This window comes from Eubalaena glacialis, chromosome 4 (genome assembly GCF_028564815.1).
Source record: "Eubalaena glacialis isolate mEubGla1 chromosome 4, mEubGla1.1.hap2.+ XY, whole genome shotgun sequence".
Lineage (NCBI taxonomy): Eukaryota > Metazoa > Chordata > Mammalia > Artiodactyla > Balaenidae > Eubalaena > Eubalaena glacialis.
In genome coordinates this window covers 42,239,868-42,384,046 of record NC_083719.1, presented here as the reverse complement: position 1 = coordinate 42,384,046, position 144,179 = coordinate 42,239,868, and the positions used below count along the sequence as shown (strand labels likewise).

General features: G+C 42.4%; 2 protein-coding genes and 1 long non-coding RNA gene across 6 annotated transcripts; 2 read left to right on the top strand and 1 right to left on the bottom strand.

The window, feature by feature from the left end:
• Positions 1-28,206: 28,206 nt before the first annotated feature.
• LOC133089688 (uncharacterized) lies at positions 28,207-34,850 on the bottom strand. Its single transcript, XR_009700731.1, has 3 exons — positions 34,794-34,850; positions 28,636-28,847; positions 28,207-28,290 (listed from the first exon to the last, which is right to left on the bottom strand). It is a non-coding gene; the product is annotated as an uncharacterized LOC133089688 (long non-coding RNA).
• A 13,433-nt stretch (positions 34,851-48,283) lies between these two features.
• Positions 48,284-105,401, top strand: LOC133090510 (chondroitin sulfate proteoglycan 4-like). Its single transcript, XM_061188944.1, has 6 exons — positions 48,284-48,636; positions 48,700-50,929; positions 52,857-53,327; positions 57,623-57,799; positions 81,798-81,970; positions 105,319-105,401. Exons 1-5 carry the CDS (start codon positions 48,284-48,286, stop codon positions 81,804-81,806), a joined length of 3,240 nt encoding a protein of 1,079 aa, XP_061044927.1. The 3' UTR covers positions 81,807-81,970; positions 105,319-105,401.
• On the top strand, positions 105,399-140,368 carry LOC133090803 (chondroitin sulfate proteoglycan 4-like). Of its 4 annotated transcripts, none has more exons than XM_061189257.1 (5): positions 105,399-107,790; positions 109,631-110,081; positions 132,090-132,248; positions 138,425-139,776; positions 140,342-140,368. In XM_061189257.1, the coding sequence occupies exon 1, from the start codon at positions 105,464-105,466 to the stop codon at positions 107,369-107,371; it is 1,908 nt and encodes a 635-aa protein (XP_061045240.1). In that variant the 5' UTR covers positions 105,399-105,463; the 3' UTR covers positions 107,372-107,790; positions 109,631-110,081; positions 132,090-132,248; positions 138,425-139,776; positions 140,342-140,368. The 4 variants fall into 4 exon arrangements, with proteins under 4 accessions (XP_061045240.1, XP_061045239.1, XP_061045238.1 ...); XM_061189256.1 differs by lacking the exon at positions 140,342-140,368 and adding an exon at positions 109,480-109,531 and having other exon boundaries at positions 138,425-140,191; XM_061189255.1 differs by lacking the exon at positions 140,342-140,368 and having other exon boundaries at positions 138,425-140,191.
• The last annotated feature ends 3,811 nt before the right edge of the window (positions 140,369-144,179 follow it).

The window sequence follows — 144,179 nt, the reverse complement described above, 5'->3', positions numbered from 1 at the left end:
GTCAAGAGACACAAAGGCCACTTTCTTAGTTACCCTCAGTGTTCTGGTTTTGGTTTCTAGACTCTGGGCTTGTTTGCTCTTGCTGTCTCTCTCTCCACTCCCCATCTGGCAACTGCAAGATAAGTTCAAGGATGCAGCATATTTCACTCCATTATTTTAATAGAAAGTGCTGAATGCTCTGTTGAAAGTGTGCCAGTCACTATCTAGCCACTACTGATAATCACATCAGAGGGTAATTCCCAGGTTCCATTGGTGAACTCCAGCTATTAATGAATTGATAGCTCTTGATTCCATGAGGAGGACCCTGGATGAGGAGACATGTGTCCCAACCTAGCGGAGAAGTAGCTTTTACCCTGAGAGTATATATCTATCAATAAGCATATGATGATCAGTAAGCCCAGGAGGAACAGAGGTTTGTGTGTGAGTCGGCTCATCTCGTCCTCATAAGAATACGTGGTTCTGAGATCTCCACCATTCATACGGCAGCACACTCCTTCTGGACTCCTACAGTCTTATCTTTTGGGCACCCCTTTTTGCCTCTTCCTGTTAGCCACCTAATATCTGAAGGGCCTAAATGAAATTCTGTTTCCTAAGTTTCTAAGTCAGCTCTTGTTATGGGTTGAATTATGTCCCCAAATACATATGTTGACGCTCTAACCCTAAAACTCAGAATGTGACTACATTTAGAGACAGGGCTTTTAAAGAGGTAACTAAGTAAAAATGAGGACAATAAGGTGGGCTCTAATCCAGTTTGACTGGTGTCCTTATAAGAAGAAGAAATTGGGATACACAGAGACACCAGGGATGTGTGCAGAAGAAAGACCATGTGAAGACACAGGGAAAAGGCGGCCGTCGACAACCAAGGAGAGAGGCCTCAGGAGAAACCAAACCTGCCCACACCTTGATCTTGGACTTTTAGCCTCCGGGACTGTGAGACAATAAATTTCTCTTGTTTAAGCCACCCAGTTTGTGGTACTCTGTTACGACAGCCCTAGCAAACAAATACAGCCCCTCTGCACTGCCCCATATATACAACAGAGGCATCAGCAACAAAGTTTAAGCTGCTCAGCTGTGACCTTACACAGAGCAACAACAGGTTCCAGCTCCCTCACGACCTAGGAAACCCCTGGGCTCATTGTCACCAACAAAATTTCAAGCAGGTTAAGAGTAGGTTTGCCAGGTTGAGTCAAAGAAAGTGAGATGCCTCCAAAAATAACCTGAGCCCAACAAGCCAAAGATAACTCTGAAAGACAACGGGCACGCAGAGAGGAAAGCATGGTGTGGATCCATCCAGTCAGTCGAAATGCGTCAATCAGATCACGAACAATAAAACAAACAAAAGCAGCGTAAGCAATGCCATCTCTTTGTCTAACCTTTGAACCTGCTGGTTAGGCACGACCTGGGTCAAGTTTAACAGACAAATAGAGGTTCTGGTTGTTCTAGCGTTCACTTCCTGAGAACATTGTTTATAACTTCATGGCTCGCTGCCTTATCAAGTTAAAATAATTCAGGCTTTTCATTATTTCTATATTTTTAGAAACCATTTGATGTTAAAATATGATCATTTGCCTATTGGATTTCTAAATACTTGGGGTAGGGGGTAGAATTAACTTTTTTTTATAGTTTACTGCATGTCAGGGACTTCACAAATACATGATTTTATCCTCCTGGACATTCTGCTGTCAGTGTTATTATTTGCTTGCTACAGATAAGGAAAATGAGATTCAGGAAGATTACTTACTCCAATGAGGTCATTATATGGTGAACGATAATACTGGGCTCCTTCTTGTCCTCCTTTACTAGATCTTCACCTTCTCTTAATGTTGGAGTGTCCATGGCTCAGTCCTTGGATGTCTTCTCCATCTACACTCACTCCCTGGTCATCTCATCCAGTCTCATGACTGCAAATACCATTAATATGCAACGAAAGTATATTTCCAACCCAGATTTCTTTCCCAAGAAAAGAGGGCAACTTCACCTCTTCCAGACTTATATATCCAAATGCCTACCTGCTACCTGTCATCAACTATTGGATTTCTGCTAGACTTCTTGAACTTACCACGTCCAAAACAGAATTCCTGGTCTTCCCCCTGTGTCAATCAGGTCCAGCCAGGAAAACAAAAACACTGTGCACTTTTTCATACAGGGAACTTTCATAGGTGTTGGAAGGGCTGGAAATGCAAAATGTGGATGGAAGGGGTCCGGAAGCAATAAAGGAAGAAGAGGTGACATGCAGAAGTCAGAAGTTGCCTGCTCTCCCATCCCAGAGCCACAAGCCTGCACTGCTGAAGATGCTATTGTGTCAGGGCTGCTGGGTCGGTGCTGAAGTTGCCAGAAATCTGCTGCCCCTGAGTGGGCTGCTGGCTTCTAGAATCACCCGTTCTCATTTCAGCAACTATCATATTGTGTCAGAAGCAGAAAGGTCACCTTGTGATCTCCCACCTGTACCTTCTAAGAGGAAGCCAAACAGCAAGGGAGCCTGGAAAAGCTAGTCTGCAGACTCGTAGTCCCCAGAAGTACAGAGCAGGGTATAGACAGGCAGGTATGGGGCTGAGAGACAACAGTTAATAACCAAGGCACACTTCAAACCTGCTTTATTCCCTATCTTCTCTACTTCAGTTGAGGGTAATTCCAAACTTCAAGTTGCTCACACCCCAAATTTTGATGATATCTTTGACTTCTTTTTCTCTGACACACTATATCCAGTCCATGAGGAAATCTTGTTGGTTCCATCTTTGATGAAGTATTACTTCTCATCACCTCTATTGCTACCACCACCCTCATCTCCTGTCTGGATTGTTGCAATAGTCTTTTAACTGGTATCCCTGCTTCTCCTGACCCCCAAAGTCTTCTCAACATGGCAGACACAAATCAGATTACAGAATTACTCTGCCCCAAACCCTCTAATGACTCCTCTTTTCTCTCTGAAGAAAGGCCAAGGTTTTCAAAATGCTCTGTAAGGTTCTATCATCTGCCCCTCTCCCTCACCCCATTATTCCTCTAATTGCAAGATGAATACTCCACTTAAAATTTCAGCCTGCTCCCTCTCAGCATTCCTATTCCTCTTTCCTTTCTCTACAGTACTTATGATTTTCTAACAAACTATATAGGTTACTTATTATTATGTTTATTGGTTGCTATCTATATCTTCCTGATAGGATGTAAGCTCCACATGGAAGGGCTTTTGTTTATTTTGTGTTTGGATGTGTCACAAGCACCAGGAATAGTGCCTGGCATCACATAGGGGGCATTCAATAAGTATTTGCTATAATCGATATCAATTGTTATATAGAAACACACATGTCTGTGCATATATAATTTAGAGCTTGCTTATATTATAAGAAATAGATTTAAAATATTTTTATAATATGATATAAAATATATTTATGCCTACCCCTACCTCTACCGAATTAAAGAGGGAGAAGGAGAAGAGGAGGAGGGGAGAAGAAAAGCAGAGAGAGGGAGAGAGTAAGAGAGTGAGAGAGAAGGGAAGATGGAGAGGAGGAACAACCCTCTCAAAGGTGTTACCTAAGGAATGTCACAATCTAACAGCACTTGCCTTTCAAACAGAGCTTTCAACCCCTTAACTACTCATCCCAGTCTCCTGTCCTTGAATATTTTAGACTTTCATATCTCCATTTTGTTGCTTCAGATCTTCCAGTATTGGACACAACTGGTCTCTGGGGCTCCCTGGATATACATGTCATAAGTAGGAGGCATGATTTCAGATACTTTAAAATGTACATGATGAACTCTCATAGACAGTAGAGTTTTCAATGCTCTACTATCCTCTGAATTCTATATCTGTCACTGCCTGATCCCTTATAACAGTAACTGATTTCTGTTGAGTCTGTAGTTGTTTGGGCATATGTCCCTCTCTCCCTGGGGAGGAAGGAGTCGAAGCAGCTGGCCTGTGATGCATTTTTCTCTCCCTGTTACTAGGGGATGCTCCCAAGGGAAGGAAAGAAAGGCACGTGACCTGGTTGAATCTCTTTGTCAACACAGTAACTAGGTCTCTGGAAAATTAACTAATGTCTTTGTTTGCTTGGGGAAACACATGGGCTTATGAAGCATGGTTCCCTGGAGAATGTCTTGTGAACTATACAACTTTCTTGGGTATAAAATGAAGATATATCATAACACCTATGCTCCCTGCTCTGTAAGGTGACCCACAGCTCTCACTTAGAAACTTTATCTGTGCTGGGCCAGAAAGCACATGTCTGATGTGGGAGGATGGACGAGGAGCCACGTGGGAGAGGCCAGACCTCTCTCTGTTTCGTCTGTGCTTCCTGAATGTTGTATCCCTGAATTATTAATAAAGCTTGATATTGCATAAGATCTCTGATTCATGTAAATTTGATTTGAAAATCTAATCCTTTGTGTTAGCTCAATTCCCTATTAGACCATAAGCTTGTGGAAGGCCAGAACTATATCCAACGCATCTCTGTGGGTCTGGCATTGTGTTTTTAATATGCTAGCTGCTCAGCGTATAAATATAACACAATATTCTAAAAGATTGATGGATTATAAGAAATCCAGAAGATGAAAAACTGACGTAAAATGTAGGAATATAAATTTACACAAAGAAAAATGACATTCTTGCTAATACTCTGACCATTACTGTACCATTCTCCCTATGCTGGGTATAATGTATTTTAAAGGTAACTGCAGTTTATTTCTACGTTATACTCAAGATTTCTTTATATGCTCAACATCACTAATTATTAGAGAAATGCAAATCAAAACTACAATGAGGTATCACCTCACACCGGTCAGAATGGGCATCATCAAAAAATCTACAAACAATAAATGCTGGAGAGGGTGTGGAGAAAAGGGAACCCTCCTACACTGTTGGTGGGAATGTAAATTGGTACAACCACTATGGAGAACAGTATGGAGGTTCCTCAAAAAACTAAAAATAAAACTACCATATGATCCAGCAATCCCACTACTGGACATATACCTGGAGAAAACCATAATTCGAAAAGATACATGCACCCCAATGTTCATTGCAGCACTATTCACAATTGTCAAGACATGGAATTCACCTAAATGTCCATCAACATAGGAATGGATAAAGAAGATGTGATACATATATCCAATGGAATACTACTCAGCCATAAAAAGGAATGGAATTGTGCCATTTACAGAGATGTGGACAGACCTAGAGACTGTCATACAGAGTGAAGTAAGTCAGAAAGAGAAAAACAAATATCGTAAATATCACTTGTATGTGGAATCTGGAAAAATAGTACAGATGAACTTATATGCAAAGCAGATACCAAGGGGGGAAGGGTGGGTGGGATGAACTGGGTGATTGGGATTGACATATATACACTATTATGTATAAAATAGATAACTAATGAGAACCTACTGTATAGCACAAGGAACTCTACTCAGTGCTCTGTGGTGACCTAAATGGGAAGGAAATCTAAAAATAAGGGGATATATGTATACATACAACTGATTCACTTTGCTGTACAGCAGAAATTAACACAACATTGTAAAGCAACTATACTCCATTAAAAATTAATTTAAAAATATTTCTTTATATAAATACAATGAAAACTATAAGGTGGTTAGGGCTTTTAAAAGTTTTTCCATTTAAATTAAATTATAGGGCTTGTAAACATACTTTGAATGCTGCCTGACCATTTTCGTTCACAGAAGGTCATCAATCAATGGTTGTATTTAATGGTGCCAATATTTACTTCCCTCAGCCTTTACCACATTCATCAATTGCAGTTCAAATTGATCCTCATGGAAAAAAGAAGCTTATATCTTTAATGAACAATACAGCTTGTCTAGTCATGGAATCTCAATTTGTTCCACTGTGTTTGTTGATGTAAGTAGGGAAGGGCATGTTCTCATCTTCATATGGGCAAAAAGCTCATAAGTAAGAGTTTAGGTGGTATGTTTGGGGGTATTTATAGGTGCCATGTACCTCAAAGTGTCTCCTCTATGGTATACAATTTTGCCCCAAATCACCAACTCAAGTGTCACACCTTTATATTAAGAGATTATTCTTTTATTTCTCTAGAGAAGGCATCTGTAACCACTCAAGTGTAACCTAAACGGAGCAACCTAATAACACAATGACCTGTTGACAGATAGAATATGTAATGTCTCTTTTGGGTTTTCCCCCAAAGCAGACCCTTAGAAAAGGATTCTGATGCAGGCAGTTTATTTGGGGCTTGATTCCAGGAAGGAGGGAGAAGGTAGAGGAGCAAGTCAGACAGTGAAGGGAGAAAAGCCAATAAAAGTTCTGTTAAAGAGAGAATTACAGCTGTTGGCAACCGGGCCTCCCTCTAGCTGAAGATTCTCTAAGGAAATGTGAGAAATGCACATCAGGACTATTTGAAAACCAAATACTTCCTCTTACATCCATCCCTTGGTGATGAGGGTTGCTCTGGGGGTGTTTAATCTCTGGATCACCCAGGACGCCGTGTGCAAGGGCTGAGCAAGCTTCTAAAGCACAGGAGAAAGCCCCAGTCAGAAGACAGCAGGACAGGAGTACCTAATGTGGGCACGATGGACAGGACTGCTCACTGCAGGTGCAGGTGAACTCAGGGGTGGGGTGAGAGAGCATGGGCATCACCAGTGTCTGCATCGATGGTTTATCCTGTGATCTAGAATAAAAGTATGAAACAACAGGGCAGAGATCAGGTGAGTCGTTTTGGGGAGAGAGGCTAGGATGAGGAAGAGCAAAGTGAAAAAGGGTTGAGAGGACATTCCTTGAAGACAGAGAACTGAGGTGAGGCTTCAAAGTTGGAAGCTCTGGGTCTGGAAACCCTGAGACATGGAAACTAGAGGACACGCTTCATAGCTAGTCTGGAACCTGCCGTGACTCTTTGGGTCCTTCTGAACTTGGGGGATTCTGTCAACATAATGAGAGAGTAGGGTTATGCATGAGGCAGAGTTTTATGAAGTCTCTCTCCCAGCCCCATCAAGACTGATTTCTCACTTAGGGGACTCACCCTTAGGCATGACTCATCATTAGCTTGCTTGGTTCCTTAGAGCTCTTTTCCATGGGCTGTTTGGTACACCTGTGTGGGTGTGGGGTTAAGTGTGTGAAACCCGCCTTTCCACAATATGGCTGGGCAGGGGGCACAGCCCCAAAGCTGCTTAGCATTCACACCCAACTTGCTTTTCTCATTCAGCTCTTAAACTTTCAGGGTGACTTGGACCCTATGTATGTTTTTTTTCCCAAAAGGAGTGTAGCGTTTTTTTTGTACTGATGCATCTGCATTTTATTGTGTCTTGTGCCTCCTTTCTATTGAATGCCTGTTTGAAGCTTCTACCCAAATCCTGCATGTGATTTCCTACCTAAAATAGAGCTGTAGACTTGTAAGTTGTCTGCCTGCCCTCCCCTCCCCCTCCCCCAACCTTTCCTATCTATTCTCCACTCCATCTCCAGATTAATCTTTTTCTAGCAGAACTCATATCTCTCCACTTTTCTGCTCAAAAATATTCAGTGGTTTTCCAGTGTACACCAATTTAAGCACACATTTCCAAGCCTAGAAATCAAGTTTTTTTTTTTCATAATAAGGCCCTAACTCAACCTTATTAAATGTCTCCCACTATGTCCCACTGTTACACCACACTAGAGATTATAACCTGCCTCCGGGCTGTTTATTCCCAATTTGTAGACTTTGTTCAGTTAGCAGACTGCTTTTCTTAAATTATTAATTTGTTGGTAGCATTTAGATATTGTCTTCATAGTTTTGACTTTTCCAGAATGTTATATAGTTGGAATCACATAGTATGTAGCCTTTTCAGATTGGCTTCTTTCACTTAGTAATAATGCATTTACAGTTTCTTCACATCTATTCATGGCCTGATAGCTCATTTCCTTTTAGTGCTGAATAGTATTTTGTTGTCTGGATATACCACAGTTTATTTATCCATTCACCTACTGAAGGACATCTTGGTTGCTTCCAAGTTTCTGTAATTATGTATAAAGTTGCTATAAACATCCGTGTGCAGGTTTTGTGTGGACATAATTTTCAGTTCCTTTGGTTAAATACCAAGGAGCAAGCTTGCTGAATCATATGGTAAGAGTACAGTAGTACTCCCTTATCTATGCAGGATACGTTCCCAGGCTCACAATGTATGCCTGAAACCTCGGATAGTACCAAACCCTATGTATACTATGTTTTTTCCTATACAAACACACCTATGATAAAGTTTAATTTATAGATTAGGCACAGTAAGAGATTAACAACAATAGTTAATAATAAGCTAGAAGAATTTTTTATAACAATAGACTGTAATAAAATTTATGTGAATGTGGTCTCTCTCTCTCTCCCAAAATATCTGAAAACTTAATGCTTTTTCCAAGCACTGTGGCTGTTAACTTTTGCAGTCTGAGGTTCAGCAGCAATACTGGCATGAATTTCTTTTTCGTTCTTCACCATTTAACTGATAGAAGATTCATTCTTACCATAGATCTTAGCAACCTCAGCATACAATTTTTTTTTCTTAAATTGAGCACTTACACCTCTCCACTTAAAAAAAAAGCACTTTACATTTTCACTTAAGGGAAGCACTTTATGGCCTCTCTTTGGCATATCCAAATTGCCAGCATCGCTACTCTTGTGCTTTGGGGCCATTATTAAGTCAAATAACACAATCACAGCACTAGAGCAGCTGAGAGAACTGAGAAGGCTACTAAATGACTAATGTATGGGGTACACTGGACAAAGGGATGATTCACATCCTGGGTGGGACAGAGCAGGATGGCATGAGATTTCATCACACTATTCAGAAAGACCTGAAATTTTAAATATTAGGAATTGTTTATTTTTGGAATTTTCCATTTAATATTTTCAGACCGTGGTTGACCACGGGTAACTGAAATGATGGAAAGAGACACTCCAGATAGAGGGGACTACCGTATGTCTAGTTTTGTAAGAAACCTCTAAAGACAAAACCACTGTGTCTTACAAAGTGGCTGTACCTTTTTCCATTCCAGCCAGCAGTGTATGAGAGTTCCTGTTGCTCCACCTCCTCACCAGCATTTGGTGTTGTCAGTGTTCTGGATTTGACCATTCTAATAGGTGTATAGTGGTATCTCATTGTTTTACTTTGCATTTCCCCATGACGTAAGATATGGAGTATCTTTTCATATGCTTATTTGCCATGTGTACATTTTCTTTGGTGAGGTGTCTGTTAAGACATTTGGCCCATTTTTTAATCAGGTTATTTGTTTTCTTATTGTTGAGTTTTAAGAGTTCTTTGTATATTTTGGATAACAGTCCTTTATCAGATGTGTCTTTTGCAAATATCTTCTTCTAGTCTGTGGCTTGTTTCTAATTCTCTTGATATTGTCTTTCACAGAGAAGAAGTTTTTAATTTTAAAGAAATCCAGTTTGTCAATTATTTCTTTCATGTATTGTGTCTTTTGTGTTGTATCTAAAAAGGCATCAACATACCCAAAGTCATTTAGGTTTTCTTCTATGTTACTTTCTAGGAGTTTTATAGTTTGCATTTTACATTTAGGTTTATGATCCATTTTGAGTTAATTTTTGTAAAGGATGTAAGGTGTGTGTCTAGATTCATCTTTTCTGCATGTGGATGTCCAGTTGTTCTAGCACCATTTGTTGAAAAGACTGTCTTTGCTCCACTGTATTGCCTTTGCTCCTTTGTCAAAGATCAATTGACTATGTTTACATAGGTCTATTTCTGGGTTCTCTACTCCATTCCATTGATCTATTTGTCTGTTCTTTTGCCAATACAGCACTATCTTGGTAGCTTGATAGTAAGTCCTGAAGTCAGGTAGCATCAGTCCTCCAACTTTGTTCTCATTCAATAATTTGTCGGCTGTTCTGGGTCTTTTGCTTCTTTATGTAAACTTTAGAATCAGCTTGTGGACATCCATAAAGTAACTTGCTGGAATTTGATTGGGATAAAATAAACTTTTTCAGAAATCTAGACATTAACCGAAAGCTTGCAGAAAACTGTGCATCATTTAGTAGAGAAAAATGACTGAATCTCAGTAAGAAAACTGAGGTTTGTGGCATTTAATGTGCCCTATTCTCATCCCTTGCTCCCCAGCTCAGTGGTAGCCTTGAAAAATCAGGGTCTGCATGCTTGGTATTAGAGACAGCAGAATGGAGCTTGAGCTCTTTAAAAACTTCATTCCCAGAGAACTGTTATTACTTGCTTTGGCTGGTGGTTCCCCAGAAGACCTCAATCAGAAGACTTTTTTTTTTTTTTTAACATCTTTATTGGAGTATAATTGCTTTACAGTGGTGTGTTAGCTTCTGCTTTATAACAAAGTGAATCAGCTATACGTATACATATATCCCCATATCTCCTCCCTCTTGCGTCTCCCTCCCATCTTCCCTATCCCACCCCTCTAGGTGGTCACAAAGCACCGAGCTGATCTCCCTGTGCTGTGCAGCTGAGAAGACTTTTCTTTATTTGACTTGACTTGCGCTCACCCAAGGCTAAAACCCTTTCCCTGCGTCATTTGTCGAAAACATTTATAAGCAAGTACAGGTTCCTCACAGCCGCCTCAGGCGACAGATAACAATTAAGGCAAACAATAGATTAAATACAAGCTTGAAATGAAACACTGAATAATGAATTATCCATAGGTGCTTTGAAAGGCTCTAACATATTTCTGAAAATCTAGACAACCATATGCACATGTAGGGCTGCGTGCATGCTTATGAATGATGCTAGAAGGCCCTGTGTCCTCACCTTTGGTTGACCTTGAGGCTCTGTATAAGTAAGAAGTGAGGGTTAAGGCAGAGTTATAAACTGCTTGGTTGAATGTGGAAGACAAGCTTCAACCTGCACACAGAGGCCCCTGGCAAAGACTGGAGATTTATTCATTCAGACATTTAAGAAATTCTCCGTTCAGTCATTAGTTGATTATAAAGCTAACTGAGCAGCGACCTCAGTGGTAAGACATGACAAAGAATACATATTTTATAGAATTAGTTCAGAAAAGTCACTGAACAAACAACAACTCCAACAAGCAACAGCAACAAACCCTGGGGAGAGGGGAGAATCTGATTTCCAGAGGTGCCACGTTATATTATTTGAAATGTCCAGGTTTCAACAAAATTTATGAGACATGCAGAGAAACAAGAAAGTCTGATCCATACACAGGAAAAAAGCAATTAACTGAAACTCTGCTTCTGAGAGAGGGAGAAAAGCCTTTGCTCTCCTGTCATGTACAATCGTTTGAATGTAAACCAATTCTCTCAGGAAGTAAATGGGAAAGTCCCCACCCTGGAGTGCAAGCAAGCCTTTGGCTCCTGAGGAGATAAGTTGGTTACCCTACAAATAGGAGCTGTTGGCTTCAAGTCTAACACCCTTTAACTTCCAAGGTTTGCCTTTTTTTAAAAAAATAAATGACATTCTTTTCTTTCTTCTTCTTCTTCTTCTTCGTATTATTATTTTTGGCTGTGTTGGGTCTTCGTTGAGCCACGCGGGTTTCTCTCTAATTGTGGTGTGCAGGTTTTCTGTCTCTAGTTGTGGCGTGCGGGGACCAGGCCGCATGGGCTCTGTAGTTTGCATCACGCGGGCTCTCTTGCTGAGGCACGGGAGCTCAGTAGTTGTGGCACAAGGGCCTAGTTGCCCCGCGTCATGTGGGATCTCAGTTCCTCAACCAGGGATCAGACCCATGTCCCCTGCATTGGAAGGTGGATTCTTTACCACTGGACCACCAGGGACCTCCCCAAGGTTTGCCTTTGAACCCAAGTTTTAGTTTCCTTTGCTTGGAAAGTCCTAACTGTGCTGAAAAGGAAAATATTTTCTCTACCATCCTACAGTCATCAGGCTGACTGGCCAAGATGATGGCCGCCATAGGAATGCCTAACGAGACATAACAATTGGATGATCTTATAGCTTGGTTTGCCCAGGACAGTCCTAATTCATACACGTTGTAGCTCAACCAAAGCTTGTTGATGATTTTAGTGCCTTCTTTCACTTCCAAAAGTGTCCCAGTGTGACGATTAGCTGTGCCATCACCGCACACAAAACACTAATGGTGCCTGTTTAGCTGTAGAAGGGTGAAAGAAAGCAGGAGGCAGGGAGATGGGGCCTGGGCACCAACTAATTTGTCAGCTGGAGTGAGTTATATTTTCATAGAGCCTGAAGTTTCATTTTATACAGCCAGTATTTCAAATTTGATCCCATACTTCTATAGCAATTAATAAAATGATCTTAGAACTTAAGACCTGATTCTAGCAATAAACGTGTCTGAGATGAAGAAAAAATAAAAAAATAAAATGATCTGATTATGAGATGCCTGTGCCTTTTTGAATTGAATAAGTGACATGGTAGGGGAAATCTAAACTTCAGGAAATTATAAGAAGTAGATAAGCTTCAGCCAAAGAGAATAACAAAGGAAATTGTTCAAAATAGTGAAGAAATGAATCAGCACTGAGTCACAGGTAAAAAGAAAAAAATAGCTCTTGGTCTTTTTCAGAGATATGAATCAGAGGAGGAAAAAAAGGGGAAATGGTCCCAGAAGAGTTTGGCTTTCAGGGAAGCCCAGGAGTCTGTGAGTATTGATTCTGATCTGTATTTTTTTTTTTAACATCTTTATTGGGGTATAATTACTTTACAATGGTGTGTTAGTTTCTACTTTATAACAAAGTGAATCAGCTATACATATACATATATCCCCATATCTCCTCCAGGAAACACTTTGATATTAATGATGCATCAGAGGGGTATTATCTGAACTAAGCTCTGGTGTTGTTGAATCCAAGGGGCAAGACTTTTGCCATTCAGTAGGGCGTGGTGAGATGTTGGGGAGCTTACCCCTGGGCTTTCTTGTCTGTGGATTTCCTTCAAAGATCCGCGAAAGGGCTTATTGGTGCCAACATCTCTGAGAGGCTCTCAACCTCATTTGCCTCTTGGTTTCTCAAGCATTTTACCCAGATGTCTACTGTAGATTTATCACATTTAGTTGTTTCTATACAGCATCTTCCTGATGCTCTTACAGGGCAGGGCTGTGTCTTTTTCACCATGGTAATGAGTACCTCCAGATTTGGAGTGTATCCAGCACATTATGTTAAAATGAAATGAAAGTGGTCAAATCATTTGTTGCCTTTGTTTTCAGAGAGCCAGAATCATCTGTCTAGGTCTCTCATTTAGACCTAGATCTAATGATCATCACGTGCCTCCTGCTAGAGGATGGTGGCTTGAATTTGGGAGCCAGGAGAGAGCTGGAGAAAAGTTGTAAAGAAGGGGATGCCCAGCAGCGAACTCGTCTCTTTGACATTAGGCATTTCCTTAGACATCCTTAGTGTGATGATAGGATAATGGAGAACTCTAACTCCTACTTTTGGATCCTCTATCCACACCTCCCTTGTCTTTTATTCAACCACACATCTGAACTAAATCTAGAGGTGCCAGGTGGCATGCCACAACAGAAAACCATCCAGCTTTTTTAATATCAAAAACATGGAAAATGGGTCACAGAGTTGCTGCTTGGAGGTGAGCTACTCAATCAAGATTACTGATGTCGGACTACTGTGAGAGCCCCAGATAAACTTATTTGGGTTGATAGTAGCCTCCCTAACCAACACACCCGGTATGAGATCTTCATTCTGCAGACAGCTTTTTCTGTGTGGTCAGTCGCAGTGGTTGCCACTGGCTCCAGGCTGACCTGGTCCAACAGAAAGAGAGCTTCCTTCTCTCTGTGTCCACATGCCAAAGCTGAAACAGCTCTCATTATTCCGATTATGACTGACCTGTAGCCCTATTCCTGGGCCAATTATGGTTTGTGATGAAATGGTGTTACTTAGTGCTTTTGAGCATGAACTCTGACTGCCTGGATTAGAATCCTGGCTCGGTCACTTTCTTAACTAGGACACATTGGACTTGGCTACTTAACTGCCTCACGCCTCAGTTTCCCCATGTGCAAAATGGGAATAATAATAGTACATTCTGGCATGACTGTAAGGAGAAAATGGGTTAACATGTAGATTTAGAACAGTGATTGGTGCAATAGGAAGGAGAGCAAGCACTTCTACAGCCTTGGTCCAGCTGTGTCATCCATCTACTGCTGTGGCTGAGTGCGTCCGTGCTGGGAGATGTTGTAATTGAAAGAATTATCAAGAATACAAGTGTTTTGCTGTTTACAAAGTACTTTTTCCATCTATTTTTTCATTTGATCTTGCCTCAGTGCTGCCAAGAGGCCTTAGAGGACACAGAGGCTCAACGAGCCTTAGATCACACAATGAATAAACAGCAGTGATGAATCTTGAACCCAGAGAGCTTTCCAGGATACCCTGAGTGATATGGATATTGCCGAAGAGGTGGTGATTGCCGGCTCAGCAGCTTGAGAATGCCGCTGGATAACACAGCCCTTTGCAACCAGTGATTTAAAGTAATCCTTGGGAAATGGGTCTGCTGGGTGCTGTGAGTCACTGCTCTCTGTTCTTCAGGGACCTGGCGCATAGAGGGACACAGGACCATGTTCTGCTTCCATTTGGTTAGGCACTCACTGTCTTGATGTTTGGGGTAGCCATGGTGCTTGATCTCTGGGGATATTACCCCATGTGCAGAAGTTTATATAAAGGCCATTCAGAGCTTGCAATGGTTGTGTGGGCATTTCTTTCTAGTCCGATCCTCTTTCCCTTCTGGATGTGGGCTCTGCTCTGATTCTCTCTGCTTCTCAGGGGACTTGATGTGCCCATTCAGTCAGAGACTTTGCTTACAGGGATCCTATGACCAGCTTTTTCATTTTCTCTGGTCACTTACACTTTTATTGTATCCCTGAGCTCAGTCTCCTTTCTGAATCAGCACATGTGAACTCATTCTCAGTCTCTTTCTCTCATTCTATTTCTCTCTCTCTCTCACACACACACACGTACACACACACACTGATGTCCACAATGTCTTTTCAAATCAAGAGTTTGACTTGAAAAGTGCTCCCTCCTTCTACCTCTGTCACCGTTACTGGGGCTCCAAACCTCTGGGAGATGACACTGTTTGGTATCTTGACCAAAGGCTGGGCCAGGAGTCAGAGGAAGAGTTTGCTATTTCTCTCTCTTTTCAAACCACTAGCGTCATCCTTTGCAAAGGTTATGGCTCTCTGGGGTTTTATTTTTCCCTTCAGTCATCAAACATGGACTCTACCACTTATCCAAGATTATAAGTCAATAAGACACATACCTTATTTGAGATTGCTTCACTATTTATAAACTGGGAAAAATAATACCTGCCCCCTCAAAGAGTTATTGTAAGGAATAAATATTTTTATATTCACAAAAATAGTATTCAGATAGTTATCTTATTACTCTTCCTGGTCAGGGACTCCAAAGTAGCCTGTGTATGATAAAAGCATGAATCATGTTATTGAAAGGTTAAAAAAACAATTGCAACAAAACATATCAGCCAGGTGGAAGCTGGTCCCTGTGAAAGGCAGCTTTAGCTTCAGACAATAATCATAGATGATTTAGTGAACATCTAGAGGGCCACTGGACAGTATGTTTTGTGGGTGATCAGAACAGCACTATACAGACGGTGGGAACTTAATGAATGCATTCTGCCTCTGTGGATGCTGCTGATGGTGGTGATGGGGATGATCATATCAAAGGTCATTGCACATATGAAGGTTGGTACATAAAAGTGGTATTGATGCTTGCAAAGATGTAGCCATTTTTCTAATGATGCTCTCTGGAGGTCTTCTCATGTCTAGATTCACTGATGAATGGGCAATTATTTTCCACTGATCTGGTTCTACTCTTTGGCTTTCCAATTTACTGCCTCACTGCAGAGCTGATCAGTGGATATTTGCAGTGGAATCTTGCTGGTTGGCTGAGCATCAAGCCTGACAGCTGTGTCTGCAGGGTCACAGGCAATGAACTACACAGCTCTCTTTCAGTGAACCAGTGTTCCAGGAATTCAATGATGGGCTGACATCTTATGAAATAATCGTGTGGATTTGGACAGAGAACAATGGGCCACTTTTCATGATTCAAGACACATGACCACCTTGACAGTACAGTCAAATTTCCAGGGAAATAACCAGATGAGTTTTAGGAGAAAGCCAGGGGAAACGGGATAGTCACCACGTCATTAAGCAATACTAACCCTCAGTCTTTTAGACATCTCTGGTAGCAATGAAAGCTCCTGAAGAAAGCACATTGAGCTTCTCACGCTGCCAGGGTGCAATTTAGTAAGTTACTGAGATGTTTCAATAAATTAACTAATGTTTGGGTGACAATTACCATCTGGGGACTAGTTTTATTCCTGCCTTATTTAAAGGAAATTTTGTTTCTCTAGGAGGTACAACAAGGCTACAGCGGTAATAAAATAATCCCTGGTTCAGCCTCCACAAGCAAAATCACTAGATCCTTAGTGGTGCCCATTGCCACAGACTGAAAAATAATCCTCTATGTTTTTCAAGGGTGTCTGGGGTCTGACATGTGATCACTAGTGCTCCCTCCTTCTACCTCTGTCACCCTTACTGGGGTTCCAAATCTCTGGGAGATGAGACTCTTTGGTATCTTGGCTAAAGGCTGGGCCAGGAGTCAGAGGATGAGCTTATTATGTCCCGGTTCAGCTGTGCAGCCCTGGGTGAACACACACCCAGCCTCTCTGTGCCCAAGGTTGGTTCTCAGTCCTCTTCTCCTCTCTTTACTTCTTGCCCTTGGCAGTCTCACGGCTCCAGCTGTTAGTATGCACAGGTTCAATAATTCAACATTTTTACAACAAACATTTACTAACCGCTCACTATATACCAGGTACTGTTCTTAATGCTTGCCGAAACACACACACACACACACACACACACACACACACACACACACACAGCTTCTTGTGGTAAAACATGAACAATAAACAATTAACAATTTCATGAACAAAGAAAATATGTAAAATGTCAGAGGATGATAAGCACTGGGGAGAAAATTAAAGCAGGGAAAGGAGAGCCAATGAGGGGTGGGGTTCCTGTCATTCGAAAGAGAGGCTGGAGGAAGTCTTAACCTGAAAATGGCCTTGAAGCAAAGTCCTAAAGCCCTAAAGTAGGGAAGAGAGCGAACCGTGAAGATCATCGGAAGGAGAGTGCCCCAAGCAGAGGAAACAGCCAGGGCAAAGGCCCTGGGGTAGGAGTGAGCCTGGTGGGCTTGTGGTCCAGCCAGGAGGGTAATGTTGCTGCAGCTGAAGGAGCAGGGAAGAGAGCAGAGGAAGACGAGTTCTGAGAATTAGGAGGGTGGCGTCAAGACAGGGCTGGTAGCAAGCAAGTGGGGTCATGCAGGCCTTTGTGAGGACTTCGGCTTTTACTTGCGTGAGAAGGGAGGTCACTGCAGCGTTCTGGCTTAAGAGTGATCTGAATTATGTGTTAGAAGGACCACAGTGCCTGTTGGGAGAACAGATAGGAGGGGTGGGAGGGTGCAAAACCAGAAACCGCCAAACCAGTTAAGATGCATCTATAAAAAGTGATGGTGACTTGGACCAGCGTAACAGTATTAGAGGAAACGAAAAGTAATCAATTTGGAGATGACTTGTAAGTCATGGCCAACAGGATGGGCAGGAACATTCCCAAATGGGCATCTCTGGTTGGCTTCTTTCCCAAGTACCAGTCCCACAATTTTAATCTGCGTCTGGACAATTCCACCTGACGACTTTTCAGCAATCTAAATTGATCATGCCCCTAACACCAATCCCCCTCTATCCACATCTCTTCTTAATATTTTTTCCCCTGGACATGGAAACTTAGAATCATATAAAAGTCTTCCTCACTCTCACATGTAATAGTTGATAAATTCTAAAGATTCTTTCTGCCTTGACATTTGAATCCACACTTCCTTTCTAGATCTACTGTCGTGCTGTAGTTAGACTTCTCTTGTCTCCTGAAGATTCAATTCCATAGATACTGAGTGTCTATTATGGGCAAAGCCCTGCTGGAAATGCAAGGAGGGGTTGGATGCAACCCAGCTCTCCAGGTGGCTTGCTAATAATAAGACGAGACCTTAGAGAGATAGGAAGCCTCTGTCTGGTCACAAAACAGCACCCGCAAGGCTTGGCCCCCAGGGTCTTGATCACACGGGGGGGGGGGGGGGGGAGGGGTTGGTGCTCACAACCCGCATGAATGCTGAGCTGGCAGAGGAGGGCTTGAGCTGTATCACGTCTCTCTTATATCCCAGCTCTTGCTGAGTGCCTCCTTGGCCTGCAGCTTACAAGACCCACAGCCATTATCCCAGGGAGTCAGGACTCGCTGTAGGGGAAGGACCACAAACTCTGATTCACATGCTCAGAGCTTGAGCCTCAGCTCTACCCGCCATTCACTCCAGGCCTTTGTTGAGCTGCTTAATTCTCTCCGAGCAAGATTCCTGGAGTTTAATGGTAGTAAATATGAAGTGGCTTGCAGAGTCAGCATTTGATAAACAGTAATGAATATTGGATGCTGCGTTTTCCCCCTTCTGGCAAATCTTTACGATACCACTAGATTCATTCTCTGAAAATACAGCTCTTGGATTGTTACGTTGCCTGCAAGTAATTTACCTTAAAAGAAAAACTTCAAGGAATGTAATGTATGTGTGTGTTTTTAAACTTTAATCTGTATTTCCTTTTAGATCTTTTACATCCTCAAGCGTTTTCACCAACAGAAACCACCTTCTCCTCCTTTAAAGACAAGCAAATAGAAGGAAAATTTTTCTCATCTGCTCATTTCTTTTGGGACAACTCAGTAAAGTAGAAAGCATTTTATCATGTGCCTGAAATGTTCCCGGGTGGGGCAATAGGAGTTACAAGTATATAATATTTGTCCCCTGTTTTCAAGGGTCTTGTAGTCCAGTGGGAGAGACTGGATCCATATATGAAAAAATCAGAGCAATACAATTGCAGGAGAAAATCTAAGCAGTGAGATGATTATCTGAAAAAATAAAATAAAGCTCTATGGAAACCATGGAGCTCACACTGAGTACCAAAGATTGAATAGATTGGGCTGGGGGGAAGGCAGGGAGAGGAAAGTCCAATTTGGATCGATGATGCTCTGCTCTCTTATCTAGCTCTCTGTATAGACTATTTGCCTAGTAAATGTCTTGTTCTGAAAAATCTGCATTAACACTGACATGCTCTATTGAATTCAAAAATTCATTTTAGAGCCTTTATGCATTCCTTCCTGCAGGAGCCTCTGCAGCCCCTAGCTTGGGAATTTCAGCTTTCCCTGTCATTTTCTACTATCCCCTGCTGAAAGTAGGATCTGCATCATGCAGACAAAGTCTGATAAGGAAGCTGGGGTCACATATCAGCTTTTCTTTTCTCTGGGAGTTTTCAAACACCCAAGTAAAGCCAAGTTTTCCCCATGGAACCCAAACTGCTTAGGTTTCCAGTTTAAAGTCAGAAGGTTCCTATTATGCAATTTGTTCCCACTATTTTTCTCACTTCACATTGGAATGTTGATCTTAAGCAACTGTCTCTTCTACAAAAATACACAGGGCATCTTTTAACACAATATCCCTTTTTATTTCATTTGGCTGGGGAAAGGCAGCTTTGTAAAAGGGAATTTAGAACTTGTCAGCTGAATTTTGGTTAATCTCTCTTGAGTTTAAAGACAATAGATTACTGTTTCCCTTCCTTTTCCTAGAAGCGAGAACTAAATTCAGTCTTATTTCATAGAACTTGTTGGACATGTATCTGGGCACTTTAAAGTAGCAGAAAGCTCTTTTCTGCAAACCTAATGGCGCCCTCAAGCGGCACATCCCATTTCAAGACCCTAAACTTAATGGCAACTCTTTCAGAAGCTTCGCTTCTTAGAAATTGGAGAAATGATTTTTTTTCAGTGATCAAAGCTGCGGTTAAGTTAATTAGCTTTTAAGATGACTATCTAAATTCTCCTGGATTAGGCTTCGACCCCTGGAGAACTTGAGAGGCTTCTTGCTAACTGCTGTCATGAGAACAGAACGCAGATGCATGCACTGATGCTACAGAGCACGGCTGATGGATGGTTTCTCAGGACGCTCTCACGGGAAGGGTGAGTTCACTCCTAGAACCAGTGGTTGTGCTGAGTTAAGGCTTGAGCAAGGGAGAAGACTTGAGAAAATAGGTTGAGGCTTTGAAACTAAGCATAGCCTTGCCTTTATTCCTCCCATACATGCAGTTTCAAGAAAGCACAGTGATGTATACTTCACAAGGTAGTAAATAATGCTGATTTCTTTGGTTTCCTCTCAAGTGTCAGTGGTCAGGTCACTGGGGGGATGAACAAACCATTTTGGTCATTATTTTTCAAGACTGACTTAGAGCGAAGAATCTTTGAGGCATTCTAAGGAGATGGATTCAGAGCTTCCCACCCACTGGCAAACCATTTGCCAGACCTGCTCACATGCCCCAGTGCAATAGGAGTGACATGGCTGACAGGAGAGACAGGCCTGCCAAGGGCTGTGGCCAACAGTGCAATATCTGTTACATGGGTGTTCTGTTAGTCACTTGGCCCAAAGAATTAGCCCCCTAAGAGCTGGGAAGCACTGCCCCTCCCCTCACTCAACCAGGATGAGTGGTCTGATCGACAATCAGCACAGACTTAGCCTGGCACATGCAGACACGGTCTGGGGGCTGGGAGGGCAAACTGGTTCGCACAGCGTCTGTCAGGAGAAGAACCTAGAGTGATTCTCGGGCTTAACGCTTTCCCAGTAATCTTGGTATTTTATACAGGCCCAAAGGAAGGGTCAAAGCAATTATCTGAGAGCTCAAAAACTATAGGAGTAGGAAAGAAAAGCTTTACTAATGTCTCTTCATTAATTGGAGAATGGGGGATGAATTTCAGTAGGGTGTCATGGAGATTTAGGCGCGAGTCAGGAGGTTCATCAGCTTCAGAGACACCAGCTGGGTTGTTGTCGTTATTGTTGCTAAAACTCAGAGATATTCCCAGGAGAGCACTGCCAATTATGGGAGTACAAGTGCCCACACTGACTTGGGAGACGACAAGAGGCTGAAAGAGCTGAGAAGGAGAAAACACAAATGTAGGTGTGCTTAGTTGGCACCAAAGATAAAGAGTTCCCTGGTTCTCTTGCTCCCTCTCCTGGGAAGGGAACTGTGTACTCTTGCCACATAAAGCTGCTCCCATAAAGTTACAAGACTGGAAGACTGTGGGAGTTTCATCATGAAGGGAGAAGCCTCATGTTCCACGTTTTCTCATAAATGCCTGTGCCTGGAAGGAGGGGACAGCCCCGTAAAGGACAGGACATGCCTTCTAGCTCTTCCAAAGAAATCTGAGCAGACAGTGAGGGAAGGATTGCAACCTGGAGACACTCACTGGGATTTAGGCTCGTGATTCACACTGGCCACTGGAGGGCGCCCGTGAGTTGTCACTGCCCAGAAGTCCAGACAAGACCTCTCCGTCGCAGGTCCAGATGTGTTGCAGGGTTTCTCAGCCTCAGCGCTGTTGATATTTTGGACCAGACAATCTTTGTGGCGAGGGGGCTGCCCTGTGCACTGTAGCATGTGTGGCAGCATATCTGGCCTCTGACTACAAAATGACAGTGGCCCTGAGAGCTACCCCTCTGCCCAGTCATGACAAAAAGTATCCCCAGACATCTCCAAATGTCCACTGGGGGCAAAAATCATCCTCCAGTGACAACCATTTGTGTACTGAATGTTGGGTCTAGACATCAGTCAGACCATTGTTCTAAGGCTCAAATTCCCCTTCCCTAAACTCTTGTTTAGCCTGGGCTCGATGGACAACTGCATAGACACAAAAGACACAAAAGTGCTCTGGCCAACATCTGCAGCCATTTCCCAGTTAAACCCTGGACACAGGGCTCCCAGTCTGATATGATACAGATGTACATCCCGCCTTCTTCCTCTGCACCTGTCTCTCTTCAAAACCTCCTCCTCCAGCTCCACCAGAGAGTGCAGACTACTAGGAGGTGAGGTATTTTGTTAACTAATTTACACAAAGTTTCCCTTTTCATCTGGAATACTTCTGGGCATCATCATGCTGAGGGATACGCACATTTAAAATGCGAGAACTGCCTGAAAGAGGATGTGGTTTAAATCTAGTAAATGAGTCTCTAACAACAGAATTCCAGGTACCATGGGATCTATTGAATGGGGATATTAATAGTATTTATCTCATAAAGTTATAATGTGGATTAAATAAGTAAAGCACTTACAACAATGTTTGACAAAAAGTAAACAATCGAAGAATACCAGTTGTTTTATTGTTATTATTACCATTTTTATTATCTATCCAAGAGACACGTTTCGGAAGAGGTGGGCTAGCTTTTAGCCTGAACCACTTCCTATAAAACTACCCTTGTCTTCAAAATAGACATTTCTCCAGAGAAGACAGGCAGATGGCCAATAGGCAACTGAAAAGATGCTCAACATCGTTAATTATTAGAGAAATGCAAATCAAATCTACAACGAGGTTATCACCTCACACCAGTCAGAATGGCCATCATCAAAAATTCTACAAACAATAAATGCTGGAGAGGGTGTGGATAAAAGGGAACCCTCCTACCCTGTTGGTGGGAATGTAAATCAGTACAGCCACTATGGAGAACAGTATGGAGGTGCCTTAAAAAACTAAAAATAGAGATAATCATATGATCCAGCAATCCTACTCCTGGGCATATATCTGGAGAAAACTCTAACTCATAAAGATACAGGCACCCTAATATTCATAGCATCACTATTCACAATAGCCAAGACATGGAAACAACCTAAGTGTCCATTGACAGATGAATGGATAAAGAAGATGTGGTATACGTATGCAATGGAATACTACTCAGCCATAAAAAATAATGAAATAATGCCATTTGCAGCAACTTGGGTGGATCTAGAGATTATCATACTAAGTGAAGTAAATCAGACAAAGACAAATATCATACGATTTCACTTACATGTGGACTCTAAAAAAAATGATACCAATGAACTTATCTACAAAACAGAAACAGACTCACAGACATAGAAAACAAACTTACGGCTACCAAAAGGGAAAGAGGGGAAGGATAAATTAAGAGTTTGGGAGTAGCAGGTACACACTGCTATATATAAAATAGATAAACAACAAGGTCCTATTGTATAGCACAGGGAACTGTATTCATTATTTTTTAATAACCTATAATGGAAAAGAATCTGAAAAAAGAAATATATATCTCAATCACTTTGCTGAACTCCAGAAACTAACAAAACATTGTAAATTCCCTTTTGAAATTCCCCTTTGAAGTCACTTTTGAATATTCCACCCTGAGTTTAAATATCATTGAATAAATGAATAAATGAGCTATAGAGAAAATGGAAACAAATATTTGTGAAGCACCTACGCTATGCAAGATGCCATGAAGCTATCTAGAATATTAGACATAATTGCATCATTAAAAAAGTTGCAGGGCTTCCCTGGTGGCGCGGTGGTTAGGAATCCGCCTGCCAATGCGGGGGACAAGTGTTCGAGCCCTGGTCCGGGAGGATCCCACATGCCGCGGAGCAGCTAGGCCCGTGCGCCACAACTGCTGAGCCTGCGCTCTGGAGCCCGCGAGCCACAACTACTGAGCCCGCGTGCCACAACTGCTGAAGCCCGCGTGCCTAGAGCCCGTGCTCCACGGCAAGGGAAGCCACCGCAATGAGAAGCCCACGCACTGCAGTGAAGGGTGGCCCCCGCTCGCTGCAACTGGAGAAAGCCCACACGCAGCAACGAAGACCCAACGCAGCCAAAAATAAAAAAAAAAAAAAAAAAAAAAAAGTTGCAGGCAAGGCACTCAAATCATCAGGACACAGCCTGCCTAATGAGAGTAGAGTGTAAGGTGTATGCGAGTGGAGAGGAGGGAGAATGAGCCCCGCACAGCAGTTTGGTGGGGAGGGCACTTGGTGATTGGGCGGGGGAAGAGGATCGTGAGCCTTTATTTGGGGCCCAGGTATTATTGTGTTACCAGGAAGCAGCGGCCCCTCAATCCCAGAGTCCTAGACTCATGCACTGCAAGTTCATGTGTGCCATCTTCACAGCAATATCTAGAGACTCTGAAACCTCAAACTTACATGAAGACCAAATAGTCTTTTCTGAACCTTCCAGTCATGCTTCCTGCATTTAGGTTCTCGATGAGAAATGCTCCATGGAGAGTAAATGGTCTAAATCACAAGTTTTGCTGAGCCAGAGAAATAGGAGCCTTCATGAAAGTGCACAGCTGTTGCCCAATTTTCTCAGTTCCTTCCAATGCAAGCAGAGAAGTACGAAGTACGCTGAAGATCTCTCTCTCTCTGTCTCTCTCTCTGTGTGTGTGTGTGTGTGTGTGTGTGTGTGTGTGTGTGTGAGAGAGAGAGAGAGAGAGAAAGAGAAAGAGAGGTATTGATTGCCAGTTGCTTTATATTGGAAGGAAGATGAGGGCTTCCTTGAGTAAGAGCATTAGTGTTTACTCCTATTTTAGAGTTAATGTAATATTGTCTTTGGATTAATTTACTTTAAAATAATTTGTATAAATGGTGTGATCTTTGTGTACAAATTAACTCCAATCTTCATCCCAGAGGTGATTAACAGTCTTTGAAACTCACAGGGCTATTAATTAGTCATGGAGAATCCTAAACAGCAATCTAAACCTCAAGTTGATTTCTTGGCTCTTAAAGTGTTCTTATTGAAATAAGACCTAAGAGGGCATGTTAATTAGCATAAGGAATGTCAGATAATTTTAAGTGATGACATTCATGGTGTGAGATAGAGTTTGATTGGGAGTATAGTACAGGACTCACTGTCCTTGAATGAACGATGTTTAAGAATCTGTCAAGCCCAGGACTTTAATATCTGCTTTCCAGATCTACAATCCCTTTGTCCCTGCTTCTGCTGGCTACAAGGAGGACGTCGTCACTGGACTTGTTCGCACACCTTGGAATGGGCCTTTCATGTGAGGGCGATCGTGTGGCCAGGGCAGAGAGCCACACACAGACTGGGGACTGCATTAGGACTCTGGGTGGAATTTGTCCCTTTTGTTGTTCTATCACCTGGTAGTAAGGTTACAGTGAAGGGAAAGTCTAACCCCACACACTTAGAACCACCAGTGAGTTAGCTTCCGGAATCCACCCAAAAAGAACCAGATGTTTGCTGAACAACCAAATGGACTTGGGCCAGTTTGCAGCAGGGCAAGTAGCCCTCCAGGGGCAGCTCTGGGCACATGGAGCTGGTCAAGACGTTTTGTTCAGAAGTCTCATTTGGGAATACAGGCTTCCTGAGGAGGGGAACACTGGGCTCCCCCATGGATGTGAAGTGAGTGATGGAGTGAGCCACCATCAGCCGGATCTCTTGAAGCCTAGGAAAGCTTCAGTGAGGAGCCACAGAGCGGCAGTCTCCCTGAACAGATGCTGTGGTTATGTCACAGCTACTTCTTGGCTACTGCTTCCTCAGCTGACAACCTCCAAGCAGCTGAAGATGGCGCATGCCTTGCAGATGCTCTAACAAAGTACCTGGCACCATGCTGCAGGTACAGAGGCACTAGGGCACAGGGCCTGAGGGCTTTGGCTTCAGAGAGACTTGGCTTTAAGGCCAGACACTCTTACAAGTAGAAGGGGAAGAGAAACAGGAAGGAGATTCATTCCTCAGCCCGTATCTTCTCGCGTCTGTTTCCCTCTAGATTCGTGTCCTTCTTCCTCATGATGTAAAAACAGAAGCTGTCACCCAGTCGCTGACTAGGAAGAGAGACAATGGGGTTACAGGGCTAGAGGAATGAGAGAAAAGCACGTATTTTTCATGGTGTCACGCAGAATGCTAACTTCCACACAGTTTTAGCAACTCTTCCTGTAACTCTGTCGCCTACAGGGGACTTCTGTGTGACTTGTGCTGATGGACTAATCTTGAATCCAATCTTGGCCGAAGGATGTGCCTCACATGGCCCTAAGTCTCCAGAGCTGTCTCTTAGAGGAAGTAGAAGAAAATCCCCACTGGCTCATGTCTGCTTTAATACTTTATTTCTTCAGTTTAAGGCCCTGCTCCCAAATGCTCTGGGAGACCAGTCTTTGAAGTGGCTATCACTGATTTGCACTTTTGTATGGGGAATTTCATCTACTTTATTCAGAGCAGGTTTTCATTATGAGAAATCATGAAGACAGCAGAGGAGTAGAAGGGTCCCACGGGAGCAAGGGCAGGACTGGCATTTGGGGGTATTAGGGTGTACACTTCACTGACTTCTAAATTTTTCCTGGGTGTCTCTGAGTTCTGCTGTGAAACGATTCTTGGATCGCAAGTATTCTCCAATAAACTGATAACTCTAAATTGAAAAAAAGTTCAAATTCACTTTTTCATCAAATATTTATTGAGTACCTGCTATGTGTCAGTCACTGGTGCAGATCCTGGGGGTACAGCACAGAGATGATGGTGAGGTGGATTAGGGTAGCATAGAGATGGAGAGAAGCAGGTTAATTCAGGTCTTGTTTAGAGGCAGAACAGCAGAACTTTGGATGTGAGGAAAAGAGATGAATGGAGATTGATGCTTGAGGTTTGGACTTGAACCACGAAGTAGATGGTAGTGTTATTTACAGAGATGAGGGATATGAGAGGAGGATACAGGCTTGGGTGGGAGGGCAAAATAAAGGGTTCTAGTTTTGTCATGTTAATTTTGAGATATCTATCAGACAGCCAGAAGAAGATGGTAAGTAGGCTTGTCTTAGCTCGGGCTGCTGTAAAAAAATACCATAAACTGGATGATTGAAATAAGAAACATTTATTTCTCACAGTTCCAGAAGCTGGGGAGTCCAAGATCAAGGCGCTGGCAGATCCAGTGTCTGGTGAGAGTTCACTTTCTGGTTTGCAAATAGCTGTCTTTGTACCCTCACATGGCAGAGAGCAGAGAGAGGAGAAGAAGCTCTCATGTCTCTTCTTATAAGGGCACTAATCCCATTCATGAGGGCTCCAGCCTCATGACCTAATCACCTCCTAGGGGCCCCACCTCCAAATACCCTCACATTGGGGGTTAGAATTTCAACATATGAATTTGGAGTGCAGGGACAGACACATTTCACCCAAAACAAAGCTTTTGGAAACAAAAGTAAGGCTGAAATCCAGGGGGAAGTTCATAACTAGGGATGTGAATCTGTAAGTCACTTCCATGTAGTACTTAAGACCATGGGGGTGGGAAACAGTTTGCAGGTAGAGAAGAAAAGAGGAGTCAGGGTTGAACTCTAAGGCACTGCAGCCTGTAGAGATTGCTTGGAGCCAGCAAAGGAGACCGTGTAGGTGAGGTTACTGAAGTAGGAGGCTAACCAGGAGCCTGTTCTTTATGGAAGCCAAGAAAGGGCAGGGTTTCAAGGAGGGAGTAGTCATCTTGAATGCTACTGACGGCCGGGTAAGGTAAGAACGGAGACGCACCACTGGATGTGGTGACTGGTGAGCAGGATAAGACCAGATGCAGGGGAGCAGGGATGAGGAGTCCAGGCTGGAGTTCCTGAAAGGAATCTGGGAGATGGGGAAATGGAGACAGTGAAAGGAGACAACTCCCCCCAGAAAACTTCCTTTCTGTGTTACCGGAAGGGAGGCGCGTTGGGCTATAAGGACAGGATGGAATTTGGAGTCTTAGAAGACTTGAATTCTAGGACTGAGACTCATCGGCTGGATGATCTTGAACAAATACTGTTCCACATCTCAGTGTCAGTTTCCTCATCTGCAACGTGGGTTTGACAATATTGCCTGCTCCACGGGGTTTTGTTTTATTTTTGGTCTTTAAATGTTAATATTTGTTTTTTGCCCTTAATCTCAAGAAACTGAGCATAGCTCAACAGCCCAAGAGATTTTCCTGAGGGGAGATAGAGGCAACTCACCTACTTATATTGTAAGAATCAAGATTTAGTCACTCTCATAGAGTATCTCCCCAACTTGATCATGAGGACGTATCAAAATTCCATTAAAAAAGACACTGCAGTAATACTCTAAGTAACCACTCATTCACTTATTTTTTCATTCATTCAACACATAATAATTAAAAATCTATTATGGCCCAAGCACTGGGGTTACTGCAGGGACCAAACCAATTCCCTGCCACACAGAGTTCACATTATAGTGTAGGAAGGCAGGCAATACATGTGTACACATACATATTAGGCAGTGACAAATGCCATGGAGAAAAATAAAGCAGGGGAAGTGGGATGGAGGAGTTATTTTCCATAGGTGACTATGGAAGGCCTCCCTAGTTTGAGGACATTTAAGCAGAGACCTGTAAGCAGAGAGGGATGGACCAGGAGAACACAGGAACATCACAGGCAGAGGAACAGCGAGTGTCAAGGCCCAGAACAGGGAATGTACTTAGGGTGGTTGTCTGCTATGGCATTGACTTTTCCTTAGGAATCCACTCCAGACATACTTGGCGTCTTCTTGTTCCTCAGAGTTTCAAGTTTCACAAACAGCTATTTAGAGAAAGAAAGCAAAGTCTGGTAAAGTGAAGGTTGCTGATGGTTGACTAGGAAGCACTGCCATCTCCTTAAAAAGTATGCAATCGCCACTCCTTCCATATGGCCCTTTGGAGTTTGCTAATTCAGAATGACAACATTTTCCCTCCTCTGGTATCCCCGAGATTTTCCCTCCCCTGCCTATCAGAAGTCCCTCCACCCCTATCTGTATATCACGAAATCCCCACACCCCTCCTGATGCATAAGGCAATTCTCAGGTGGTGGCAGGTGTGTCTTTTCCGTATGTAAAAGAAAGTCTGTAATGTTGATGTATTAAGGATCTGGGCTGTGGTGTTCACTCACCTTCCAGGCACTTCTCTCCCTCCTTCCCGCAGTGCAGTCCTCACTGTAAATTCTGAGGCTGTGGTCTTCTTTTCCACAGAGGAGTAAATGAGAGGGAAGTGGTAGAGGGTTGGAGGTGGGCATAGGTCACGTGGGCCTTGTAGGGAATTGGGAGGACGTTGGCTTTTCCTCTGAGAGATGCCTAAAATCGCAAACTTTTCCTGTCTTCTTACCTGTGTGTCACAGAAGCAGCATTGATGGATGTCATTATCTCCATGCTACCCAATTACCAGAACTTTCAAATCTCTTGAATTCCTACTCTACCACTTCACCAACCTAGAGAAATCCCAACCCTGCCACCTCTGTGTCTGGATGCAGGGCTCTGCACCACAGGACAAAATGACTCAATGGTGCAGATTGAAAAAACACAAATTATCTCTCTATCTATCTGTCATCTATCTATCTGTCTATCTATCTATCTACCTACCTACCTATCTATAACTTACTGTTCCAACTGCGACACTGTTGAAAGTGAATGGATACGGTGAATAATTACACCAGGACAATACTGTAGGCATAAACCAGGACTCTCTCGAACACACAAGGAGTAATGGTCGACCTACTTATAAACAATTTTACATAACCAAAGAAAAGGGAAGGAGGATCAGATCAAGGATAATTCCAAATATCATGTGATATCACTTACATGTGGAATCTAAAAAAAATGATACCAGTGAACTTATTTACAAAACAGAAATAGACTCACAGACATAGAAAACTAACTTACGGTTACCAAAGGGGATAGTGGGGCGGGGGGGCAGGGGAGATACATCTTTTAAAAAAGGATAATTCCAAATCTTCCAGGCCTGTGTTGAACTCACCTATAGTTGGTAGACACCTTTCGTCCCATTTCATAGAGAAAATTGAGGCTACCAAGCTCAATTCCCTGTGCTCTGACCTATAAACTTGCCATATGCCGAAGTTCATCCTCCCCTCCTCTCCTCTTGTTCAGGACAAACCTCCACTTGCATCTGAACCCCATTCCTTCCTGCCTCTTCCAGGACCCATCTCCAGCTTCCCCTCTCTGTCCTGTAATCTTCCATCTCTCCTTCTCTATTTTTCCCCACCTAAACGCAAACTCTAATCCTAAAAATCCCTTTCCTGGTATTTGATCCCCTCACCCAATAATCTAACTTCATTTCTACTCTTCTAACCAAACCCTTTGAAGCTCTATCTGCATGTGATGTCTCCTCTTCTTTGTGTCCCAACCATTCAGGGCTGAATAATTTCTGTCTCCCGCTGAGTTTTAAAGCTACTCTCGTCAAGGTTAGCTTTATCCCGGTGGCCAAAACCACTGGACGAACTTTATCTTTCTTGACTTCTCTTGATGCCTTTAGCATTGTTGAATCTTCCTGATGAATACTCTTGACTCCCTCATCCTCCATGAAACAACACCTCCCTGGATCTCTTGGTGCCTCTCTTAGGCTGCTCACTTGCTGTCTCCCCCATGGTCAGTTGATACCAGTATCTTATGTGGACTAAATACCATATGAAGATATAAAACATTTGGCCATTTCTACTTCCTGCAGATGGCACCGTACACAGGGTCATGAGCAGGTGGGCAGAGACGGGGCTCCAGAAAAGCTACTGATGCTCTTTATTTCTGACTTGAAAATCCTCTGGATCTGGAGGAGCCAAGTGACTGAGGGGTCTTTTAGCATCCTTTTTTTTTCAAGTCCCACCGAATTGTGAAGGCAGGAGTGAGTCACATCTGTAACTTGCATAAGAGGGAGGCCAAATGCAGCACTAAATAGTTTTTTGGAAAGCAGAGTTCAACAATTTAAAATCAATTTTTTAGTCCTAAGATAGCCAAAAATAGTTTCCTGTGGCTTATTCTATTTCTTTAGCTAGGGTTACCAGAACACAGTTTTGTGTTGGAAATGCAAGTTCAGCAGAAACACGTCTTCCCCTAATGAGGCCTGGTGCCTGTCGGTATTGTGTGTGAGCCCCTGGGGCTGTTCAGTGGGTGATTTTCCAGTTGCTGAGAAGTACATAGGCATCCTGTAAACATATTAAATGGCCATAAACTACCCCGGGACTCAGTGCAGAGCTTCCACGCGGGGCCTTGTAGTCAGCTTACGGGGAGCAGCTTACCACTCCGAGCTGGCTGTGTGGACCCCTTGGGGGGTGGTTTTACATTGAAGCCCGTGGCCTGATGGAGCCTTGGTTCTGAGTGAAGCTAAGCAGGAGACGAGGCCGTCGGAAGCAGAGGATTCACCAGCTGTGGGAAGGTTGCAAGAATTCCCATTGTGGCTACGGACAAGAGTCATCTTTGTGTGTTCTGTGTTACTGAAAGGCCTCTGTAAAAGTTCATTTGTTCAAGGCATCATGGAATGTGAGAGCTGACAGGGGCCTCAGAGACCCACTAGCCCAGGCTTCTCATTCTTTTTAAGTTTCGAAATACAGACAGTGATTTGACCCCCGTAATTGCATCAAGTCGTGATTCCAAAATGTTTCGACGTTAAGCTCTTCCTTGCTGACAGCAAAACAAGAAATGAGAACCAAGTGAAACATGAAGGTCTTGTAAAGGTATATTCTTTATACCACCAGCATCCCCGGTTTTTTATTAACCGGTTGCCAACTGCCTTCTGTCCTCACTCTCTACAGAAGCAGACCTCAAGGCCTTCATGTCCTCCTTCTTCCCGGGCTCTTAGGTAATCTCCATTGACCCATGCTTCAAAGTCTAGCTCAAATACCAAAAAGGGCTCTTGTTCTCCTCATGTTCGTCGTACACGGACTTTTGTTCTACTTAAGGTCCTATTAGTGGGATTCTGTTCCTTGCAAACAAACTAGTGTGGCAGAGTAGTTTTTAAAATTTTTTATTATTTATTTTGAGGAGGTCGTTCTTTCCTTTTTTTAATTGAAGTATAGTTGATGTACAATATCATGTAAGTTACTGGTATATAATACAGTGAGTCACAATTTTTAAAGGTTATACTTCATTTACAGGTATTATAAAATATTGGCTATATTCCCTGAGCTGTGCAATATATCCCTGTAGTTTATTTATTTTATACATTATAGTTTGTACCTCTTAATCCACCTACCCCTCTCTTGTCCCTCCCCCCTTCCCTCTCCCCAGTGGTAACCATTAGTATGTTCTCTGTATCTGTGAGTCTGTTTCGGTTTTGTTATACTCATTTGTTTTGTTTTTTAGATTCCACATATACGTGATAGCATATGATATTTGTCTTTCTCTGACTTATTTTACTGAGCATAATACCCTCCAGGTCCATTCATGTTGTTGCAAATGGCAAAATTTCATGGGTGCCCACATGAAGGCATCCAGGAGCAGAGAACTGCCACACCCCTTCGCCCAGTCATCCCTGTCTTGGCACTACATAAGTCCCACAGCACTTCAACACAACACAACACAGGGAAATGCAGGAGAGAAACTTCAATTGACTGAGATACAGTTTTTCATCCACAGCAAATTGAGAGGTCAAAACAGAAATCAAGTTGAGTTTTGGGAAAATGTAGAAAATTATCATTCATGCACACCTGAATTTGCGAAGCTAGAGTTGTATACTAGCTCAGGAAAATGTGGATTTATCAAAAGAACCCAGGAGAATCTCATGGAAACAAAATTCAGGAAGTACAGCTGGGCTTCATGGGACTACGAAAGCCAACAGGCAGCTACTGTCTGTTGCTCTGACTGACCCTCATAATCACCTTTTCTCTGGGACATGGTGCCAATCCTCTCTCTGCAAAGACCAAGACAGAGGCAGATAGCTTCCTCTCCTGACTCATGGTCCCTTCACGACCTTTGTGGACATGGGTCTTTGGCTGGTGCTCACTAAGGAGCCATCTCCATATGACTTACTGGTCTGTGATCACCACCAAATCATTGCATTCTTAATGCCTCTTGGTTGAAAGTTTTGAGAAGGAATCAGCTTTGACACTCTTTTCTCCAGGGTCATGCTCCTTAGACCAGAAACCCACCCTGCCCCAGTCATGTGGGGTCAGAGGGTGAGTGGTCATGTAAATGAGACATGGCTGCTCAAGCCAGTCATATCACCAAAGATGTATGGTTTGGACAGTTCCAGAGAAGAGTCTTGAGCCCAGTTTCTAATGTACCTTTATTAAAATTACTGCTATACCTGTCTTATACTCCTCTCTATGTTTTATTTTTTATCTTATTTTTTGGCCGTGCCGTGCGGGATCTCAGTTTCCCGACCAGGGATCGAACCTGTGCCCACTGCAATGGAAGTGCAGAGTCTTAACCACTGGACCAGCAGGGAAGCCCCAACTCCTCTCTATATTGTAACTTCCTTGAAAGCCGGACCTCTAATTCATCTCTGTTCTGCACCATGACATCTTTCGTGTGTCTTTTGCATTTGGAAGAGTTCAATGAATATTTGTTGAATGAATGTCCATCTCTATATTCATTCTCTGTTCTTTACACCTTCAATTCTGAGTGAACAGTGTGCAGGTTAACATTTGAGTAGAATAATTCCTGTTGCTGGGGCATAGCAGGTGAGTGTCAGTCAAAATGACTAGATGATTAGATTTGAGCGACTGTTACATAGGTGGGTTTCCTGATCAGACACTATCAACATCCTTAGAGTCACCATATTTATCATCGGGCTTTCCCTAACAACTGAGCATGCTAATTTCTCATTATTCTAGAGTCACCTTAAGAGCTATGGAAATTGGCTGGAGACTTCATTCATTTTTTGAAGCATTTATGTGATAGATTAGAACTAATTTAAAGAAGAGGAGCAAGTGGTGCTCTACAGGGAGATAATTCCTAGTCTCTTTTTAACCCTTTGAATGATTTCTCTAAATTAAAAGCTCCAAGTTTATTGGCAATCACTGATTTAAGTACAGAAACTCAAACATTTCATGTTTCTCTGTGCACTAATTAAAAGGGCTCTATTTAAATGGCAGAGCTGTCCTGATGCCAATGATGACAAATCAGAATCATAAAATTTTGAACCTGGAGGGAATTTACAGATCATTTAATCCAACCCTTGCATTTTATAGGAGAGGAAATGGAAGCTGTCACACATCTAGAGGCAGAACTATCACCCCCACCCACCTGGTCCAGGGTTCTTCAGCCTCAAGAAAATCAGCACGACTATGGGCAGTGGGGGGATGCTGAAGATTACAAATATGGATAACGTATGTAGTCTTCAGCAGTACATACGGCTAAGGCCGTGGAAGGAGAATGAGACAGCCCTCCATCCTGAAGGAAAGATAAAAGATGGCTCATTCTCGGGAGTGTGTCTAGCCAGAGTTGTTCAGAGACTGGCCAGAGAAGCCCTGTGGGCCTAGATGGGCTCCCAGGTATAACAAGACTGCCCAGTGAGTTCTTACCATGAGCCAGACACCATGCTTAACACTCAATCCTCATGGGCTGGATAAACCTCACAACCCACCTATGAGATCAGCATCATTATCTTCATTTTACAGATGAGGAGACTGAAGGTGGGACAATTAAGAGGTTTGCCCAGGGTCACATAACAAGGTCACTTATTAATATCTGAGCTGGGATTTGCCTTCACGTCTCTCAAGGTACCAAGCTTATGTTCTTAACCAGGGATGACATTTGAGTAGAGGCTCCCTGGGGACACTGGTGACAGTCTGCGGCCTCTCTGGGCAATCTTGCTCTGCACTGCTTGTGCTTTTACATTTATGTGGATACCTGAGCCTGCCAGGAGAAATTCCGCATGCCTGGATCAGCCCGGCCTTCCCACAACAGGCACAAGCTACACAGAGCCAGCCCTGGGTGGGGTCATTCTCTGTGCTAACACATTCCTTGTGGACAGACTTTCCATTTGTTTAGAATTTGAACGTGAGAATGGTAAAGCTGGAAGGACCTTAGAGATTTGGTGCAATCTCCATGTTTTAAGAAGGAAAAAACAGAGGTCCAGTTTGTGTTTAATTCTTATTCATCCAACACGACTGCCGGTGCCTATGCACCAGGTATGCATTGGGGATTCAGCAATAAACAGGGGCTCACTCTGGTGCCTTAAAGGCGTCTTAAGTAAGGTCCTACCTCCGCCAGGAATGCTTCTCCCTCCAGCCTCCATTTCTCAACAGCGCCCGCTCTACACTCAACTCCACGGCAGAACTCGCCGGGCAAGGCGGGGGACACATACTCTCTGCTTACCGACCCTGCCTGGGCGCTGGGGCCCCGGAGCGGGCCCTCCTCGGCCGCGCTGCGGACCCCGGAGCCGGGCCGAGCTTGATGGGGCGCAACAGCTGCGGGTTGGAAGCCGCTCTCCCCGCCCCGGCCCAGCCCCCGCGTTGGTTGGGGGCGGCGCCCCCTGGGCCGGCTCCGGGTCCCGGCCGCGGACGGGGAGGGGCCGGCACAGGTAGCTCGGCTGCCCCCCGGGAGCGAGCGCGGGGCCGCCGCGGCGGGATGGGGTGGCTCGGGGCCCGCCGCCTCGTCCTGCTCGCCGCCTGCCTGGGGTTCTGCGGGGCGCGCGGGGCGCTCGGAGGTACGCGCCCCCCAACCTCCCCTCCCCGTCCCTTCCCCGGCCGACCGCGCGCGGAGCCCGCTAGAAGAGGGGGGGCGAGGGCGGGCGGCTCGGGGGCGCGGGCGTGGTGCCCCCTGTACTCCGGGGGCCCCGGGAGACGCCGCGGCCGGGTGAGCCCCGCGGCGACCGCGACTTGGACTCTCAGGCTGGGCCTTCGGGCAGCCGGGGGAGGGGACCGCTCGGCCCTGAGCAGTGTCTCCGACTCCTCCGCGGAGAACTTGCGACTCCCGCTCCGCGAGGCCCGGCCCCTCGGGTCCCGACCAGTTCGCGAGCCTCGGAGGCGGGCCCTGCGCCGGCCTCGGCACGGCCTTCGCCGCGGATTGGGGGTTTCAGGGCCGGACTCCTGGTGTCCCTCGGACTGGCAGAAGGAAGGCTTCCTGCTGTCCTCCCTTCTCATCCTTTTCAGCCCTGCTCCTACCCAGCCCTTTCTCGGCTGCACGTGACCGTCACGGGGGCCTTAAACTCCTAGCCGAAATTCTTGGGTGGCTGTCCTGTTGTTCCCTAGGTCCCTCCACGCGTCCGCTTATATTATCTGGGCCTACTTCGCTGGAAGTGCTTTACATTTCCATGGCGCTTTTCAGAAGTCAGAGATGACTAATAAAAGCATAGTTATTGAGACTTTTTACAGAATTGAGCTCGACACTTGGACGTACCCCCCTCCCCCCGCTCTTTGAGATTTACTTCAGTTTAACAAAAGACTTTTCGAGACCAGAGAACACACTCTCAATCAAAGGCCTTGTAAATCTTTGTGGCATTCGGATTCAATTCTGAACGCGTATTTACTGCACTTTAGGCGATTTCACGAGGAGCTTTGGAGTAACATTCCGGTGGTGGGCGGAGGACGCCTCGCTCTCACCCCTGCGCGGCCCTCCTTCCAGCTCCTCCAGCTCTGCGCCAATCCTGATGTTTGGGGCCCTTCCGAGCTCCTCCCTCTTTATCTTCCTCCATTCTTCCTGGTTCTTCCTCTGCCCCCTCCCCGGCCCCTTCCTGGCCTGGCGTGCAAGGTGGATGGGCCGGGTACTAGGGCCCAGGAGTGGGGACGCTGTGACGGCGGCTTTGAGAGGGAAGCTGCTGGTTGCAGGCTGGGGAGATCTGAGAGGGCAGTGAGTGGCACTGGGGGACAGATTGGATGGCGATGGGGCCTGAGCCAGGGGTCCAAGTGGTCAGTGTAGAGTGATGGAAAGCCCATGGCTTTGGAGTTAGGTGGACTTGGGCTTTAATCTGGGTGCCACCATGCATTCTCAGAGTGACTTTGGGGAAATTACTTGACTTCTGTTGGTCTTGATGTTGCGTTTGTAAAACTGGGATGATAATCACTTCTTCAGAGAGACTTGAATAAAATGTGTGTAAGACCTGCTTGGGAACTACTTGGTAAATGCTCATTTCCCTCCTTTCCCCTTCATCTGTGCAGTTAACTTGGGCGTGAGGCAAAGAGCAGCAGGTTAGGTATCCATTGAGGGGTACAGAATGTGGTTAGAGGAGAGTTATTGAATAAAGAATCACATAGCATATATAATTTAACATATATACTGTTCTTCACCCTTGGCGCTAATAGCATGACAAATATCAGATACCGAGGTCTTACCAAAAGCTGCTTTGGGGCACTTTTCTTGAATAGCCAGATGTGTAATCTAAATTTAGGTTTCTTCCTTACCTCCTTGGGTGATTCAGGCTGTTGCTTTGAAGACTCTAACTGTCAAAGACTTAGGTGAATGCTGCTTTCAGTCCTTACAGGACACGGGGTGATGTGTCCTCAGGGAGTCTCACCACAGCAGGAAGTCACCTTTGTCTGGTAAACAGATTGTCTCAGTAAGAATATCTGCAGCACACACCCCCAGTATATCTCTATTTGTAAATCAAGTCTCAGTACTACTGTCACTAACAATTTTCTCAAGGTATAATATACTCTTAGCTCTAGACCCGTGTTGTCAATAGTTCAATGATTTCTCATTTTTTGACTACCTTCTTATCAGATCTCGTTAGTGTATTATTGCTTTGACCTTGTAACAGGGCTAATGAGGAGCTTGTACAGAAAGAGGAGAAGGGCCAGCACCGCCAGTTCCTTTGCATTTACTGGTCCTTGCGTTATTTGTATATATCTTTAATGTATGGCTTGTTTGTAGGAATTGTTTTAATCAATTGATCCTTTTTGTGAGGGTTTGTTTAATTACAGTGAGATAATATAATTGTAAAGCCAGTTAAGCAGGCAAACCCGCGTGTGGTGTGTCACTGAATGGAGAAAGAGAGAGGGAGTGAGGGCACCACTGTCCATCCTTCCACCTTGTAGAACTCGCGCTACTCCCCTAGGGAGACTTGTGTACCCAGCAGACAAGACACACTGCCAGTCTCACATGCCACCTGTGGCACGATACCAATCAATCTGTAAAGTAGAGATGAATAAAGCCTCAGTTCTTATTTTTTAGACTAAAATAACCCATGAAGTTGTAATTACATTTCCTTCTGGCTCTGCAGTGACTACCTTGGCACGCCACTTTGTCATTTCTGCCTGAAGCTGTGGCGCCCAAACCCAAAGGCTTCCAGTGGCCCGAGAGTCATGGTGAGCCAAGCAACGGTGGTGTGGCAGGAGGTGACGTGGAGTGAGGGAGCTGGGAGCTGGAGCCTCCACACCCTTCACGGTTGTTGTGCTGTGGGAATAAATAGGTCCCAGGATGGCCCAAGTGGCTGAGTTTTCCAGGGAAGTCATAAAGTCCAGGTTTTTATTTAAAATGTCTTTTATTACAATTTAAAAAAAGAACTATAGAGGCCATACAAAGCACAAACAAAACTCATGCCTTCTGCTGCTGGGGTCCTTTCTAATGCTACTGCTTTATTTACCTCTGTATTCTGTATACTTAGTCCAGTACCTAAAAATTATAGGTGCTCAATAAATATGAGTGACTGAGTGATAGAGCACCCCTGGGAATTGTGGTAGGCAGAATAATGTCCACCCAAAGAAGTTCACATCCTAGTTCCTAGAACATGGAACATGTTGCTTTACATGGTGAAAGGGACTTTGCAGATGTGATCAAATTAAGGATTTTGAGGTGGGGAGATTATCCTGGATTATCTGAGTGGGCCCTAAATGCAATCATAGGGGTGTTATAAGAGGGAGACAGGAGCGTCAAAAGAGATGATGTGATGGAAGCAGAGGTCGGAGTGATGTGATTGCTGGCTGGGGCCCTAAGCCAAGCAATGTGGCCGTCTCTAGAAGCTGGAAAAGACAAGGAAACAGATTCTCCCCTAGAGCTTCCAGAAGGAATGCAGCCCTGTAGACACCTTGATTTTAGCTCAGTGAGCTCCAGAAATGTAAGACAATAAATGTGTGTCATTTTAAGCCATTAAATTAGTGGCAATTTGTTATAGCAGCTATGGGAATCTTATAGAGGGAGTGTCTGTCCTAGTAAAAGATACATAAAGGGCCATTTAATTCTGATGGTCAGAAGATGGCAGTGCCATCAGAGAGGAATGAGGAGCTGGGAGCTTTAGGGAAGGTTTTGTTCCTGTGCCCAGTGAGCCTGGCTCCAGCACTCACTCCGAAGCCTGTGGCCGGGCCTGGAAAACTCCCAGACAGCGGGGGAGCAAACATAGAAATGTATAAATGTCACATGTGGAACATTTACGATAGGACACAGGCTCTGCGGTCACTAAGGAGGGAGTCGTCAGCTCAGCCAGGGGTGGCTGGGGACCAGGACAGCCTCACTGCTTCATTCCAGGAGGTGCTACAGCAATCTACAACATCTACAGGAGTAGCTCCCCCTGGAGTTGTGCGGGACGCAGTCTGCATGACCATTTGCAGCAGGCCTAGAGACTGCCCCATTGAGAGGGGGTACGGGCAGGGCAAGTGCTGGTTTTCTCTTTGCAACCTGAGCAGTTGGCATGGAGACTGATGTTTGGGAGATGAATGAAAAATGAGAGGCCGGTGGATCCTGTTCTGCATTAGCAAGGATTCCAGGGCTGTGGATTGCTCAGGCTCCACCTGGAAACCTAAGATTTCCATCCTCACAGTGGCCCTGGGCCTACTACTGGCTTCTCCCACACCCTCCCAACTATGTCAGCAACACATTTAGCATAGAGATGTGATGCCAGGAACCCCTCCCACCCTTCCAGTCAACTGCCCATCCTGCAGCCGTGGAGCAAATATCTATTCGCTCATTGATTTTCTTTCCCAGCTTAAATTTTAGTGGACCTAACTCTCGTGGGAGAGACTCTTAGGACTTTCCCTGTTGGGATTTGCTTTCAGTGAATAGAGGAGGTCGGGTCTCCAGGGCATGTTAGATGTTTGTGCTAATTTGTTTCATATTTGTAAGTTTTCTTCTTAGAGTGCTCTGGATAAAGTTAGTTATCTCTTGAATAAATATTCAACTTCAGTTTGACAAAGCACATGCCGTCAATACCATAGTAAAACACTGTCGAAACTCTTAAGAATAGATTTGTGGGGCGGAATGTGGCTTTCCTTTCCAAGTGAAGTTATTCCACTCAAACGATACAGCATGAGTAAGATCTGTTTTATAATGTTAGCCCTCCTCTTAGGATGTCATCTTAGGAGTTTGTATAATGCACATACTCTAGCAGAGAAGTTTTGTTTTTGTTGCTTTTTATTTTAATTAAAAAAAATAAGCTTCTACACTTACGCTATATCATCTGTAGAACGTATTTGGAAGAAAATCAGTACATAAAAAGGCACGATATAAAATTACCAAAAATACTGTATTATGACAAAGCAATTCTAATTTTCAGTGAAAGCAAACAGTTCTGAAATCTTTCTTTGAAATACTCTCCTAATTAGTTTCCACCCTATTCATGTTTTGCCCTCACACGGTCACCAGACTGATCTTTCTAAAACACAGAACTGATACGTCTTTTCCCAACTGACACCATAATGCTTCCTTACTGTTTGCAGAATAAGGTTCTGCCTTCTTAGTACGGTTTGTAAGCTGCCCCCCACCCCCGTAAGTGGGCCCCTGCCCATGGGGATCCAGGTGGTCAGTCAGCCATTTGCTCCCCAAACGTTCATTGAGAATTTCTTGTTATATATACACAGCAAAACAACGCAAAATGAAAGCTCCCCTCCCAGAGTCTGCCTCTTAATAAGTGGCTACCCAGCCAGAAATCTGGAAATTAATCTGGATTGCCCCCTCGGCCTCTTCTTCCCTCTTGTGACAATCCCACTTTTTAAATATCTCTTGAACCCACCCACCTCCCCCCCTGTTTGCTTCCCCACGTCCACCATCCCCTTGAGTCCATTCTCTGCCTTTCAGCCAGAGTCAGCTTCTAAATTGCAAGCTGACCAACTCATTTCCCTGTTTGATCCCTTTACGGCCCTCTTTCGAAAGAGTCTGAACTCTTTAGCTTGGCTTCCAAAGCCATCATTTACGGAGTGCCTAATGTGCCGAGCACTGCTGTGTGTACGGCCAACTGAGCGGTGGTCGAGACCAACAAAGGCTCCGGACCTCGGAGTCTTATATTCTTTTCGGGGTGGTGTGGTATTGGGGCTGAATAATAACCCAGAAAACAAATTAAAAAGGTAATCAGATGATAATAGGAGCCTTGAAAGGAGTAACCAGGCACTGGGTGTGTGCGTTTGCAGGGGGGCATGCATGTGTGTGTGTGTGTGTGTGTGTGTGTGTGACTGTACACACGCACTTGGAACTGAAAGTTCAGGGTAGGCCTCAGATGGACGCAGTGGTGTTTGCCCCTGACCCCTCTTGCCTCTGCAGCTTCTACCCTGGCTGCCCCCTCCTTATACTGTGCTCAGCCAGACTGGGCTTTTGGTTCCTTGCAGTCACCTCTCTTCTATCTCTCCCCCCTTTTTTTCTCTCCTCTTCCCCTGCCCCAGCCCTCACCAGCTCTTCCTAGCAGCCAGTGCCTTGCCTGAAGCGCCTTTCCTCCATCCACCCTCCTTGACAAGGCCCAGTGCTTCTGTTGTGGTCTGCATTTCCCAGTTAATAATCAGGCAACTGTAATTGCTTTACTTACAGTCTTTCTCAGTCACCATTGAATCCCCAGGACCAAACAAGCAGTATATGTGGACAGAATATGCACATGGCATGGGACACTGAAATCTGCCAGGGAGAGACGCTTAATAGTTAGATTGTTCCTTCTCTCATACCGCCACTGGACCCACATCAAGCTTCTGTTGTACCAACTTTCTATTATCGCTCGGATACACTCTTTTTTCTGAGCAGCTGTCTCCTTGGATAGATTGCAAGCCCCTTTGTCTTATTAATTCTCCAATCCAACCCATGATAGTACCTGGCACATAGTAGGTGCCCAAAAAACTTAAACACAAAACCAAAATCAAACAAAAAACCAGAACCATATAGTTTGGAGGAAGGAATGGGAACCAATTCTAAGAGAGAATGAATCATATAATTACCAACCTGAAAGAAATTACAGAGAAATAGTTCTTAACTTTCATGCAAAGTATCTTACCCACCTCACTGCCAAACCTTGGTTTCTATTCAAACATTTCACCTTTTATCTAAGCACACAAAACCAGGAAGTTGCTCTGATTTTTGTTCAGCTTGATTTGCTACATTCCTATAAAATGCCCAAACACACCTTTTCCTTCGCTGCAGGTCGAGATCGCCTTTCTTTTTCTAGGAACCAGTTTTACTTGTGCTTCTATTGCTTTTTATTGTGATTTTGAGGCATTTACTAGGGGCCACAAAAATTAGGCTCAGTTTGGAGGTTTGTGAGGACCCAAACTGGCTTCAGGCTGTCAAACCAGAAGTTTTAAGCCTGCTTCCCTGTTTTTCCCCTGAGGCAATGGAAATTTCTAGCCACCAGCTGAGACTGGAATTGATTTAGTGCCAGAGGTGAAACGTGGGAAAATATAGGGATGTTGTTTATTAAGGTTACTTAGTCATTCTCAGCAGTAGATTTTATGATTTAGAAAACATTTCCTGGTTTTGAAAACTTAACAATACACCCTCTAAGTCTGTCAGAAATTGGAGTGGGGGGATTCAGTAATGGGAAGGCCAGGAGGATAAACTAGGATAGCTAGTGGGTTTGTAACTGCTTCTTTAAACTGTATGACCGTGTCCCTACGTTCTAGTTTTATTGAATTTAATTATTAATGGCTGTTTTTAACGAGAGAATGGGGGCTTATACATGTCTGAGAAAGTCTGTAAGAGATCATGTTCATCTCTGTATCAACCTCGTATCTTGGTAAAAGCACTGGCTTGGTGATTGGGAATGCTTAGTTTTTGTCTTAGCTCTGTTTCTAATTAACTGCTGACTTTACATAAGTCTATAAGCTTCTTTAGGCCTGAGTTTACTCAACTATAAAATGAGGGTTTACTAGGTTAGTTCAGTTTGGTTCAGTAAATGCTTGCTCGCTACCTACCTAGCTTAGACTGGATTCCCTAGAGAGAGAGGCTTAGGGAGGGATTCTTGTGTGAGTGAATAACTGAGTGAGTGCTACCAGGAGAGAACTGTAAGGAAGTGAGGGAAGTAGGATAGGGCAGGAAAAGAAACCAAGCAAGGATGTGGTCTCATCTCAGCCTGATCCCAGAGAAAGCTCTGGAATATGAACAGCAACACTGTTTTCTACATACTTTATACACCTCTTTCAGTCATTGGCTAGAGGTTGTACCCCGGGACAGAGGGTATAATTTCACTGAAATTTCTGGATAACACAGTTAATCAGCTGGAGGATGCATGCACCAACCTGTTAAAAGGGATCTAAATGGGACACCAACAGAATCCATTATACCACCTGTGTGCCAGGCACTGTTCTAGGTATTGGAGAGAGGAAGGTAAAAAAGATATGGTCCCTGATCATAGGAAACTTATGGACTAGTGCAGGAGCTAGATGATTAAACAAGTAATTTTAATACACCATGGCGGACGCTAGGACAAAGGAATGCACAGTGTTGTAGGAACAAAAATGAGAAGCAGACATTGCAGGTTGGGATCCTCAGGAAGCAGAATCAAACATGGAGATGAACGTGCAGGAACTTTATTAGGGAATGTTCTTGGGAGCAAGATTTGAGGAAAGGAAGAAAATAGAAGAGAAGGGAACTGGATTAGGAAGAGGAGTCAACCTGCAATGTAGTCTCAATGCAAACAGCTGAATTTGTGGGGCGCTCTGAAGATGCTGGGGGCTATCTGCCAGCAGCATTCATAGCAGCCAGGGTAGAAAGAAAGTCCTTTGTTCTCGAAGGGTAGTGGGTGCATCACGGAGTCCACCACGGTCCACCCCTTGCATCACTTGGATCCACTTCATGTAAATCCTGGGAACAGTACCTGAGTGATAATCTTCATGTTCCTCCTTATCCAGTGATTCCTTTTACCCTCAACTGGTATTTCTGCTGGTCTCAGTGGCCACCTGATGATGTGACTCAGACCTTCATCCCCAAGGGGTCTGAGCTCTTGTCAACGCACTCTTCTCAGGACAGGGTGACTGCGTTTATTTACTGACTGCCAAAGAAGTACCAAGAGGCATCCAAGGGGACCACATGCACACCCAACATATTTTTCTGTGAGCCCGTTGTGTAACAATAGTTCTACCCCCTCCTGATGAATCAGGCTCAATTACCTGCCAGATGAGGCATTTCTCTTCTTGCCTGCTAGTTCCTTGATATAAGGAGACTGAAATGTCCAGGCAGCAGCTGTAACTTATCATATAGAGAGAATCTTGCTGTGTCCCCTGGAAGAAGCATTCCCCTTTGGAAGCCAGGAGCTTTGAAACCGTGGATTTATGGTTGATGGGGATGGGAACACAAATTCCTTAAGTGGGTCACTGAGAGTGACGGTAAACAAGGCCACTCCTGATCTACCCCTTGTTCTCAGACCCACAGCTTATACTTCTGGAGACATAGCAGGAGGTGTGTAAAGATTTTTAATTTAAAGACCATGTAAAGATCTTTCACTTAAAGTGTAGATTATGTCCTGGAGGGTGGAACCCCACCCTGATAGAGTATTGCTTCTGAGCTGGTGATTCAACCGTACCTTCATCAGGCTGTTCCCGCACTTCATCAGGCCTGCAGCTTCAGTGGTGTACTATGTGATAGAACCAGTGGGTCTCAGGATCTTAGGCCCATCACCACACCTCCTTTGGAGTGAAGGGTGTGCCTTGGATTGATGTGATGTTATTCGGCATCCCGTGTTAGTGAATTAAACACTCCAGAAGCTCTCAGAGTGGTGCCTGGTGCCGCCCTGCAAGCAAGAAAAGCAAATATATACCCAGAGTAATATGTCTGTTTTTGTTGAAATGAATCACTGGCTATTCCAAGAAGAAAGGGTTTCATTGACATCACCTTGCCACCCCTCTTCAAGGCATGGTAACTTACTGGGGATTTGGTGTTGGACTCTATGGGAGGCATGCTGGGCATTCAGCAGTAGCATCGCTAGGGAAGCCTTGGTCAGAGGGGGCCCAGGCTGTTGGGTGCAGGCATAGATTCCTCCCTCACCTCCCTGGCTACTTCATCACGTACGCATTGTGCCAGCGTAGGGCTGGCTGATGACAGAGGCTGGCTGATGGCAACTGGCCAAGTCATTTTGTCTGCCTGGTTGTTTAGTGCCAGGTGTGGTGGATGTTTCCTGGTGGGCATTAACATGCTATATGAAGATCTTCCTGCTTCCTGCTGACGCTCACGCGTCTATCCCAGACCTCCTTGGCCCTGCTCTTTCAATCTTTCTCATTCTAGACTCCTGACCATCTGGCCGGGCTGTTTGCTACTACCTATCCGTCTTTCTTTATTCTAACCTCAAGCCTCTTCTCTCTCCATATAAAGTGGGTGATCAGATGTACCACTCACAGTTCTACCTTTTGGAGAATTTTCCCTCAACAGTGTTTCTCATGGCCACCCCTAAGAGGAGCTGTAGTGCAGTTGGAGTCCGTTTTCAGCTTGCGTGCATGTGATGAAGCTGACTCAGCCACGAACCAAGCTCAGGTGTTTTGCCTTCCACCAGCTGGTAATAAGGGGTTTCTCCATGCAGCCAGATGCATGAGCTGAGGAAAAGGTGCTGGCGCAAGAATGGGGATGACCTGGCGCTCCAGGCCACCGTCTCGTTGTGGCTTCTGGTCCTATTCATGCTCGATCCTGGACATACCACTACCATCCCTTGAATCTCTACTTCCACCATCCATCCGTCAGAGCAATTCTGTCATGTGTGTCTCACTTAGAGTGGGTCACTGCACTTTCTATGCTTCCAGGATCCACCTTAGCAGTGAGTTCACACCATTTCCAGCAGTCTGTCCCAGCATGTTATATCCTGCATCCCTGGAGAGTGCCCCCAAATCTAGTATAAACTCTCCCTTTTTCAACTTTATGTTCCTGCCCCCTTGATCAGGTACCCTCAGTCCCATGTGCATTCCCCCAGCTGCTGGCACTACATTCTGGGTAGGTCCCGCAGCTCCATTAGGGTCTAGTCCTTTTCCTCCCATATCAAGCCCAGCATGTCTCCACACAGGTTATATCATGACTTAGGCTTTGTTTTTGGCCTAGTGGTCAGGAAGAGAGATGGGAGTGTATCTTCAGAGGTTACATGTTCCTTGTGGGGAGAGGTTTCTGCATCCTCTTTAAGCAAGGGGAGTATCACCTTAACAGGGGGATAGGTCTCTTCTTCAGGCTCAGAGGGTTCAGAGGGGTCTAGGGACCCAGGATATTTGAATGCACCAATCCAGATGTCCCCATTCCATTTGTCAAGGTTCCATTCTTTACCAAACAAGGCCATAGACTTGTCAGAGGTAGCCTGACATGGTTGGAACTTTGACTCAGTTTGATGCTGAATACTCTGATGACTCATTCCTGGGTGGGAGTCTCAACTTCCCCTGCCCACCCACTGTAGGAGATGAGAAAGACTTTACGTACTACCATGGAAGCCCTTTGGCTTTCACACCTGGCTTGTAATTGTCAACTGATCTCTCCTAGTTTTTCCTTATCTTTTCCAAAGCTTCATTCAGACTTAGCAATAGACACCCAATTCCATTGTCCTCATAGTTACTACTTGCCCTATATTTCTCATAGGTTGATATTTCAGTACTGGCTAACGTGTTCCCTTCCACTGTTACACCAGTTCATCACCAGTGACTTGGGATTAACCCCTGTGGAAGGGAAGGAAGCAGAATTGGGTAGATGGAGAAGTAGATTTGCAATTCAGTTTCAGTGGAAGCCTCGGCCGCCCCCCCTTGAGAGTTCTGAAGAGGGATTGACCCATCAGAGGTATCCTGAGTTGGAACAGGAGAACGCTGAGCCTTTATTTCCCCACAACAGATCTGTGGGCTACCCCAGGAAGCAGGTGTGGCCTTGCGCAAGGCAGCTGTCTTCAGCAGGGTGTCTGCTGAAGGGAGATGACAATATAAGTGGAATAGTCATTGTGTAATACATTTACTAACTTTTTTTTTCCCCAGCGTCTTTTTATGGTGAAAGCTATGTGGGGCTCAACATCATAGAAGTTTCCTCTGAGTTATCTCTTCAGTTAAAGTTTCAAACCAGCAAACCACAAAGATTACTTTTTCTTGCAGCCGGGGAAAATGACTACTGTATAATAGAACTTCTATCAGGAAACTTACGGGTAAGATTAAAAAAAAAATCTTTAAAAACGTATAAGCCTTTAGTTACTGGAGGGAAAAACAGTGAGAGAAAAGAGAACAAGATAGCTATCCATTTGATTACTGTTATTTCACTAGAATAAAATCAGGTGCCCTATGTAAGTGTTGAGATCTTTTCCAATTTTATCAGCATGTCTTAACTGTTCCAACTCGGAAATTTTTTAACCTCAATATGTAGTCCATAAATGTGGGAAGAGTTTCCATGTCCAAGTTTCTCTCTTTCTCTTTGTGAATGGCCTTGTTTTCTCAATAAAAACACTATGAGATGAGATGGATTAATTATGACTCTTTCTCTTTCAGGTGAGAGTTAATTTGGGGACAGGTGAACAAGTGCTCCTTTCTTTTTTTTTTTAAAGTTTTCTTTTTTCTTTTTTCTTTAAAATTAATTAATTAATTTATTTATTTTTGGCTGTGTTGGGTCTTCCTTTCTGTGCGAGGGCTTTCTCTAGTTGTGGCAAGCGGGGGCCACTCTTCATCGCGGTGCGCGGGCCTCTCACTATTGTGGCCTCTCTTGTTGCGGAGTACGGGCTCCAGACGCGCAGGCTCAGTAGTTGTGGCTCACGGGCCCAGTTGCTCCACGGCATGTGGGATCTTCCCAGACCAGGGCTCGAACCCGTGTCCCCTGCATTAGCAGGCAGATTCTCAACCACTGCGCCACCAGGGAAGCCCAAGTGCTCCTTTCTGAGAAAAGACTTCGTGTGGATGACTTGGTTTGGCATTTAGTGGAATTGTACTGTTTTAAAGATAGTATCTCTCTGGTTATTGACAAGCATTATGAGATGACTGGCCAGATCACCGGCGGGATGCACAGTTTGCCCTGTCAGCATGGAATCTACATAGCAGGCCACGGTGGGCTTGATGTCCCGTACCTAGATGGAGAGACCCCCAATTTCCGTGGATGTATGGAGGATGTGGTGTTTAACCAGAGGGAGATCCTTACATCCCTTAGATCTTACCCTGGTTTTAAGAAAGTTTATGAGGTATCACTAGGATGCAATGATGAATTTTTTGCAGCGGAGGATGAAGCCATCAATTTCTTTAGCTCCAGATCCTATGTCACCTTCCCAGAATGGAGGGTGCAAGGGGACGGGCTATTTGAATTTGCTTTGCAGACTGGAACTCAACAAGCCTTGCTTTTATTTCAGTCAGGTAGAGAAGGAGATTTTGTTGCTTTGGAAATAGTTAAAGGTTTATTGAAGGCTCATGTAGGAAGGCATAAGAGTAACACCCTGCTCTCTTCTTTTCGCTTAGTTAGTGACAACCAGTGGCACGTTATTCAACTCAGATTCACTGAAACGTATCTGGACCTGATGGTGGATGAACAGGGAGTAAGGACATTGCTGCCTTTACAAAGCAAACCGTTTGTATCTGAAGGCCCTCTCTTCGTGGGAGGTCTTGATAGCCGCAAGGGAGAAGAAGTTAAAAGGTTAGAACTTGCCTCTGTGCCAAGGAAATCTGCTCAAGGATCTCTTTCAAAGGGTGCTTAAGAGGCTTGGAAGCCAACTCAGAAAAGAAAGCATTAAAGGATGCCCTTATTTCCAAAGATGTATCTGCTGGGTGTAAAATGAAGAGTGGTGATAACAAAAATCCTTCTGTAACAACCACAGAAAAGCTGCTTCAGGCAGAAGTTCCCCTTTCCACTGCCGACCCTGAGGCGGGCAAGCCTATTCTTCAAGAAGCCAGTAACTATTTCTTGGTTCTGAATAACTTGAAGGTCCAAGAAGGTGGGCAAGCCCTACTGGAACAAAGGCATATGAAGGTGGATGTGGAGTTGAAGGATTTGGGTGTCCATCAGTCTCAGATACGATTTAAAATAAAGGAGATGCCTATTCATGGGTTCCTTCGATTAAATGTTTCCCCCGAACAAGAAATGGAGAAGGCTTTTACTCTGTTAGATTTGGGGCAAGGAAAAGTTTGGTATGTCCATGACGGTTCAGAATAACCTAGGGATTATTTCACATTTTCAGTCTCTTCCAACAGCAAGAAGGAAGTGCCATTATATCTTCAAGGACATGTTTCATATGTGTTTAACATTGTTGTCATTCCAGTAAATGATCCCCCAAATCTTAAGCTCCCCAAAGGAAACTTGCTTCTCATGTTTGAGAACTCTAAGAAACGACTGACTCCAAATATCATACATGTGTCAGACCCAGACACAGATTCCTTGAGTCTTAGTTTCTCAGTTCTTGGCAACTTCAGTTCAGATGCTGGGTTTTTAGAAAACACCAATCATCCTGGGAGAGCCATTAATGGTTTTACATATGGGGATTTAAGAGATGGCAACATTTTGTATGTGCACAGGGGCCATCGGAACTCCCGGATCCTTCTGAGAGCAAGTGATGGAGAGCTGGTTAGCAATACAGTGGTGTTACGGGTCATGGCTGTTCCTTGGGACTTTGCAGTGGCCAACAGAACCGGTGTGGTCGTACGGCAGGGTGGCATGGTTCTGATTACACAGAGCAGCTTGCTGGTGGATGTTAATGGTGAAGGCCCTGAGGTGGACACCCGCTATGCTATCACTCATCCACCTCGGTATGGCCAGATTCAGTGGCAGGGGTCAAGTGGCGAGTGGAAACAAACTAGTACCTTCTCTCAGCATTCCGTTGATTGGGGTCAGGTCCAGTACTGTAGTACATTCAAAGAATTGCAGGTAGAAAATGTTACGGATCACTTTAAATTTAAAGTTAACATAGAAGGAAAAAGCAGTGAAGAACTGATGTTTCTGGTTATGGTACAATGGCTGAAGTTTACCCTTCTGAAAAATGTTCCTCTTGAGATCAGTAAAATAAACAGGCATGTATTGAATTCTGATCATTTGCAGGCTGTGACAGAGGGTGTGGAAGTAGCTGAGACGGAACTGCATTTTAAGTTACTGACCCCACCTAAGAAAGGAAAATTGCTACTTGGCACAAAATTTCTAAAAACAAACTCAGTCTTCAGCCAACAAAACGTTACAGACTCTAAGATAAGTTATGAACCACAGGGGAGGCCCAGGGAATATTCACAAGACACTTTTAGGTTCTTGATGGTTGCAGAGCACATCGAATCAAAAGATTATACATTCAGAATAAATTTTAAAGCAGATAAGAGGGGCATTATTGTAACGAACAGAGGATTATTTGTAAAAGAAGGAGAAGAGAAATTAATCACAAAATTGGAATTACTTGCTCAAACCTCAGACAATCAGACTTTCCAGTATAAAATCACCAAGAGTCCGCAACATGGGAAGCTGAAACTGACTCGATCTTCAGATTCTCTGGGAAGTCATGACAGTATCACCACGTTCACTGATCAAGACATCTTGGGTGAGTGGCTCATGTATGTGCACGATGACTCTGAGACCCAGTGTGATGAGTTCCTCCTCATGGCCTCCACCGCAGGCCCAGGCCAAGAGGGAGTGGTCAGGGATTTTGATACAGAGCATCTGTCTACGGAAATTAAAGTCACCATTTCTGTGGAGTTAAAGAACAATGAGAAACCAGTGCATGTGGTGGATAAGGTCTTTCACGTCATGCAGAACGGCCAGCGCTTGCTGACCCTAGCTAATCTCTGTTACCATGACCCCGATGCAGATTTTGATGATGGGCAGTTGCTCTGCACCCGGCGGGGCATCCTGAATGGGGACTTGGTGCAAGCCAGTGACCCGACTCAGAAACTCTACCAGTTCAGGCAAGAAGACCTGCGGGAAGGGCGTGTGCTCTTCAGGCATCAGGGTGCAGACTCGGCCCGCTTTGTGCTGTTTGTGACAGACAGTGTCCACTACACATCGTCCCTCCTCGAGGTCAGTGTGTCAGATCCCTATGTCCGCATAGCCAACAACACAGGACTGCTGGTACAGAGAGGAAAGGACAGCAGCCTCACAACAACCAACCTCAGTGTCACCACAAACCAAGATGTCAGAACAGACCACGAGATCAAATTCCACATCCTGCGGCCCGCAAAGCATGGCAGAGTGCTGGTCAACAGCTCAGGGCCCGGCTCATTTTCCCTGCATGACTTGAAGCAAGGACGTGTGAGTTATAGACATGACGGCAGTGGCAGCTTCGATGTGTTCAACCTGACAGTGAAAGTTAAAGATACATATTTAGAAGTGGGCGTATATGTGCAAGTGGACTCGGAAAGCCACCAACATCACACCCAAATTCTGCACAGCAAGACCCTTGTGGTTGAAGAAGGAAAACCAGTAAAACTGAGTAGAGGAAGGCTCCAGGTAGGTAGTGGTCCCAGCACCAAGCATCCTCACTCTCCTAGAACAGCAGGGGCAAATGATCTGTTTGCTTCTGGAAGGTATTTTTGTGTTGATTTCTCTCCTGGTATTTGGAATGACTTTTAAAAAATGTAGATGGCATTGAGAAGAAAAGCTAGAAGGTTTCATGATTTTGATACTGTTAATTGTGCTGTAGTGAGAAATGGAATATAAACAATCCTAAGCCCCATTTTAAAGCTATGTGCACATGATCACACGCGTATGCATGTATGTTTGGTGTAGGATGACCTGAGTAGGAGGAGGGAATGTATATATTATAGTAAATGAAGAAGTCATTACTTTTTTCATTTGTCATGGCAACGCTGCCAGTATTTCATTTGGTCTGAGTTACATTTGTAATGTGGTGAAGCAGGTATAAATGAGTAGAGTAATTTAACAGACATAAAAAGGATCCCTAAAATAGAAGAGGATACTATATTACACAGTTTATTTCCTTAGCTCTGAATGTGCCCTTGTGTAATTTCTTGAAATTGATGGATCAAATTGGCCTAGACCAGTGGAAAGCCAGGGGTGAGACCTCATACCAGAAGCTTCCTGGTTTCCTGAGGCTCCAACTTGGAAGCTTCCAGTAGCACAGCCCTGCTGCTCGGAGTCAGGAGAGAGTGAGTAACCTGTGCAGGGTATGTAAACTGTGATTTGTGACAACTGGCCACAAATGCAGGCTATTCTGAATCTACCCTCAGGACTGCAAACGAGTTTGCCTGCTTGCTAAATACAGCCAATAACATCAAGTAGAAATGAATTCAAATCAGAAGCAGTTTACTAAATAATGAGTTTTGAATAAGAGAATACGGGGCCCGCCAGCTTTCCTCAATTCTTTTTCAGTATATAGTTCAGTGACTATAAATCAGTAACAATGACAAGTTTTTTTTTTTTTTTTTTTTTTTTTTACCTATAAAGTATCTTTATTGAAACTACCCTTTAAATATTTTACAACTGTGATTGATATGAACATTGTCAATTTGGGTATCAAAGTAATTATCTTTTTAAAAAAATTATTCAGCGGGTATTGAATATATTCTAGGCACTGTGATCACGCTAGAGGCAAATTCTCAGCCTCCTACTGGAGCAGTATTGTTATTTCCAACATCTTCAGGTGACAAAAACTGCTAGTCACCAGCAGAGTTGTGGCCTATTCCTGTTTCTTTGACGCCAAAGCCCAGTTTCTGAACCGCTAGGTTTTCCTACCTGCCTCATTATGGAAATTGTGGGATCAGACTGCCTGAGTCTGTATCACAGCTCGTCTCTTAAAGCCTTTTAGTTGCTTAACCTCTGTGTGCCTCAGTTCACTCTTCTGTACAATGTGAATGACAATAGAGCTTACTTCATAGGGATGTTGTAAATCTCAAATGAGATTCTGCAGGGAAAGTGCAGAAGAGCACCTGGCATGTAGTAAACACTCAATTTAATGTTGACAATGACAGTTTTGAGATGGATTTTGCTGAATCCGTAAATTAAATGTATATTGAAAATGCTGAACTAGTTTTAAAATAAGCTTTCCTCTAAAGTCTTGCAATTTTAGTGAGTAAGCTGCTATTTCTTCTACCATCTTTTATTCCTTCTCCTTATACCATTTTATTTCTTTCAGCACAACTTTCTGAGTCCTAGGTTTCTTGCCACTGTGAATGATGCCTTGTTAGTACATTAGTAGCTGTTCAAATGTTGCTTTTCCTTTGTGACCAGGGCTGAAATTCAAAATGTTAGCATGGTCACCAGACCAGACCCGGGCTTAAACTGTGTATCTGCCTGGATTGTAACCTAAGCCATTTGTGGACGTTAATAGAAAACAATTTGGTTCATCAAGGGTCTTGACTCTTTCATGTGTTAATGTTTTTCTTTTTGTGTCTGTGTGTTGTGAATGTGCACTCAGGCTGGGCATGAAGATGATATTCCTTCAGAGGCAATGTTCATTGTTAGAACTCCACCAATGCATGGATACCTCCGAAGATCTTTACCAGAGGAGGGCAGCTTGGGTACAGATGAAAAGTCACCTTTGATTTTTACACAACAGGACATTGATGATGGTTATATCCATTATGTACAGACAACTCCTGACCAACAACAGGACCGTTTTTTACTGGATGTGATGAATGGCTTCCAAGCTGTGAGTAGACTTGAAATCTTGGTGGATATTGTCCCTAAGTGGATTCCTCTGGAGGTACAAAATTTCACAGTCCAGGAAGGTGGTTCCAAAGCACTTCCAGAAGACTACTTCAAAATTCCAAGCAAACATTTTGAGGGACTTGACTGTGAATTTGTTCTACTCAAACCACCAAAACACGGTTATGTTGAAAATACTCATTTTCCAAGAGTAAAGCTAATGAAATTCACCAGGAAACAGGTAATAACTCTCAGCTGATATGTTTGGTTTTGGGTATGTTAGATAAGAGAAAAAACTTGGCTATTTATCATTTAGAGTCATGGACTTTCGGGAGTGATGGGACCTTAGAAGGTATCTGGTCCAACCTCCCAACAGATGGAGAAGCCCTTCCACAGTAACCCCATAGAGAGGTCATCTAGTCATTGCTTAAATATCCTCAGTGATGGAGAACTCACTACCTCCTGAGATGGGCCCTTCCAGTTTAAAGACACTCCAGTTGTTAGAAAGTTCTTTATGCTGAGCTGCCACTTAGAAACTTCTGCTCCTAGGTCCTGGCTCTGGTAGCTCACAGAACAAATCATACCTCCTTTCATAAAAGCTCTTTAAATATTGCAAGGAAAAATTATCAAAGTCCCTTGAATTTTATCTTCTTTAGGTTAAAGAACTCTAGTTTCTTTAGCTTTTGCTTGTATGCTGTAGGTTTCTAGCCCCTGCACCATCCTGGCTGCCCAGTTCTAGAGGAGCTCCACACCATCCCTGTGTCTCTCAAAGTATAACACCCAGGGATCTAATACAGGCATGCTTTAATCATTAGTGGATGTTTTCATTCATTCATTCCCTTATCAATCAGTGCTTACTCTGTGCTGTGCCCTATGCTAAGCATAGTGCTGTCAATGGCTGAAATGGCCCAGTCCCTGCAATCAAGCAGCTGGACACAACTGACAATTTGGTGTCCAATAAGCATAAAATAACCAGACTTAACTCTGGGCTGCTATCAGGTTTCTTTGCTTTGGGTTAGAATGGTATTATTGTGATACTTTGCTTTCTTATCATGAATAAAAGAATGATTTCCATACTTTCTCTTTAAATATTGCAAAGTAGCTTGCAGATCCCCATTATTTCCTTTATAAGCTCCTAGGAATACACACTCTTCAGGTTGGAAACCATGAACAGCTACCTAGCATCTTTGGGTGTCCTTGTCCAGTTAGCTAAGAACCCATGTGTGTTGCTTCATTTTGCTTCTGAGGATTTCACCTCATCAAGTGACTTGAATCCATTTACTAAAAACCTACTCTGTTCAAGTTACTGTGTGAGGTTACCATGAGAAGTAGACATATTCCTTGCCCTCAAGAAATGCTGTGGGGGAATCAGGCACATGAACTTTAATATAAGGCATACTCTTCTTATCTTTCATGTAGCACTTTCACAGTGGTACTGCAGGAGTGCAGAATGGTCACATTTGACTCTAACTGAAGCCTTCACAGGGGGAATAAAGTTTAAGCTAGACTTTGAGGAGAGAGAGAAAGAGCAAGGACATAACGGAGGTGGAGACGGAAAACAAAGCAATGCAAGCAAAGCAGACTGCATGGCCAAGGGCATGGAGGCACTGAAGGGCATGGTGTCCTGGGGGCTGCGGAATGGTCCACAAGGCTCTAGGACGGGCAGAGGAGTGCCAGAGGGTGCTTGGGGCCAGACTGCTCAGAGCCTTGAGTTACACGTCAACAGGGTTAGACTTAACCAGCTGGCATTAGGGAGCCATGGGGAGAAGCAGAGAACGCTGAGGGTGGAAAAGACCTTAGAACTCGGTGCTTCTCAACTGGGAACCAGGGAAGGTGATTCTTTAGTGACTACGTGCAGCCATCTCTTAATCATAGCTTCCCTCTCAAAGGCTGGACAAACTGTCCGAGATAACCACTTGCTCTCGTGTGAGCTGAATTTAATTCTGTTCACCTCGTGCGCTCTGGGTGAGAGACTGAGCACTAAATTTTGGTTCTGTCTTGGCCAATTCATTGTTGTCTGTGCTTTGTAAGAAGTGTATATTTAAGCATGGTTGGTTGAAATCTGTGTCAAGCGTGTGTGTTCCCTGTAGTATCCATGTTGTCGTGTAGCCTTGTTCACAGTCAAGGTTGTGTGTCCCTGCTCTTCAGATGAGCCCTTTACACTTTCTCTTCCTTTGGGACTTCTGTGATCTCTAGGTTTTGAGACATGATCATTTTCACTTACGGTGATACCTAACAACTCGTGGCTGTAACCTTGAGTGACTCAGAGAAGGAGAGCACTTGGCCATTTTTGCCCTTCATTCATTCAACAATAGTTTTTGAGTGTCCATTATGTGTCAGGTATCCTAGTTCTAAGTACTGGGGATAAAGCAGTGAACTAACCCAGCAATAACCCCTGCCCTTATGGATCCTTTTTCCTAGTGGGGGAAACAAGGAGGCAGAGAGAGAGAATAAATAAGTGAATTTATATAAATAAAATAGTTGAACGAAGGTTAGTGCTATGGAGAAAAATAAACCAGGAAAGGGAGATAGAAGATGCTGGGGACTTGAGTGGTGTGTGTGTGTGTGTGTGTGTGTGTGTGTGTGTGTGTGTGTTAATGTTCAGTTTCAAATAAGGTGGTCGGGGGGACCCCGCTGAGAAGGCAGCATTGAGCAGAGACCTGGAGGAGGTGATGGATAGTGAGCTCGGTGGGAGTAGAGGAAGAGCATTCAGGCAGAGGGAAGAGCAAACAAACAGCGCTGTGGGGGAACAGTGTGACTAGAGCTGCCCACGGGGCAGGCAGGAGGTGAGGTTAGGGAGGTCCAGCATGGGAGGGCTTTCGGCTTCACCTTTGACCCTGAGTAATGGGAGCGGGAGGATGTGAACAGAGAGGGGACCTAATAATACCCTGAACATGACGGATGACAGGGGACCAAACACTTTTTAATCTTCTAAGATTTTCTACAAGTTTGTTATCTACTTTAATTTCAAGTCAGCAGATGTTTTTCTAGTATTAGAACTAGGAATAGACAAATTCCCACCAAACCTTCTCTTTGCCTTTAGATTAATACCTACTAACTGATATTTTAAATAGTAACGTGGGGGAGTACCCCTTCACTGAGGAAATGATGTGTTTCTCCAGGAAAGATATGGAAAAGGTGACTTCTATTTAAATGCTATCTTCCTAAAGCATATTAGGTTAAAATTTCTCCTGCCCTCTGATGAGTGCCATCTTCCACATTTGTTTTCAAATAGCTTAAAGCAGAATGTTCCAGGAACATGTGGTCAGGCCTACGGTCTGGAATTCCTCTTCCCACAGAACTCCAAAGAAATTGTCATGCACCTGTGTTCAAGTGGCCACAACTTTCCCCTGAGACTGTTCATGAACTTTTCAACTCTTGTCAGAAACACCTCTGAGAGATCAAAAGTCTTTGCTCAAAGGAAGTGCGCCATAGGACTGGGCAAAGTTGAACTGTTAAAAATGTTGGCTCTATTTTATCAAAACAAACACAACCCCAGAGACTTTCTGAGAAGTTCAACTACTCCTGTCGGGCTTTAGAAGTTCTCTTCTGTTGTACTTTTGGGTCACATATTCACTGAAGCCAAGTTCCTTCCAGCTTTAAAATTCTCCTGGTCTCTGATTTCAATCCTGAGCTCTTCCGTATTTCCATCAGAGCCTTAAAGACATGGGAGGCGTTCTGATCAAATCAGTGGCTATCACAAATCCAAGAGGAATTTCAGAATGGAAATTAGAAAGATGAAATCGATCAGGGATAAAAAATTAACATTTGCATTTTGGTTATTACAGTGAGAGAAATCTGGCTTGATAGAATAATTCAGTTCCAATATATTTCATTATACTCTGTCCTCAGGAGATGTATGATAGCTAGTTATGGGTAGCATCTGTTAAGAGATACACCAAAAATGATTGTATTTTGCAGGAGGAGGAGCAGGATTAGGAGGTAGCAGGTGTAACCTTGCATACAAAGAACAGTTAAGGGAATAATGCATGCTTAGCTCAGAAAAGAGAAGTCTGGGGAAACTTAATAGTTGCCCTGGTCCATATGTCTCCAAAGAGCAGAAATCCAATCAGTGGGCGAAAACTTCAGAGCGTAAATCCGACATTCTGAATTGTCCAATAAAACAATCCACAACTTCAAAAATTAGTCCCTCTAAATAAACAAGTAGAGTCTGAATTTTAATGGGTATTGCTCCGTTGGAAGAAAGGGTGGAACGTGTCACTTACAACACATTTTAGGGTGAGAAATAGCGTTTGAACTCAGGTCTTCTGATAACCAGTGCAGCATTCTCTTTACTACCCCACATTGCTTGATCACTCTGTTCCTCATTAAGCTTATTTCTGGGATGCAGCACTGCTTCATAAAAATTATACCATCCATCATAATTTGCACTCTGATTGTCAGAATCATACTTCATGGAATGAACATATGCTTCTGTGTTGTAGATATAAAAAAATCAGGATTTCTTTTAAAGCATTTTTTCATATTTTAAAATTATATTTCAGTAGTTTGGTGATATTTTGTTGTTGGTTACAGGTAGAAAATGAATTGATTTCCTATGTTCATGATGATAGTGAGGAGCTTCTTGACAATTTCACCATCTTTGCAAATAGCTCAGAGCTTGGAAAACAGAGTTTGCCTCAAACTCTTTTTGTGACTGTTGAATCAGTAAATGATGAGGCTCCAGTAATAACAGCCAATAAGATCCTCCAGGTAAGTGCTCCATGCTTTTGGATTTATCATAATAACATAGAACTACCAATTTGATTTTCTTTTGTATTATTTCTACTGTTAAATAATAAGATGTATGACTACGTATGTATAGTTGACATATTCCTCCTGGTTTTAAATAAATACTAGTTATTACCAAGACATTCTGTTGGTTACGGCTTGTGCTATTCTAACCCAGTAATCTTAAATGCTGTTTTCTAAGTGGCAAAGGATCTAGACCACCAAGCTACAAGATGGTGCAGCACACCCATGACGTCTGGCTGGTGGTCGACACAAAGAGAAAAAGGGTCTTTGGAGAGAGTGGTGGCCAGGTAGGTGACAGGGAGGGACAGGGAGAAAGCAAGGAGAACAACAAAGAAATAAGTAACTGTAAGCTTTTGACCTTAATTATAAAACACCCCAGCACCAACTAAATGATTGTGCAGGCATACTCAGGAGCCCACCAGGGGCTAATCAAACTAGAAAATTTTACATTGTTAAAAATCACTGGAGTTTTTTTTTTTAATTTTTAAAAAAAATTTTTTTGGCTGCGTTGGGTCTTCATTGCTCCGTGCGGGCTTTATTTAGTTGCGGCGAGCGGGGGCTACTCTTCATTGCGGTGCGCGGCCTTCTCATTGCGGTGTCTTCTCTTGTTGCAGAGCACGGGCTCTAGGGTGTGCGGGCTTCAGCAGTTGTGGCACGCGAGCTCAGTAGTCGTGGCTTGCGGGCTCAGTAGTTGTGGCTCACAGGCTTAGTTGCTCCGCAGCATGTGGGATCTTCCTGGACCAGGGCTCAAACCCGTGTCCCCTGCATTGGCAGGCGGATTCTTAACCACTGCGCCACCAGGGAAGTCCCAATCACTGGAGTTTTTAAAATCTGTTTTTATTTGCTCAAAATAATTGGATCTGGGAATAGGCTTTTTAGTGCTTTTAGTTATATTACAGCTTGGTTTGTTATGCAGCCTCTACATTTTAAGGGAAAAATTAGTGGTGTTTGGACCTTTGGAACTTGTCCCTTTATCTTTTAGTTGACTTCACAGTCATTACCCAGGTAGCCTGGGGATGGTGTGTTCCAGCTGGTCAACCTCGTGGGCCGCCCCCCTCTGTTTTCAGCTGCCTTTCTCCCCCTCCTCACACTTATTCTTGTTGTATTAATACCTGTTGACTCATTCTCAGCAAAGCGATCTAAGAAGTAGGCTGCAGACCAGCATGATGAATTGTAGGTGTCAATTATTATTAAACACAGTTATAAAAGTTTACATTTATTACCGAGTAGAGTACTGGACATCTTCCATATTGGTGTCGTTTTCACAGCCCTACAAAGGAACTGCTGTGATTAATAACCTCGTTATAGATGGGAGCACTGAGGCCCCAAGCGGTCACAAGGGAAGGTGTGGATTTGAAGCCGAGTGTGCCCAAGTCTGACTCTCTTGCCACTGTGCTCTGCCACTTCCCCCATTACCCGTGACTGACTCAAGCTCTCTCAGTGCATCTTGTCTTATTAGTAAGAAAAAGTCTCCAGAGCTGTTGTGCCCTTTGCTTCTACTAAAGTGGACTTAAGGGAATAGGTCTGCAGCAGTTGTACTGACATCTGTGTGTTTGCCCAGGAGCCTCGGCAGAGGATTTGGGCATTTTGCTGCATGATGCAGAACTGCAGGATGAGAAAGATCCAGGGGAGGGACCTAGGATCTAGAAAGATATGGGAGAAGAGCTGGAGTTGGCAGAGGGAGAGGAAGAGCAAAGAATTAGGTAGTGAACTCTCAGGCTTCTTTATGAAAAGGAATTGAAGCCCCACTGTGGGCTTGGAGGTACCATGGATTGTAAGATGCACCATCAACTTAATAATAGCTTTATTGTATTTAAATGTACCTGTCAATTTAAGATGTTCAGAACATTGAATTGTAAGGAGAAAGAAGTGTAACCTAGACTTTGTTTTTGTCTTCCCTTAAAATTAGGGAAATACAGTCTACCAGGAACCTTGAACTTGCTCAGGCAGTTTGCCCTGACCTCTTCCCCCATCCCTGATACCAGAGTGTTTCTCTCAAGAGAAAAAGGAAGAATAGCTCAGAGCAGGAGCCATTTCCTTTATTCCTATCTTTTTCCCTAGATAGCCTTGATCCAGGCCAGGAAGGGTACAACTTTTGAGGGATGTGGTCATTTGACACTGGCCCTTTCTGAGCTTATTCGTTTATTTATCTAGTAAGAAATTCATTTCTGTTTTGAAAGTTCTGGATTAAAGTTAGGAGACCAGAGTTTAAGGCTTGTAAACTGCCCAATTTAAGCAAAATTTCTCTGGGTCTCACCTTCCTCAATAGCAAAACCATAAGCAGGTTGCAGGGTAGGGTGTGTGAGTGTGTAGTATATTTGTGTGTGTGTGTGTGTGTGTGTGTGTGTGTGTGTGTGTGTTTTCCTTGGTCATCTGTCAGTCCCTCCCAGTTCTAATATCCTGTGGTTTTTATGACTGTAAACCTTGCTTGACACTGTCTGGGTGAAGCTGCACTTAGACGGATGGAGGGAGTGTTGAGCCACCTTTTTCTATTGGATGGACGTACTCTGGTATACACTGGGGGAACCTTTTCTCTTTGACTGAGAAACATATGAATAGTTTTGGTTTTAAAGTCAGTGTGCCTAAAATCTGGAGGTGACTAGGTACTACGGTAGGACATATTAACTAGTCATGTAAACACATAGAAATAGTTTTGGTAGGATTTGCTTGATTGTTTTAAAATGGAAGAGATCTCAAGAATTTGTTTCTTCAGTTGTAGGTAATGGTCCTGGTGCTCTATCAATGAAAATCTTTCTATATCAAGAAAGATTTAGGCTCATTTGCCAAAATGAGTTTTTCTTTTTTTGAATTATGACTGTTGTGAATAGAGGCTTTCTAGATTTCACTGATTGCAGCCATCCGGTGCAGAACGTAGTACCAGGGCTCCTTAAGCAAAGGCATGTTACCCCCTCTGGGAATCCTGGCTGGACTCTGGCTCCCCAGGCTTCTAGACGTGCTGCTCTCATAGATGCTTCCCCGGCCACGCCAGCAGAAAGAGCACCAGGCCATCCTCTGTCCCTTGACCCTGCTTTATTCTCCTTTGTAGTAAACAATAAACAATCTATTGTTTTTCACCTCCCATAAACGTAAGCTCCATTGGGAAGGGACTTTGCTGTCCTTTTCCTGTGCTGCCCTCAGTGCCTGGCACAGTGCCAGGCATGTAGTAGGGGCAATAAATTTTGAATGTCTAAGTGCCCCACGGAGCTTATGTTGAGTGGAGAAGACAGTAAAAGTATGTGATAAATAGAGTGATGATCTGCTGTAATTTTCTGCAGAGCATTTAAGGGGACAGAGAGTGATGGGGTTAGAGAGTGATGGGGTTAGAGAATGCTGACCTTGCAGAGAGATTGGAGTGAGGGAGGGTCTCTTCAAGGAAGGGATGTTTGCATGGAGCCCTGTGTGGCAGGGGTTCCCAAACCCTCTCCAGGTTTGCTGGTTAGCAAGGACTCATAGAACTCAGCATATAGTCGAACTCATGGCTAAGATTTATTACAGTGAGAGATAAGAAGCAAAATCTGCACAGGGAAAAGGCATGGGGGGTGAAGTCCAGAGGAAAGTAGGTCAGGCCATAAGAGTCCTCTTCCAGTGAAGTCACACAGGATGCACTTAATTCCACCAGCAGCAAGTTGTGACAATGCGTGGGAAGTGTTGTCTACCAGGGAAGATCATTAGATCCTGAGTACCCAATATGTTTACTGGGGGCTGGTCAGGTAGGCGCCCTCTGCCTACTATGACCCAAAGTCCCAGATTCCCAGAAGGAAAGCAGGTGTCCTGCACGAACCACATTGTTTGTGCTGTTTAGATACAGTGAGCCATTCTTATTATTTAGGGAAAGTTTTATATCAGTACAGGAAACCGTTTAACAATCGAGTTCCCAGATTGTTGATGCCAGCCAAGCGCCAACTTGCAAGCAGGACTTTCTAAGGAAAGGCAGTCTTAAGCCTGCTTTGTTACCCCTTTTTCTGAATAAAGGCCGGTGTAGGGGTGCTCATGTGGGGGAGTGAGGAGCCATATGAATGTTTGAGGCGAGAGCATTCCCAGCAAAGGAATAATCCAGAGCAAAAGTTGTGAGTCTGTAGCAGGTTTGGCGTATTTGAGGACATGAAGAGCTCAGAGTGACCAGGGCAGGTGGTGGGAGGAGAGTGGTCAGACATTAGGTTCCATGGTGAGAGCTGGTTTCTGGGCATAAGGACCCCCTACACTAGACCGTTTCATTCCACTGGCCTTCTAGAGGTGAGGATGGGGAAGTGGACCAGCATTTATTGAGCCTCTGCTGTGAGCCAGGCTCACTTCTAAAAGCATCACATGTGACTTCTCATTCAATTCTCTCACAACCCTTGACATAGAATGAGGATTACAGTAGACGTGGGGCACAGAAAGGCTAAGTCTCTTGGTCAAGGTCATACAATTAGTAAGAAAGTGAGTTTTAAGTTCACTCTGCTATCCACAATGAGAATGATCTGGAAGAGTGTTTTAAAACTCCAGGTTGCAAACTATTAATAGACTGTGAAATTAATTGAGTGGATCAGGACCAACATTTTAAAAACAAATTTGATAGAATAAAATGGAATAGAACAGGTAGCATGAGAATGCACTGTGTGTAGTGAGGGCAGAATTGTTATATGGAACTTTTGCGTCATTTTAAACACACACACATACATATATGCATATGAGTAATAGGTTGTTTTGTAAGAAGTATTCCTTACTTTGGGTGTTAATCAGAGAACATTGTATGCCACTGATCTAGCAAAGCTAAATGTTTTTATATGGATAAATCACTTTTTAAAATTACTCTTCCTGTTTCTAGGAACACCTGAGCTTTTACAGGTTGAGTGAAGTCCTAGGAGTTCATTTTTGGAAACTTCTATTTAGCAGGGCACCTAGAAACGGGTACTGGAAGGTTAAAACAGAGTTAATGCAGGCTGTAACAACCTCCTCCCACCTATACCCCTTCATCCGGGTACTTTACCACATGCAAGAGGTCTCTGTGTTTAGGGGAGGAGCACGGATTGCCGTCCTCAGCTTTGAAGTCTCCCTGTGAGTACCCATCATCATAGGGCTGCTGGCCAGGGTAGCCCTGCCTGCCCATCTGCCTTGCTCTGTCCAGCAGGAAAGGAGATAGGGGTGGACGGGCCAGGTATATTGTCTGCAAACCTGGCTGATTCGCTTTAGGTACTGCTCTTATGGCCCAAAGTCATGTTGAGGAGGGCAAATACAGAAAAGGAAGAACATAAATTATAAAATTTTAAATATCTGAAGATAAAGGGATGTAGACCAGGGTATATAGTTACAACATTGCTTTCCTGTTATATATAGCATAACATGAATGGAATTGGTTTAAGGATTTTAGAAGAGGGAATCTTATGCACTAAAATTTTATGATTTAACTACAGTGTCTATTATCAATCTCAGCGTAATTTAGACCTGATGAAAACAAGCCAAGAGACAGTCAGGAATTGGTCTTGCTGATTTCAAGAGCCTGTATTGGCAGCTTATGACATCTAAGATATTCTTTACTTTATGCCCCTAATTTTTTTTATTGGAGTATGATATCTCTATCATACCCATGAGAATGTGTAATAACAACGGCAAATGAACACAGAAAACTTCCTGGAAAAACTGTGTGTGTTGAACATAATGCAAGTTATTCTCACAAATGGATAACTGTTTATACAAAAGAACTGCCACACATTAGGCTTGTTAACTTTCTGAAAACTAATGTATAAAGAGTATGCATTTCATCAAAATAGCAGAGCTGTGGGAGTACATTTTCCAACAAACAGATAATTTCTCCAAAGCTATGGTTACTAGTTACTTCTTTCCAGGCATAAGTTTCAAATGTAGGGGATTATTTCAGACAGTGATTTTTCTTCTTCTAGATTTCAGAGCATAGCAAACAGTAATAACAACTATCATTTACATAATCTTAATGGTAGCTAATTCTTACCTAGCACTTACTCTGTTTCTGGCATTGTTCTAAGCATTTTATATTTATTTACTCATTTAATCTTCAACAACTCTATGGAATATAATTTCTATTTTAAGGATGAGGAATCTGAGGCACAGAGAGGCTCAGACATTTGCCCAAGGTCAGTACTGGAAGAGCTGCTGGTAGGCAGTAAGTGGCAGAGCTAGAATGCAAGTTTCTGCTCGTAACCATGATGCTCTACTATCTCTTCCTTCATGGTTATAGTTAAGAAGCCCAAGGACCTGGTGAGGTAGATAAAGCAAGTATTGCTGTTATTTCCATTTTAAAGAAGAGAGAAAGCTTCAGAGGTTAAGTGACTTGCCCAAAATAACCAAGTTAGACAGTGGCAGAGTCTGGGGCAAAAACAGTCCTAAATATGAATTAATAAGGCCTCTGTATTATGTAGGGTTCTCCAGAGAAACAGAACCAATAGGGGGTGTGTGTGTGTGTTTATTTATTTGTTTGTTTGTTTATTATAAGGAATTCGCTTATGTGATCATGAAGGCTGGCAATTCCCAAGATCTGTAGGGTGAGTGGGCAAGCTGGAGACGTAGGAGAGCTGATGGTGTAGTTTCCATGTAAAGGCTGCCAGGAAGAGCCAGTGTCCCAGTTCAAAGGCAGTCAGGCAGGAAAGGATTCTCTTTACTGCCCTGATCCTAGGGAAGGATCAGTCTTTTTGTTCCATTCAGGCTTTCAGCTGATTGGTGAGGCCCACCCACCTGAGGGAGGACAATCTGTGTAACTCAACCCATTTAAATGTTAATCTCATCCAAAAACATTCTCATAGAAACACCCAGAATAATATTTGACCAAAGATCTGGGTACCCTTGGCGCAGTCAAGTTGACACAGAAAATTAACCATCATAGTCTTCAGATTCTCTGGTGTCTTTGACTTTCTTTCTTTCTTTTTTTTTAATGAATTTATTTATTTTTATTTATTTATTTTTGGCTGTGTTGGGTCTTCGTTGGTGTGCACGGGCTTTCTCTAGTTGCAGCGAGCAGGGGCTACTCTTCATTGCAGTGCGCCGGCTTCTCATTGCAGTGGCTTCTCTCGTTGTGGAGCACGGGCTCTAGGCACGTGGGCTTCAGTATTTGCGGCACGTGGGCTCCAGTAGTTGTGGCTCACGGGCTCTAGAGCACAGGCTCAGTAGTTGTGGTGCACGGGCTTAGTTGCTCCATGGCATGTGGGATCTTCCCGGACCAGGGATCGAACCTGCGTCCCCTGCATTGGCAGGAGGATTCTGCGCCACCAGGGAAGCCCCTGGTGTCTTTGACTTTCAAACAACATTTTCTCAAGACCTTCAGACTATCCCACATGACTGCTCACTCTCCTTACTTGTCATTGGAGCTTAGAGGAGACGGCATGAAGGGTCATCTGCAGTCTACCTGAGAGAAGGAAGTCGGAGGATAGGGTCAGAGCTGCTAATAGCATATCAGACTCTGGATGGGAATTCAGAGGCAGAAATCTGAACGTTAACCCCTCGGTCCCATCATTTCAAGTGTACTGAAAGTATTTTAACAAATTGCCTTAAGTCACAGGACTTGTGGCTGGCTGATCATGGCCATTCAGTGGTACAGGAGATCATTTCTGTCATGACCAGCTGGAGTTAGGAATTGGAGTTAGACCACGTCAGGTGAATCCTTTGCATTTTACTTTCAGAAGTATGTTCTCCTGAACATACTCTCTTTTGTACTCAAGCATGACCAGTGATTTTCGTGCATACCCGATAAAATGTATTGGTGTCCACAAGGGGGCTTCATTTTTCTGTTTTTCAACTTTTGCTTTCAGTGATACTGTACATTTTGTTTTATTGTTGTTGCTGTTCATACCAGAAATAGAACTGTTTGCTTGTTTCTCATAAGCACTTGCCATCACTGAAAAGAGCTTTGAGAGCTAGGGACAGTGGAAGAATGAAGGCAGCAAAGTCTGAACCGGTGACTTGGAGGCCTGAAGGCCTGAAGGGGTCAAATAGTGGGATAGTCAGTTCACAGATATTTCGCATCTCTCATATGAAACTCAAAACAAAGGTCTGGGTTTTTAAATATTAAGAGCACAATTTGGATATATTGGATCATAATTTTTCTAAATCTCACTAACCTCCTGTTTAAGTTAAAGGTGAATTAAAAAATATATCATTCCAGGTTCAAGTGTTAATTTTTTCAAATATTAACTCCTTAAACCATTATTTCTTGGGCTTTGGGTCACATTGAAATCTGAATTCAAGTTTGGAGTCTTTGCTTTTCTTGTCCCCACCCATTTGAAGTTTCCGTTACCAAGGACTAGGCATTAAATCAGGCCTCACCGAAAGCAATGGGACTTTTAATTGAACTAAATTTGGTTTGAGTGGAAGTGGAGACCTGAGGTTACTAGCTCTTGTTTTCAGTGGCAGGTTTTACATTTGTTTTGGAAGATGGTATATTCCAGAGGCAAGAGGAGCAAAAGCAGTGTTTCAAAGAAGAGTTACTACAGTGGAAAACATGCTTCATCCAGCTTTCGTATGCATGGTGTTGGAAAAAATGAGTATCTACGAGTCATGGGAAGAGAAATGGCAGTACATTTCCAAATCAGTTCAAGTTCCTGAAAAAATGAGAATAAAATACACAGATGGATTTAAAAATGTAAAAAGTGAAAAACTAGAGTGGACTTGGAATTTTGTTAAGCAGTCCAACTTGTGTATTTTATAGAAACTGTAGGCTCTCCATGGATTAACTGAAGACCAAAACTTTATAATTTGAACATTAGGTTGATTAACATTTCTGGTAGCTATTAAAAAATTGATGTCCTTAGAGTTTAGGGCTGAAAAATCCTCAGTGGGCATATTCCAAATGCCAAGATATAGGAGCATCTATTGACAACACAATCATTAAATGGATATACTATTTACCTCAAATTATGGAGGAATGCTGTGGGAGTAAACAAAATGTACAGTACATATTATAGAACAGCCAATTTATGTTTACCAAAGGGGAAAGGGATGGGGGGAGGGATAAATTAGGAGTTGGTGATTAACAGATACACACTACTATATGTAAAATAGATAAGCAACAAGGATTTACTATGTAGCACAGGGAACTATATTCAATATCTTGTAATAACCTATAATGGAAAATAATCTGAAAAAATATATATATAACTGAATCACTTTGCTGTACACCTGAAATTAACTTAATATTGTAAATCAATTATACTCCAATTAAAAAAAAGTTAAAAAAAAGAATAGCCTTAAAAGTGGTAATCAGGGTCTTCCCCAGTGGTCCAGTGGTTAAGAATCCGCCTTCCAATGCAGGGGACATGGGTTTGACCCCTGGTCGGGGAACTAAGATCCCACATACCGTGGGACAACTAAGGCCGCGTGCCACAACTAGAGAGCCTGCACACCGCAACTAGAGAGAAGCCCGTGCGCCGCAACTAAGACCCAACACAGCCAAATAAATAAATATTAAAAAAAAGAAAATGGTAATCATTAAACTCCAAATGACTTTTAAGTAATATGAAGAAATCACATCTATCCTCAGAGCCAAATCTGATGAAGAAGATGGGTAACATAAAGCTAATATTTATTGAATGCTTACTATGTGCCAGATAAAGCTTTTTCTAAGCACTTGCAGAACTTAACTTACTCATTATACATAATAACTCTATTATTCCTAGTTCACTATTGAGGAAATTGAGGCACAGAGAAATTGAGAAATGTGCCCAAGGTTTCATAGGTGAAGTGGCATATCATGTCTGGTAGGTAAATGTAGGAATCCTATGTACTTTCTAATCTCCTTATCTCAAATTCTGTTTAGTTACAGTTAAGTTATTTCATAAACTGCCTTTTCTACTGAGAAGAACAGCCCCTTAGACCAGAGCGATTACCTAGTAAATTGCTTAGGATTGAATTTTTAAGCAAGTTGGTAACAAGTGTAGAAGATGATAAGGTTCTAGTCAGAGAGCAAAGAATGACACATAAGCTTGGGAGTGTGCACAGAGTTTCTGTGGGGAGGACATTTATAAATACAGAGAGAAATGAGAAAATCTAGTTAGTGATAAAGCCGCCATCTTTCGTTTTGGTGAAATATCACGTGACTGCAGGATTACAGAAACTCGAAACAGCCTAATTCCATCAGACCTGGTGTGACGTCTCAACAAGCACTTTAAACTCAGCATGTTCAAAACTGAACTCCTGCTCTTACTGCCAGATCCACTCCACCCGCAGCTGCCCTCGTTTCGGTTGACGGTGACTCCATCCTTCTAGTTGCTGAGACCCAGACCAGGTTCTTCTCACTGCCTTTCCTTCTTCTGCACCTCACCACACCCAGCTCGTCAGAAACTGTTGGCTCTATGGCCAACACACACCCAGAATGTCCCCGCTTCTCACCTCCTCTCCAGCTCCCCCCACTCTCTTCTTTCATCTCTCTCCAGGATTATTGCAGTCGCCTCCTAACTGTCGTCCTGCTTTTACCCTTGGCCTTCCAGAATCTGTCCTTGACACAGAAGCCACAGGGATCCGTTAAGACCTAAGTCAGACCAAGTTACACCTCACCTAAAGCCCCACGATGATCCCCCCTTGCACTCAAGTGAAGCCCAAGCTCTTCTGGTGGCCTTCAAGAGCCTGCGGGATTTGACCTTCCAGGCTGTGTCTGACTCGCCTCCGTCTACTCTTCATCTTGCTTGTTCTGGTCCCGCCACCCTGACCTCTTTGCTGCTCCTCAAACAGCTGAGGCTTGCTCCCACTGTAGGGCTGTTCCCTCTGCCTGTATGTTCTTCCCCACACGTCCACGTGGCTCCCCCCTCGCCTCCTTCCAGCTTTCCTCAGATGAGCCTCCTATCTAACACTCTCCCTCTCCTGAGTGTCTCATGTTGCTTCATTTAAAATGTTTTTCACAGCGCCTGTGACCCTCTAACAGACTATGTAATTCATTTCTTCATTATTTCTATTCTTTTATTCCCTGTATTCCCTTCTGCTCTCCTGCTGGAATGTACGCTCCACAAGGACAAGACTCTGTTTTACTGACGTATTGCAAACACCAGAACATTGCCTGGAATGTAGTAGATGCTCAAAAAATGATGAATTGTTGAATAATGTGAATAGATTTTAAATGTAACTGGAAAAATAGAGACTATTACTCAGAAAGAATTGCAATGAGCTACCAGCACAGCAAACATTATAAGGCCATAGGGACCAGATATTTGTTTTCCTGCAAGACAGGTAGGATAAAGGAGAATAATAAAAAATGTGCAGTGTGTGTTTTGCCCTCAAATATTTAAAAACTGATAAAATCATTCGCTTCTTAATGAATAGAAATCCTTAAATCGACCCTATGAGGTAGGTTCTGTGATTGAGATTCCACACAGAGTATTAGCACATGCCAGCCACACAGAAGGTACTTAGTAACCATCAGCTTTTATTGCTTTTATACTTTACATAAATGCATATGCAGTTTAAATAGTTAATTTTGAATACATAACGATGAATCCTATTTTTTACTGAATCCTCATAAACCTCATAAATCAAATAAACACTACAACATGCTCTGCATTTCATCTGGCATTTAATTACCTGTCTGTTTTGAATTAAGAATCTTCATGCTTTAAAAACTCGGTGAACGGCGTCAGTTTTTAAATCTTTGTGCAAGGGGCCAGGGTCTCATAGCTATTCAGTTTACTAGTGTTATATGATTGGAATTGGTCCTTTCAAGATCTGTGATTCTATTCTTTTTAAGGTGTGGGTGAATTCTGTCACTGAGATTACCAGTGGTGAGCTCTGTGCAGAAGATGGGGACTCCTCCCCGCAGGACCTTGCCTACTTGGTCTCTCCACCCAGCAATGGGCATTTGGCTCTCAAGTCCTTTCCTGGCCGAAGCATGCAGAACTTCACCCAGGCTCAAATCAATGAGGGTCAGCTAGTGTTTGTACACACTGGTATGTCACTGAGAAAAACAACGTGAAACTAAAATGTGTTTCAATCAGAGGTTAACATGTAGTCAAACCTAATAGCTGGTGAAGGAAAACCACAAGCCATCTAAAAACTTTGCAAACTCTATAATTTTTTAAAAAGTGACACAGTTTGGTAAGGTCAATAATGGCAAACATTAGAGGGTACCTGTAACTCACACGTGGCTTACTCACACTGTCGTGTAAGGCCTGTGCTCATATATATGCTTCTCAGAGAGCCTTTTCCTGACCACACACTAAAATAGCGTCTCTTCCATCACCCACTATCCCTTACCCTGGCTACCTGACATTGCAGTAGAGATTGATTTGTTCATTTGTTTGTTGTCTGTGTTCCCCACTAGAGTATAAGGGCTAGAAGAATAGGCTCTTTCGTTTGTGCTTACATCCTCAGCACAGTGACTAGAACATAGTAGGTGCTTAATACAAATTTATTGAAAGAATGAAATCATATTGAATACCTATTATGTGCCAGGTAATGTTCCAAATGCGAGGGATACATTAGTGAACACAACAGATGTATTTGTTAAATGAACACACGAATGAATGAATTAATATAACTGTAAATCTAAGAGACCCTGACATTAAAAGACTTTGTTTTCTTCCTTCTGGTCATCAGTAAATCAGTAGGCCAAATAGCCACTGTAAATCTGCAGAAGGGGTGATCTAACCTGCCTTTGTTTCCAGGCTACCCTTGTCAGTGGTCGCAGAGAGGAAGCCACCCATTCCCAGCCTGCAGGAGGAAATGGGGGGGGAGCATGAGCTTGGGGGCGCCTGATGGGAAAGCTAAAAGCCATATCTTTCCAGCCATTTTTAATTATCTTCTTTGAAAATACAGTAAAGAAAATAAAGATTAAAATCTTCTAAATTCAAATGTAGTAATTTCCTGATTATCTTTGCAGTTAAGTACAAAGAATCCCCAGATAATCTGAAAATCATTTACTATGTGACTGCTGTCATCTAGTGGTACCAAACCCGTAGTCCGGGGACCTGTTGGGGATTAGTTTTATTGCAACAAGATCCTAAATCCACCCACATATGTACCAAAGCATTATTTCTAGACTGAATGATCTTTTCCACATAAGTGTGTTTTTATTTTTTAATTGTGTGCAGATGCGCTCATTAGTAAAATACAATTTATGTAAAGGGACATTGAAGTGACAGGATGTTTCTGCCAATTATGTGTGGTTTTGATTAGTAGATACTAAAAATCCAGGTATTATTAGGCAAGGAACTAGGAAGTTTTTTATCTCTATGAAAGGATTATCTTATTTTCAAAATGGTGAGAACTACTGTAGAGACTTGCACAGGGGAGGTCTGGAATTTCTAAAACGATGCAGTTTGCAATGGAAAGGAGTTACTGACTCTCTGTCACATGCTAGGCACTGCAGAAGGTGCCGTCACATGATCCATTTCATTTAACCTGCAGAAGTTCTCTGTGTGAGCGGAAGTGATGACCCTGTTTCAGAGATGAAGAAACTGAGGCTCAGAAAATATAAGTTGGTCTGACCCTAAAGCTGGACTTTCTCCACTAGCTGCCACCCACTGAAGGCTAGAGTAGGTTGAAGAACTGGAGTTACCCTTTGCAATGAAGGATTAAAATATAAATTAGCTCTCTGGATTGATTTATTTGTTAAACTACCAGGTCAATATTTGCTTTTGGCAAGTAGAGAAAATAATTTCTCCTTAAAAAGCAGGAAGGAGGATTATAGTCAAGCTCTTTGAGAGTGAATCATTACATTTTGTAAATGGACTTGGAGGCAATAATAGCCTTCAAAGTGGCTGGAGCCCAGCTGCGGATGAGTCTTGCTGAAATCAGCTGGTTCTCCCTGCTACATCTGTCCATCAGCAGCCCCAAACAAAGACTTAGGTTTAATTAGTCTCTCTTAGCATTTATATTTGCAAAGGGCTCTGCCATTAATCTAATTCATTATTCCACATAACAACCTAAGTAGGTCGATAGACCCGAGAAGTGGAGGAGCTAAGTGATTTCAGGTTGCCCGTCTGAAAGTACAGTCAAGTCAGGAAGATCTGAGGTTGTACAGTAGAAAATCCACAGGTCACAGCTGCTTTCATGTTTCCCTCCTTCCCCCTCTTTCATCATAATTAGTATGATAGTTAGGGCATACCCAGTACACTGTTCTAGTATTTGTTTTGATATAATTCCTTTCGATTCCATTTCTATTTTGTTTCCAGATTCATGAAATGTTCAAAGTGCCTAATGGCAGAAAGCATTCTCTCCCTAATTTCACATTTAATTAAATACAATTTTCAAAGTGCTATTTCTAGTAAAAACGAGCAGACAAAGAAAAATAACATTTGGTTGTGGGCCTCTGCTCTGAATTAGGCAGACCCAGAATTCTCTTTCTCTGTGGTTTTTTTTTTTTTTTTTTTTGGCTGTTTTTTAAAATATGACTCTTGAGTGTTTTGGAAAAAAATTTTAAAGGCTGTAACCTTTTTTTTGGTGAGGAATCAGAACTCCCTGGGTTTGCTTAGATAACAGAGACTTGAGAGACCGTTAAGCCATCAGCCAGCCCTTTATTAAATCATGTTATTACAGGAGTAGTAGGTAATTGCAGAGTGAACCATGCCTCCTTTGTTTCCCTGCCACATGTCCCTGAGGGCAACAAAGAGGACATTTCTACCCATTACGTGATGCAGAGACCTGTGGGCCTGCAGATTTACTGCTGGATGAACAATTTCAAAGGGTGAGGGGGCCGTGATCATCAGGCTGTCTGCGTGGTGATCTTGCCTGGTGCTTTGGGAGTCAGATTGGTAAAGCACTCCCAGGAACGGGATCAATAGGGGGCCCGACTCAACTTCTGTTTCGCACATAAGTTAATTTATAACTTTTCTGATATCACTAATTGATCCCTTGACAGAAGTGTGGGAGTAGAATTCTCTTCTTGCAGGAATTTAACAAAACTGGGGCTGAGTCTTTCTCCACTTTTCTCTTTCCCCTCTTAGCAGAAAACAGCTAGTTTGAAATAGATGAATAATGGGAAATTATTTGGGGGGAGGGGCTAAGTGTTATTTACTTCCCTCTAGTTTTCATTTTCCTTATAATCAAGTAAGTGTTATCAGTAGTTCAGAAATTGCTAAGGGGTGTGTGTGTGTGTGTGTGTGTGTGTACATTGCATGCATGTATTACTTTTATTGGTATAAATTGATGCCAAAATAATAAAATGCAGGTGATGAACATGTTTTAAATTTTTAAAAAAATTTCTTGGTGGTAACATCTTTGCTTTCTTTTATTACTCTCAGGAGAGGGTGAGGCAGGAATATGCATTTTAGACCTTTATTGATGTTCTTTTAACTTTGTGTTTTGGCAATATTTGATTTGGTGAGCTCAGTGACTATTATCATACTCTCAAATTGATAGGGGTCACTTTGCAGGGGGATCAGGTGGGAGAGAAGGTGAAAGTGGGTGGCTTTTGCAAAACAACCAAATTGACCAGAATGTAATTTCTCCTTTTAAAGGAGCAATGTCAGGAGGCTTTAATTTTCAGGTTACAGATGGTTTGAACTTTGCACCACGACAAATTTTTAGTATCACAGCTCGAGCTCTGATCATTAGCTTAGAAGTAAACAGAGGACTGAGCATCTTTCCAGGTAAGATTTTAACTTCATTGAGTGTTTGGGTTTAAGTGTTTTTCAATTTATTTAGAAAGTTCTACCTGAATGGTATAAACTATCATCTTTTACTATAGAGTGCTATCAACAACAGTTACAAAGTCCCAGAAAGAATTGTCTCTTTGCAGGAATTTAGCAAAAGCAAGGCTGGGTCTCCCCCACCCCTCTCTTTCCTATCTCCTGTTCCTCAGAAGAGGGCATGTTGGTGAAGGGCAATGCGGGGAGGAATCTTTATGTTCCATGTGCACTTCCTTCCTGCTCTCTCCTTAGGGTCCTTAAAGAAGCAGGAGAGCCAGGCTCTGTCCTGACCATCTAGATCTTGGGGTTTTCGGTTTTGAATATAAAAACCCTGTGTATCAGGGGGACCATCAGGATTTCACTGAGTTCCTGCTTTGGGGCCCTGAAGCCTTTGGACTGCTTTTTGCCAAGAATGGAAAGATCTAAGGTAGCATCTCTGGCTCAGTACCCTCACTGCAGGAATAGAAAAAGATTTACCCAATGGCAGGGGTAATAAAAAAGGAGGAAAAAAATTTAAAACTTGTTATTTCTCAAAAAAAGCACTGAGGTAGACAGCACAGGAAATAATAAAATTTTATATTTCAGTTAAAAAAAAAACCCTGTGCATTGTAACTTGTTTAATTGATATGCATTTTCAGTCAAATATAGATGGAAAAAGACACTAATCATTTTATTAATTATGGCCACTCCATGGTTACTCTAGCCAGTTGTTCTCAAGCTCTGGGAAGATTTTAAAAATACCAGTGTCTCAGCCTCACCATACACCAGTTGAATGGGAGCCTTTGGAATGGGTCCTGGCCATCATTATTTATTTTAAGTCCCAGGTGGTTCTGAAGTACAGCCAGGACTGAGATCCATGGGGCTAGCATTGTACTAGTCTTTTAATCCTTACATCTATGTGAAATAGGTGATATATTCACAGCAAGCTGGCAGAATTTGTGGCTTAAAGAGATGATATAACCTGGCTATGCAACCAGGAAGTAGATAAAGCTTACATACCCTATTGTAGGGTATGTAGGTTACCTATTGTAACCCTAGAGAAAAAGGTTACTGTTTGTAACTTTAAAAAAAAAACAAGAATTTTAAGGAGAAATTTTGAAATTTTTAGGTGCTTTAAGCATTTGAGCTCACAAAAAGAAACCTTATCAAAATCCAATTGAAGATATGTTAATCCAGATTCTTCTCTTCTGAAGGCTTTTTATGTTCCATAATTTTTCTCTGAGAATAAGTGTGATGCTTCTATCGGGTTTTTCAAGGCAATTAGGGTGCCATTTAGTGTTTTAAAAAAGAAGCAAACTACTGCACCCTAAAATTCTGAAAATACAGCAATCTATTAAAAAGAGGGTCTAAAATCAGAGTAAATCTGGTTGCTGCAAAAGATTAAATACCTTTCATCTATTCCGGCGAAACTCTGGTTTAGTAATTGAAGACAGTTTTATTAGATTAAAGGGGAGTTACAGCCGCTACAGCTTAGAAAGTTTTGACATTCTGGCACCTGCTTTACTGAATATTAGTTTAGCAAGAAAAATATGTTGTTACCTTTGTGAAACTATGCAAAACATAGTTGTCACCTTTGCGGAACTATGCAAAACATGTAGTTTTCTTAGCCCTGTGTTTAATATTTGGACTCAGCCTGAGCAAACATCTCATTTCCCTTCCCAACATGCGCCGCGTCTGCCCTGCCCTGGCCTCCCTGTATCCTGTATCCAAGAACGCTCCACTGGAACTTGCACGTTATCCTCAGATTCCAAAGTGAGCTGTTTCATTTTCCAGCTCCCTCTCGCTCGTTAGTTCTGTTATTCTTGGTTTCTGTGTCGCCTTTTATCTCCAGACTGTGACTTATTTCCAACTCCAGCTCCTGGCCAGTAGGAAAGAAAATGGATTTTTATTGTATGTTTCCATCAGGTGGTTCTTACATTTGATCTGAGGTTGGATGGGTGTGGAATGAGAACAATAGAGCCACAGATTTTAGAGATGGGATGGACATTATGGGTCCCTTGGTCCAGTTGTTCTTGGCATTCTTCCTACCCTAACATCCCCAAGTAGCAGTGGCCCCCTCTGTTCTGCATCAGAATTTGTAGGTGTGGACATGCTTCTGAAGACCACATCTCCTCATCCTCTCTCCAGGACACAGTTGAGCCTTGCTCAGTCTGGCCCAGCAGCCTCCCGAGGATGTTGGTCCCTGATGCTGTGTGAAGCTGCAGGGATGATGATGACAGATGCCCCAGTCTTCTTCCCTCAGGACCCCCCATGTCAGGTCCTGCTGGGAGCAGACCCTGAGTGACCTCTGCCACCCTCATCTGTTAGCCAGCCCCTTGGCGGGGGGATGGGCGGCACTCCGTGTCCCACCTCTGGGGTGACTCCAGCTGTCAGCTGTCCGCTGTTGCTGTTCTTGTCAGACTCGAGTTGACCTATATGTTCTGAAATATCAGGGAAAATCTATTCCTTTTTATAGAGCTATGGATTTAATAGAACTATAATAGGAGAAAATCTATTCCTATTCTACAACAGATATTCAAATACTATTGATATCTATGTTTTTATAGTGTTTTATATTTTTTATCTCCTGAACTGAGTTGTTAGAAGGATTTAAACAAAATAATGTGTTTAAAACCAAGTTTTGATCATCTCTATTTGGCACGTAAAAAACACTGAGGCTTGGACAGGTTCAAAGTCATGTAACTAACTAATAGGAATCCTAAGCCCCAAGACCAAGCGCCGATGCCAACCCCAAACCCTGTGCTCAGATCGCAGCTCCTGTCCTTTCTGTACGTGCCTGTGTTCCAGGGCTGCCTCTATTTTAGAATATCAGTCCCCTGAGAATGAGACCATCATGGTGGCTATTTAGTTTGTCTCCTTCTTAATGTTACTGATGGATTGATATACACAACCAGGAAAAGATACATAGCAATTTAATAAACAACAATGATTATATGGAAATTTTGTGTGTTTTACTCTCTTGGATTATGGAAATACTGCAACCCAGAATTAGCCAACTTTTTTTTCACCCTCAGTGATCCCATGCCCATTGGGCCTTCCCCACCAGCCCAGCAGCCCGTGGCCATGCTATTGCCTCCTTTGCATATGCTGCCCTAAAAAGTGGCCCTGGCTCTAGACTTGTAAGAATTTGTAGCATTAGACAAGGTAGTGATAAGGATACTTAGTGGGTGAATGTTTTAAGGTTAGTCATAGCTTGTATGCCTTGCCAAATTTGAGAGTCACTCTTTAACTCAGTTATTTTAAAGCAGGAAGAACTATAGTTCTAAACAAGCTTTTTGCGCGTGTGAACTAAGAAAAGAAATTCACTCAATGTGTATTTTCATTTTGTTATTTTGTATATATACACACATAAATACACATACATACATATATATGTGCATATATATTTGTGTGTATGCGTGTGTGTGTTTATATATATATTCTATTTCTTTCAGGAAAATTTATTCCCCAGAAAGGAATTTTGTAACCAATTTTTTTCACCTTGAATGCCACCATTGAATGTGTTTGTTTATCTTTAGTGATGGCATTTTGGAACAAACTATGGCCTTAGGTCCTAGTCTTTCTGTGTATGCAAGTTGTACTTGGCTCTTTTACATAGAGTGTTGAGGAGGGGTTGACCTTGAGAGCTTTGTCAAACTGGTCTAGAATATAAGCTTACACAGACCTAGAGTTAAGTAACCAATCAGCGAAGGGTATTCATAGCAAACTGTGTGACTTCAATCCCCTTGGGGTTTGGTTATGATATAGACGGAATCATGTCTCACCAACGGGCCATCTGTCCTCCACGGTGGGAATTGAGGGAGAGAAGAAAGCAGAAGGAAGTCACAGCATGTTGCTAAAGGGTTTAGTGCAGAGATTTATAAAAACCTTTTAGTCAGATGGTCTCGAAACACTGGATTGAATATTGTAAGGCTTAGCAGGAGATAACCGAGAGCTATAAGAAAAGATTGTCCATCTTCAAGGAAAAAATTAAAGGCTTACTAAGTAGGGAAATAAGAGACTTATACTCGAGAGTACACTAATCATGCAAAATATATTATGCCAAGTGTCCAGTGAGGACGCAGACTGGGTGAGCTACTTGAGTTCAGGGGAGGAAAATTTCCTATAGACTGCAATGGTGAGGGAGATCTTGTTGGCCAGATGGGTCTTAGGCTGCCCCTGCAGAGGGAGTAGCATCATGATGGGTGACAACAAAGAGGGGTGAGCATACCAGAGAGGACAGCATAAATGCAGATGTGAAGCCCAGGGAAGAGGCAGGCTGTGTCTGGAAGGTGGAGAGCAGAATCTATCAGATTTCTTGCATGATTCCTCACATTTCCTAACTCAGATATCATTTTCAGCACTGAGCTCAAAGTAGTATAGTGTAGGCAATATAGTGTCAACTTTTTAATAATACTCCTTTCAGAGTCAGTGAGACCTACGTTTGACCATTAGGCAAGTTGCTTAACCTCTCCGAGCCTTATCATCCCTTCTTAGTGATGAGGAAACAAACACATACTTCTTAGGATTACCATGACATCTGAAAGAAAAGGCAAGACTGTGTTTGTGCTGTTTCCTGGTATATCTCTACTCCTTATTATAGGGCTTGTCACATACGAGGCACTTGATAATGTCTGTTGAAGAGATGCACAAGACCTCCTAGCCTGGTGACCATGAAACTCTTGCTGTTATGGTGGTGGTTGTTTTTCATGAAATAAACACAATAGGATATAAGTATGTTTCAGAAATGCTGTACTTAAAAGAAGGGTGAAAAAGATGTCTTTACTCCAAGACTTAGAGCCTTTAACGTGCTGATTTGCTCTTCAAATCTCCAAGAGGTACATATGGAGTGAGAGCTTGCCAAACAGATATGGTTGGAGTCCTTTTATTACCGCACTCCTTGTAGGACAGTTCTTCTGTGGAATATAGATTTAGGTGGGACCTTAGTGAACCCTTTCCCAAATTAAGTGCTTGAAGCTCATGGATGAAAATATCAATGCTTGGATGAAATGAGATGGGGTGGGGGGGAAATGAAGGCTCTTGATGCACTGGGCTGCATAGTAAGAGATGCTCATGGAGCAGTGACAACGTGGGGCCAGCTAGCCTTTCCGACCCAGCATGCTCCAGGTGACTGCTGACTAGCCACTAGACACTCTTCTGGGTTAGGAAGCCGGACAAGGGAATGAGGGATTAATATAACCTGGCTGAGAGGAAAGTACTCTTGGCCTGGAACATCTCTGGCAGCCTCTACCCCAAAAGGCTAAATAAGATAATGAAGTGATTCTTTTAAAGAGTCCCTCCCACCTACCCCCCCCCCACACACCTGCCAAAGGTGATCCTCGAGGTGAAGGAATAAATGAAAAGTTACGAGTCCTTTATAAGAAGGAAATAATTAAGAAGTCACGGTGGGGAAAAGTTCCAAAGCAAAACTGAAGATGAGAAGTTGGAGGCTGGGGAGCCCAGAAACTGCACACAAAAGAGGTATAATCCACTTGACAGGATGGGGGCCACCTTGGCAGGCAGCAGAGAGTGGGCCTCAGTTATGACTTTCTGTAATGTTGACTAAGCATACAGAATAATTCCTCTTGGCCTCCCCGGGGTGACCTCACATCCTGGGTTCCCAGCTCCAGAAGCTAGAAGGTGGCAGTGACCGCAAAACTTTCAGCAGCAAGGACTAAGAGAAATGTGGGAGGGAGTTAAAGCATCTTTGTGTGCGTGTGACAACCAAGGTTGTACCAAGGCAGTCCTGAACCTGGGGCAGAACTGTGTTCCTGAGGCTGATATGTCCAGGTACTCCTTCTGCCTACCCCTCAGGAGCCCCAGGACCTAGTGCCTATCTCAGGAGCTCCGGTATTTTATTTTATCTTATTTTATTTTATTTTATTTTGTCTTTTGTTTTTCAGCTTTATAGAGGTATAATTGACAAATAAAATTGTAAGATATCTGAACTATACAACCTGATGATTTGATTTATGTATACATTGTGAAAAGATTCCCCACCCCCATCCAGTTAATGAATACATTCATCACTTCACATATTTACTTTTTTCTTTTCAGTTCTACTCTCTTCGCAAATTTCAATTATACAATATAATGTTAACTATAATCACCATGTTATACATCAGATCCTCAGACCTTATTTATCTTATAACTGAAAGTTTATACCCTTTTAGCAAACTCTCATCATTTCCTTCACCCCCAGCCCTGTGGCAACCACTTTCCAATCTCTGTTTTTATGAGTTTGACTTTTTTTTTTAAAGATTCCACATATAAGTAATACCATGCAGTATTTGTCTTTCTCTGTCTGGCTTGTTTCACTTAGCTTGGTGCCCTCTAGCTTCATCCATGTTGTTGCAAATGACAAGATTTCCTTCTTTTTTAAGGCTGAATAATATTCCATTGTGTGTGTGTGTGTGTGTGTGTGTGTGTGTGTGTATATCACATTTTACAACATTTTCTTGATCCATTCATCCACTGATTGACATTTAGGTTGTTTCCATACCTTGACTATTTTGAGTGATGGTGCAATAAACATGGGAGTACAGATTTCTCTTTGAGATAATCATTTTGTTTCCTTTGAATATATACCCAGAAGTGGGATTTCTGGATCATATGGTAGTTCTACTTTTAATTTCTTGAGGAACCTCCATACTATTTTCTATATGGCTGCACCAATTTACATTCCCACCAACAGTGCACAAGGGTTCCCTTTTCTCCACATCCCTCATTAGCATTTGTTCTTTCATGTCTTTTTGATAATGGACATCTTAACAGGTGTGAGGTGATATCTCATTGTGGTTTTGACTTGCATTTCCCTGATGATTAGCATTGATGAGCACCTTTTCATGTGCCTGTTGCCTATTTGTAAGTCTTCTTTGGAAAAAATATCTATTTAAGTCATTTGCCCATTTTAAAATTGGGTTGTTTGGGGTTTTTTGCTACTAAGTTGTATGAGATCCTTGTATATTTTGGATATTAACCCTTTATCAGATATGTGGTTTGCAAATATTTTCTCCCATTCCATAGGTTGCCTTTTCATTTTGTTGATGGTTTCCTTTGCTGAGTAGATGTAGTCCCACTTGTTATTTTTGGTTTTGTTGTCAGGTATTTTAAAGGGAACCTCTAAATTAAAGGCTCAGAACAATCTTTGCATGTTTGAAAATCTTACTGAAAGCTGGCTTCCTCGTGTATTAGCTGTAGTCAAGGTCCTGCCTTTAAGCACCTAATGTGGTTTAAATACTGCAGTCGGTGGCCCTCACTCTCCAAGGCTATAATGGCTGAGTCAGGAAAGCAAATTGAATGTCATTTAGGAGGCTTAGTTATTATTGGGTGATTGGCTCAACTTCATAGACAATTTATAAAGTGCCAACTCCAAGAGCTAGTGCAAGGCCCCTGTGCAAGACCTAATGCTAAAGCCCTTTAGCAAGGGCTAAAACAGAAAAGAGAAGGTGAGATTCTGGGCCAGGATGACTAAATCTCTCTCAGATCTGCCATCTTATCAGGTTGGGGATATTCCCTAAACCCATGCAAAGTAAAGCGATAGAAACTCTAGCCCTATATTCCGCAAACTGTGGTCCATGGACCTCTAGTCTGTGAACTGATAAGAATGGGAAGTGAAAGGAGGTGTTTAGAAAATTTTATAGCAATTTGACATTGTTGTGACATTTTATGGTATTTTATAAAATTATTGGTCCACAATGGATTTGGTGGGAAACACTGATCCTTCACTACAGAGTATTTGAGAAGCACTGCGCTAACCTGAATGCCCCCAAATCTCTCTGGCCCTTAGTTATCAATGAGGTCACATTAGCACACTGACCTCTCACTGGTTCTTCTTCCCTTAACATCCACACAGGCCCTTCCCTCCCCACGTTGTCCATGCAACCTGCACATCTGGGGGCTCCTCTGGAGACCGCTACCATTTGTTTCAGAGCCAACCTCTCCCCCAGGCATCCACAGATGGACACTCCATCGAGCACCTGCAGCCACTGTCAGGCCAGGACGCGTCTGTCCTCCCAGGGAGGGTGCTATCTCCTCTCCTCTCTGTGCACAGAGCCGGCGCCCCCTTCCTGTGCACAGAGCCGGCGCCCCCTTCCTGTGCTCAGAGCCGAGCTGGGTGTCACTCGCCTGGCGTTGCCTTCTTTCTCTCGAGATCAGTTAGACATGCAGGACTGCGGGGGCCGAGGGGCTCTTTTCATGGGATTTTCCTCCTTCATCTCTGGCCCCCGTAGCAAAGCACATCCACACACAGCAGCCGCATGGATCTGTTGGCCCCTCAGAGCCCAATTTCAAGTTCGAGCTAGCCAGCCCCCCGTACATAACTACGTGTTTTCCAGTTTTCAGGGGTCTGTAAAGATCATTTCATTAACCATAGCCTTCATATGTTTTACACTTACATGCATGTGTCAATCTTCACTTAGGTTCCATGAAGCCCCTTTCAGCTCGTGACCTGAGAGCTGCGACCAATGACGTGGACAGTGCAGGAAACAGAACTATGACCTTTACAGCTGTAAGTTCCCCTAGACTCGGGAGGTTGGTGCGAGTCAATTCTGACAACAGCACAGAGGATGTTTCCGTGTTTACGCAGCATCTGGTGAGTCCCGACATCTGTCCGTGCAGCTGGGCAGGGCTGGGCGTCTCTGCAGGGCGGACCCCTCGCTTGTCCTCATCCTGTGAAGCCAAGCAGACGTGCCCATTTGCCCAGGCAGTTACTCATTCCCGCTGTGCCGGTTTTAAAACCAGACGCTTTGTAGTGAGCACAGGATGGGACACAGTTGTCAGAAGGCACCAAGCAAATTCAAACGCTGTGTCTAATAAGTAAGAAGGGATCCTTTTATCACTAAAGATGAATTTAAAAGGAAACCCAAAGCAGAGTTGCAGGAGTAAATCCTACAGGATATGTCTGTCCATTTATGCTTAATATGTAAAATTATATACATAATTTCATGTATTGTTGTGCTTATATAAATATGTACGTATGTAAGGCGAGGGTGTGTATTTAAGCTGCACCCAGAGCCATCTGTTTCCAACTTCACTGGTGCTTTACCACTATCACCATCCACATGCCCTCTTTTAAATGCATAAGCCTTCAAGTCTTTTGATTTTTTTTTTTTTTTTGCATCCTAGGAATCTGACTGACTGGTCATGTTTGCTTCTATGTGATTTCATTTTCTAAATGTCTATGTTTCCAAACCGTCTTCTTGCATATAACTTTTCTTGCTTGCCATTCAGCTTTCTTTTTCCATTCTTAAACTGTGTGTACAGGGATCTGATAGCTGATCTGTCTATAGCTTTACATGACTAAGGAATAAAAATCCAAAGTCAAGTTTAGAGGAAATAGCCAGAGTGAACCACATGTCTGCCCTTTAACCGTTGAGCCATTTTTCTCCAGGGTGATGTGGCAGAATTGAATTTAGCTTTTGCTTTGCTATCGCCTTTGTCTGGGGTGCATTTAAGGGAACAGATCGTGAGGTTAGCAGAAGTTCTGGAAGTGACACTGAAAAGAGGAAGTATAAATTCTCTAGTTAACAGATGAACTCTGGAGGAAGAAGAAAGGGATTAGGGTGAAAACTGCATTGTGTGTGGGAGCTTAATGTGCCCAAAGGCATCAAAACCTGCCCAGGTACAGCTTACATTTTGAATACTAGCAAGAATGATGTCAGTCATATTAAGATGCCTTGCATCTAGCCCTAGTTCTTTTTTTTTTTTTAATAAATTTATTTATTTTATTTATTTTATTTTTGGCTGTGTTGGGCCTTCCCTGCTGCACGCGGGCTCCCTCTAACCGCGGCAAGCGGGGGCCAATCTTCGTTGCATTGCACAGGCTTCTCGTTGCGGTGGCCTCTCCTGCCGCGGAACACAGGCTCTAGACGCATGGGCTTCAGTAGTTGTGGCTCGCAGGCTCTAGAGTGCAGGCTCAGTAGTTGTGGCGCACGGGCCCAATTGCTCCGCGGCACGTGGGATCCTCCCGGACCAGGGCTCGAACCCATGTCCCCCGCACTGGCAGGCAGACTCTCAACCACTGCGCCACCAGGGAAGCCCTAGCCCTAGTTCTTTAAAAAAAAAATATTTTTTGATGATGATCATTTCGAGCATTAGTTTCCACTACTTTTCATTGCAAATATATAATATTTTAGATTAATATGGTCTAAATAGGCTTTAGTGGATATGGTAGCCGAGATCCACTAGGTTATGCTGCAGTACCAAACAACTCCCCAGTCTCAATGGCTTACAATAGCAAAAGCTTATTTCTCACATATGTTGCACATGGCCTGTGGGTTAGCTGTGGGTTTGCTCTACATCTGTCCCTTATTCCAGGGTCCACATTGAAGGAGCAATCCCTCTCTTGGGCATTGCTGTATTTGCAGCAGGGGGAAAAGAAGTGATGGTGGAAGCATGCGACAACTCCACACGTTTATGCTTGGAAGTGCCATGTAACACTGTGCTCACGTCTCATTGACTAAAGAATGTCACGTGAGCAAGCCTGGTGTCAGTGGTGTAGGGAAGGATAACCATCTCATAGGGAGGAGACACTGAAGCAATAGAACAGTCCACCACGGTGGGCTAGCCTGGTAATCACAAAATAGCTTATGATACACTGAGAGTACATTTTCCTGTAAAAACAAACCGCCCTCACAGACAACACATTTGTCAGCAGGAATTAAAGCCCCAAGCTAGTTATAAGGTCATAGGGCAGGCAAAGTCTTGATTGATTGGAATCCAATTATTTTAAGGTTTTATTTTTCCTCTCATTATTCCTTCTACTTTACGAACCAAGAGGCGAGTGTCAAGAAGACGTATCATCAGTGGCAGGTGGTAGTCTGTGGGTGATGTGTTGCCGTGGGGCTCAGGGCTGTAAAGGGCCTGCAGAGGGGTGTCTGGGATGAGGGGCATTAGAACCCTCTGTCGGTCCTCGTGGAGGCAGGGGCAGGCTCCAGTGTGGAGGCACAGCCTGGGCAATGTCACAAGTCAGGCGTGGTGAGAGAGGAGTGTGATCTCCTTCTCGAGTGGACCAGGAAAGCAGCCCTTCTCACCACACACAGCCCTTTCCTCTCCAAAGCATGCCGTGCCAGTGGCCTGGCCCAGTGCTTTGACTCAAGGGACAGAGGAGAGCCCCTTTTGTGGTATACGAGGCATCAGACTGTATATCAGGCCGTTTATGCAAGTGCACTCCTGGATGTGACAATTCCTGTCTCCCCAAAGCAGCGTCTAAGATATATGTAGAGTCTGTAGGAATTCAGCACAGCAGCCCACGCTCTCTGCCTTTGGTGTGTGAGTGTGGAGAGAGAATATAATTTGGGAATTGGGCGCCTTGTTGCTGCTCCTTGATCCACTGCTGACCATTGATGACTGAGGACAGTGCCTTGGCCTCTAAGGTCGGAAGATCTGGATTAACTCTGTGAGTTATGGCAAATGACATATCTTTTAATCCTCAGTTTCCTCATCTGTAAAAGGGGGAAAATAGTAGTAATGATAATTGAAATCATTTTGAACATTCCACATGTCCCAGGTGCCATTCTAAGCTTTGTTCTATACTACTCATTATGTCACTTTACAGGCTTGGATCCTAAAGCACAGGGAAGTTAAGCAACTCACCCGCCGCTACACAGCTGAGAAGTGGCAGAGTCAGGATTTGAACTCAGGGTCTCGACTACTTTCCTCTTGGCCATAATGAATTAACACAGAAAGTGAATACAAAATGTTTAGCACACAGCCCCACATGTAGCAGATGCTAAATAAATAGTAGCTAAGGCTGTTGTGATTATCTTTTTGCCCTTGAAAATGTGAGAGGTTCCTTTCCTCTCATAGTAGCCAAAGGACTAGTTTCACGGGGCAGGCAATTTTCTGGGACACTGGAATTGGCTGCTGTGTTTACCCTAATGTGCTGCAGTGATTTAATGAATGGAAATGAGGTCATTAGAAGAAAATGACATTTACTTCACCCTGTAACCTGCTTACTGTTTCCCTTTGTTGGAGAGTCCCTGGTGTTCTGGAATACATTTCCTTGAGTGATGACGAGAGGAGGTGGCTGAGGAAAACGTCAGGTGGCCTCATGCCTGGATTCAGCAGTACTTCATCCTGGGCCCGAGCACAGGCTGGAGACACAATGAGGCCTGGGGCTGGGGCAGCCCCAAATATCCCACCCCAGAGGGTCCGGGCAAGGAAGACCCAGTGGCAGGACTCCTCACCAGAGCAGCTGAGAGCTGCTGTACAAAGTTGAGGTGCTTTTGCAGGATATGTTTGGCTAAATTTATAAACGTCTATGAATAAATTTCATTGAAATACCCTGTCTTCCCTTCCACTTCAGTAGTCATGAAGAACATCAGTAATGTGGGGAGAGGAGAAAGTGCAGAGGAAACTCTGCAAGGATATAAACGCAAATGCTAACTCTGGCTCTTTCAGTGTGTATGGTTTTATGAGTATCAAAATATCACGTGCTTATTGTAAAAATAAAATTAGGAAACAGTAAAGCAGAAAATTCATATTGAAAAAGACTAGGGCATCATCAATAAATTCAGTACAATTGGTGTTCACCTGAAGGCGTTCCAATTCCATTTAGCTTGTGTGTTCAGAAGGCACATTTTAATTTGTGACTTGGGAAGAAGAAGAAACTTATTATCTCCCTGACTTTCCTCTTTTCAGGTCCTGTCTCCTTCTTCACATGCAAATGGAATGTGAATCTTTTCCTAAAATCTGCAGTTTTATGGCCCGTGTCAAACAGGACCTTGGTCAAACTCTCAGCCATTTTATGATGGCTCAGTTTCCTCCCCAGCAGCTCCAGAACATTTTGGGAAGTAAAAGAAAGGGTGGGACAGGTTTTGGAGGCAGTGAAGATGATGAAGACATTTTTTCTGAAATTACTTAACAGGGACATTTATTGAACACATATTATGTGCTTTGACTAGTCCTCTTCAGTCTAGTTGGTGAGAAGAGATATTAACAGAGGAAACAATTTTCATTGTAAAAGGAGCTCAGAGCTGTTCAGCTATGCTCATGTAATCAAATGGCTTCAATTGCTTTTTAGCTTTCTAGATCAGTTTTTCTAATTTCAAGAGTCAGTTCCAGGATTAGGCAAGATGGCGGAAGAGTAAGACGCGGAGATCACCTTCCTCCCCACAGATACATGAGAAATACATCTACACGTGGAACTGCTCCTACAGAACACCCACTGAACGCTGGCAGAAGACGTCAGACCTCCCAAAAGGCAAGAAAATCCCCACGTACTTGGGTAGGGCAAAAGAAAAAAGAAATAACAGAGACAAAAGAATAGGGACGGGACCTGCACCAGTGGGAGGGAGCTGTGAAGGAGGAAAGGTTTCCACACACTAGGAAGCCCCTTCGTGGGCAGAGACTGCGGGTAGCAGAGGGGGGAAGCTTCGGAGCCACGGAGGAGAGCGCAGCCACAGTGGTGCGGAGGGCAAAGCGGAGATTCCCGCACAGAGGAGCGGTGCCGACCAGCACTCACCAGCCCGAGAGGCTTGTCTGCTCAGCCGCCGGGGCGGGCGGGGCCTGGGAGCTGGGGCTCGGGCTTCGGTGCTAGCCGGGAGGGAGTCCGGGAAAAAGACTGCAGCTGCCAAAGAGGCAAGAGAATTTTTCTTGCCTCTTTGTTTCGCGGCGCGCAAGGAGAGGGGATTCAGAGCGCCGCCTAAACGAGCTCCAGAGACGGGCGCGAGCCGCGGCTATCAGCGCGGATCCCACAGCAACAGGGACGCAGAGGGAAAAACGGAGAGATTCCCGCACAGAGGCTCGGCGCCGAGCAGCACTCACCAGCCCGAGAGGCTTGTCTGCTCACCCGCCGGGGCGGGCGGGGGCTGGGAGCTGAGGCGCGGGCTTCGGTCGGATCCCAGGGAGAGGACTGGGGTTGGCTGCGTGAACACAGCCTGAAGGGTCTAGCGCACCACAACTAGCCGGGAGGGTGCACGAGAAAAAGTCTGCAGCTGCCGAAGAGGCAGGAGACTTTTTCTTGCCTCTTTGTTTCGCGGCGTGCAAGGAGAGGGGATTCAGAGCGCCACTTAAACGAACTCCAGAGACGGGCGCGAGCCGCGGCTATCAGCGCGGACCCCAGAGACGGGCATGAGACGCTAAGGCTGCTGCTGCCGCCACCAAACAGCCTGTGGGCGAGCACAGGTCATTCTCCACACCGCCCCTCCCGGGAGCCTGTGCAGCCCGCCACGGCCAGGCTCCCGTAATCCGGGGACAACTTCCCCGGGAGAGCGCACGGCGCGCCTCAGGCTGCTGCAACGTCACGCCGGCTTCTGCCGCCGCAGGCTCGCCCCGCCTCCTCCGTACCGCTCCCTCCCCCCGGCCTGACTGAGCCAGAGCCCCTGAATCAGCTGCTCCTTTAACCCCGTTCTGTCTGGGCGGGGAACAGACGCCCTCAGGGGACCTACATGCAGAGGCGGGTCCAAATCCAAAGCTGAACCCCGGGAGCTGTACGAACAAAGAAGAGAAAGGGAAATCTCTCCCAGCAGCCTCAGAAGCAGCGGATTAAAGCTCCACAAACAACTTGATGTGCCTGCATCTGTTGAATACCTGAATAGACAACGAATCATCCCAAATTTAGGAGATGGACTTTGGGAGCAGGATATATTAACTTTTCCCCTTTTCCTTTTTTTTGTGAGTGTAGATGTGTATGCTTCTGGGTGAGATTTTGTCTGTATAGCTTTGCTCTCACCGTTAGTCCTAGGGTTAGGTCCGTCCGTTTTTTTTTTTTTTTTTTTTTGGCTTAAAAATTTTTTTTTCCCTAATAAATGTTTTCTTAATAATTTTTTCCTTATTTTCTATTTTTAAAAAAATTTTTAATAAGTTTTTTCATATTTTTTATTTTAAAAAATTAAAAAATTTTTTTTCTTAATAAATTTTTTCTAAATAATTTTTTTCTTATTTTTAGTATAAAAAATTAATAAATCTATTTTTAAAAATTAAAAAAAAATTTTTTTCTTAATAAATTTACTCTTAATAATTTTTTTTCTTATTTTTTATTATAATTGCTTTATTTTATTTTATTTTATCCTCTTTTTTTCTTTCTTTCCATTTTTTCTCCCTTTTATTCTGAGCCGTGTGGATGAAAGGCTCTTGGTGCTCCAGCCAGGCATCAGGGCTGTGCCTCTGAGGTGGGAGAGCCAACTTCAGGACACTGGTCCACAAGAGACCTCCCAGCTCCACGTAATACCAAACGGCGAAAATCTCTCACAGATCTCCATCTCAACATCAAGACCCAGCTTCACTCAACGACCAGCAAGCTACAGTGCTGGACACCCTATGCCAAACAACTAGCAAGAGAGGAACACAGCCCCATCCATTAACAGAGAGGCTGCCTAAAATCATAATAAGGCCACAGACACCCCAAAACACACCACCAGACGTGGACGAACCCACCAGAAAGACAACATCCAGCCTCATCCACCAGAACACAGGCACTAGTTCCCTCCACCAGGAAACCTACACAACCCACTGAACCAACCTTAGCCACTGGGGACAGATACCAAAAACAACGGGAACTACGAACCTGCAGCCTGTGAAAAGGAGACCCCAAACACAGTAAGATAAGCAAAATGAGAAGACAGAAAAACACGCAGCAGATGAAGGAGCAGGGTCAAAACACACCAGACCTAACAAATGAAGAGGAAATAGGTAGTCTACCTGAAAAAGAATTCAGAATAATGATAGTAAGGATGATCCAAAGTCTTGGAAATAGAATAGACAAAATGCAAGAAACATTTAACAAGGACGTAGAAGAACTAAAGAGGAACCAAGAAACGATGACAAGCACAATAAATGAAATTAAAAATACTCTAGATGGGATCAATAGCAGAATAACTGAGGCAGAAGAACGGATAAGTGACCTGGAAGATAAAATGGTGGAAATAACTACTGCAGACCAGAATAAAGAAAAAAGAATGAAAAGAACTGAGGACAGTCTCAGAGACCTCTGGGACAACATTAAACGCACCTACATTCGAATTATAGGGGTCCCAGAAGAAGAAGAGAAAAAGAAAGGGACTGAGAAAATATTTGAAGACATTATAGTTGAAAACTTCCCTAATATGGGAAAGGAAATAGTTAATCAAGTCCTGGAAGCACAGAGAGTCCCATACAGGATAAATCCAAGGAGAAACACACCAAGACACATATTAATCAAACTATCAAAAATTAAATATAAAGAAAACATATTAAAAGCAGCAAGGGAAAAACAACAGATAATACACAAGGGCATCCCCATAAGGTTAACAGCTGATCTTTCAGCAGAAACGCTGCAAGCCAGAAGGGAGTGGCAGGATATACTTAAAGTGATGAAGGAGAAAAACCTACAACCAAGATTACTCTACCCAGCAAGGATCTCATTCAGATTTGATGGAGAAATTAAAACCTTTACAGACAAGCAAAAGCTGAGAGAGTTCAGCACCACCAAACCAGCTTTACAACAAATGCTAAAGGAACTTCTCTAGGCAAGAAACACAAGAGAGGGAAAACACCTACAATAACAAACCCAAAACATTTAAGAAAATGGGAATAGGAACATACATATCGATAATTACCTTAAATGTAAATGGATTAAATGCTCCCACCAAAAGACACAGACTGGCTGAATGGATACAAAAACAAGACCCATATATATGCTGTCTACAAGAGACCCACTTCAGACCTAGAGACACATACAGACTGAAAGTGAGGGGATGGAAAAAGATATTCCATGCAAATGGAAATCAAAAGAAAGCTGGAGTAGCAATTCTCATATCAGACAAAATAGACTTTAAAATAAAGACAATTACAAGAGACAAAGACGGACACTATATAATGATCAAGGGATCGATCCAAGAGGAAGGTATAACAATTGTAAATATTTATGCACCCAACATAGGAGCACCTCAATACATAAGGCAAATACTAACAGCCATAAAAGGGGAAATCGACAGTAACACAATCATAGTAGGGGACTTTAACACCCCACTTTCACCAATGGACAGATCATCCAAAATGAAAATAAATAAGGAAACACAAGCTTTAAATGATACATTAAACAAGATGGACTTAATTGATATTTATAGGACATTCCACCCAAAAACAACAGAATACACATTTTTCTCAAGTGCTCATGGAACATTCTCCAGGATAGATCATATCTTGGGTCACAAATCAAGCCTTGGTAAATTTAAAAAAATTGAAATCGTATCAAGTATCTTTTCCGACCACAACGCTATGAGACTAGATATCAATTACAGGAAAAGATCTGTAAAAAATACAAACACATGGAGGCTACACAATACACTACTTAATAACGAAGTGATCACTGAAGAAATCAAAGGGGAAATCAAAAAATACCTAGAAACAAATGACAATGGAGACACGACGATCCAAAACCTATGGGATGCAGCAAAAGCAGTTCTAAGAGGGAAGTTTATAGCAATACAAGCCTACATCAAGAAACAGGAAACATCTCGAATAAACAACCTAACCTTGCACCTAAAGCAATTAGAGAAAGAAGAACAAAAAACCCCAAAGCTAGCAGAAGGAAAGAAATCATAAAGATCAAATCAGAAATAAATGAAAAAGAAATGAAGGAAACAATAGCAAAAATCAATGAAACTAAAAGCTGGTTCTTTGAGAAGATAAACAAAATTGATAAACCATTAGCCAGACTCATCAAGAGAAAAAAGGAGAAGACTCAAATTAATAGAATTAGAAATGAAAAAGGAGAAGTAACCACTGACACTGCAGAAATACAAACGATCATAAGAGATTACTACAAGCAACTCTATGCTAATAAAATGGACAACCTGGAAGAAATGGACAGATTCTTAGAAATGCACAACCTGCCGAGACTGAACCAGGAAGAAATAGAAAATATGAACAGACCAATCACAAGCACTGAAATTGAAACTGTGATTAAAAATCTTCCAACACACAAAAGCCCAGGACCAGATGGCTTCACAGGCGAATTCTATCAAACATTTAGAGAAGAGCTAACACCTATCCTTCTCAAACTCTTCCAAAATATTGCAGAGGGAGGAACACTCCCCAACTCATTCTACGAGGCCACCATCACCCTGATACCAAAACCAGGCAAAGATGTCACAAAGAAAGAAAACTACAGGCCAATATCACTGATGAACATAGATGCAAAAATCCTCAACAAAATACTAGCAAACAGAATCCAACAGCACATTAAAAGGATCATACACCATGATCAAGTGGGGTTTATTCCAGGAATGCAAGGATTCTTCAATATACGCAAATCAATCAACATGATACATCATATTAACAAATTGAAGGAGAAAAACCATATGATCATCTCAATAGATGCAGAGAAAGCTTTCGACAAAATTCAACACCCATTTATGATAAAAGTCCTGCAGAAAGTAGGCATAGAGGGAACTTTCCTCAACATAATAAAGGCCGTATATGACAAACCCACAGCCAACATTGTCCTCAATGGTGAAAAACTGAAACCATTTCCACTAAGATCAGGAACAAGACAAGGTTGCCCACTCTCACCACTATTATTCAACATAGTTTTGGAAGTGTTAGCCACAGCAATCAGAGACGAAAAAGAAATAAAAGGAATCCAAATCGGAAAAGAAGAAGTAAAGCTGTCACTGTTTGCAGATGACATGATACTATACATAGAGAATCCAAAAGATGCTACCAGAAAACTACTAGAGCTAATCAATGAATTTGGTAAAGTAGCAGGATACAAAGTTAATGCACAGAAATCTCTTGCATTCCTGTATACTAATGATGAAAAATCTGAAAGTGAAATTAAGAAAACACTCCCGTTTACCATTGCAACAAAAAGAATAAAATACCTAGGAATAAACCTACCCAAGGAGACAAAAGACCTGTATGCAGAAAATTATAGGACACTGATGAAAGAAATTAAAGATGATACAAATAGATGGAGAGATATACCATGTTCTTGGATTGGAAGAATAAACATTGTGAAAACGACTCTGCTACCCGAAGCAATCTACAGATTCAATGCAATCCCTATCAAACTACCACTGGCATTTTTCACAGAACTAGAACAAAAAATTTCACAATTTGTATGGAAACATAAAAGACCCCGAATAGCCAAAGCAATCTTGAGAACGAAAAATGGAGCTGGAGGAATCAGGCTCCCTGACTTCAGACTATATTACAAAGCTACAGTAATCAAGACAGTTTGGTACTGGCACAAAAACAGAAATATAGATCAATGGAACAGGATAGAAAGCCCAGAGATAAGCCCACGCACATATGGTCACCTTATCTTTGATAAAGGAGGCAAGCATATACAGTGGAGAAAAGACAGCCTCTTCAATAAGTGGTGCTGGGAAAATTGGACAGGTACATGTAAAAGTATGAAATTAGAACACTCCCTAACACCATACACAAAAATAAACTCAAAATGGATTAAAGACCTAAGTGTAAGGCCAGACACTATCAAACTCTTAGAGGAAAACATAGGCAGAACACTGTATGACATAAGTCACAGCAAGATCCTTTTTGACCCAGGTCCTAGAGAAATGGAAATAAAAACACAAATAAACAAATGGGACCTAATGAAACTTAAAAGCTTTTGCACAGCAAAGGAAACCATAAACAAGACCAAAAGACAACCCTCAGAATGGGAGAAAATATTTGCAAATGAAGCAACGGACAAAGGATTAATCTCCAAGATTTACAAGCAGCTCATGCAGCTCAATAACAAAAAAACAAACAACCCAATCCAAAAATGGGCAGAAGACCTAAATAGACATTTCTCCAAAGAAGAGATACAGATTGCCAACAGACACATGAAAGAATGCTCAACATCATTAATCATTAGAGAAATGCAAATCAAAACTACAATGAGGTATCATCTCACACCGGTCAGAATGGCCATCATCAAAAAATCTAGAAACAATAAATGCTGGAGAGGGTGTGGAGAAAAGGGAACACTCTTGCACTGTTGGTGGGAATGTAAATTGATACAGCCACTATGGAGAACAGTATGGAGGTTCCTTAAAAAACTAAAAATAGAACTACCGTATGACCCAGCAATCCCACTACTGGGCATATACCCTGAGAAAACCATAATTCAGAAAGAGTCATGTACCAAAATATTCACTGCAGCTCTGTTTACAATAGCCAGGACATGGAAGCAACCTAGGTGTCCATCATCGGATGAATGGATAAAGAAGATGTGGCACATATATACAATGGAATATTACTCAGCCATAAAAAGAAATGAAATGGAGGTGTTTGTAATGAGGTGGATGGAGTTAGAGTCTGTCATACAGAGTGAAGTAAGTCAGAAAGAGAAAAACAAATACAGTATGCTAACACATATATACGGAATCTAAGGGAAAAAAAAAAAAAAAAAAAAAGAGGTCATGAAGAACCTAGTGGCAAGATGGGAATAAAGACACAGACCTACTAGAGAATGGACTTGAGGATATGGGGAGGGGGAGGGGTGAGATGTGACAGGGTGAGAGAGTGTCATGGACATATATACACTACCAAATGTAAAATAGATAACTAGTGGGAAGCAGCCGCATAGCACAGGGAGATCAGCTCGGTGCTTTGTGACCACCTAGAGGGGTGGGATAGGGAGGGTGGGAGGGAGGGAGATGCAAGAGGGAAGAGATATGGCAACATATGTATATGTGTAACTGATTCACTTTGTTGTAAAGCAGAAGCTAGCACACCATTGTAAAGCAATTATACTTCAATAAAGATGTTTAAAAAAAAAAAAAAAAAAAAACGATATACTCTAAAAATTGAATGATCTATCTTGATCAGGCAACAATTTCTAGTATAGACTTAAACTTCTGAGAATAAAATCACTCACATTTTGGTCTAAAAAAAAAAAAAAAAAAAAAAAAAGAGTCAGTTCCAGCCCATAACGTGGTAAGTGTCCAAGGGGGAGAGTGCTTTAGGCACCTGATGGCTGAGTCCTCTTTCATACCTTTACCATAAAGGACTAAATTCTTTCCAGCTCTCTACCTCCCTCAGCTGGGGGAGGCAAGAACACCATATCATTTGCACATAAAACCTATACCCTTTTTTGCTTTTGATGGATAAACAAAAATGACCATTTTTTTGTTTTTGTTTTTTTCCGCTATAGCTGTTTTCATACTTAATCATAATTATTTTTCTTATTGAAGTAGAGTTGATTTACAGCGTTGCACCCATCTCTGCTGTACAGCAAAGTGACTCAGTTATACACATATATACATTCTTTTTTTATATTCTTTTCCATTATGATTTATCACAGAATATTCAATATAGTTCCCTGTGCTGTACATTAGGATCTTGTTGTTTATCTGTTCTAAATGTAATAGTTTGCATCTACCAACCCCAAACTCCAGTCCATCCTCCTCCCTCCCCCACTTCCCCTTGGCAACCACAAGTCTTTTCTCTATGCCTATGCGTCTGTTTCTGTCAAAAATGACCATTTTAATCAGTGGCTCTGGATGGTTATAGCTTGTGAAAGAAATCTAGATGTTCTCCATTATGCTTAATATCATCCTTTAGCAAAGTAATTGTGGGGAAAACATTTGTTATGTTATAGCTCAAAATACTTTCTTATCCTGGAATAAATTCATGATTTTCAAACCATACCATCTCAACCTACCAAGATAAACATGTAACATCTTGTTTTTCACCATAATATTACATCTGCCTAAAAGGGAAAAAGCTAAACCACAAAAACTTGTGCTGAAAATCTTATATCCTGAAGAATTAAACATACAAATACCCAGAGAAGGTGAATCATCAAATTTTAAAATGAAATGAAAGCTTTTTACAAATTTAGAGAAATTATTGTTCATTTCAAAGAATGTATGAACGAAGCACATACATTGACTTCTCTAAAGCACTAATCTCTTCCTTGTAGAGCACAGGGCTGTGATTTTCATTCCAGCACTTGTTTAGATAATTTAGAATCATTAAAAAGCAAAGTGTTCTGGTTTTGAGGTTTATGACGCCTGGCCTTTTTGCTTTTCCATAAAGCCAGTAATTGCATTTTAGCCATTGTGCTGTTGTGGGTAGATCATCCATCTTCGTCTCTGCCTGCTGCTGCCACACAGATATAGGTTTCCAGGACCACATTTAGAAAATAATATAATCGATTCTGGGTTATGAATTTTGTCTAATTACCCCCTCTTCTAGACTCTGAAGACAACACGTACATTTTAAGAAATTGCGAACACATTTCCCATAGGACAGAAGCTAATTTATTACAACTTAATGGAGAGTGCAATGGGATCATTAAACTTTGGCCCTTTAATTTTCTGAACAGAGAAGGATAAGTTTCTTTGTGTTAGTGATCACTCCGCTTTCTTGGGGTCTGTTCAGTGACAAGCTCAATGGCAACTAGACTCAGTAGTCATTTTGAACATTTTCCACTAGGTTTTTGTTTTGGCAGTTTTGGTTTGGCCCTCACGGTTCACTGAATTATGTGCTAGCATATTTTTCCATGTGTAGAAACTATTGTATTGCATTGTCACTTAGCCACCTATTCATTGTTCAAACAAAATTGGCTGATGTGTCCTAGTCCAATGGCTTTGAATAACCAACAACGTTTCTTTCTCTTAAACTGTTGGCTCTTTCTTTGAAAAAGCAGATAGAACTAAATCCCATTTCAGTGAGTGTGGTTTATCCTTGCTCTTTGTAGTAATTTCCTAAGGCTGCTGTAATAAATTACCACAAACTTGGTGGCTTAAAACAGCAGAAATTTACTATCTCATAGTTCTGGAGGCCAGAAGTTGGAACTCCATTTCACTGGGCTGAAATCAAGGTGTCAGTAGGACCATGCTCCTTCTGGAGGCTCTACTAGGGGAGAACTCCTTCTTCCTTCTTCCTTCTTCCAGCTTTTGGTAGCTGCCAGCATTTCCTGGCATGTGGCCCCATCACGCCAATGTCTGCCTCCATGGTCACGTCGCCTTCTCCTTTTCTGTCTGTATCATGTATCTCTCTGCCTCCCTCTTGTAAGGATGTATGTGATTGCAGTCAGGGCCCACCTGGATAACCCAGGATACTCTTCCAATCTTAGGAACCTTAACTTAATCACATCTGCAAAGTCTTTGGCATGTAAGGTAACATTCACAGGTTCAAGGGATATCTAATATCTTTGGTGGACATTTTTAGCCTACTACATTCATATATAACAAAAGTAAGGTGTCCCATACTCTTTTATAATGAATCACCTCTTACATGATCTCACTTGGTAGTTTTTAAAGAGCTCCATGCTTGTAATGGTATAAGGCCTATGAGAATCTATATCTACTTTCATATAAATGTGGATTTGGACCTCTCTGCCAGGTAGGGCTGTAGATGGATATATTGCTAGGCTCCTTGAAAAGCTTTTTGTTCTAATATTTTTATGCACAGACTGACCCAGTATGGAGGGGCATGGGTAGTTATTTGGACCTGGCTTTCAATTGCCCATTTCTAGCTGGATATTTCCAGATATCACCATTTAGGAACTTAAGTTTCCTAAAATGCCTCTTCTGTCCATTTCCACTAAGGGGAATTATTCCTGGGACTTACCCCAGTACCATTTTGTTTAGCCTGATACCTGGGCACCCTCTAATCTGTGGCACGCTGGACTGCCCCGGACTTCTAACCTCTTCTGGGAATCTTGAACTCTCCAGGCCCGGCTGCTCTCTGCAAACATGGTGGCACCAGTCCTGGTGGAAACAAGAAAGGGCACATAGAAAGGAGTCATTTCTCTGAGCTCATCCTTCAGGAGCACAGGAGCTTGTTGTTTTCCAAATCTTAGCCTTTAGGACTTTTTGGTTAACCTACACGGAACCTCAGAGACTGTATCTTTTTGAACTGTTTGGCTTTCTGTAGTCTCCTTTCCCCATGATTATCTGCCCAAGATAGAGATTTTTTGGCCAGCTCTCTTTCCCTTTCTCCTTCTGGCCAATTATTGTCCTGCTAGAGACTTGGCCCTTTGGCAAAGCCATCACGTTGTGGAGAATCAAGCGAGTGGACTGCGTGTCCCTCCTTCTCCCTCCCTTTTCACCCAGTTGACCCTAAGATAATTTGGTTACTCTCGTCTCCAGTGGGAATTTCAAAGCTGTGATTGACTTTTAGGCCCCGCTCTGGGAAAGATCAGTGTAAAGGACTCATGTTCTGGTTTTCTTATCAGGATTATGGGGGGCTATATTTAGAAAGACCCCTGGAATGAAGTTATAATCCAGAGCTTTCTAGCCCTGCCTATTGGCCAAGCTTGACAATTTTATTCTCCAACACTCAGTTCTGACCACATGTACTTTTAGACAGGAATTGTCCTTAGCCTGGAGCCAGGTGGAAATTCCTTTCCCCTCATTCCTACCCTCTTTCCCTCAATGTCCTATGAGAAAGTCTACCTGATCTACAATGGCAGTTGCGAAGAACTGGAATACAACCTTCCCTTAACTTGCCATTTGTAATAGATACAATATGTGGAGTTATTTCTCTGAATCCTTAAAAGCTCTGGCCAATAGTGACTGTCCTAGACAGGCCAGACTACAATGGCATTTGTCTGCCCTAGTCATACCTACCAACTGACTTTCCCCATTACTAGACTCCTTGGGGTTGGAGAGCATGTCTTGTAAATTTCTGGTTGACCACAGTCTCACTGAGCTTTCCACACATAGGTACAGTGCAGTGGAAAAAGTACGAACTCTGGAGTCGCACAGGACTAGATTAAAAACTGGGTTCTTGCACCTATTGGCTAGAGTGAATTATTTAAATTTTCTGAGCCTCAGGTTTTTAAAAAATATGTCAATGGACACAACAATCTCCCCTAAAACAAAATTAAATAAAACGAGTTACATAATGTGCCTAGCAGAGTGCCTGGCATATTATTTAGGGCACAATTAAAGTTAGGTATTGTCAGTGTGTTTTTGTTAAATAAATGGGTAAGAAATGTCTTGGATTGCCTTATTTCTACTGCTTCATGATGTAAATGTATACTTTATAATTAAATTTTGTAAAGTACTTTTCAAGTAGTTTATTTATTCATTAAACAAATATTTATTGAAATGCCAAATGTAGAATGGTGAACTAATACTCATTTACAAAGCAACTGGAAGTAAGCTTCTGAACTATGTGCTAGGATTCCAGCCTACAAATTCCTTTGTTTTATGGGAAAATATTTATTTTATTAGACATATTTTAGAACTTTCTGATTGCTTAATATTCTCAGGCCATGATTCACTATAAAAATGAGTATAGCTTTCCAAATGTAAGGAATTGGTTAGTGAGGACTTAGATCCTTTTTTGAAAGACCTAGAAATGCCCAAGGCCTGCCATTTTGAACATTGATATGGCAACAGACCAATTAGGTCAAATGCATATCTACAAGTGAGATATTATTCTATATTTTAGTGCATAAATGGAGGCTCAGTGAGATTAAATGACTTGCATAAAAGCCACAGAGCTGGCAGTTGGTAGCATTTGTATTTGACTTTAGGTCTGATCAATCCAAGGTTCAAATTCTACTACACTCCTATACTTCGATTTTTATATTAATGAATGTCCTTTTCCTTCTTGGAGGAAGAACGGTAGTAATTCAAGCAGTTGGAGCCAAAATGGCCCCAGTAATGTGCTCTAAAGAAAGAGCTCTTATCTACAAGCCTGAAGATCTGGCTTCTGGTCCCATCTCTGCTCCCAGCTAACCCTGCCACTGGGGGGAGGGAGAGGAATTGAAACCGAGAAGGACCCTTGGGGCCCCTGGGCACGGAAGCCTTTTTTGTCCCCTGTTTCTTGTAAGCAAAACTCCAGCCTCCATGACCTTCCCTGAGTTCCAAAGGGCAGATTCGAACAATTGCTAATCAAGGGAGGAGCAGCCAAGAAACCACCTGAGGCCAGATTAAAGGGACCAGAGAAGCTCATCAAGATTAGGAGACAGAGACCACCTGAGACGAGATTAAAGCATCACAGGCCCTGCACACACCCAAATCCTGTCAGCAACCCCACCCTTGAACTATTGCTATAAACTCTTCGTGAAATCCTCCCAGGTTGGGACACATAGTTTTTGAGGGCAGGAGCCCGCTGGGTCCCCCTTTGCCTGGCAAAGCAATAAAGTTATTCTTTTCTGCTTCACCCAAAACTCTGTCTCTGAGATTCATTTCGGCACCAGTGCAGAGAGGCTGAGCTTTCAGCGTCAGAATTACCTGGAATCCCAACTTCTCTGAGCATCTCAGTAGCCTCTCAGCTGTAAACTTTGACCCATCACACAAAAGTCAATAGGGTCCCTGGCCATCTGAGAACCAAATATGTCTCTTTAGCCTCAGACAAATGTTTTTCTTTGTGGTTCTATAGGAATCAAGGGGCGATCCAAGGGATGTTATCATATTATCCCTTCTAGTAAAAGCACTACTCTGAGAAGGTCTAGGACTTGGAACCACATATCCACCCATTCATAGGTCAGGTAGGAATACAGCCTCATTAAAGTCCTAGAGAAATGGACCAAGTTGGAGGTGGTGAAGGGTGGACCATGTTGGGATAGGCAATAACCACTTCTTGATTTCATAGCGCCCAAGGCATTTGTGGGTTCCTTCTCCCATTCTGCATGTACTGAGTCATCAGAGAAAAGGGACTATTGGTCCGTTCTTGAAGTTGGTATAGTAAAACACCATGGGATTTACTTTTTTAAATTATTATTTTAACTTTTTATTTTGAAATAATTTCAGACTCAGAACAGTCGCAAAAGAATACAAAAAATTCTCTTATACTATTCATCCATATTCACCAAATTTTAGCATTTACTGCCTTTTATCTACCTTAGCTTTATCATTCTCCCTACACACACACACACAACTTGAAATTTTGAGAGCCAGTTGCAAACATGATGCCCCCTTACTACTGTATTTAGTAATATATTTATATTTATTTGCCTCTCTGTTTAGTACATTTATATTTAGCTCTGTATAGTTCCTAAAAACAAGGGGCCATTCTGTTATATAACCACAGTATACTTTTCAGCAGCATGAAATTAACACTGATACAATGCTATTTTATAATCTATAGACCTTAGTCAAATTTCACAAGTTGTTTCAGTGAATGTCCTCTATAGCAAAGGAAAAACCCATAGCATAAAACATAGCATTTAGTTCTCAGGAGCCTTTAGTCTCTTTAATCTGGATCCATTCCGCAGTCATGTTGACTTTTGTGACCTTGCCATTTACTGAAGAGAACAGGCCAGTTATTTGTAGGAAGTCTCTCAGTTTGGTTTTATCTGATGTTTCCTCATAATTCAGGTTATGCATTTGGGGCGGGAAAGCCATGAGAGAGGCTGGGTTCTTCCCAGAGCTTCCTGTCAGGAGGCACTGGTGCTCGCTTTGCCCTGTCACTGACGATGTTTTCTTTCATCAGTTGGTCAAGTGCTGTCCTTTAGGTTTCTCCACTGTGAAGGTAGTATTTTCCCCTTTGAATTCTATAAGTATCTGTGAGGAGATACTTTAGAACTATCTAAATATCCTGTTTCTCATCACAATTTAGCTCACTAGTTTTAGCAGCCATTTTAGGATTCTTGCCTGAGGCATTTATTACTAGTTGGTTGTCAAATGGTGATTTTTCTAATTTTCTGTTTTTCCTTCTACACTGGAATTCTGCACCATTGAATTGCTAATGAAATTCCAGAAAGACTCTGTAAAAGAGAAAATATCTGAGCTAATCTAAATCCACAGGAAATAAAAACACCCCTCTCCCCTCTCCTTAATCCCAGAGCCCAGGTATTCTGCTAAGTGGCTTATCTGTCTATATTTAACACAGTGGAAATACACAGAGCTGTTGGAAGTTGTTCCTAAGGCTACTTTCTATTTAAGGTAACAAATAATTCCTAATCTTCTCTGAGAACCTTCTCTCCTCAGGTTGACCCTATACTTTTTTCTCATAAAGTCTTGGTCTTATTATTTTCCCTTTCCTGGCCCTCTCCCAGTACACAAACACACACACACACACACACACACACACACCATAAAACCTGACTCTTAAAGCTGGTGAAGGTAAAGCTGTTTTCTAAACATTAGAGACTCTACTCACGTCAAACCTCTTTCAGGGCATGACTGGCAAATTGACATTCCAAAGGCGCCCTTACTCCCTTTGACTTCTAGCTCAGCACTTTCAGTTACCTGCTATCTGGTCTTAAAGCTCAGACACTCAAGGTGAATCTAATTCATTTCTCTCTCTCACTCTCCCATGTAAAATAAGTCACTTTGTTTTCCACAATTTCTCACTCTTAAAATGACTTTTCAAAAATAGAACCTAAAACAGACCTCTCCTCCACAAGGCTCCTGAAATACACAACTATGTTTAAGACTCTTCCCCAGTTACTTCCTTCAGAAGATTTCTGACCTTCATCACCACTCTTCCCATCTATGAGAACCATTCTTTCCCTGGGACAGTCATTCTCCTTACAGTAGATATCGGAAGATCTTAGATTATTCTAATAACTTGTTATATTTTTTTAGGGAAGCTAATTTTCACTTAATACCAGAGGAGCAATGAGCACGAATGACCTGCATCCAAGAAAACCTTCCCTCCTGGTTAATAGACTCTGTTACTTTTAATATTAAGAAACTGGATCTCTTTTGCCTTATAATATTGTGACTCTTAAGCATAACGGGAACCTTTAAGGAACCATCCTCTGGTCTGAAATCCATGGCACAGTCACCCGCTTCTAGGAGGAGGAATATATTTATGATTGATCTTTTGTCATAAATCTTAAGCTAGGAATAGAAATGGTAGATCTACTAAATAAAACTGACTTTATTCCCCAGGAGCTTCTGGGGAATTAAGTTACTAGTTAGTACCAGAAATTACTATCTTTGGAGAAACTCCAATTTCTCACGAGTAACCTTGCTTTTCCTATTAGGAAATATTGAGAGATGATATATTCTTCTCCCCACTTAAAATCCCCAAGTGACAGCACTTCCTTGCTTTATCCTTGAATAGGATAATAAACAAAAAATCTCCTCAACAACAGTTTTGGCCACTCTGGGAACATAGATCTTTTCTTCCATGAAACTCACTAGTCAAAAGCCTTTCTGGTTCTAGATACATCCACTGTAACGAGCAGAGAGTCAGAGCAATGCATCACCAAACCTCTGTTAATTAATACAGTACAGTCATCACTACATATCTGCAGGGGATTGGTTCCAGGACAACCGCCCCCTCCTCCCCCACTGCCATGGGTACCAATATCCGAGGATGCTGAAGTCCCTTATGTAAAATGGAATAGTATTTGCATATAACCTACACACATCCTTCTGTATACTTTAAATCATTTCTAGATTACTTACAATACCTAATACAATATAAACGCTATGTAAATCCTTGCCAGCATGTGGCAAATTCCAGTTTTGCTTTTTGGAACTTTATGGAATTTTTTTTCCAAATATTTTTGATCCACGGTCGGTTGAATCTGTGGATATGGACCCTGTGGATATGAAGGGCCATATTTCCGATACTGGCTGATGAAACAAACTCAACTTCTCTCTAAATTATGTGATAATTTATCCTCGGCACGTTTGACGTGGACACTCAAGTACTTCGGCAGAACCTACCTGTAAGTTCAGATATTATAACAGATAGCAGGTCAGAAAAAGATGTGACCTATAGGAATTAAGGGTCGAATATTTTCTCTCTAGCCTTCCCTTCTGTGGTTGCAGTTTTAGAACATTCAATCACTGCTGTTGAGGGAAGGACTGTCCCCATGGTATCTGGACAACACAACACTGGGTAGAACCCATCTCCATCCGATGAGATAAAAAGGACATTGATAGGCCACAGGCATTAGGGACTTGGATTACATCCTGAAAAATATCTTAAGCCAGGTGGGGCAGTTTGAAAATCAATGAAAATAATACTTGCGATGGAATGAAATACATCATATATTAAAATTCATGAGTTGATGATTCTTAAACAAACAAAGAGAACAATGTTTGGAGATTGGAGCCAGGGGACTCATCTTCTGAAAAATGATATATAAAGGGAAAGAATCAAACACTTATCCTGTCTTTCCTGCATGTACTGTGCAACCAAATAGCTGATAAGAGAAAGTTCTTTATAAATAGAAGAATTGCAGATAACAATGAAGAAGGAATGATAAGATAAATAATATCAGTGTTTTGCCACTGCAAAAATAATGAGTTTAGGCAATTGTATCAATGAGTATGTAAAACTATTAGTTGATAGGCTTATGGGGAACTTTAAGATAGTTGGATCAATCTGGCAGCACTTGAAGCCACTTATCAATCTTAACACATCCAAAAGAGAAGCAGCCCAGCATTATTTTGCCTTGCGATGCAATGCAAGAGGAAATATACAATACAACATGTAAAACATTCTTACCAAAAAATTGAACCTGATTCTTATTAAGCCTCTAGATTTAACCGGTAGTATATAGGAAATATAGGGACCAGAGGAACATGCTAAACAACACCATATGGATGCAATCAGCAAAATCCAGAATGTAGGAAACTCAAAAGACAAATAACCCAAGTTCTTCAGCAAATAAATTACAAGAAAAAAATTAGAGAAAGGGAACCTATAGATTAAAAGAAACCAATAAGAAGTACCAAACAAATGTGAGGTGTGGATTTAGGATCCTGACTCAGAGCAGCTATGTTAAAAAAAAAAAAAAAAAGACATGTACTAGACCACCAGAGATATTTGAACACTACACTAACTGAATATTTGAAAAAAGTCATCTTTTACTAATACTAGAGCATTTACAGATGAAATGATATGATGTCTGTGATTTGCTTCAAAATAATCTCTTGGGCAGAAAAGTGGGTAGGAGTACATATGAAGCAAGATTGGTTGGGAGCTGGTAGTTATGATGCTGACATGGAAGTGAAGGTTCATTATAAACTTTTTATAATATATATACCTTAGGCATTAGTCATCTCAGAATCAATGTACTTTTCTTTCTCTGATAAGTAGATCATTTTGGTAATAGAATCACTTAGGTTTGACCAATAAGTTAGCACACTTTTAATGTTCCTGAATTTGCATGGAAATGTGCAGTAGTTTGAGGAGGGGTAGAGTAAACCCTGAAAAGACATGTATCTCCTCCAATTAGGATATATGTTCATTCTCGTATTATCCCTCAAACCAGGGGCTGATTTTTCTTACTATCTGGCCAGGTCAGTGAGCAGCTGATATTATACCAGCATGTAGACTGGGAAAACACAGGCTGGACTGCAGAAGACTCTTTCATGTTCACAGTGTCCTCCCCACCAGCAGCTCTAGGCCCTGAGGAGTTTCCTATAACTATTTCATATGAAATTAATGAACCTGGTCGGCAGAGTCGTTTGCTTGCAAATAGAGGTAATTCCACCATGATATGGTCAGTACCTTATCTCTAATTATTAAAGTAGGGACAATTTGGAAATACATCTTTTCCTTTTTAATTGTCAATGCCAATGTATCCACCTTTGAAATAAAACTTATATGGCTATAAAAACTTATTTCTTTATGTGTGCTCTTTCTCTGGGCCTCTGCTTTTTCCTCTCATATGCCTCAATAGTTGTAGTGGGGAAGGATGGCAAATTAGCTTTACAAAATTCTTATTTGTACCTCCAAATGGGGACTTCACCATGCCCATGACTGAAAACTGTTGATGGAAAATGAAAATAACAAATAGGGCAAGTTCTTGAAAGGAAAGGGGTATTGGAAGCTGCACCTGTTTCCATGGCAAGAGAAAGTGCAGTAGTAGGTAAGTTAGGAGATGAACACGTTATAAGTGAATCTCAAGGTTTTAAAACTCTCTTACTTGAAATGTTGACTTAATAGTGTGGGCGTGTGTATTTAAAATTTACTTTTTTCGTATGCCTTGGGTAGCAATGCTAATTCAGGTACCAAGGTGTTGTGAATTATCCACTAGGACAGGCAAATCTGAGGGAGAAAAAGTCTTACAGCTGTCATTTGAAAATTCTAACGAGATGCCACTTTGGTCTTTACGTTTGTTTTTAACAGGAGCTGTTGTCAAGGAAGGAGACAAAGTTCTCATTGGCCAATCTAAGTTGGATGCTTCCACCTCTTGTTTAAATTGCCCAAATCTCAGCGTTCTTCATATGAAATTTGGTTCCAAGTTACATCTCTTCCTCACCATGGAACTATTATGATTGGAGAGAGAAATATTACCAAAAGCAAACCCAATTTCTCTCAGTATGTAATTAATAAACTTGGAATCACATACCTTCACTATGACTCTGAATCACTAGCTGATAATTTTACCTTCGCTGTTTGGCCCAACCAAAAGAACAAGTCCACCACTAAGCCAGAGGCTGACTTTCTTGAAGAGATGTTTAACATCACTGTCACTCCTATAAATGACCAGGCACCAGAATTAAAGACAAAAGGGCTTCGGTTGAAAGTTCTGCAGGGCAATAGGTTGGTTTTAGGACCTGAAAACCTAAAAGTGGAAGATCCAGACAGTCCTCCAGAGGAGGTCAGATATATGATCATCCGTAATCCTAATAATGGCTTTTTGGCAATGGGTCACCGTCCACACATACCTGTTCACCATTTCACACAAGCCGACATTGATAACTCTCAGGTGTGGTTCATACAAGATGGAAGCCCATTCTCCAGAGTGTTTTACTTCAGTGTGACCGATGGCCAACACCGCCCACTCTACAAGCTCTTCCACCTGGATGTCATCCCCATCTCCATCACCCTTGTGAACCTCACTGACCTACTTCTCCCACAGGGCCAGACAACCATTCCCATCACCAGTGCTTACCTGTCAGCAGTGACCAATGGGAGGAGCCCCCAAATCACTTACAAGATAACATGGCCCCTCCAACATGGGTATCTGCTCGTTGAAAACCAGGTGGTCATCAGCTTTGGACAAGAGGATCTGAATTCAGGAAAGCTCTCTTACCACATGACAAACCTCACTGCCTCAGAGGACCAGCTACGGTTCTCACTGTTTACATCAGAAAGCAACCTGACAGGAGAAACACTGTGCATCAGGGTGCAGCCTTTACTGCAGGTTATGTCAAATCTGACAATTGCCAACAGAGTGGCCCATCAGCTGAGAAGAAAGGACCTTGATGCTACTGAGCTTGCTAATAGGACTAACAGTGATCCCAAATTTGAAGTGACAGAACCCCCCGTCCATGGCAGACTTGTTCGAAGAGTGGCCCGGGGCACTGCAATGGAAGACACGACTCTGTTCACTCAGAAGGATGTTGACCAAGGACTGTTGATGCTCGAGCCACATGCCAATCTAACCGGCACCGATAGGCTGAATGACTCCTTCACGTTCCTGCTCAGGGCAGCCCACGTACAGCCAGCGACAGGTTGTCTCCCCTTCACCAAAGTGCCACCTGACCCCTTTCTTTTGCAGACTTTTACCCCTGATGTTTTTTCTTTAGTAGTCACTGCAGATAACCTTGTGACTTCAGGTCTCTCTCAGGAAAAGCTTGTGGTTTCCTCAGGACCTACAGCACAGACAGGAACTCTGGGGAAGCTGACCCAGACCAGATGGAAGGAAGCAGATCCCTGGGGACGACACAGTGGTGAAGAGCCCACTCTGGATGTCAAGGCCTCTCCCACCAGAGTCATTTGGCCACCAGATGCCACCAAAGCCAGCCCTGGGGCACCCACCCAGCCCAGGGAGGGCAGTCTCCTTCTGATAATCATCATACCATTGGCAGTGGTGGTCTTCCTGCTAATAGTAACTGCAGTGGCCTTGTGTGTCTGGCTGCTGGGCCAGAAGACAGAAAAGGCAAAACCTCTTATTAAGCCCCAGATCAACCTAGAACCCACACCCCCAGGTCCTAGGCCGGAAAGGAGCATAGCTGTTCCCACTGTCACAGTGACGGCTCTTCTAAAAAGCTCCAACAGTCCTCCGGTCAGTCTTTTCAGGGCCCCACAATGTGAGCACATGCAAAAATCTCCAGTCATTGAGCCAGTGGAAAAATGTGCTCCTTGGGAGACATGGGTGAATCTGGATCCTGACATGGTCAAGCTCTGCCAACAAACCAACCCAACATTGAAGCACAACCAGTACTGGGTGTAGACTGAGGGTGCTTGTTCCTTACTGACCACCTGCTGTGTGTCAGGTACTGGGATACAAAGACAAAGAAATGCTGGTTGGATCAACTGAGAAAAGCCCAGCCCTGCCATCCCTTGGTGTTCTGTTGTAGCTCCATAGTTAGGTGTCGGCAGGTGTTTACTGTAACTTTTGTACAACACTCATGTCATGGGCTGCCCACAATGAGCTTTGTGTAGCCTCTGCTGGACCTGATGCTCTGCGTGTACGTAAGATTTTGCCACTATTTAAACCCTTTACCAAGGTGTGACAGAACATGCTGGCCTGACTGCAGATTAACATGGGAGCTAGAGTTAGTGGAGGAAGGCTTTGACTGTTTTTCACTGAGGATTCACTCTGAGTGATTCAACGAGGAAGTACAAGAGCTGTTTCTGCAAGTAGGAGAGGTAATTTATCATATCAGTGAGTTGGTTTCTAGTGTTTTTCTGTAACGACTTTTCCTCCTTGGAGTCTCTAGCTTTGACTTCTTAATGCAAGAAATGCCTTGGTGCTCCAGATAGTACGATAATCTGGCCCCCTTTGCAAGTATTCATTGAACACATTGAGTTTCATCAAGAGGCTCTGTCTATTCTGATTTGTAACATCAAGCCTATAGTACAAATATTATTTGAAGCCCTAAAGAATAGGTTTAATGCTTTTGTGATACCTCAGTATGGCTTCATTTTACAATGAACTGAAATAATGGCAAATTTGTATTTGACTTGTCTAGTTGAGCCTACCATTGGCCGACTCAGCTTCAGTTTCTGTAATTGTAAAATGGTGACATCAGTACTTCTATTAGTTAGGAATGCTTTGGGTAGCAAATCACAAGACATCTGCCACGAGTGGGGTTTAGGTTGCAGATTGGCAAACTTGCTCTGTGCAGGACCATATAGTAAAAATATTTTAAGTTTTGTGGGACACATATGGTTGCTTTTTAAAAATTTTTTAAAAATGTAAAAACAATTCTTATTTCCTGGATGTGACCCACAGACCATAGGTTTAGCTAAGCAATAAAAGTGTTCAATTATTTCTACAAACAAGCAGCCTGAGGTGGACATTCCAAGGCTGGTTCAACAGTTCAAAGATGTCGTTGGGAACTGAAGCTCTTTTGTTCTTTCTGCTTTACCTTCCTCAAGCTATTGGCATTTCACCCTTTTGTTTAGTTCCTTGTGATTGTGAGATGGCTGCTGAAGCTCCAAGCAGTACAGTCCCACTCAAAGGCAGAAATCCTAGTGGGGGGAAAGGAGAGACTTTTTCTTAGAGAGGATCTTATTTATTATTATTTATTAATATTTTTTAAAGTCTTGAGGCCTTCCCAAATATTTCCCCCGCTTTTTCATCTCATTGTCTAGAACTGAGCAACATGATTCCCATCCCTTGACCAACCATTGGCAAAGGGAAATGGGATTCACGTGACTGACATCTCTTCTGGGGCTGGGAGAGGATTCTGCCAGGTCAGAGATCAATGAATCAGCCCACCATGTAATTAGGGAAGGCTGGGAAATGGCAATTAGATAGGCAATGTGTAGGATCTACTCTTAAGTATTGAAATACTTGGGAAATTATTTAATCTTTCAAATTGGCATCTACTTTAATATCTCCTTTTCATATTTTAATGATTTTCTTAAAGCCAGTGTTTCTAGCGTGGGGGAGGAACTTCCCCCTAAGGGGCATTTGGCAATGTCAGGAGACATTTTTGGATTTCACAGCTGGTGCTGCTGGCATCTAATGAGTACAGGCCAAGGATGCTGCTAAATATCCGACATTGTACAAGACAGCCCCCATGGCAAAGAATTACCTGGCCCAAAATGTCAATAATGCTAAGGTTGAGAAACTCTCGTTAAAGCCATGATGTAGAGTTTTCTTGTATACCCAGCGAAGGATTAATAAACCCATTACCACGTCTAGGCAAAAAATTGTATTCTAAAAACAGAATGGAAGGGTGAAAATTCCATAGTATGTTTGAAATTGCTATTGGCTAATGGTAAACATGAACATTTTTTAGAGAATGTATTAAAAATCAAACAAAACTTGAACAGACTCATTTCTTTATATTCCTTGCCTAAGTAAAAACATTTGCCTTGTGTTAACAGGTGGAGCACATCAGGAGAAAAAGAAAAAAAGGGGGGTAGGATATTTACAAAGGTAAAGATGAGGTCAAAGTGTCCCCAAAATTCTGATGCCCCTGATGTGTTCCATATGGAAAAGGCTTTTTTCTCACCTTCTCCCTTTCTGCTCTTCTAGGTTGCTTTTCTCTCCCAACCCAATTTTAACTGTTCTTTGTGGAAACAGATTTCACAGTCCACAGAATAAATGGAAGCATAGCATATGTGGGCCTAGAGACAACTACCCTTGTCTTAGATCCTTGGATGTAATGCCACAGACAACTGTTGCCACCATCCCTGGCCGTGGACAACTGTTGCTGAAGAAGACTTCTCTACTCCTCTTCCAAAAGTGATTCCCTCCTGCATTTCTGGATTCCTCAATTTTATATAGCCCCCTCAAGTGTTTTTTGTATTTGATCGCTTTAGAAAGGAGGAGGAATGAGAGTCTTAACCCAAGGTTGGCTTGATCACTGTGCAACTCAGAACTGTTCTTAGGCCTGTTCTAAGCAGTTGGGCACTCAGAAGAAGCAGAATGGCAGTGCTTGAGTTTATACACAGAGAGAGAAGGCTGAGGAGCATCTTTGCATCCGGTAAGTGGGCCTTTGCTCTCCCTTGACTGGGCAAGGAGAATACCTGTTCTTTGCAGAAGAGCCAGACATACTTGGCTCTGTGACCATGTTGGCCTCTTCCTTGCTTCAGCCATAAAAATCTCTGGAGCTAGGACTACCAGCCTGGCCAAACAAAAAAGTCTGATTTCCTTCCTCTTTTTCCTGTTAAATCTGCAACTCCAGGCAAATAAATTTGGTGTCCATATTGGAATGAGACACACACAAATGCTTTAAAATGATAATTCACATTGTTTATGAGTGTGCCTGCTACAGTAAGGACATCAGTGTGAGATCCAGATGTCAAGAATCAGTCATTAATCATGTAATTCATATGGAGCTTGGGAAGATTTCTTCCAGAGGATCTGGAATAGTCTACCGATTTGCATATGGGTTCAATTTAAAAGGCAACAATGCCTATCATTTGGTGCTGGCTCAAATAAAACATGAAATAAAACATTTTGGCAAAGCCTTGTTTAGTGTTGGAAATTGAAAATCAGTCCGAAATGGTTTCTCCCATATGTAGAGCTATAACTGCATAGTCTCAATTCTGAATTCATAATGAATTTAGTGCTTCTTAAAAAATGACTGGTGATTTAATAAGTGGATATTAAGGGGTAATATCAGAAGAGTAGCTTATTTTGCTTAAGAGAAGGTATACTTTGGGGTGGGCTCGGAGTGGAGGGTCTAATGTTTTTCCATATCTGGAGGCTTTGGCAGATTCTAACCTTTCAGAGATCCTGCTCAGACACTTGGGGGTAATTCCTTAGAGTCGTGTATTAATTAGGTAAAATGGAGATGACACAGAAGCTGTTTTTCATATTTCTGAGGCTGAAGTGGACACATTGGGAGAGTGGATGGTAGGTAATGGGACGTGATGGAATATATCAGATGACATTCCCTGAATTTGGGGATGGGGCTGCACTACACACCTCCTGCATCTTTCAGAGGTGTTGTAATTAATAACGAGGTTTGGTTTGGACCTGTGTAGGGAGAGATGTGGGAATAAAAGTGGGCATGGAGCCCACTGTGTGGCATGCTGAATGCTGGAGACTTTGCTAGCCTGCTCAAGAACACCACTGGCTGTTTCATGGGGACCTGGAAGAGGCTGCCTTCTCGTAGTGATCTGCAAACATTTATTAGGCACCTACTGTATGTGAGATGCTAGATAGTTGGTACTGCTTCTAGATATTGAAGATGCAAGATTTTGTCCTGAAAGGAAATTTTTGGTCTGTTTCCTCTATTGGCTCCTCCAGAATCACACAAGGAATGCCAGGAGAAAAGAGGGTACAGAAAGAGGACAAAGGGAGACAGAGGTTAGGAAAGGGCTTTGTGTTTTTACTTGAAGCACTCTTAGGTAAATGCTGCCTACCCAGTGGTGCAGCAAGAATTAGGAAGCTCACTGGCCCATCAACCTCCACATTTCTCAGCCCGACCTTGTATATTCTCACAGACCTAGTGACATGGCAGTGTGGTTAAACAATAGACTCTGGGTCTGTTTTGGATCCTGGCCCTCTGCTTCCAAGCAGTGTAACTTTGAGTAACTTATTCAGTCTCTCTGAACTTTAGTTTCCTCAGCCAAAAAATGGGGATAATATTAGCATCTGTCTCTTTGGGTTTTGTTAGGATTTAGTGATATAATCACTTGATGTTAATATCATCATCATATGTGTACAGTATTTTCAATGCATCAGGCACTATACAAAGTGCTACAGAGGAATTTTCTTACCTAGGGTTTTAATGCATTTTAAAAGAATTAACACATTAAGTCAGTTGAGTAAACCAGAGGCTCATATTCTACCCAAAGTAGTGCATTACTGGCAGTGGAATTCCAGGTGGGTGATTTAGGGATAGATGAGTTGTTTTTAAGAAGAGGAGCTTCCCAAATGCTCATACTCTACCTACAGGCAGGGCTTTCCCCTTCATCTTTACGCAGAGCCTTGGCAAGAAAATGGATGAAGGAAAGAGCACGCCAGGAACACTCACAAGGGGCAGACTTGAGCTTGGAGGTATTGATGGTTCTCTATCTTGTAGGGGGTGCTGAGCTGCTGATAAAATACCCTGCACTGTTCTCTGCCTATCCAAGTAGCATCCAATCCCTACATCAACCAGCCTCTTGATTTTGAACACCTACCTCCTCTTCTTCCTCCCAACCCAGTATCTTCAGGCATTCATGAGCCAGTAATTTTCAAGTCCAAAATTGGCAAAGGACTGACACTGAAAAAAAATTAATATCCTTCCTTGGCAGAAAAAAAAAAAAAGTGCTGCTTACCATCACCATGATTTCATTTCTAAGGTAAGGAAGGAATCTTATAATAAAGAACCTTATGGAAAAAATAAGCAGCTTTATGAAAAATTCTCTCCTTTTTCCAGACTTGACCTTGGCCTGGAAAAACCTTAGCACACACCAGCAGGGTCAGGAACCCCCCTGCCTTGCCTATGGATGTGTGGTCAGAGCTGAAGGAGAGGCAAAGAAGAGGGAGCTCAACCCCTCAATGTCAGTGTTTCTTATGGAGATGTAGTCAGGAGTACGTGGTGTGTGTGCGTGTGTGTGTGTGTGTGTGTGTGTGTGTGTGTGTAGGAGTGAGGGTGAGGGTAATTTGCTACTTCAGAGTCCAGACAAGGCCAGCTTCATGGCCATGTACAACCAGTGCAGTCACACAGGGCCCACTCTCAGAAGGACCCTGGGCTTGGCTTATGCTCTGCTGTCACCACCTGGAAATTCTAATAATTTTGGAACAAACACCCCACATTTTCATGTTTCATTGGACCCTGAAAATCCTGTACCTGATTCTGAGACCTCACAGAACTTAGTTGAGAGTTGCATCAGACATCTCTTAAGCATTGTTTCAGATTCTCTGAAATTGGCTTCCTCCTCTAACTATGGCTGAGGCTACCAGTTCCAGTTCACAGCTATAAATGAGTGTATGGTGTGCCTTGTGCCTTCTACCCTGGGTCCCTCTGTCTTTACACCATGCCTGTGGGAGCTTTTGGTTGCACACCCCGGAAGTAGGGAGAGTTAACTCCCCACAAAACAGCCCTTGGCCAGTGGCAAAGTGGAGCTGACAAATAAATACTTCCTCCTTTCATCCCATGGGTAAACAGTTGTAAAATGCATTCTGTGAGGCTTCTCAGAGTGTCCAGAAGATTGAGCATAAAAACGTTGGTATGGACACTTCCAGTCCTGTTTATGAACCCTGTCTCTCTCACAGAGGAGCCTTTGCTTTGGAGGAAACCTAGGCTAAAATAATAGTTCACATTCTCCTAGTATTGTGTGCTCCAGGACTATGGACCCTGGGGCTCTTGGTTCCTGCATGAGCCTTAGGCACACAGTTACCCTCTGGATTACTTGCCTCTAGGGACCACTCCTTGCAGGACCCTTTATCGGCAGCACCCCAGGTCTGCAGGTGGGAGCCAGGAGGCCTTGTGCTGCTGGGAGCCTTGGCCATTTTGGCATCATGCTGAGAAACTAGGCTTTTCCCAAACCACCTTCTAGTTGAAAATCCCTTTACTCTTTTTTTTTTAATTATTATTTTTTATTTATTTATGGCTGTGTTGGGTCTTCGTTTCTGTGCGAGGGCTTTCTCTAGTTGCGGCAAGCGGGGGCCACTCTTCATCGCGGTGCGCGGGCCTCTCACTATCGCGGCCTCTCGTTGCGGAGCACAGGCTCCAGATGCGCAGGTTCAGTAGTTGTGGCTCACGGGCCCAGTTGCTCCGCGGCATGTGGGATCTTCCCAGACCAGGGCTCGAACCCGTGTCCCCTGCATTGGCAGGCAGATTCTCAACCACTGCGCCACCAGGGAAGCCCCTCCCTTTACTCTTAATTACAGTTAGTCTGCTGGTCATGTTAGGTCCCAGAAACAATAACTTGTTCACCACAACTTTTAGCAAGTCCAAGATTTTGTAATATTTTAAAAAGACTCCTCTGCATTTCATCTCAGCATTGCTTGTGTTTTTGCATAGCAAAAACTACATCAGCACTTAAAAAAAAAAATTACAGCTTTATTGAGATATTATTTACATACCATACAATTCATTCAAAGCATATAGTTCAATAGTATATTCACAGAGCTGTACAGCCATCACTATGCTCAATTTTAGAATATTTTCATCACCTCAAAAAGAAGCCCTGGGGACTTCCCTGGTGGTGCAGTGGTTAAGAATCCACCCGCCACATATACCCTGAGAAAACCATAATTCAAAAAGAGTCATGTACCAAAATGTTCATTGCAGCTCTATTTACGATAGCCAGGACATGGAAGCAACCTAAGTGTCCATCAACAGATGAATGGATAAAGAAGATGTGGCACAAGTATACAATGGAATATTACTCAGCCATAAAAAGAAATGAAATTGAGTTATTTGTACTGAGGTGGATGGACCTAGAGTCTGTCATACAGAGTGAAGTAAGTCAGAAAGAGAAAAACAAATACCGTATGCTAACACATATATATGGAATCTAAAAAAAAAAAAAAAAAAAGAAAGGTCATGAAGAACCTAGGGGTAAGACAGGAATAAAGACACAGACCTACTAGAGAATGGACTTGAGGATATGGGGAGGGGGAAGGGTAAGCTGTGACAAAGTGAGAGAGTGGCATGGACGTATGTACACTACAAAATGTAAAATAGATAGCTAGTGGGAAGCAGCCGCCTAGAACAGGGAGATCAGCTCCGTGGTTTGTGACCATCTAGAGGGGTGGGATAGGGAGGGTGGGAGGGAGGGAGATGCAAGAGGGAAGAGATATGGGAACATATGTATATGTATAACTGATTCACTTTGTTATAAAGCAGAAACTAACACACCATTGTAAAGCAATTATACTCCAATAAAGATGTTAAAAAAAAAAAAAAAGAATCCGCCCGCCAATGCAGGGGACACGGGTTCAAGCCCTGGTTCAGGAAGATCCCACATGCCGCAGAGCAATTAAGCCCGTGCGCCACAACTGCTGAGCCTGCGCTGTAGAGCCTGCAAGCCAAAACTACTGAGCCTGCGTGCCATAACTACTGGAGCCCGCGCACCTAGAGCCCGTGCTCTACAACAAGAGAAGCCACTGCAATGAGAAGCCTGTGTACCACAACAAAGAATAGCCCCCGCTTGCTGCAACTAGACAAAGCCCGTGTGCAGCAACGAAGACCCAAAGCAGCCAAAAATAAATAAACTAATAAATTTAAAAAAAAAAAAAGCCCTGTACCCATTGGCAGTCACTCTTCATTTACCCCCAAGTCCCCCAGTCCTAAGCAACTACTAATATACTTTCTGTCTCTATGGATTTGCCTATTCTGGACATTTCATATAGGTAGAATCATACAATACTTGGTCCTTTGAGACTGGCTTCTTTCACTTAGCATAATATTTGCAAGGTTCATCATGTTGTAGCAAGTATCAGTTCCTTTTTGTGGCTGTATAATGTTTCACTGTATGGATATACCACATTTATTTATCCATGCATCAGCTAATGGACATTTGGGTCATTTCCATGTTTTTTGGCTATTGTGAAAAATGATACTATGAATATTCATGAACCCGTTTTTTTGTGGCTATATGTTTTCATTTCTCTTGGATATATACCTAGAAGTGGAATTGCTGGGTGATATGGTAATTCTGTTTAACCTTCTGGGAAACTGCCAGACTGTTTTCCAAAGTGGCTGCCACATTTTACATTCTCACTAGCAATGTGTGAGGGTTCCAATTTTTATACATCCTCAGCAATACCTATTATTTGTCCTTTTGATTTTAGCCATCCTAGTGGGTATGAAGTGGTATCTCATTGTGTTTTTTGCTTGTTTGTTTGTTTGTTGTTTTTGACTGTGCCATGTGGCTTGCAGGATCTTAGTTCACTGACCAGTGATTGAACCTGAGCCCGGGCCCTGGCAGTGAAAGCGCCGAGTACTAACCACTGGACTGCCAGGGAGTTCCCTCATTGTGATTTTGATCTGCATTTTCCTGATGACTAATGATGTTGAACATCTTTCCATTTACTCATTGGCCATTTGTATATCTTCTTTAGAGAAATGTCTATTCAGATCCTTTGTTAATTGCATTATTTGTCTTTTTATTCTTGAGTTATGAGAGATATTTATATATTATGGATAGTAATCCTTATCAGATATGTGATATACAAAATTTTTCTCCCATTCTGTGGATTGTCTTTTTACTTTCTTGATGATGTGCTATGAAACACAAAAGGTTTTAATTTTGATGATGTCTAATTTATCTATTTTTTCTTTTGTCACTTGTACTTCCGATGCAGTATCTAAGAAAATATGTCCTAATCCAAAATCATGAACATTAATGCCTCTGCTTTTTTGTGAGAGTTTTATAGTTTTAGGTCTTAAAGTTAGATCTTTGACTCATTTTGAGTTCATTTTTATACATGGTGTATATGGTGTGAAATAGAGGTCCAACTTCATTCTACAGCATGTAGATATATATTTGTCTTAGTACCATTTGTTGAAGAGACTATTATCTCCCCATTTAATTGTCTTTGCTCCCTTGTCAAAAATGAGTTGAACATAAGAGGTTATTTCTGTACTCCCCATTCTAACTTATTGATATTTATATCTACCCTTATGCCAGTGCCATCGTGTCTTGATTACTATAGTTTTGTAGTAAGTTTTGAAATTGGGAAGTGAGTTCTCCAAGTTTATTCTTCTTTTTCAAGATTGGTTTGCCTACAAATAACATACAAGGGAATCACCGTAAGGTTAACAGCTGATCTTTCAGCAGAAACTCTACAGGCCAGAAGGGAGTGGCAAGATATTTTTAAAGTGATGAAAAGGAAAACCTACAACCAACATTACTCTACCCAGCAAAGATCTCATTCAGATTTGATGGAGAAATCAAAAGCTTTACAGACAAGCAAAACTTAAGAGAATTCAGCACCACCAAACCAGCTTTACAACAAATGCTAAAGGAACTTCTCTAGGTGGGAAACACCAGAGGAGGAAAAGACGTACAATAACAAACCCAAAACAATTAAGAAAATGGTAATAGGAACATACATATCAATAATTACCTTAGGGCTTCCCTGGTGGCACAGTGGTTGAGAATCTGCCTGCCAATGCAGGGGAAACGGGTTCGAGCCCTGGTCTGGGAAGATCCCACATGCCACGGAGCAACTGGGCCCGTGAGCCACAACTACTGAGCCTGCGCGTCTGGAGCCTGTGCTCCGCAACAAGAGAGGCCACGATAGTGAGAGGCCTGCACACCACGATGAAGAATGGCCCCCGCTTGCCGCAACTAGAGAAAGCCCTCACACAGAAACGAAGACCCAACACAGCCAAAAATAAATAAATAAAATTAAAAAAAAAATTACCTTAATTGTAAATCGATTAAATGCCCCAACCAAAAGACACAGGCTTGCTGAATGGATACAAAAACAAGACCCATATATATGCTGTCTACAAGAGACCCACTTCAGACCTAGGGACACATACAGACTGAAAGTGAAGGGATGGAAAAAGACATTCCATGCAAATGGAAATCAAAAGAAAGCTGGAGTAGCAATACTCATATCAGGCAAAATAGACTTTAAAATAAAGATTATTATTAGACTTTAAAGTAAAGAGACAAGGAAGGACACTATATAATGATCAAGGGATCAATCCAAGAAGAAGATATAACAATTCTAAATATCTATGCACTCAACATAGGAGCACCTCAATATATAAGGCAAATGCTAACAGCCATAAAAAGGGAAATCAACAGTAACACAATAATAGTAGACAACTTTAACACCCCCACTTAAATGGACAGATCATCCAAACAGAAAATAAATAAGAAAACAAGCTTTAAATGACACATTAGACCAGATGAACTTAATTGATATTTATAGGACATTCCATCCAAAAACAACAGAACACACTTTCTTCTCAAGTACACACGGAACATTCTCCAGGATAGGTCACATCTTGGGTCACAAATCAAGCCTTCATAAATTTAAGAAAATTGAAATCATATCAAGCTTCTTTTCCAACCACAACACTTATGAGACTAGATATCAATTACAGGAAAAAAATTGTAAAAAATACAAGCACATGGAGGCTAAACAATATAATACAAAACAACCAAGAGATAACTGAAGAAATCAAAGAGGAAACCAAATAATACCTAGAAACAAATGACAATGAAAACACGACAACCCAAAAACTATGGGATGCAGCAAAAGCAGTTCTCAGAGGGAAGTATATAGCAATACAATCCTACCTCAAGTAACAAGAAAAATCTCAAATAAACAAACTAACCTTACACCTAAAGCAATTAAAGAAAGAAGAACAAAAAACCCCCAAAGTTAGCAGAAGGAAAGAAATCATAAAGATCAGATCAGAAATAAATGAAAAAGGAATGAAGGAAACAATAGCAAAGATCAATAAAACTAGAAGGTGGTTCTTTGAGAAGATGAACAAAATTGATAAACCATTAGCCAGACTCATCAGGGAAAAATGGGAGAAGACTCAAATCAATAGAATTAGAAATGAAAAAGGAGAATTAACAATTGACACTGCAGAAATACCAAGGATCATGCTGGGCATATACAAGCAACTATATGCCAATAAAATGGACAACCTGGAAGAAATGGACAAATTCTTAGAAAAGTACAACCTCCTGAGACTGAACCAGGAAGAAATAGAAAACATGAACAGACCAAACACAAACACTGAAATTGAAACTGTGATTAAAAATCTTCCAACAAACAAAAGCCCAGGACCAGATGATTCCACAGGCGAATTCTAGCGAACATTTAGAGAAGAGCTAACACCTATCCTTCTCAAACTCTTCCAAAATATAGCACTGGGAGGAACACTCCCAAACTCATTCTATGAGGTGACCATCACCCTGATACCAAAACCAGACAAAGATGTCACAAAAAAAGAAAATTACCGGCCAATATCACTGATGAACATAGATGCAAAAATCCTCAACAAAATACTAGCAAACAGAATCCAACAGCACATTAAAAGGATCATACACCATGATCAAGTGGGGTTTATACCAGGAATGCAAGGAGTCTTCAATATATGCAAATCAATCAATATGATACACCATATTAAAAAACTGAAGGATAAAAACCATATGATCATCTCAATAGATGAGGAAAAATCTTTTGACAAAATTCAACACCCATTTATGATAAAAACCCTCCAGAAAGTAGGCATAGAGGGAATTTACCTCAACATAATATATGACAAACCCACAGACAACATCATTCTCAGTGGTGAAAAGCTGAAACTATTTCCTCTAAGATCAAGAACAAGACAAGGGTGCCCACTCTCACGACTATTATTCAACATAGTTTTGGATGTTTTAGCCACGGCAGTCAGAGAAGAAAAAGAAATAAAAGGAATCCAAATTGGAAAAGAAGAAGTAAACCTGTCACTGTTTGCAGATGACATGATACTATACATAGAAAATCCTAAAGATGCCACCAGAAAACTGCTAGAGCTAATCAATGAATTCGGTAAAGTAGCAGGATACAAAATTAATGCACAGAAATCTCTTACATTCCTATACAGTAACAATGAAAAATCAGAAAGAGAAATTAAGGAAACACTCTCATTTACCACTGCAACTAAAAGAATAAAATACCTAGGAATAAACTTACCTAAGGAGGCAAAAGACTTGTATTCAGAAAACTATAAGACACTGATGAAAGAAATCAAAAATGATACAAACAAATTGAAAGATATACCATGTTCTCGGATTGGAAGAATCAACATTGTGAAAATGACTCTACTACCCAAAGCAATCTACAGATTCAGTGCAATCCCTATCAAATTACCACTGGCATTTTTCACAGAACTAGAACAAACAATTTTACAATTTGTATGGAAACACAAAAGACCTTGAATAGCCAAAGCAATCTTGAGAAAGAAAAATGGAGCTGGAGGAATCAGACTCCCTTACTTCAGACTATACTACAAAGCTGCAGTAATCAAGACAGTATGGTACTGGCGCAAAAACAGAAATATAGATCAATGGAACAGGATCGAAAGCCCAGAGATAAACCCACACTCATATGGTCACCTTCTCTTTGACAAAGGAGGCAAGAATATACAATGGAGAAAAGACAGCCTTTTCAATAAGTGGTGCTGGGAAAACTGGACAGCTACATGTAAAAGAATGAAATTAGAACACTTCCTAACACCATACACAAAAATAAACTCAAAATGGATTAAAGACCTAAATGTAAGGTCTGACACTATAAAAGTCTTAGAGGAAAACACAGGCACAGCACTATATGACATAAATCACAGCAAGATCTTTTTTGACCCACCTCCTAGAGTAATGGAAATAAAATCAAAAATAAACAAATTGGACCTAATGAAACTTAAAAGCTTTTGCACAGCAAAGGAAACCATAAACAAGATGAAAGGACAACCCTCAGAATGGGAGAAAATATTTGCAAATGAAGCAACTGACAAAAGATTAATCTCCAAAATATACGAGCAGCTCATGCAGCTCAATATCAAAAAACAAACAACCCAATCCAAAAATGGGCGGAAGACTTAAATAGACTTTTCTCCAAAGAAGACATACAGATTGCCAACAAACACATGAAAGGATGCTCAACATCACTAATCATTAGAGAAATGCAAATCAAAACCACAATGAGGTATCACCTCACACCTATCAGAATGGCCATCACCTAAAAATCTACAAACAATAAATGCTTGAGAGGGTGTGGAGAAAAGGGAACCCTCCTGCACTGTTGGTGGGAATGTAAATTGATACAGCCACTATGGAGAACAGTATGGAGGTTCCTTAAAAAACTAAAAATAGAACTACCATATGACCCAGCAATCCCACTACTGGGCATATATCCTGAGAAAACCATAATTTAAAATACGGAGAGGGCAAGATGGCAGAAGAGTAAGACGCGGAGATCACCTTCCTTCCCACAGATACAGTAGAAATACATCTACACGTGGAACTGCCCCTACAGAACACCCACTGAACGCTGGCAGAAGACGTCAGACCTCCCAAAAGGCAAGAAAATCACCATGTACTTGGGTAGGGCAAAAGAAAAAAGAAATAACAGAGACAAAAGAATAGGGACGGGACCTGCACCAGTGGGAGGGAGCTGTGAAGGAGGAAAGGTTTCCACACACTAGGAAGCCCCTTCGTGGGCAGAGACTGCGGGTGGCAGAGGGGGGAAGCTTCAGAGCCACGGAGGAGAGCGCAGCCACAGGGGTGCGGAGGGCAAAGCGGAGAGATTCCCGCACAGAGGATCGGCGCCGAGCAGCACTCACCAGCCTGAGAGGCTTGTCTGCTCAGCCGCTGGGGCGGGCGGGGACTGGGAGCTGAGGCTCGGGCTTCGGTCGGATCGCAGGGAGAGGACTGGGGTTGGTGGCGTGAACACAGCCTGAAGGGGCTAGCGCACCACAGCTAGCCGGGAGGGAGCCCGACAAAAAGCCTGCAGCTGCCGAAGAGGCAAGAGACTTTTTCTAGCCTCTTTGTTTCGCGGCGCGCAAGGAGAGGGGATTCAGAGCGCCGCTTAAAAGAACTCCAGAGATGGGCGCGAGCCGCGGCTATCAGCGCGGACCCCAGAGGCGGGCATGAGACGCTAAGGCTGCTGCTGCCGCCACCAAAAAGCCTGTGTGCGAGCACAGGTCACTCTCCACACCGCCCCTCCCAGGAGCCAGTGCAGCCCGCCACGGCCAGGCTCCCGTGATCCAGGGACAACTTACCCGGGAGAGCGCACGGCGCACTTCAGGCTGCTGCAACGTCACGCCGGCTTCTGCCGCCGCAGGCTCGCCCCGCCTCCTCCATACCGCTCCCTCCCCCCCGGCCTGACTGAGCCAGAGCCCCCAAATCAGCTGCTCCTTTAACCTGTTCTGTCTGGGCAGGGAACAGACACCCTCAGGGGACCTACATGCAGAGGCGGGTCCAAATCCAAAGCTGAACCCCCGGAGCTGTACGAACAAAGAAGAGAAAGGGAAATCTCTCCCAGCAGCCTCAGAAGCAGCGGATTAAAGCTCCACAAACAACTTGATGTGCCTGCATCTGTTGAATACCTGAATAGACAACGAATCATCCCAAATTTAGGAGGTGGACTTTGGGAGCAGGATATATTAATTTTTCCCCTTCTCCTTTTTTTGTGAGTGTATATGTGTATGCTTCTGGGTGAGATTTTGTCTGTATAGCTTTGCTCTCACCATTAGTCCTAGGGTTAGGCCTGTCCTTTTTTTTTTTTTTTTTTTTTAACTTAAAAAGTTTTTTTCTTTTCTCTTTTCCCTAATAAATGTTTTCTCCTTATTTTCTATTTTTAAAAAATTAAAAAAAAATTTTTAGTAAGTTTTTTCATATTTTTTATTTTAAAAAATTAAAAAAATTTTTTTCTTAATAAATTTTTTTCTTAATAATTTTTTTTCTTATTTTTTATTATAATAGCTTTATTTTATTTTATTTTATTTTATCCTCTTCTTTCTTTCTTTCTATTTTTTCTCCCTTTTATTCTGAGCCATGTGGATGAAAGGCTCTTGGTGCTCCAGCCAGGCATCAGGGCTGTGCCTCTGAGGTGGGAGAGCCAACTTCAGGACACTGGTCCACAAGAGACCTCCCAGCTCCACGTAATACCAAATGGCAAAAATCTCTCAGAGATCTCCATCTCAACATCAAGACCCAGCTTCATTCAACGACCAGCAAGCTACAGTGCTGGACACCCTCTGCCAAACAACTAGCAAGACAGGAACACAGCCCCATCCATTAACAGAGAGGCTGCCTAAAATCATAATAAGGCCACAGACACCCCAAAACACACCACCAGACGTGGACGTGCCCACCAGAAAGACAAGATCCAGCCTCATCCACCAGAACACAGGCACTAGTTCCCTCCACCAGGAAACCTACACAACCCACTGAACCAACCTTAGCCACTGGGGACAGATACCAAAAACAACGGGAACTACGAACCTGCAGCCTGTGAAAAAGAGACCCCAAACACAGTAAGATAAGCAAAATGAGATGACAGAAAAACACACAGCAGATGAAGGAGCAGGGTCAAAACACACCAGACCTAACAAATGAAGAGGAAATAGGTAGTCTACCTGAAAAAGAATTCAGAATAATGATAGTAAGGATGATCCAAAATCTTGGAAATAGAATAGACAAAATGCAAGAAACATTTAACAAGGACGTAGAAGAACTAAAGAGGAACCAAGCAACAAAGAAAAGCACAATAAATGAAATTAAAAATACTCTAGATGGGATCAATAGCAGAATAACTGAGGCAGAAGAACGGATAAGTGACCTGGAAGATAAAATGGTGGAAATAACTACTGCAGAGCAGAATAAAGAAAAAAGAATGAAAAGAACTGAGGACAGTCTCAGAGACCTCTGGAACAACATTAAATGCACCAACATTCGAATTGTAGGGGTCCCAGAAGAAGAAGAGAAAAAGAAAGGGACTGAGAAAATATTTGAAGAGATTATAGTTGAAAACTTCCCTAATATGGGAAAGGAAATAGTTAATCAAGTCCTGGAAGCACAGAGAGTCCCATACAGGATAAATCCAAGGAGAAACACACCAAGACACATATTAATCAAACTATCAAAAATTAAATACAAAGAAAACATATTAAAAGCAGCAAGGGAAAAACAACAAATAACACACAAGGGCATCCCCATAAGGTTAACAGCTGATCTTTCAGCAGAAACTCTGCAAGCCAGAAGGGAGTGGCAGGATATACTTAAAGTGATGAAGGAGAAAAACCTACAACCAAGATTACTCTACCCAGCAAGGATCTCATTCAGATTTGATGGAGAAATTAAAACCTTTACAGACAAGCAAAAGCTGAGAGAATTCAGCACCACCAAACCAGCTTTACAACAAATGCTAAAGGAACTTCTCTAGGCAAGAAACACAAGAGAAGGAAAACACCTACAACAACAAACCCAAAACATTTAAGAAAATGGGAATAGGAACATACATGTCGATAATTACCTTAAATGTAAATGGATTAAATGCCCCCACCAAAAGACACAGACTGGCTGAATGGATACAAAAACAAGACCCATATATATGCTGTCTACAAGAGACCCACTTCAGACCTAGAGACACATACAGACTGAAAGTGAGGGGATGGAAAAAGATATTCCATGCAAATGGAAATCAAAAGAAAGCAGGAGTAGCAATTCTCATATCAGACAAAATAGACTTTAAAATAAAGACTATTACAAGAGACAAAGAAGGACACTATATAATGATCAAGGGATCGATCCAAGAGGAAGGTATAACAATTGTAGTTAGTTATGCACCCAACATAGGAGCACCTCAATACATAAGGCAAATACTAACAGCCATAAAAGGGGAAATCAACAGTAACACAATCATAGTAGGGGACTTTAACACCCCACTTTCACCAATGGACAGATCATCCAAAATGAAAATAAATAAGGAAACACAAGCTTTAAATGATACATTAAACAAGATGGACTTAATTGATATTTATAGGACATTCCACCCAAAAACAACAGAATACACATTTTTCTCAAGTGCTCATGGAACATCCTCCAGGATAGATCATATCTTGGGTCACAAATCAAGCCTTGGTAAATCTTAAAAAATTGAAATCGTATCAAGTATCTTTTCCGACCACAACGCTATGAGACTAGATATCAATTACAGGAAAAGATCTGTAAAAAATACAAACACATGGAGGCTACACAATACACTACTTAATAACGAAGTGATCACTGAAGAAATCAAAGGGGAAATCAAAAAATACCTAGAAACAAATGACAATGAAAACACGATGACCCAAAACCTATGGGATGCAGCAAAAGCAGTTCTAAGAGGGAAGTTTATAGCAATACAAGCCTACATCAAGAAACAGGAAACATCTCGAATAAACAACCTAACCTTGCACCTAAAGCAATTAGAGAAAGAAGAACAAAAAACCCCAAAGCTAGCAGAAGGAAAGAAATCATAAAGATCAAATCAGAAATAAATGAAAAAGATATGAAGGAAACAATAGCAAAAATCAATGAAACTAAAAGCTGGTTCTTTGAGAAGATAAACAAAATTGATAAACCATTAGCCAGACTCATCAAGAGAAAAAGGGAGAAGACTCAAATCAATAGAATTAGAAATGAAAAAGGAGAAGTAACCACTGACACTGCAGAAATACAAACGATCATGAGAGATTACTACAAGCAACTCTATGCCAATAAAATGGACAACCTGGAAGAAATGGACAGATTCTTAGAAATGCACAACCTGCCGAGACTGAACCAGGAAGAAATAGAAAATATGAACACACCAATCACAAGCACTGAAATTGAAACTGTGATTAAAAATCTTCCAACAAACAAAAGCCCAGGACCAGATGGCTTCACAGGCGAATTCTATCAAACATTTAGAGAAGAGCTAACACCTATCCTTCTCAAACTCTTCCAAAATATTGCAGAGGGAGGAACACTCCCCAACTCCTTCTACGAGGCCACCATCACCCTGATACCAAAACCAGACAAAGATGTCAGAAAGAAAGAAAACTACAGGCCAATATCACTGATGAACATAGATGCAAAAATCCTCAACAAAATACTAGCAAACAGAATCCAACAGCACATTAAAAGGATTATACACCATGATCAAGTGGGGTTTATTCCAGGAATGCAAGGATTCTTCAATATACACAAATCAATCAACGTGATACATCATATTAACAAATTGAAGGAGAAAAACCATATGATCATCTCAATAGATGCAGAGAAAGCTTTTGACAAAATTCAACACCCATTTATGATAAAAGCCCTGCAGAACGTAGGCATAGAGAGAACTTTCCTCAACATAATAAAGGCCATATGTGACAAACCCACAGCCAACATCGTTCTCAATGGTGAAAAACTGAAACCATTTCCACTAAGATCAGGAACAAGACAAGGTTGCCCACTCTCACCACTATTATTCAACATAGTTTTGGAAGTGTTAGCCACAGCAATCAGAGAAGAAAGAGAAATAAAAGGAATCCAAATCGGAAAAGAAGAAGTAAAGCTGTCACTGCTTGCAGATGACATGATACTATACATAGAGAATCCTAAAGATGCTACCAGAAAACTACTAGAGCTAATCAATGAATTTGGTAAAGTAGCAGGATACAAAATTAATGCACAGAAATCTCTGGCATTCCTATATACTAATGATGAAAAATCTGAAAGTGAAATTAAGAAAACACTCCCGTTTACCACTGCAACAAAAAGAATAAAATATCTAGGAATAAACCTACCTAAGGAGACAAAAGACCTGTATGCAGAAAATTATAGGACACTGATGAAAGAAATTAAAGATGATACAAATAGATGGAGAGATATACCATGTTCTTGGATTGGAAGAATCAACATTGTGAAAATGACTCTGCTACCCGAAGCAATCTACAGATTCAATGCAATCCCTATCAAACTACCACTGGCATTTTTCACAGAACTAGAACAAAAAATTTCACAATTTGTATGGAAACACAAAAGACCCCGAATAGCCAAAGCAATCTTGAGAACGAAAAATGGAGCTGGAGGAATCAGGCTCCCTGACTTCAGACTATATTACAAAGCTACAGTAATCAAGACAGTTTGGTACTGGCACAAAAACAGAAATATAGATCAATGGAACAGGATAGAAAGCCCAGACATAAACCCACGCACATATGGTCACCTTATCTTTGATAAAGGAGGCAAGCATGTACAGTGGAGAAAAGACAGCCTCTTCAATAAGTGGTGCTGGGAAAATTGGACAGATACATGTAAAAGTATGAAATTAGAACACTCCCTGACACCATACACAAAAATAAACTCAAAATGGATTAAAGACCTAAGTGTAAGGCCAGACACTATCAAACTCTTAGAGGAAAACATAGGCAGAACACTCTATGACATAAATCACAGCAAGATCCTTTTTGACCCAGCTCCTAGAGAAATGGAAATAAAAACACAAATAAACAAATGGGACCTAATGAAACTTAAAAGCTTTTGCACAGCAAAGGAAACCATAAACAAGACCAAAAGACAACCCTCAGAATGGGAGAAAATATTTGCAAATGAAGCAACTGACAAAGGATTAATCCCCAAGATTTACAAGCAGCTCATGCAGCTCAATAACAAAAAAACAAACAACCCAATCCAAAAATGGGCAGAAGACCTAAATAGACATTTCTCCAAAGAAGAGATACAGATTGCCAACAGACACATGAAAGAATGCTCAACATCATTAATCATTAGAGAAATGCAAATCAAAACTACAATGAGATATCATCTCACACCGGTCAGAATGGCCATCATCAAAAAATCTAGAAACAATAAATGCTGGAGAGGGTGTGGAGAAAAGGGAACACTCTTGCACTGTTGGTGGGAATGTAAATTGATACAGCCACTATGGAGAACAGTATGGAAGTTCCTTAAAAAACTAAAAATAGAACTACCATACGACCCAGCAATCCCACTACTGGGCATATACCCTGAGAAAACCATAATTCAGAAAGAGTCATGTACCAAAATATTCATTGCAGCTCTATTTACAATAGCCAGGACATGGAAGCAACCTAGGTGTCCATCATCGGATGAATGGATAAAGAAGATGTGGCACATATATACAATGGAATATTACTCAGCCATAAAAAGAAATGAAATGGAGGTGTTTGTAATGAGGTGGATGGAGTTAGAGTCTGTCATACAGAGTGAAGTAAGTCAGAAAGAGAAAAAGAAATACAGTATGCTAACACATATATATGGAATCTAAGGGAAAAAAAAAAGGTCATGAAGAACCTAGTGGCAAGATGGGAATAAAGACACAGACCTACTAGAGAATGGACTTGAGGATATGGGGAGGGGGAGGGGTGAGATGTGACAGGGTGAGAGAGTGTCATGGACATATATACACTACCAAACGTAAAATAGATAGCTAGTGGGAAGCAACCACATAGCACAGGGAGATCAGCTCGGTGCTTTGTGACCACCTAGAGGGGTGGGATAGGGAGGGTGGGAGGGAGGGAGATGCAAGAGGGAAGAGATATGGGAACATATGTATATGTATAACTGATTCACTTTGTTATAAAGCAGAAAGTAACACACCATTGTAAAGCAATTATACTTCAATAAAGATGTTTAAAAAAAATAAATAAAATAAAATAAAATAAAATAAAATAAAATACATGTACCACAATATTCATTGCAGCACTATTTTCAATAGCCAGGACATGGAAGCAACCTAAATGTCCATCGACAGATGAAAGGATAAAGAAGATATGGCAATATATACAATGGAATATTACTCAGCCATAAAAAGGAACGAAATTGAGTTATTTGTAATGAGGTGGATGGACCTAGAGTCTGTCATACAGAGTGAAGTAAGTCAGAAAGAAAAAACAAATACCGTATGCTAATGTACATATATGGAATCTAAAAAAACGGTACTGATGAAACTAGTTGCAGGACAGGAATAAAGATGCAGACATAGAGAACGGACTTGAGGACACAGGGAATGAAGGGGGGGAAGCTGGGACAAAGTGAGAGAGTAGTATGCACATATATACACTACCAAATGTAAAATGGATGGCTAGTGGGAAGCTGTTGCATAGCACAGGGAGATCAGCTTGATGCTTTGTGATGACCTAGAAGGGTGGGATAGGGTGGGTGGGAGGGAGGCTCAAGAGGGAGGGGATGGGGATATATGTATACCTATAGCTGATTCACTTTGTTGTACAGCAGAAACTAACACAACACTGTAAAGCAATTATACTCCAATAAAGATATTTATAAAAAGAAAAAGATTGGTTTGCCTATTTTGGGCTTCTTTAATTTTCATATGAACTTTAAAATCAGCTTGTCAATTTCTGCAAAGAATGCAGCAAAGATTTTGATAGAGATCTCATTGAATCTATAGATAAATTTGGGGACTATTACGTCTTAACAAGTCTTCTGATCCATGAACATAGGATGTCTTTCCACTTATTTAGGTCTTTTAAAATTTCTTCAACAAAGTTTTGTTGTTTTCAACATAGAAGTCTTGCACTTCCTTGGTTCAATTTATTCCTAAGTATTTTATTCTTTTTGAAGCTGTTGTAAATAAAATTGTTTTCTTAATTTTCATTTTTGTTTCTTAATTTTGTAGTGTACAGAAATACAACTGATTTTTGTATGTTGCTTTTGTAACCTGCAACTTTGCTGAACTCTTTTAATTTTAATTGTTTCTCAGTGACTTCCTTAGGATCTTCTACATAAGACATTATTTCACTTGCAAATGCAGATGATTTTTTCTTTTCCAATCTATTTTCCTTTTATTTCATCTTCTTGCCTAATTACCCTTACTATAACTTCCAGTAAAATGTTGAATATGAGTGGTGAGAGTGGACTTCCTTGACTTGTTCTTGATCTTAGGGAGAAAGTTTCACTCTCTTGCCATTAAGTATATTGCTAGCTATAGGGTTTTTGTAGATGCCCTTTATCAGGTTGAGGAAGTCCCCTTCTATTCCTAGTTTGTTAAATGTTTTTATCATGAAGGGACATTGAGTTTTGTCAGATGTTTTCCTGTGTCTATTGAGATGATCATGTGATTTTTGTCCTTTATTCTATTGATATAGTGTATTACATTAATTGATTTTTAGATATTTAACCAACCAATCCCACTTGGTCATGGTATATAATCCTTTATATATATAATCCAATATATATATATATATATATATATCTATATATATATATATATATAGATATATATATATATATATATTTCTGTGTTTATTTTGTCAGTATTTTGGAGGATTTTTGCATTCTATTGGTATTAGTACTCTTGCTATAAGCCTCTCATTTCAGGGGCATGAGCTCAAAAAGAAGAATGTGTATTGAATAGACATCAAACAATTTTTATCTAGGAAGGTTTGTTTTATTGTGGAATAAAAATAGAATGTATTTGGGCATTTAAAATGTTTGAGTCTGTAAGGGAGAAGCTGAAATATTTGTCTTGCTTTAGTGCACAGATCACATTTGGAAAGGTAACTGGTATTTGAGTAGACCTCTGGGACAGGAGTAACCACCAGAACAATGCTGGAGAAGTTGACCATATACTTTTCTACACTAGGGGGCTGTGTCTGCTTCTGCCCCTTCCCCAGCTCACCCCACATGATTGTTGAAGGTTAGGATGTTCTAGCAAGCTGGGAGAGCCAGGAGGAAGGCAACCTTTGTTTGCTTTGAGGATGGATTCAAGATCACAGGATACTAAAATGGAACATTCAGTTGAAACACCAAGACAATCAATATCACAGTTCAAAGTAAAGGGCTTCACCACAATAAAATCTTTTCAAAAGAAGTGATAGAAAACAGGCTAGATGACTCTTAAACTCTTCCTTGGTATTTTGGGTGGAAAATAGTCAGAGGTTGGAAATGGGTGAAGAAGAATTTGAGAGAAAGCTGTTCTTTTGCCATGAGTTCTACACAACCTTTACCTTCAAAGGAAGATCTAGGAGTATCTGAACTTTCAAGCTTACGGAAAGGAGCTTCAAGGGACCTACTTAGAGAGCTTAATATATGTCTCCTGCATCTGAGGAGCACAGAATAAACTAAAGGGTGAGAGAGAGACCTACTAGTTGCCTTCATGGTGGTTAAAAGGAGAGATACAAGATTTCCAGAGACGTCAGGCCATTGAGTGAGTACAGTTAGTCCCGGACTTATCATAGTTTGACTTACGAGTTTTAGACTTGATAATGGTGCAAAAGTGATACTCATTCAGTAGAAACCATACTTCTGATTTTGAATTTTGATCTTTTCCCAGGTCAGCAATATGTGGTAGATATTCTCTCATGAGGCTGGGCAGTGGCAGCGAGCTGCAGCTCCCAGTCGGCCATGTGATCACAAGGGTAAACAACCAATATGCATATAACCATCCTGTACCCATACAACCATTCTGCTTTTCACTTTCAGTACAGTATTCAATAAATTACATGATTTCAATGCTTTAATATAAGATAGGCTTCGTGTTAGGTGATTTTGTCCAACTGCAGGCTAACGTAAGTGTTCTGAGCACATTTAAGGTAAGCTAGGCTAAACTATGATGTTCCATAGGTTAAATGCATTTTCGACTTACAATATTTTCAACTTATGATGGATTTTTCAGGATGTAACCCCATCGTAAGTCGAGGAAGATTGGCACATGAGTGTTTCTTGTGGACCAGATGTGGATCCAGAGAGCAAGCTGGCATGTGGTTATCTTGTTTGAGACAGTGGTCTAGAGAGGCATGGAGACCTAAGACCTGAGTGGAGGGAAACTGGATTTCTAGGGAATGAGGAGAAAAGGAAGTGACCAGTCAGAAAAGAGTTGCATTTGCCCTTCAAGAAATTGCAGATGAGAAATCTCTAAGATCTCTGAAGAACCATGTCACAGCCCATGAAAAAAGTCAACTTTAAACATGTGGGGGAATAAGATCACAAATTCTAAACTTTATGACAGTACCAGGGAAGTAGAAACTTTTCTGCTCCCCTGGCCTACTCACCCTGACTGTACTTCAGCTCTTGAGGGGTTGAAACCATAAAAGCCAGAGGAAGGACTGAGAGGAGACAGACTCTCCTTCCTTGACTTCAGACCCAAACTGTAGGAGGGGGAGAAGCCACAACTTAAAAGCAAATTTGAAATTTTCACTATTACATAAGGCTAGACATTTTAATGCTAATCTGAAATTGTGATTTATGACTTGAAGTGACCCTAGAGTTGTGTGTATTACTCAAGAATGACCAGAAAATTCTTGAAGACTTCCCCTACCCTGGGCGTCAAACTCAGCAGACATGGCCCCTCAGAGCTGACAGTGGGGGGACAGTGGAAGACAAACATGAAGTTGTTTTCTGCTGACACTCTATGTACTGCCTGTTCAATATAGTGTTTGCATGAGAATGATGCCTTTCTATTTGTCAGAACCACACCATGGCCGCAGGGCTGAGTGCCAGATGCTATTGAGTTTTATTCCAAATTCGGTTTCACTATAATAATGCCTTCTCTATATTCTATTTCTTCCAAGGGGCCCTGTCTGACCACTCCAATTAGATGACCGTAATCACTGCAATGGATATATGTCCTTCTTTCTGGCCACCGAGCATTGGAACGTCCTTCCTATGTCTGGGAAATCTCCCATTTTACGAAGTAGAGCCCCCTCCAGGGACGGAAGCTGAAATGTCAGGTACTCAAGTCCCAACCTCCCTGCAGTGGTTGTACAAGCGTAGCCAGCAATGGGAGGAGGCAGGGGCTGTCCGGACTCCGTTCTGGTGACAGACAGTGGCAGCAGCAGCGAGAGAGAAGAGGGACTGGTGTTGTGGTGTGGTTGGAGGAGCCTGCGGTGTCTGTGCCCAGAGGGGGCCGCGGTGTCTTTGTTGGCCCAGTTCTGCCATGTGGGCTTGGCAACAGTTCCTGGCTCTGTAGCCACCACACCTGACTCTCCGGTGCTCCTGGAGATTCAATGAGCTTCTCAGTCAGCTTTTTCATTTTTTTTCTGAACTAATTATAGATTTACAAAAAAGCTACAGAGATAGTAGAGAGATATCCTCTCACCCAGCTTGTCCTAATGTTAACATCTTATATAACTATGGTACTTTTGTCAAAACTAAGACACTAGAGTTGGTATGACATTATTATCTAAACTACATACTTTATTTGGATTTCACCAACTTTTCCACTAAGATCTCTTTTCTCTTCCAGGATCCAAATCAGGATACCACTTTCCTTTTGGTTGTCATGTCTCCTGGGTCTCCTTTCATCTGTGACAGTTTCTTATAGTCTTTCCTCGTTTTCTAAGAGAACTGGTCAGTTATTTTATAAAATGTTCCTTAAGTTGGATTTATGTTTTCTCATTATTTGACTGGAATTACGGATTTGGGGGAAAAACACTACAGAGGTGAAGTGTCTCTTTCCTTCAAGTGTTAAATATCAGGGGGTTCATGATATCCACATGACTTATCACTGGTGATATTAACACTGATGGGCTCGTTAAAGTACTGTCTGTCAGGTTTCTCCACTGTGAAGCTACTATATTTCCTTTTCCATACTCTATTTGTTAGAAGGGAGTCACTAAGTCCAGCTCACACTTGGAGAAAGGGAAGGTAAGTTCCATCTGCTGGAGGGGGCATGTGTTCACATATTTGGAATTCTTCTGTAAGGAAGATTTGTCCTTTCTCCTTCATTTATGTATGTATGTATGTTTGTATGTATATACATATGTATGTATCTATCTATCTATCCAATTCTCAATCTAGCACAAGAAAAGGGCATTTGTTAGTAAAAATTCAGAGAGAAATCTTAGGACCCAATGGCAGGAAAAATAGCCAGCATGATAGGGTCTACAGAGATATTACACTGAGACAAGAGACCACATGGCGGAAACAAGAGAGATGCTTTCTGTGGCCTGCTCTATTCCCTTGGCAGTGGACTGGCTTCTGCTACAAGGTTCTTAGTTTTACTTTCCTCATGGTTTCAACTAACCAAAGCCTCTAGATGGCCTGACCCTCTCCTTTGCCTCCAGGCTACATGACTGTAGCGCCAGGGCATAACATCATCTGACTACAGTTGGGGGTGCCTGGCTCAAATTCTCAAGAGAAAATAACTCATTTTCTCAGCCTATCTTATAAATTCATTCTTCCTGGGCCAGGTGTCCACTTGAATTAAATTAGCTGCAGCCAGCAGTGGGATGGAATTACTTGGTAAAAATCATAATCATCTTGTCACCTCTTTGTAAGAGCTCTAAGGAGGAGTGAATTCTAAAATGGGAGTATGATGGGCTGGCACTGCAAAATGCCCCTACTTCACTTTCCTTTGGCTCTTCTTGGAATAAGGGTTCTACTACTAAAATAGCATGCAAGGTTGCATTCATTTCAAAGTCTACATATGGGCTCTTCTGCTTAATACACAGTGCTCTTCAGTGATCTTCTTTGCTCTCGAATATTTTGGAGTTTCTGCCTAAAATTTTGTGAAGCAGATAAAATAGAGCTGTTATTGAAGCATTGGTGGGGGCTTATCACATCACCTTCTCAGCCTCTCCGTCCTCTCCCCAGTGGCTGCCAAGGTCCCCTTCAGAATATGGTTTAAGAGAGGTAGACCAGATAAATGATTTACTTCTCTGGGCCTCAGTTTTCAAGTTGAAGGACAAAAAGTCACTGCTTTCATCTATCATTCTCCTCTATGAGACTATACTGCGGGGCCCTGGGAGATTCGGAGTCCCTGCCTCTAAAAACATCATAAAGATGAATCTGGGAGTATAACCTTCAGGGTCCAGGAGGCACAGCCAAACTAGGTCACTGAGAAGTGTTTAATAACGGACTCTAAGAGATGTGGGCAGGGTTCAGAAAAAATAAGTATGGCTCAGTACTCCCAGGGCTTGCAACCGCAGGGAGCCATCCCAACCCCTCAGGCAGAAAGGACAAAGGAAGGAGTGGTTCCTAGAGGTGGAGAGAGTGCTGTGTCGTTGTGAGAAGCAGCCAACCTTAGAGAGAGGAAGGGAGAGAGCTGGGGGAACGAATATTCCATCTCACCCTCCTCCCTTCTGACCTTCTGCCAGTGGCTGCCATCCACTGAACCCAATGGGAAGCCAGAGGGCCGGGTTGCCCTCGATTTAGACCATAGACAGCAGCCTCCCAGGACAGACAGCAGGGTGGAGAGGGTGGGGAATGGGTCTGCAGAAACACAAGGAAGGTATCCAGCACAAGACAGGCAGATGGTTTGTGGGTGAGCCCGGCCTAGCATCCCACTTTCCTGACTTGTATTATCATGCTCTTTCACCTCAAAACTCTGCTTTCTTCTCATTTTCTCCTGTCACTCTAGGCCAGCTGCTCCAAAGTTCTTCTCATATTACAGATGAAGGAGCAGCTTGGCTTTGCAAACTGTGAGGGCCCCACTTTGGCCTGCATTTTACACAGTCCAGTAATGAAAGACCTGGGCCTTCACTCCTGCTTTTCTTGGGTTTCCTCCCAGCTCTGGAGGCCAGAAATCTATCTTATGTCTCCTCCATCCTGACCTCTGATGGACTTCCTTCTAGATGGAGTGCTTTGCTGAGAAACCCCTCCTTATGAGCACAGGAAATGCCCCAATAATTTTTTTTGTGCAATGGAAAAAGAAGCCTCAAATTGCTTTCTGAGTAAGTGAGGTTTGCATTCTTCCTGGAAAGAGTTTTCTTCTCTGAGGCTGCTATTGCCACAGTCAATTGAAAACTAGGAAGCCGCTTTCAGTAATGCTTGCCTATGCTGTGGAATGTAATTGAAAACAACTGTTCTACTTCTACTGAAATGTGCAGGGAGTTGAAACCAACATTGGCAGATAATCAAGGAGGGGGTAGGGGCAGAATGGTTGGGAGGAGGGGAGGCGAAAATAGTGGTTGGGTCGGGGCAGGGGGAGAATAAAAGGTTTATTGGTTAGAAGGAAGGAAAATAATTGGAGGTTTCCATGTCGAACAAATTTCTGTCTGACCTGCCCTGATGGCAAAATAGACCGTGGACGAGAAAAGCTGGGTGACTTTTCAGAGTAACAACATAGTCTCAGATCCAGGCAGTAAGAAGGCGAATCCAGGAGAGGAACCCTAGTTTCTTTATAGCAAGTCAATTAGAGACAGGCATTGCCATGCACATTTTAAAGAGGAGAAGTGGAGGCTAGTTCACAGAGCTATGGGGATAGTTCATAGAAGATGCAGGGGATATCCTCCCAGCCTTAGAAGAAAAGATCCCATTACCTTTCCAGTTATCAGTCTCACTTCAACAAGGAAGGTAGAACACGCATCCCGACATAGCCTTTGCCTTTTGTTTCCTGCAGGCCCCACGTTCTCTGGCCTTAGATGTTTTTTCATTAATGATAATTCTGTTCCTAAGCAAATGGCCCACACCAAGTGCAGATGCCAGCGAAGCCTCTGCCAACTAGGTCCAGACCTGGAACAAATCCCCTCCTGAACAATGTCTCTCCCAGCCCTGCAGGGATGGGGCTGCGGGTCCCTGCAGGGGATCTGACACACTCTTCCAGTACCTTGAAGAATCCAGAGAATCTGGGGGTTAAATTCAAAAGACAGGGCTCTGAAAAGCCTTCCTTAAAAGAGAGAGAACATTTTCTCTATGATATCGGAGAGAGATCAGAGTTGATCACATGCAGAAGCATTAAAAAGGACATTTTAGGTAAAATTACTTCCTTGAGCTTTTATGGTTGTAACCTTAGGAATGAATGTGAACTGCCTTGAAGTCCTTCATGCTAAGCGTTTTGGCTGAGAGCCTGGGCCTCTAACAATAGTCTGGGCCACAGATAGGTTTTTGTGGGGGCATCCCCCCTTTTCTGGTCTCCCATAAGACTCCACAGTCCCAATTAATCCCCAAATGTGAACATTCCTCTTCTTGTGCAGTTTTTTGAGAGGCATGTGATAACTAACACTTAGAACAACGCCAGGCGTGTAGCAAGTACTTAATAAATGTCTTACATGTGCTAACTCATTTAACTCTCACACTCTATGAAGTAGATACTCTGATAGTACCTCATTTTTCTCATTTGTAAAATATAGATAAAGAGGGTGTGTAACTTGCTCAAGGTCATGTAACTAATGAGTGCTTATAGGGATGTTGAGATGTGCTGCTCAGATCCCTCTTCAGGGATGAAGGACATATACCTCCAACTGCTGAGAGTGTGGCTACAGACAGTCCTTAGCTCTCAGCCCTCTTTGGGAATGGCCTTGGCTGAAGAGAGCCATCAAGCCTAGGGTTATCCTCACTTCCCAGGGCAGCTCATATCCAGTGATTGATTGACAGAGAAGTACAAAGGCTTAGGCCCCTCAGTCCCTCTCAGGATAATTCTGAAGGTCCATCTCAGCTTCAGAATCCTGAAGGGTTGACTCAGGCCTTCACTGAGATTATATTGCAGCTTAACTTCTCCCTTAGCCCAATCGTACTTATTTCCTTTTCCTTCCATAGTAGTTGATCCCAGAAACATTCCCTAATAACTCTCCAATATTCTAAAACCCTTGACTCAGTCTGCTTTCTGGGGAACCCAAGCCATGACAGTGCTAGAGCTGCAATTTGAACTTGGGCTATCTGGCTCCACAGGCCATGCTCTTAGCCAATGCATTCTAATAACTCTCAAGAGAGATGTAATTGTTAAAGCTGGAAGGGGGCCTAAAGTCAGGTAGTACAACACCATAGTAGTGCCTAGAATTCAAAATACTATTTGAAAATATAATGTCTTGCCTATAGCAGATACTCTGTTTCTGTTCGTTAAGAGGGGGAGTATGGGGCTTCCCTGGTGGCGCAGTGGTTGAGAATCTGCCTGCCAATGCAGGGGACGCAGGTTCGAGCCCTGGTCTGGGAAGATCCCACATGCCTCGGAGCAACTCGGCCCGTGAGCCACAATTACTGAGCCTGCGCGTCTGGAGCCTGTGCTCCGCAACGAGAGGCCGCGATAGTGAGAGGCCCGCGCACCGCGATGAAGAGTGGCTCCCGCACCGCGATGAAGAGTGGCCCCCGCTTGCCACAACTAGAGAAAGCCCTCGCACAGAAACAAAGACCCAACACAGCCATACATACATACATACATAAAAAGAATGTAAGCAGACAAGAATAGCATTAAAAAAAAATTAAGAAAAAAAATTAAAAAAAAAAAGAGGGGGAGTATGGATGGTGTTTGGATTAGGAAATTAGGAGGATCCCCCATCCCTGCGTATGTTTTAATGATATGAATAGAGATTTGTTGCCCATCTTAGTAGAATTAAGATCCTCTGTGGTTTTTCACTGAGCCTCTAAGAGCATGAATTCAGTGAAAGTCAGGCTCCAGAGAATTGATAGCCTTGTAAATGACAGCAGGAGGGGCAGGCACTAGCAGAAGGGCAGAAGCCACCACAGCTTTCTCCATTAGGGCTTTCTATGTGTGGAATCCTTGGTGAACAGCTGAGAGATCATCCATGTACTGTCTTCAGAAGCCTCATAGAATTGTCTTTTTTTTTTTTTTAAGGTTTTTTTTTTCCCTTTCACCTGAATTCCTCTCCCCCTATTGATTTTTTTATTATTTTTATTTTTTAATTTTATGGCTGTGCTGGGTCTTCGTTTCTGTGCGAGGGCTTTTCTAGTTGTGGCAAGCGGGGGCCACTCTTCATCGCAGTGCGCGGGCCTCTCACTATCGCGGCCTCTCTTGTTGCGGAGCACAGGCTCCAGACGCGCAGGCTCAGTAATTGCGGCTCACGGGCCCAGTTGCTCCGCGGCATGTGGGATCTTCTCAGACCAGGGCTCGAACCCGTGTCCCCTGCATTGGCAAGCAGACTCTCAACCACTGCGCCACCAGGGAAGCCCAGAATTGTCTTTTTGATGTGGGAATAATGCTGGTCATGCAACCCCGCTTCATCTTCTACAGATGAGGACACTGAAGTATGGAGGAGCAGAGGGTTTGCCCAGCTAACCAGTGGCAGAAATGGCTCTGGAACACTGTACCTGGACTGGCCCTCAAGGGCTCTTTCTACTGCTCTGCTCTTCCATTTTGAGATTTCACGAAACATTTCCAGTATGATGAATGTGCTCGAGACAGTTGGTGCACAGTGGTTATTCCATGTGTTCCTCTAACACTCCCCAGATTCCTTTGAAGTTAGGTTGGAATCACGTGACCATCTGGCTTGAACTATGAGTAGAAGTGGAGTATGAGCCTCATCCAGGCTAGTGAGGTCAGGTCAGTGTTCCTTCTCCATCCTTCATGTGCTCTGCAAAGGAGAACTTGGAGATCAGGTGGAACATTCACCAAAGCTACAAGACAGAGGACGGCTTCCCAACTAACGTGAGACTTTACCTGAGCATGAAATAAACCACTGCTCTCTGAAGCCACTGATATTTCAAAAGTTTGAGCTTTGAGACAGCTAGAATCCACTACCGAGTCAATGCGCTTCTACTTCTGGGCCAGTTTGCCAGAACAAGACATAAGGAGCAAGGTTTGGCAACAGCAGCCTATCTTTTGGGAGAAGTCAATAGGAATGTGATCCTCATCATTTGGACACCTGTTGCTCAACTCAGACGCAGAAGGTCTGAGAGAAGGCAGGAGCTTCAAGGTTGAGAAAAGAAGACTAGTTGCTACTTGAGTGCACCTTCCTACTCCAGGAAATCAAATTTCCATGGATGTAGAGAAGGCTGAGTTAGGCAGCTCTGGTGTGTTCTTCTTCAGTTCTCTTTCTACAACTAGGGATGGGTTGTGGCCACATTACATTTTCAGCCTGAGCCCAGCTGCATCCCCTCTCACAAGTGCACTAGGAACTGGTAGGAGGAACTGAGCCAATGAGACTTCTCTATGAAACCTCTTCTCCAGACCCCACTTCATGCCCCCACCTGCAGTGGGCCTCTCAGGACCTGGCTCTGAACTGAGAACTCATACCCTTTTCCCCTGGTGGGCACAGCTGTGACTCCAAATGAACGCTTGAAATAAGACAGAGGAAAGGCAGGACATCCTCCCTGCTGGGCAGTTGGTTTCGTGGCTATAACTGGGTGACTTTTGGCTGTAGGACCTCAAATTAAAACATGGATTGCTGACTCCAATGTTGAATTCTGGCCAGCTGGCCTTGTAGATTTTTGCATTCCTGCCACTGAGCCTAGCACATCCACAGTGGTGAGGTCCATTGATGGAGAGCTAGGTTGCCTGTGCCTTTCTCCCTCCACAGATGGCATCTTATTTCAGAGTGACTCCCCCATGGATGATCACGGACACACACATCCCAGTGTCAACAGGTGCAAGGCCAGACTTTCATATCTTCATCTCACCTAGCTTTAGATAAGGCTGACTACTTAAGGTCATGGTTAGTGGTTTCACTGCATGCAGACTCTTCAGAGAACAGGACGTGATACAGCTGGAAGGGGATTCTGTGGTGGTTGATCATATAGATTACATGAGAAATTCCAATAACTGGGCTGACCTCTTCCATTTTTCACTAATAATGACACAGTCTTCACTTGGTTCTAGTAGATGTAATAATTAGCTAATAAATAATTAGCAAATCCAGCAAATGCCCAGCATTTTATGTATAAAACCAAGGAATTATTGTCACAAATACCTTGTTATTTTCCTGACATTTGTCTTTTTGAAAAATCTAATATGTTTTAATCATAAAGATTAAAGCAATACAATAGAAAGAGAAGGTCATTTTCTAGTCCTGAATCTCTAACAAGTAAATGAAGTTTAACATATATTCTTCCATGTTTTTATGCTAACATATATCTGCATATTTTTAAAAATATGAATAGAATCATACTACATATATTGCTCTGTAACTTTCATTTTTTATTTCATTTTAAGGTGTTGGGACATTTTTCCATGTCAACAGGATCTACCACATCTTTTTAAAAATCTACAGAGTGTTTTATTATGTGGATGGACCATGACACATTTACTTAACTCTCCATTGATAGACACTAGGTTATTGCCATTCACTTATTGTTATGACTAATACTACAATAAGCATCTTTATACAGTATATCTTTACACATCTGTCCTATAATTTCTTTAGGATAAACTGCTAGAATTAGAAATATTAGCTCAAAAGGCATGTACAGGAAAATTTTCAAATTGTTAATAGATTATCTTCCAGAAATGTTGCATCAGTTTATACTCCTAGCAACTAGTGTGAGAGTACCTATTTTGACACACCTTTAGATCACTGACTATTACCACTCCGATCACTCTGAGAGGTTTAAATAAATCTTGGTTTTAAAAATTTGCATTTCTTTGTTTATTATTGAATTTAAGCAATATCTTTTTGGATAATAGTGATTATCTGTATTTTATCTAATTGACTGTTTAATTTTTGTCCATTTTTCTTTTGTTTATATTTTCTGATAGATAAAAGCTCTGTATATTTTACAAATATTAAACCTTTGTGATATACATTGAAAATATTTTATAATACTTTTAATTATTTTCTCATATTGAAAGATTTGAGTTACAGTTTTATATACTTCTATAAAAGCAAAAGTCACAAAGTTAACCTTCTGCTTTAATGTTTCTGGCTTTGTGACATGCTTGGAAAAGCCTTTTCCACCTCAAGAGTATAAAACTATGTAAAAAGAAAAGAACTTACGAATATTGTCTTTAATCATATACAAAAATAAATTCCTCCAAAATGGAGTTAACTTATTTCTTTAGACAGTAGACAGCCAATCATTGCAATGCTACATATTGAAATGTGAAATATTACAGTTATTTTATAATTCATCTCTATGTTTTCTACTTAAAAACAAATTATACATGTGTGGATTTTAATTTAGACCCTATATTCTATTTCATTGATCTCTTTTTCCATACTTAATTCAAATCCAGAGTGTTTTAATTGCTGTGGCTTTAAAGTATGTTTTGATTTCTAGGAGGGCAGATTTCCACTCATTAATCTTCTTGTGCATTTACACCTCCAAATGAAAGTTTGACTCAATGTAGATTCCCTACACCAAAAAAAAAAAAAAAAAATTACTATTGGACTTTATTAGAATTGTGTTAAATTTATAAATTAATTTGGAAAGAATTGAAATTTATATGAATAGTCCTAAGCAGAAATGTAATATAGAAATTCATTTATTTAAATCCTTCATGTAATTCAATAAAGTTTTTTGTTTCATGGAAGTCTTAAGAAAATATAACTCTAGGGACTTCCCTGGTGGCGCAGTGGTTAAGAATCCGCCTGCCAGTGCAGGGGACATGGGTTCGATCCCTGGTCCTGGAAGATCTCACATGCTGCGGAGCAACTAAGCCCGTGCGCCACAACTACTGAGCCTGCACTCTAGAGCCCGTGAGCCACAACTACTGAGCCTGCCCGCCACAGCTACTGAAGACCAGGCACCTAGAGCATGGGCTCTGCCACAAGAGAAGCCACCGCAATGAGAAGCCCAGACACCACAAAGAAGACCCAACGTGGCCAAAAAACAAATAAATACATAGATAAATAAATAAAAAAGCACAGTTGCAAATTATTTCTGAAAAAAAAAAAGAAAATATAACTCTAAAAAGATCCCATTTACAATAGCATAAAACTATTGTTGGAACTTTGTAAAATACTTATAGTAATACCTAAACTATTTCTGATATATTAATAATTGATATTTAAATATTTTCTGCTAACTGAACATCTTCCTAAACTACCTCTTATTATATCTAATTGTTTTTGAGGCATAATCATATTGCAAATAATGACCAGGAGACCTTCAAGATGGCAGAGGAGTAAGACATGGAGATCACCTTCCTCCCCACAAATATATCAGAAATACATCTACATGCGGAACAACTCCTACAGAACACCTACTGAACGCTGGCAGAAGACCTCAGACTTCCCAAAAGGCAAGAAACTCCCCACGTACCTGGGTAGGACAAAAGGAAAAAGGAAAAACAGAGGCAAAAGAATAGGGACAGGACCTGCACCTTGGGGAGGGAGCTGTGAAGGAGGAAAGGTTTCCACACACTAGGAAGTCCCTTCGTGGGTGGAGACGGGGGTTGGGGGGGTGGAGGGGGGAAACTTCGGAGCCACGGAGGAGAGCGCAGCAACAGGGGTGCGGAGGGCAAAACGGAGAGATTCCCGCACAGAGGATCGGCGCCGACCAGCACTCACCAGCCCAAGAGGCTTGTCTGCTCGCCCGCCGGGACGGGCGGGGGCTGGGAGCTGAGGCTCGGGCTTCAGTCAGATCCCAGGGAGAGGACTGGGGTTGGCTGCATGAACACAGCCTGAAGGGGGCTAGTGCGCCACGGCTAGCCGGGAGGGAGTCCAGGTAAAGGTCTGGATCTGCCTAAGAGGCAAGGGACCATTGTTTCGGGGTGCACAAGGAGAGGGGATTCAGAGCGCCGTTTTAAGGAGCTCCAGAGACGGGCACGAGCCGCGACTATCAGCGCGGACCCCAGAGACGGGCATGAGACGCTAAGGCTGCTGCCGCCACCAAGAAGCCTGTGTGCGAGCACAGGTCACTCTCCACACCGCCCCTCCCGGGAGCCTGTGCAGCCCGCCACGGCCAGGCTCCCGTGATCCGGGGACAACTTCCCCGGGAGAACGCACGGCGCGCCTCAGGCTGCTGCAACGTCATGCCGGCCTCTGCCGCCACAGGCTCGCCCCGCATCCGTACTCCTCCCTCCCCCTGGCCTGAGTGAGCCAGAGCCCCCGAAGCAGCTGCTCCTTTAACCCCGTTCTGTCTGGGCGGGGAACAGACGCCCTCAGGCGACCTACACGCAGAGGTGGGTCCAAATCCAAAGCTGAACCCCAGGAGCTGTGCAAACAAAGAAGAGAAAGGGAAATCTCTCCCAGCGGCCTCAGGAGCAGTGGATTAAATCTCTATGATCAACTTGATGTACTCTGCATCTGTGGAATACCTGACTAGACAATGAATAATCCCAAAATTGAGGCAGTGGACTTTGGGAGCAGCTGTAGACTTGGGGTTTGCTGTATGCGACTGACTGGTTTCTGGTTTTATGTTTATCTTAGTTTAGTATTTACAGTTTATTATCATTGGTAGATTCGTTTATTGATTTGGTTGCTCTCTTCCTTTTATTTATATATAGATATATATATATTTTTTCCTTTTTCTCTTTTTGTGAGTGTGTGTGTGTATGCTTCTTTGTGTGATTTTGTCTGTACAGTTTGCTTTTACCATTTGTCCTAGGGTTCTGTCTGTTTGTTTGTTTGTTTTTTAATATAGTTTTTAGCACTTGTCATCATTGGTGGATTTGTTATTTGGTTTGGTTGTTCTCTTCTTTCTTTTTTCTTTAATTACTATTTAATATTTTTATTTTTAATAATTTTTTTAAAAATTTTATTTCTTTTATTTTTTTCTTCTTTCTTTCTTTTTTCTCCATTTTCTTCTGAGCCGTGTGGCTGACAGGGTCTTGGTGCTCTGGCCAGGTGTCAGGCCTGTGCCACTGAGGTGGGAGAACTGAGTTCAGGACATTGGTCCACCAGCGACTTCCCAGCTCCACGTAATATCAAATGGTGAAAGCTCTCCCAGAGATCTCCATCTCAACGCTAAGACCCAGCTCCACTCAACAACCATCAAGCTACAGTGCTGGACACCTTATGCCAAACAACTAGCAAGACAGGAACAGAACCCCACCCATTAGCAGAGAGGCTGTCTAAAATCATAATAAGGTCACAGACACCACAAAACAC

Coding starts and splice junctions, on each gene's coding strand:
- LOC133090510 (XM_061188944.1), top strand. CDS start 48,284: ATGAAGAGTGGTGATAACAAAAATCCTTCTGTAACAACCACAGAAAAG. Junction 48,637..48,699: donor TTGGGGCAAGGAAAAGTTTG/GTATGTCCATGA, acceptor CTCTTCCAACAG/CAAGAAGGAAGTGCCATTAT. Junction 50,930..52,856: donor TGAGTAGAGGAAGGCTCCAG/GTAGGTAGTGGT, acceptor ATGTGCACTCAG/GCTGGGCATGAAGATGATAT.
- LOC133090803 (XM_061189257.1), top strand. CDS start 105,464: ATGATTGGAGAGAGAAATATTACCAAAAGCAAACCCAATTTCTCTCAG.